The 144179-nt window shown below is 34.7% G+C and overlaps 7 protein-coding genes across 9 annotated transcripts; 2 read left to right on the forward strand and 5 right to left on the reverse strand.

The window, feature by feature from the left end:
• Window positions 1–979: 979 nt before the first annotated feature.
• scara3 (scavenger receptor class A, member 3) lies at window positions 980–21827 on the forward strand. Its single transcript, XM_051139136.1, has 7 exons — window positions 980–1321; window positions 8827–8862; window positions 9160–9204; window positions 9716–9835; window positions 14534–14614; window positions 15528–16571; window positions 16815–21827. Exons 1-7 carry the CDS (start codon window positions 1315–1317, stop codon window positions 17249–17251), a joined length of 1770 nt encoding a protein of 589 aa, XP_050995093.1. The 5' UTR covers window positions 980–1314; the 3' UTR covers window positions 17252–21827.
• A 23983-nt stretch (window positions 21828–45810) lies between these two features.
• On the reverse strand, window positions 45811–49057 carry ccdc25 (coiled-coil domain containing 25). Its single transcript, XM_051137784.1, is given in 10 exon segments — window positions 45811–46341; window positions 46437–46482; window positions 47523–47545; window positions 47547–47726; window positions 47959–48062; window positions 48149–48224; window positions 48309–48360; window positions 48447–48486; window positions 48576–48623; window positions 48885–49057. Coding segments are annotated over 10 exon segments (624 nt in total). The 5' UTR covers window positions 48910–49057; the 3' UTR covers window positions 45811–46311.
• A 751-nt stretch (window positions 49058–49808) lies between these two features.
• Window positions 49809–58069, forward strand: esco2 (establishment of sister chromatid cohesion N-acetyltransferase 2). 2 transcript variants are annotated; one of them, XM_051139511.1, is made up of 11 exons: window positions 49809–49962; window positions 50456–50510; window positions 51509–52406; window positions 52493–52571; window positions 53656–53692; window positions 53954–54095; window positions 54182–54313; window positions 54401–54490; window positions 54580–54723; window positions 57187–57371; window positions 57465–58065. In XM_051139511.1, exons 2-11 carry the CDS (start codon window positions 50467–50469, stop codon window positions 57595–57597), a joined length of 1884 nt encoding a protein of 627 aa, XP_050995468.1. In that variant the 5' UTR covers window positions 49809–49962; window positions 50456–50466; the 3' UTR covers window positions 57598–58065. The 2 variants fall into 2 exon arrangements, with proteins under 2 accessions (XP_050995468.1, XP_050995469.1); XM_051139512.1 differs by lacking the exon at window positions 49809–49962 and adding an exon at window positions 49987–50095 and having other exon boundaries at window positions 57465–58069.
• A 589-nt stretch (window positions 58070–58658) lies between these two features.
• Window positions 58659–65025, reverse strand: pbk (PDZ binding kinase). 2 transcript variants are annotated; one of them, XM_051139513.1, is made up of 8 exons: window positions 64945–65025; window positions 64668–64741; window positions 63885–63978; window positions 63667–63806; window positions 63398–63567; window positions 63177–63306; window positions 59280–59459; window positions 58659–59182 (listed from the first exon to the last, which is right to left on the reverse strand). In XM_051139513.1, exons 2-8 carry the CDS (start codon window positions 64735–64737, stop codon window positions 58947–58949), a joined length of 1020 nt encoding a protein of 339 aa, XP_050995470.1. In that variant the 5' UTR covers window positions 64738–64741; window positions 64945–65025; the 3' UTR covers window positions 58659–58946. The 2 variants fall into 2 exon arrangements, with proteins under 2 accessions (XP_050995470.1, XP_050995472.1); XM_051139515.1 differs by having other exon boundaries at window positions 64941–65025.
• Window positions 65026–66650: 1625 nt separating this feature from the next.
• Window positions 66651–71637, reverse strand: LOC127182584 (solute carrier family 35 member D3). Its single transcript, XM_051137908.1, is given in 3 exon segments — window positions 66651–69967; window positions 70806–71066; window positions 71069–71637. Coding segments are annotated over 3 exon segments (1254 nt in total). The 5' UTR covers window positions 71241–71637; the 3' UTR covers window positions 66651–69146.
• A 1098-nt stretch (window positions 71638–72735) lies between these two features.
• pex7 (peroxisomal biogenesis factor 7) lies at window positions 72736–97061 on the reverse strand. The gene is made up of 10 exons (XM_051139564.1): window positions 96715–97061; window positions 96578–96635; window positions 94956–95106; window positions 94796–94873; window positions 94495–94603; window positions 88834–88940; window positions 86949–87062; window positions 85536–85591; window positions 79995–80094; window positions 72736–73137 (listed from the first exon to the last, which is right to left on the reverse strand). Exons 1-10 carry the CDS (start codon window positions 96818–96820, stop codon window positions 73072–73074), a joined length of 945 nt encoding a protein of 314 aa, XP_050995521.1. The 5' UTR covers window positions 96821–97061; the 3' UTR covers window positions 72736–73071.
• A 1911-nt stretch (window positions 97062–98972) lies between these two features.
• On the reverse strand, window positions 98973–104484 carry hey2 (hes-related family bHLH transcription factor with YRPW motif 2). Its single transcript, XM_051092154.1, has 5 exons — window positions 103093–104484; window positions 102120–102198; window positions 101935–102018; window positions 101705–101786; window positions 98973–100420 (listed from the first exon to the last, which is right to left on the reverse strand). The coding sequence occupies exons 1-5, from the start codon at window positions 103335–103337 to the stop codon at window positions 99753–99755; spliced, it is 1158 nt and encodes a 385-aa protein (XP_050948111.1). The 5' UTR covers window positions 103338–104484; the 3' UTR covers window positions 98973–99752.
• Window positions 104485–144179: the final 39695 nt, after the last annotated feature.

Genomic DNA, 144179 nt, shown 5'->3' on the forward strand with positions numbered 1-144179 from the left:
CAAGAACAGTACATTTTTTAAAATAACTGTTTTCTATTTTAATATATTTTAAAATGTAATTTATTCCTGTGATTTCGAAGCTGAATTTTTACCATCATTACTCCAGTCACATTATCCTTTAGAAATCATCTAATTATCTGATTTGCTGTAAAAAACATTTATTATTATTATGTTGAAAACAGCTGAGTAGAATTTTTTTCAGATTTCTTTGAATAGAAAGTTCAGAAAAACAGCATTTATCTGAAATAGAAATCTTTTGTAACATCATAAATGTCTTTATCATCATTTTTGATCAATTTAAAGCATCCTCTGATCGTTGGATGTTTCTTTTCATCAAAGAATCCTGAAAAAAATGTACTCAACTGTTTTAAATAGTGTTAAATAATAATAAAAAATATTTCTACATTAGAATGATTTTTGAAGGATCATGTGACACGGAAGACTGGAGAAATGCTGCTAAAAATTAGCTTTGATAACAGGAATAAATTACATTTTAACATATATTCAAATAGAAAGCAGTTATTTTAAATAGTCAAAATATTTTTGAATTTTACTGTTTTGCTGTGCTTTGGATCAAATAAATGGTGAGCAAAAGAGGCTTAAAAAAGTATCAAAAACTTTTGACTAGTAGTGTAAATGATGATTCATTTATTTAATATATCATATGAATGTTATATTCACATTGTATATTAAATAAATTAACGTGACTAGTCTTTTTAGGAAATTGCATTTAACACAATAATATTTACCTCTTGTCTCAACAACAGGCAGACTATTGGGGAACAGCATGTCCCCTTCTCTTCCATATGGCAAACATAACGTGTAAATCTCCAACAACAGAGGCCACGGAAGATAAAGGTGCCTGTTGCTCCGATACCGAACATTTGTTAACAATTAGGCCGGTGCTCAAGACTGACTCACTGAAGCACACGCACCGTGTCCCACCTCCTCCCTTTCTCCTCCTTCTCCCTTCATCCATTTCCTCCCTTTCCCACACAGAAACAATCTCTCCCTCTCTCCAGCATGTTTCCCAAAGCTGCACATGGTTACTGTCCAAGGTATTACTTTCCTCTGGTTCTATAGCAGTGAAGCAGCATGTTATAGAGGGGTCTTCCTGATACACCAGCTGTTCCCACAGGGGTCCTCAACAGTGGATTAGTCTGCAGATTTGGTGACTTATTTTGTGTAAACAAACCAGTATGCTCTGGATTCTGTTGAGACAGTGAAATACATCCTGAACAGGTGAAATACATTGTCACAAGTCTCCTCAATCATCTTTACCAAACTGACCTGGGGTGACTTTACAGAATCAACATGAAAGGTAAGCAATACTTTTTTCCTACTTTGACTAATGCGTTATGGTTTTTTAATGTGTGAAGCACTTGCAAATCCTTGTGAACATGAGTGTGCTGACAGCACACATGCAGGACTCAACTCTAAAGGTTTAAAGTAAGCAACGACCTGTTGATGTTGGATGCAAGGTTGTTGTTCTGTTACTTTGAGAGCTGAATACATCACTCTCAGTTTGCTTTTGAATTTTAAGTTAAATTCTTAAAGAAACCACACTGATGGGGCAGCACTTCAGATGCTGTTTCTAGAATCATTTTCATAAACACCAAGTGCATCCTTTGGTGGGATCTTTAATTTATAGGAAACAAATCCAAGATGAAAGTAAATTTTTCAGTCTTTTAATGCATAATCCAGAAAGAGCTTGGCTCCTAATGCATTCCTCATGCGGTGAGAGATGTGCGGGGAGTTCTTCGTTGTTGGTGTGGGAAGCAGGTGTGGAGCCGGTGCTAACCACACGTACACGCATAACATTCCCTTCAGCTGTTTTCCCAGGATCTGACCAATGCATCTATTTGTAACAGACTCTTTATCTTGATTGTATCTAACTGAAGTGTATCAGATATAATGAAACACACTTGCTCTTTGTTTATAATTGAACACAGAACAGCCTGTTTAATGTTTAAAGAAAAAAATGTTTTGTTACAGTCTAATGGGGTTGTCTTAAAAAGTTTGGCTTCAGAAAACAGGCTGTAAAACATCCAAGAACGTGTACTTTTATGTAATTAAGACAACCCATGTGTGACTGTAAACATGTCGATATCTAAAGATGGGAGGGGTGAGATTCACCTCCTGTTTTCAACTGCGATATACAGTATGAATGTTTTCAGTTATTCTCTATTGAACTCTAGGGTTGAACTGCACATATTTTTTAAAATGCGTGTAAAGCGGTTGTGCATCAACCAGAACTGTAGAGACACTTGTCTTTATTAGTTGTGGTTGGGTTTCTGTGGTTTGGAAAGACCCTGCCCTCTGCCTCTGCTCCTCATCTCTAGTTTCAGGCGTTTCTGTCTGATGTTTTATACCCACTGCATTCATCTGGTCACATAATACCAGTATTACTGGATGTTTCCTGTTTTGGTGCTTTTCAGCAAAGTGTATCCATTTAAAGGCACTGGGCAACCTCCTGAACCCACAGTTTAGAGATCATGCACACCGCGCCAGTTCGTTCTTTAGCTCATCAAAGCCACAGAAGTTACCCCTGAAAACCCCTCGCTCACTGCAAGATCTGAAGGATTAGGAGAATCCTCAGAAATCTTTGGCCAGTGTGGAAGGTGCTGAAGAGATCAACCACAAACTTTTGACATTGTGAAGTTCTGAAAGGAGATATCATCTTAAACCTTGTTATCCAAAGACTTCTCAACTCTTGTGTTGTATTAAACATTTGTCGTCCTTGCTGTATTTCTGGAAAAGAGGATGAACTGAAGGATGCCTCATAACAAATAACATATTGTGTGTGGAAAAAAAATTAAAAATAAAGTGATAGTTCACCCAAAATGAAAATTCTGTCATTAATTAGTCTTCGTTCATCTACGGACCACAAATTAAGATATTTTTGATGAAATTCAAAACGTATTCTCACAGCTTCATAAAATTACAGTTGAACCACTGATGTCACATGGACTATTTTATCGATGTCCTTACTTTCTGCATGCATTGTCAGAAAACTCTCGGATTTCATAAAAAATATCTTAATTTGTGTTCCGAAGATAAACGAAGGTCTTACAGGTTTGGAACGACATTAGGGTGAGTAAATACTGACAAAATTCTCATTTTTGGGTGAACTATCCCTTTCAGTATGTCGACAGCTGCATCTTGGTAGAGCTTGGTGACCAAGTTTTGTACTGGCCTCTGACAATATATCATTGTCTCTGATTGGTATTTACATGCCACCACTGTGAGTCATATGGTTTTAGTTATTCTCACAGTGACCTAGAATGAATTTTTGGACTTCAATATCTGGGCAAGGCACAGATGTTGTTTTCATAACTGGTTGCTAACATACTGTACAGCATCTGCTCAAATGGACTGATTTACTGATGTATGTACACTTAGATAACTGATATTTTAACTTATGATATTCTACCTAAATTGTGTCGATGGTCAAGAACTGTTGTTGATTTAGAGAGCAAAAAGCAGACGTGGCCAGACCTTTAATTACTGTACCATTTACTGTGACCCTGGACCACAAAACCATTCGTACGGGTCAATTTTTTGAAATTGAGTTTTATACATCATCTGAAAGCTGAATAAATAAGCTTTCCATTGATGTATGGTTTGTTAGGATAGGATGATATTTGGCCAAAACAACTATTTGAAAATCTGGAATCTGAGGGTGCAAAAAAATCAAAATATTGAGAAAACTGCCTTTAAATTAGTCTAAATGAAGTTCTTAGCAATGCATATTACTAATCAAAAATTGTACAAAATATCTTCATGGAGCTAATCTTTACTTAAAGGAGAAATTCCCTTCCAGAGCAAATAATGTACTCACCCCCTTTTCATCCCAGATGTTTATGTCTTTCTGTCTTCAGTCATAAAGAAATTATTTTTTTTGAGGAAAACACTTAATGATTTCTCTCCAAATAGTGGACTTCAATGGTGCCCCTCGAGTTTGAACTTCCAAAACGTAGTTTAAATGCAGCTTCAAAGGGCTCTAATGAAACGATCGGTTATTTTCAAAAAAATAAATTACAATTTATTGTAATTTATTATTCTGGGGGGCTTTTGTAAAGGCCATTTGATCTTCTTTGCACATTCACTTTGTAAACACTGGGTCGGTACTTCTGCAACGATGTAGGACAATTTTAAAGTTGGAGGAGAAAATGAGATGGCAGTTTTTGAACCGGAATGCACAGAGCTAGACAAGACGAGCATTTAAGGTTAAAAATTATATCAATTGTCAATTTTCTTTAGAAAATTAGAAAATAACCGATCGCTTCGCTAGATAAGACCTTTCTTCCTTGGCTGGGATCATTTAGAGCCCTTTGAAGCTGCATTTAAACAACATTTTGGAAGTTTGAACTCGCAGCCACCATAGAAGTCCATTATATGGAGAGAAATCCTGAAATGTTTTCCTCAAAAAAAACAAAAACAATTTCTTTACGACTGAAGAAAGACAGACATGATCTTGGATGACAAGGGGGTGAGTAAATTATCTGTAAATTTTTGTTCTGGAAGTGAACTTCTTTAATATCCTAATGAGTTTTGGCCCATATTAATGTATTGTTGCTACAAATATACCCATGCTACTTATGACTGGTTTTTATGTTCCAGGGTCACTTATATTGTTGCATAACATGTAAACCTAAGCCTCCCTGCTTGTTTAAACCTTACGTCATGCAGCTCAGTTTTGAAAACACAGATTGTGACTGCCCACCCTTTATAAACACTGGCATGTTTATCTTATGCTCTTAAACTTCTAGAAGCTTTCCATTTCCTCCAGATCCTTGAATGACCCACCAAGCTAATTAAATATCCTGCCTCTTTCATTAACTATCATAATTTTTAAGTTCACGTCTGTTGACCCAGCCATAGTGCTCTTTGAAGGTTCTTGGCTTCCCGTAAGCAGTGTTTTCAAAGGGAATGCAGACATCCAGACCAGACTGACGGGTCCCCTCCTTTTCCTCTGTACTGTTGGCAACACTCACACTACCACAAGACCCAAGGTTGCGCCTGCTCGGAGCCACCTGTGTAGCCAGGCCTGGTGGGGAAAAGTAAAGTCTCTCCACTTTCTCCCTCATCAAGCTTTTGCCCCTTTTAGCACTCTGGCTCCAGCAGACCTGACCTCAGCGGCTCGAGTGGAAGGTATAAACAATTTCACCTCAGAACATGAGCTTAGCAAGTCTGGCAAAGCAAGACGTGCCCGGGGTTTGAAAATACAGACCCAAGATTTAAAACAAACAGAAAACGAAGCAGGTGCAAACTCCATGAGACTGTGGTGTTGAGGGATGTTATTGTAAAAGTGCTTGCTGAACAGTAGTGTCCGATAAAGAAAAAAACAGGTTCATGTTTAACAGCATTGGCAGTGATAATTGGCGTATCTCCAGTAACAACTCTTTACCTTCGGTACCAAGGCATTGCCTTGCAGCTGCAGGGTGTAGAGATGTTGAGTCACCATTCCTTGTTAAAGGGACAGTTCACCCAAAAATGAAAATTTTGTCATTAATTACTCACCCTCATGTCGTTCCAAAACTGTAAGACCTTTGTTCATCTTTAGAACACAAATTAAGATATTTTTGAGGAAATCCAAAAGCTTTCTGACCCTGCTTAGACAGCAACGCAACTACCATGTTCAAGGCCCAAGAAGGTAGCAAGGACATCATTAAAATAGCCCATGTGACATCTGCAGTTCAACCGTAATGTTATGAAGCTATGAGAATACTTTTTAGTAAAACTATGAACGTGCTGGTTGTGTTGCTATCTATAGAAGGTCAGAAAGCTCTCAGATTTCATCAAAAATATCTTAATTTGTGTTCTGTGGTTGAATAAGCACCTTACAGGTTTGGAATGACATGAGAGTGAGCAATTAATGCCAGAATGTGAAGTAAACTATCCATTTAACTCTTGTCCTTTCTCCGAACGAAGTGCCCCATTTCCTTCTTTGTGCATAGAGTTGATGCCCAAGTTTCAAAGCAGACCCTGACTTGTCTCCGGTGAAACCATGGCTCTCCAGAACATGGTAGATGCAGTCTTTCATAAAGATGCTTTCATAACTTAATGCTTTTTTTGTGTATTTTTTCTTTCCGTGGAACAGTAAGCTCCATGGTATAAGGATGGTCTTGGAGACCACATAAAATGACATTGATACTCATAGAAAATCGCAACAAGATCATTCCTCATGATATGGTTCTCTTTTCTACCCTCATTTTTTGTTGATAAAGCTTCTTAGATGTTCTAATGGTGTACACTACTAGTACAAAAGTTTTTGAACAGTAAGATTTTTAATGTTTTTTAAAGTCTCTTCTGCTCACTAAGCCTGCATTTATTTGATCCAAAATACAGCAAATAGTAAAATATTGAAATATTTTTACTATTTGAAATAACGGTTTTCTGTTTGAATATATTTAAAAATGTAATTTATTCCTGTAATTTCAAAGCTGAACTTTTAGCATCATTACTACGTGATCCTTCAGAAATCATTCTAATATGCTGATTTGCTGCTCAAAAAAAAAAAAAAAGACTATTATTATATTGAAAACAGCTGGTTGATTTTTTCAGGTTTCTTTGATGAATAGAAAGTTCAGAAGAACAGCATTTATCTCAAATAGAAATCTTTTCTTTATCATCACTTTTGATCAATTACAAGCATCCTTGCTAAATAAAAGTAGTGTATGATGTTACAAAAGCTTTTTATTTCAAACAAATGCTGATCTTTGGATCTTTCTATTGATCAAAGAATCCTGAAAAAAAGTACTTAACTGTTTTAAATATTGATGAAAATAATAATAATAAATGTTTCTTGAACAGCAAATCAGCATATTACATTTTAAAATATTTTCAAATGGAAAATGGTTATTTTAAATTTTACAGTTTTTGCTGTATTTTGGATCAGATAAATGCAGACTTGGTGAGCAGAAGAAGCTTCTTTAAAAACATTAAAAATCTTACTGTTCAAAAACTTTTAACTGGTAGTGTAACTACAGTAGTCCCATTTTTCCTCATTTGAAGCACTTCATACTATATGTAGTTGTACTTCAGCAGGTAGTAATCAGCTGTTTAGATTACTGACTGTCATGGGTGGCTGCAATAAGTGAAAAAAGCTTATCCCAGCTAACCCTCTGCTGACAATGCTTTTCCAGATGTTATAACAGTCATTCTCTATTCTATTTATAGCTACATCCTGCACCGCAGTGTTTTTTTTTATTGTGGCAGTTAGCCAGAACAGCTGTGGTTTTTCCCACCCAAAGCATGTTGTGTACCTGGCCAACCATCTCTTGGTGTTGCAGCCAAAAATAGTTGCAAAAACTTTTAAATGTGTAATTTGTAAATATGTATGCATTAAAATAAAATAAAAATAATATGACGTAAAATAAAATTTAAAAAAAGCAAAAAAAAAAACAAAAACAAACAAAAACTAAATATTTAAAGAAATAAAGAAAATTTAGTATGCCATTAAAAACATGGGCTTCTAAACTCAAAAGGACCATAATAAAGATCCTTTCTGGCATATGTTAAGAGCATCTCTGACATACAAAATATTCCCAGGCAATTTTATTCTTCCCGGGCAGAATAAATCATCCAAAAGATCCAATCAAATTGAGTAAAAACACTTCTCTCACCAATTTTGTTTAATTGTGCTAATATAAGGTTCTTTCCAGCATGCAGTGATCTCATCTAGTAAAAATCGGTCCAAGTTGACTGTTTTCTGTCTTAAGGTTAAGTGCTAGCAAGCAAGCCTTATGGTATTTCAACTCTCTCTTTTATGATTTATGTTCCTGGTGATGAAGCAAGAGAGTGTGTGTCATTCCCTAGGATAAGTTTATGTTTCAATCTACTGACTTTATAGGAGAAGTCCATTTCCAGAACAACAATTTACAAATAATTTACTCACCCCCTTGTCATCCATGATGTTCATGTCTTTCTTTCTTCAGTCGTAAAGAAATTATGTTTTTTGAGGAAAACATTTCAGCATTTTTCCCCATATAATGGACTGCTATGGTGCCCCGATTTTGAACGTCCAAAATGGCAGTTTAAATGTGGCTTGAAAAGATCCCAAATGCGGTTGTAAACGATCCCAGCCGAGGAAGAAGGGTCTTATCTAGCGAAATAATCAGTTATTTACATTTAAAAAATACAATTTAAATACTTTTTATTCTCCAACGCTCGTCTTGCCTTGCAGTCCTTGAACTCTGTGTACTCTGGTTCAAGACAGTTAGGGTATGTTGAAAAACTCTGACCATATTTTCTCCCTCAACTTCAAAAATCATTTCAAAATCATCCTACATCATTGCAGAAGTTCCGACCCAGTCTTTGCAAAGTAAACATGCAAAAAACACCCTTAAAAAGGGTAAAACAGTGATATAGGACAATTTTGAAGTTGAGGGAGAACATGAGATGGGAGTTTTTCGACATACCCTAACTGTCACGAACCGGAACAAAAACAGTCTAGGCAGAGTAAGACAAGACGAGAGTTTGGCATTAATAAGTATATAAATTATATTATTTTTATTAAAACAGCTGATCGTTGCGCTAGATAAGACCATTCTTTCTCGGCTGGGATCGTTTACAACCACATTTAAACTGCATTTTGGAAGTTCAAAATCGGGGGACCATATCAGTCCATTATATGGGGGAAAATGCTGAAATGTTTTCCTCAAAAAACATGATTTCCTTACTACTGAAGAAAGAAAGACATGAACATCATGGATGACAAGGGGGTAAGTAAATTATTTGTAAATTGTTGTTCTGGAAGTGGACTTCACCTTTCATTTGCAAACACATACATCAACCCTGTTGCCTTCTTTTCTTCTTTTGCAGATAGCTATAGTGGCTACGAGAACCAGCTTTTTAATGGTATGTGGAGTCTTTTTCTTTGTTGAGCCTTCTTGATATAGACTTATAAGACCAAATATGTGTTTAATCCTTGCAGTGGATCTTGTTGTCCTCTTGCAATTAAAGTTAAACTGGAAAATATGATGGTACAGTGTTTTTGTTCTGTGCAGGAGGTAGATGATGAGTCTCTAGGGGAACTGTGTTTGATTAGCCAATAGGATGAACGATGATTTAATAGAATAATGATTACTTTCATGTACGATGTTATAAATCGTAAAGTCGTGACTTATTCGTATTTTGTGCAATCTCTCTTTGTAGAGGAGGACTTGACTGGAGAAGAAGAGGAAATTCCTCCCTTGAGAGGTTAGAAAAATTCATCTTTCTTAAAGATTATTGCTGTCCTTATAAATGAGGCGTCACAGAGTACAAAAGATGGCGTTCGTGAAAGAGAGCTAGACAGTAAGATAACTTGATAAACATATGTCTAAATTTGAAAATTGTGCCTGAATGTTTTTATTTATTTATTTTTTATTTTTTTTGTAATGGACTGACTGTTTGTTAGTGTGTTTATATGTACATGAGTCAACATTTACCCACCACTGTTTTGTGAGTGGTTATTGTACATCTGTTTTAAATGTTCAGTTCCTGACAAATGCTCAGTGTTTAGAAAAGCTTTATTTACAGAATTAGAGTCAGTTCTTTTTTCCAAACACAGTTGTATATTTAAATATTAATAGTCTTTTAATGTTGATTTTGGAATCAAGTTTTAATTTTTTACATAAGAGTTAGGATATAATGGCTAATTCATGATAAAGTTCATGTCTGGAGGGAATACCAGAGAACTGAGTGTTTGTGTGTGTCTGTGTATCCACAGGAAGAGCAAGAGGGGGATGTATGAAATGTCAGCAGACACATTCTCTTCAGCTAGCTGTCAAAATGCTCTATGGCTTTTTAGCTTTGCTCATCATTGCAGTGGCCGTCTTGGCATCCCTTAGTAAGTTTTTATTGCAAAACCACATCCATGTTTGCAACACTTTTTTCATCAAAAATTTTCCCCCTCATTCTTTAAAGGGCACCTATTATGCTCCGTTTTACAAGTTTGTGAAGTTTCAGCTCAAAATACCCCATATCATTTATGATATAATTTTGAAAATGCCTATTTTGAATGGAAGCAGAAACATGCTGTTTTCATGCATGTCTCTTTAAATGCAAATGAGCTTCTGCTCACCGCCCCTTTACCAGAATAGGGCTATGCCTTTACAGCTTAGATACTCTCAAAAAACATCTGTTTGGTTTTGATTATCATGTCTATCACGATTAAATCATGCATTTTAAAGCCATAGGTACATAGAAAGTGGCTTTCGCACACCTTGTGAGTACTAAACTGAGTTCTCTTTCATGTGTTATTGTGCTTAAACTGTCAATTTCACAGATGATCATGTTAAAAACACACAGAGGGGACAAAAACACAGTCGGTTATGTCTGTGAGGGTAAACAGCTGGGACAGAAATCGCAAAAACAAAATAGTGGCGCCGTGGGTGGAAACGTGCAGATTAAAGGAGAAGTGCACTTCCAGAACAACAATTTACAAATAATTTAATCACCCCCTTCTCATCCAAGATGTTCATGTCTTTCTGTCTTTAGTCATAAAGAAATTATGTTTGAACTTCCAAAATGTAGTTTAAATGCAGCTTCAAAGGGCTCTAAATGATGCCAGCTGAGGAAGAAGGGTCTTATCTAGTGAAACGATCTGTAATTTTTTTTGAAAAATAAAAATTTGTATACTTTTTAAGCATGAAAGCTCGTGTAGCATAGGCTTTGGAATGCGTGTCCAAGATGCTACGAATTAATAATGGGTCATTCTTGAATGATTCTTTCATTTTAAACGAATCTTTAATGTGACTCGGGAAGAACGAGTCGTCTCGGGGAGTGATTCGTTCAGTCGCGCATGCGCAACATCCTATTAGGTTCTGTACTGGAATTAGTTCACCTGTTTCGAGTCTTCGGGTTTTTTGAGTCGTTCGTTCATCTTATGGGGCTGTCACGTGATCAACGAACGACTCAAACCTGAAAACTTGTTAGATAAGAGGTGAGGTGAGCTAATCATAGACTTAAGACCCAGGTAAACAATGAAATATGATAGTTTTGTCTTGTTTGTAGTGTGATCAACGTTTGTATAAGCAGTAGATGTGTTAGGGAAGTAACACATAACATTTTAATTATACTAATTATATTAGAGTCAGTAAAATGATCCGAACTTCCCATCACCACTACGAATCACGTGTAAGTTCATCGTCTGTGTACTGAGTGTGGCGAAAAACTCCATCTTATTTTCTCCTACAACTTTAGAGGAGGATATTCAATTCAATTCAATTCAAATTTATTTGTATAGCGCTTTTCACGATACATATCGTTGCAAAGCAGCTTTACACCAAATTGACATTTTTACAATATATGTAGTAGTAGCTTGATGCACATATGGCAGAGATGTGTGGTAAAGATCAATTAATGACGTAATCAAACAGACAAAGAACACTATAAATTAGTAGCAGAATTCGGTAGTGCTGTATGTTTTCAGGGTTGGCATCATCTGAAGTCCTCTGTGGGGTTGGCATCATCTCTTCTTAAGTGTTCTGGATCCACACTGGAGCTTGTGAATTCCTAGTTACCATGGGATGTCAATCCCATGGCAAAAACAGAGAACAAATAGGAACATAATTAGCGTAGCTGCTGTTCAAACTAAGAAAAGGAAGGTTTGTTAAACCAGAGCTAAAAGATTAATAATGAACATTTGATCAGATATAGCTGCAGGAAAAGTTTGAGATGCATTATTTGAATGCTTGGCTAAAAAGATGCGTCTTTAATCTAGATTTAAACAGAGACAGTGTGTCTGAACCCCGAACGTTATCAGGAAGGCTGTTCCAGAGTTTGGGTGCCAAATGTGAAAAAGCTCTACCTCCTTTAGTGGACTTTGCTATCCTAGGTACTACCAACAGTCCAGAGTTTTGCGACCTTAGGGAGCGTGATGGATTGTAGCGTGGTAGAATACTAGTTAGGTACGCAGGAGCTAAACCGTTAAGTGCCTTATAGGTAAGTAGTGCTATTTTGTAGCTGATGCGGAACCTAATAGGTAGCCAGTGCAGAGACTTTAAGATTGGGGTAATATGATCATACTTTCTTGACCTGGTAAGGACTCTAGCAGCTGCATTTTGGACTATCTGTAGCTTGTTTATTGAAGATGCAGGACAACCACCTAGTAGTGCATTACAATAGTCCAGTCTAGAGGTCATGAATGCGTGAACTAGCTTTTCTGCATCAGAAACAGGTAACATGTTTCGCAGCTTGGCAATGTTTCTAAGATGGAAGAATGCTGTTTTTGTAACATGAGAAATATGATTTTCAAAAGACAAGTTGCTGTCTAATATAACACCCAGGCTTTTGACTGTAGTGGAAGTAACAGTACATCCGTCTAGTTGTAAATTGTAAGTCAAAAGATTCTGTGTATTGTTTTTAGGTCCAATAAGTAATATCTCTGTCTTATCTGAATTTAATAGCAGAAAATTGTTGGTCATCCAATCTTTTACATTTTTAACACACTCTGTTAACTTCGATAATTCAGAAGTTTCATCTGGTCTTGTTGAGATATATAGTTGAGTATCATCAGCATAACAATGGAAACTAATCCCGTGTTTTCTAATAATATTACCAAGGGGCAGCATGTATATTGAAAATAGTAGAGGACCTAGAACAGATCCTTGTGGCACTCCATACTTTACTGGTGATAACTGAGATGACTCCCCATTTAAATAAACAAAGTGGTAGCGATCAGACAGGTAGGATCTAAACCATCTTAAAGCCTGCCCTTGGATACCTGCATAATTTTGTAGTCGATCTATTAGTATGTCATGATCTATAGTGTCGAACGCACTATAGCGTTGTACCTTTTTGTTTCTAAACAGCGTTTACAAACTTACTTGCACTTTCTTAGTCTTTGTGCGTTCGCTTTGTAAACACTGGGCCTGTAGTTCAGTAGTATGTAGCGTCGTGAACGTGCATCCCAGAGCCTGTGGTACACAAGCTTTTGTGCTTTTCTGAAAAAAATGACAGATCGTTTCACTTGACAAGACCCTTCTTCCTCGGGTGCGATCATTTAGAGCCCTTTGAAGCTGCATTTAAACTACATTTCGGTCCTGAATTGCTTTCCTCAAACACCATAATTTCTTCACGACTGAAGACAGAAAGACATGAACATCTTGGATGACAAGGGGATGAGTACATTATTTGTAAATTGTTGATCTGGAAGTGGACTTCTCCTTTAAGGGGCAGTAGTATTATAAAAAGATCCCCTTTCTATGTCATTAGGGGAGTGAAATCTGAGCAGCTAATTTTTTTTTCATATGCTTACAGAGAAAGGCTTACAAAGCAAAGTTACTGGTTTGTCCTTTTTCATGTTTTCTGGGTTGCTAGATGCACCAGGGATCTGATTATAGCACTTAAACACAGAAAAAGTGATTTTCATGGTATGTCGCCTTTAAAGTGATGCCAAAATGAACAAACTTGAAAGGTAGATATGAATGCTTGTTCTTGAATTAGCAATCAGCATTTCCACATGAGAAGACACACTGCTGGGGGGAGTCAGATACGGGCCAGAGAAAGGAATGTAGGACACCCCAATTTTCAAACACATGGTTACAACATGCAGTGTGGGTTTTGATTCAGCATAATGCTCACAGTCAACAATTACCAGATTTAATAGTTAGAAGTGAGCCAAAACCTTGCCCACAAAATAAATCTCACATAATGTGTGATGTTAGATGCCAAATCTGATTCCTTTTCCCTATTTACAAGCATGAAAGCACAACAAAGGTCAAAAGGTCAACAGTGAAAGATACATCTACAATACATTTCACCACAAAAACAAACCCAAGTTTCATATGCAATGGGGCTTCAACAAGAACTTGATGAGCGTTGTCGCGCTGGCAGGATGTAATGCTACCATGTCAGCCCACAACATAGCTAAACTGTGGCAAAACAAATCAAGAAGAATGTTGTTTGGTTTGATGACAAATATATGATGACAAGATGATGGTTTCATTTAACTAAAAAACAGACCTAACTACTAGAATATTCAGAATGATGCCACATACACATCTGTTTCATATTGCTGTAACTCCTCAAAAATGCTGTTGTATAACAAGCTGTTATGTGTGTAATATACATACTATTATGTCAAGGAATTTGATGTAGAAAATAATCTGAAGTTTGCACAAGGCAAATCGATCAAGTAACACAAGTATCCTGTTTAGTGAAAAAAAAACAAAAAATAAGCAATTTCCTTTTAGCACCTTTTAAAAATACAGCAGGTGAAACACGTTCATACAGCTGGGATACAAATTACAACCGCAAGCAAGGTTCCATTACACTTTACCAGTCCCCATAGTCCAAGATTAAATTTTGGTATGTGAAGAAAGGTTCTGAAAAGAATTCCAAACACATTTATTCTCTAAGAAAACAGAGATTGCCTACGCTGAGTTTACTCCCCATAACAATATTATGCTATTTCACATTTTTGCTCAGAAATTTGTATACTTTTTATTTACTTATGTATGTACGTACTTACTTATTTTGCTTGTTTCACATCACCTAAATTTCTAAAATGATGGTTTTAATATCAGTAAATTTGTCATATCAGTTTTCAGGAGAGTTGACAACTTATCTGAAGAAGAAATATTTTACCACAAACGGATTTCCAAGGTCCAGGAGAGCATAAAAGGTAAGAATTCTTATTTTGCAATACATGCATTTTGGGAACTGGTAGGTAACATAAAATTTACCTCAGTGTTAAATCGATATTATTTATATACTGTTATAATTATTATTAACTTTTTATTGATATTTTCAGTTTTCAGTCATTTTCTTATGTGCTTTAGTATTTTTTTTTCAATATTTCTATATAGCTTTAATTATTTTTAATTCAGTTAATTTTAGTACCTAAACTTATTTCAGTTAGTTGACAAGGTAAAAATAGCTAAAAAACAAAACAACAAAAAAAAAAACAACAAAAAAAAAAAACGATAGTTAATCCAAAAATGAAAATTCTGTCATTAATTACTCATCCTAATTGTTGTTCCAAAACTGTAAGACCTTAATTCATCTTCGGAACACAAATTAAGATATTTTTGATGAAATCTGAGAGCCTCCTGACGCATAGATAGCAATGCAACTGCCACGTTCAAGGCCCAGAAAGGTAGTAAGGACATTGTTAAAATAGTCCATGTGACGTGAATTTTCTACCTGGTCTCATGGCAAAAACGTACCTTTATTTATTTCAATTAATGAAAACAATTTTTAATAGTTTTAGTTAATGATAAAAACACTGATCTTCAACAAGAAAGTAAAAATACAAAAAGAAAAAGATGTTCTCACACAGTTGCTCTGTTTAAAACAGGCCTGGTAGATCTGTCTAATTTGTTTATCAAATCTCTCGGTTCACTTCCTGTGGTCAGTGAACCCCTTGGAGAATAAAACCTCATGAGGAATCATTTATTACCAAAATAATGACCTGCAAAACAGCTGTGCACACAGACTGCTTAGTCTGTTAAAACAAAAACTGCATTTTCATGAAATTTACAGTGTATTTTGTGTCAGTGGTGCAAGTGATTCACCGTTCAGTGGTTGTATTGCAGATATCAGCACTGTAAACAACTATTCCAACTGCTTAGATGTTGCACAATACCAAGAGGAGATTGCCAGACTGAAGAAAGAGTACGAGGAGATCCAGAAGATGGTACTCAATCAAAAGCAGCAGTTGGACCAGGCGACTCAATCCCAGCAAAGTCTTAAGCAATCCAGCAACAGATTTTCTAGAGACCTCCAGTCCTTTGGAATTACAATCAAGCAGATAAACCAATCTCTGGTCCAGTACTTGGATCAGGTAACTGGCTGGCAGGTTGTCATCAATGAAACGGATCAGGGGATGAAAACACTTGTTGGGGATCAGTATGATTTGAAGGCCACAATGCAACAAGTCAACACTACTGTCGCCCTTAGTGCATTATGGATAGGTGCTCTTCAGAGAAAGGCAGAAGAAGAGACCTTGGTGCTTCAAAAAATAACAGCGGACTGGCAGAACTACAGCAGAGTTTTAAGTACCCTGAAGTCCAATGCCAGCATAACCACCCAGGCCATGAGGGCTATTCAAAACGGTGTTTCTGCCACTCACCAGCGTATCAGCATGAGTTCAGAAATGGTGCATGACCTCACTCTGCAAGTCATGAACCTTCAGATGCAACTAGACAATGTCTCATCTTACATTGATGAACACGAGGAGAACATGAATGACCACCAGTACCATGCCAGGTACTACGAGAACCGGACTGGAGAACGATTTGTGACACTGGATGCAAGAATGAAGTCCATTGAAATGGAGATCGACACACTCTCTTCCAGCTTCAAAGCAACCGTCAGCCATGTTCGAAGCATGTACCAGTACATCAACCAAGAGAGTTCCTCTTGCCAATCCAGGCTGAACAGTCACACAGAAGATTTGCAGAACCTAAACAACACAGTCTTGCTTCTCCTTCACCTAGCTGACACTCTGAGATTGCAGTACATGATGCTAAATGTACGCCTTGATGCTGATGTGAGGAACCTATCAATGGTGATTGAGGAGCTGAAGCTGGTAGACACCAGTCATGCAAAGCAGATCCAGAACTTCACTATTCTGAAAGGTTGTTGTCTATCTGAAGTGTAGAGTTCCTCCAAATTGGCCCTGTAAGGTCACTGTTCTGAAAAGTATTACTCCAACCCTGATCAAATTCTGAAGACCTTGATTAACTTTTCGTTTGACTAGGGTTGAGAGCTAAACTCTTCTGGACAGTGGTCTTCTAGGGCTAGATTTGAAGTGTCTATAAAATAGATTCACTTGCATGTTCTTGAAGTGTCTAATGTCTTTTATACTGGATTCTTTATAGGTGTGCCTGGTCCACCAGGTCCAAAGGGAAACAGGGGAGAAATAGGAGCCAAAGGATCTGTGGGTGTAACGGGACCGAAAGGAGACAGGGGACTTGCAGGAAATCGTGGATCTCAGGGACTTAAGGGCGCTGTGGGAATTAAGGGTGATCAAGGTGTACAAGGACCTCCTGGGATGAAAGGTGGGCAAGGAATTAAAGGAGAAAAAGGGTCTTTAGGGCCACCAGGGCCTCGTGGTGAAAAAGGACAGAAGGGTGATATGGGGGCTCCTGGGAAGGATGGAATTCCTGGCCCCAAAGGACCGGCAGGTATCCGAGGACAAGCTGGACTCCCAGGGATACATGGACCTCCTGGACCAGTAGGAGTACAAGGCCCTGTGGGACCACCGGGGCCACGTGGAATACCTGGACCACCAGGGGAGCCTGCTCAGAGTTCATGAGCAGATTAAAAATACCCCAAATGGTGATACACTGACTGCCTTTGTGGACAGAGTGATGCTGATGACAGTGGTAAACGTCGACTTGGAGATCTCTCTCTAAACAAGACGATGGTGTGGACTCTTTGGTGTCTTAGAGGCCCACATGTACATTCCCCAAACACAGAGGTTGCAACAACAATACACTTTGTATAGGCTTTCAACACTCTTTGGATAGACCTCAAGCACAATTCTATACAGTATATTGAGCCATTTCACAAAGGTTCTTGTTTTAACAATGGTTACAGAGCCAGACTGCTATGCAACCATTAATTGTACTACGTACCAAACTTTAAGCCCAAAGTATGCTTCGTTTTTGTACGCGTATGTGTACAAAATGGGTAACGTTCAAAGTATACTCCATTTGATAGTATACACGAATACAGGCACTCTACAAAGCTTTGTCCAGCATTTGCTGTATTTTTCTGCATGTTATGATGGATTATGGACTATGGACTATGGAAGGGCGCCATTTTTTCTGCGATGTGAAATGGTTGCACTCGGTGAGCTACCCTTTGTGATTTTTACCACAACACTTGGAACGCTTGGAAAATAAAATGTTGATACAGTGATCACAGCTACTGAAAAAACGTATAAGTGGCAATGGATATAAGCGTAGGCTTAAATCAATGCCGTTCCATTGATTTTTCCCCACAAGGAGTCTAAACTCCCCAGGATACTGAATGAAATCCACACTAAAGACACTTCTTCAGTCAAAGGCATTAGGGCTAAAGTGGAGAGAACAAATACAAATAAGGGTCTTTAGGAAGCTTTATTCATCCACAGGCATCTTCCCATTCTTTTCGGCTCTTCTTATTGCTAGGAAAGCAGTAAAAACTTAAGCTTCCCTTCGACTGAAAATTACAGCCAAAAGCTGCACAATGTGGCATCGTATCAGCATTTTATTTTCCGAGTTGCTGCAGTAAAAATAGCGATAGGTAGCGGCAGTAGCTCACCGAGTGCAACCATTTTACATAATCGAAATAACGGCACCCCACCATAGTCTAAAATATGTATAAAATAATGTGGATTTTTTTTAAATAATGTAAATCTTGCATGGGTTTTCATGCGGCCCTCTGTTGTTGATGTTCCATCGCTTAAGTTTCATTTTCTGCTGTAAAACAATGGGCCAAGCCAGTGTTGTCACCTTGTGGAACAGCTGATTAGTGCAAAATCAATTCAATGCGCATGTTCGACCTGCACTTACAAAGATTACAAAAGTTGGATGTTGTGCAAATTTGCGTCATACACACTGTATGCAGACCCTCGTGTATGCGTAAAAACCGAAGTAAACTTTGGCCTTTAGACTCCATCATTAGTCAGCATTAGCATATGAACACAGATAAACACAGGACAAATGAGTCTCTGCTTTAATGCTTTTTTAAAGTGTATTTAGTAGTACTGCATTTGCATCATAATCACAGAACATTCAGAGCAGGTACTCTGAAATATGATTTTTATTATAAGTTCAAGTAAACCACATATTTCCACTCGTCAGAGGTACCACAAGTACAAGTTTATGAAACACTGTGTGAAAGGTTCAAATGAACAGATTTTACAGTTGCTGGCATTGCATGAAACTGCAAAACCAAGGCAATGATCAGTGTCAGCGGTACAGGCAATTTTATTCATTGATTGGCAATGTGCAACATTAAGTTTTAATGTTCATATTGGTTTGGTTTCCCAATTTGTAAATATAGAATTTTACAGGTGTAATTTTAAGTGTGGTTAATGTGTTTTTGAGGAGGACTTCATGATGTTTTAGTATACAGTTTATTCTCTTTGCACAACAATAAAGGGTTATACGAATGTAAAAAAAAAAAAAAAAAAAAAAAGGGGGACATTTTTGTTTAGCATTTTCAAGTTCACTAAGCAAGTACAGTATTGTACTTGATGATCATTTCATGGTAAAAAAAAAAAAATACTGTCTACCCAGCAAGCATAAAATGGTTTATAACATTTCACAGCACTGCATTTTGGTTGTTGCTGTAACATTTTAAAAAACAAACCAAAACAAAATGTGCAGTTTACAGATTTGATTTATCGAATTACTGAAATATAGTGACAAGTGCTGAACTACAATGTTGTTTTATTCAACCAAAATAAATCATTTTGGAAACATAAAATATCTAACTGATAGATTTATCTCCGAGTAAATGCAAAATGTCAATATAATATGTTTTTATTATGAAAGAAAAATAATTCCAAAGTGCGTCATAATTAAAACAACTCGCTGGCTGGGTAAAGAGACTTTTTTTCATCAAAGTATAATATTGGATGGTAAAAATCCTCTGTGATATCTGACTACTAACAAGCATAAACAGTTTCCACATGTGATAATAAATCATCATCATGGCTACAGTGAAAAGGTCAGCTCTATTTAATGGATCATTATATGGCTCATTTCAGCAAAGAGAACACAATCAAAATCAAGCGCAGAGCTGAAATAAGATCAACGTGATCAAGAGTCAATTTAGTGACAACTAATTCTAGCATGTCACATTAGCATGGTCTTTACAGTATGTTTCGTCTCTTCTCTTGATGTACAGTTACAGTTGTTTTGTCATAGCATTAACTTTTCTTATTGCATCATGGCTGTAAGTTCCCATCAAGACACAAACCATTAGCATTAGAGTAGACAATTGACATTTTAATGTGGTGTGAGATCCTTGTGATGTAATTCCTCAATCTGTTTATTCTTAAATTCAGTTCTTTCTAAAGTTTGTTATTGTGCAAACTGATATTCAGCCTTCATCTCCAGCTTGCTGTTTATGATATAATCCCCTTTTTTGATCTAGAAAATGTGGGCACCAAACAATTTTTCATAGGAAATTGATTCCTTGTGGGAATGACAACTTCATAGTTACTGTGTCGATAAACTGTGTCGGGTTTAATCGATAAACCCCAACAGCCAAGCTTCTAGCATTTTAATGAGTTCCAGTGGAACTGGATTTCGGTTGCCTATTTGTTGTTATGTGACTACCTTGGCAAGTATTAAGGGGAAAGAGCCTATAAGAGAAATAAATATTCTAATAAGATTTGTCTCCACAACAATAGGACCCTGCTATGAAGTCAATATGATGACATACTTTAGGGATTTTGCAAAGACACATTGTCATGCAGTTTGTATATAGCAACACTAGCAGAAATTTGCATTCTTTGTGCTCAGTCAAAAAGTCAATATTTGATGTTTAGATAGTAAAATTTGTATTTGGAATCTAAAGGAGACCTATTATGCCCCTTTTTACATGATGTAATATTAGTCTCAAGTGTCCCAAGAACGTCTGTGAAGTTTCAACTCAAAATCCCCCACATTATATAATTTTGGAGTGGAAGCAGAAAAATGCTTTTTTTTAGTGCATGTTTCTTTAAATGCAAATTAGCTGCTTCTCCCCGCCCCCTTTTCCAGAACAGGGCTGTGCCTTTGCAACTTTTATTTCAGATACTCTGCCATAAAACATCTGTTTGGTTTTCCTTATTATGTCTGTTGCGCTGAAATCGTGTGTTATAAAGCCATATTAGTTTAAACTTCTGATACAGGGTTTTCTGAGCGCACACATCGGACGCACACATACAGAAAGCAGCTGTCCCATGACATGTGAGTAGTAAACTAAACCTTACTGATGCTAAATGTATTGTGCCATTAAGCTTTATTTACATATAATAGTATATCAGATATTTAATATTAGTATGGTGAGAAAAACTAAAAATGTTATTCATTTCATTTAAATTTTATTAATTTAACATATTTAATATTGGGGGAATCCAAGTTATTTCACATATTTGAACATTTTTTTTAAGTAACACAATAGTTACTTTCCCTGGTAATTAGTTACTTTTATAATGATGTAACTCAGTTACTAAGTAAGTTACTATTTGCGACAAGTAACTAGTAACTATAACTAATTACTTTTTAAAAGTAACATGCCCAACACTGATGTGCACGTGCTTGCATTCCCGCTATCCCATATTTGCATGTGTAAGAATGGAAGATAATGAAAAACCAAGTATAGTATGACCACCCAGTACACTAGGAAATAGCATGCAGATTGTGTTGATCACGGCTGTCACATGACATGTGAGTAGTAAACTAAACTTCTCTTTCGTGTCTTATTGCGCTTAAACTGTCAAATACACAAGTTTATGTTCAAAAAACAACATGAGTTACAAAAAGAGTCCGTTATCTCTGTGAAGGTAAACAGCTGGGAAAGAAATTGCATGTTTATATTAGATCTGTGTGGCAGCAATGTAATATACAGTAAGTAAATCAATAAATACACTGCTCTCTTGTCTGCTCTGAGGCTGAAACTCTAAATAGTTTTCTGCGCTCGTCATTGCAGCCAAAGACAAAACAGTTAGCATGCTTTGCTTGAACTTTTGCCATGCCATCAGAACTGGTACACAGTTGTCGCTTGCAAAAACACAATGGTGGCACGATGGGTGGAAATGTGCAGATTAAGGGCCGGTAATATTATAATAAGATCCATTTTCTATGTCACTGGGGGAGAGAAATCTGAGCAGCACATTTTTTTTTTCACAAGTTTCAGAGAAAGGCTTACCAAAAAACATTGAAAAAGTTAGATTTTCATGATATGTCACCTTTAAATTCTCAGGGCCAAGTTCACCTGGCTTGAACTTGCATGCAGTGCAAAATAATATGTGCATCAGTGATGAGAATAACAGCATTATAAATAAACGGCATTATTTTTTTTTCAGTAACGAGTAATCAAATTACTGTTTCCCCCGTTACAACGCCGTTACAGTTACTTGCAATAAAATTTGGTGTTACTATAATTTATTATAATATCATTAATAATTTTATTTTCCAGTTCATCTGAATGTATGCACAGCGTACCTGTATTTGACAAACAGTGTACTCTAGTGTGAAGGCACACGACTAGCCGTTGCTTTGTCTCACACGCAAAGAAAGATACAGAGCGACAGAGACTTATACAGTGCAGAATTGACACCCTGCTTGTAAACAATATTCTTTGTTGTATTTTACTCTTAAAATAATGGAGTTCTTCTGAATTATTTAGCTTTTACGAACTGCCGGTTTCTCCGGTAGTAGGCGAAACTAATGCACAAACAGCAATCTCACTGGCTGGCACTCACCTATTATCGTTTGAGGGAATGCAGACAAGGTCATTAATATTCATGAACCCAGCAGCTAATTAATCTTTAGTGTGTTTTAAATTATTAGCAGTAAATTTCGTAGTAGTTTTGTTATCTTCCCTGGTGAAAAAACCAGCATATGCTGGTAGGTATGTTTTGATGCTGAAATGCTGGTTAGGTAGGTTTTGATGCTGGTTTAAGCTGGTCCTTTGCTGGTTTTTGCTGGTCATGTTGCTGGTCAAGGACCAGCATGGACCAGCAAAGGCCCAGCATAAACCAACTAAGGACCATTAAACCAGCAAAGGACCAGCTTAAACCAGCATCAAAACCTACCTAACCAGCATTTTACCAGCATATGCTGGTTTTTTCACCAGGGTTATCAGTATTATTTTTAGTTTTTTTTACCCTTTTTTATAGAAACACTAAATTACAAACAATATCTTAAGCTCCACCACCAGTCCTAAGTTCAGTCAACATGACAAATATGCATTCATACATTGTGATTCCAATTACTAAAATGTCATTGTCAAATTATAATGCTTGACTGACTGATGCTAAATGTACTGTGCCATTAAGCTTTATTTACATATAATAGTATATCAGATATTTAATATTAGTATGGTGGGAAAAACTAAAAATGTTATTCATTTCATTTAAATTTTATTAATTTAACATATTTAATATTGGGGGAATCCAAGTTATTTCACATATTTGAACATTTTTCCCTGGTAATTAGTTACTTTTATAATGATGTAACTCAGTTACTAAGTAAGTTACTATTTGCGACAAGTAACTAGTAACTATAACTAATTACTTTTTTAAAGTAACATGCCCAACACTGATGTGCACGTGCTTGCATTCCCGCTATCCCATATTTGCATGTGTAAGAATGGAAGATAATGAAAAACCAAGTATAGGATGACCACCCAGTACACTAGGAAATAGCATGCAGATTGTGTTGATCATTCATAAGCTCTAATGCCTGGTTGTTCTCTCATGTCCTTAGGCCCAGAGTGTCTGCAGCTGGTCTTTACGCCCCATCCTCTATAATGGTCCATGACACTTTAAGGAAGCTTCCTGATGCCAAAGAAAACATAATGACCTTAAGAACAGGTCAGAGATTCTCATTAAACCAAAGCATTACGTAACTCTTCAGTGGCTAACAGCTCAATATGCTAACTTTCCAAAGACGTGTACTTACACCATCCATCAAAGCTGCCAAATGTAATAAGCCTCACAAAGTAATAATGTTCAGAGTTTATCTCAGTCATCAAAATGCTATTTGACACTTCTCTGTTGTCAGAAACAGACTAAGCCAAAAGAATTTTACCCTAATGTATTATTAATAACTCACATTAATGTGTTTGCAGATGTCCCGGTGTCAAACCCTGACCTCCTTGTGTGAGGGCTGGTCTACAGAAAAGAGAACTGGATCGACAGAACGACAGAATTCACTCGGGAAGTCACGGGCCGTGAGAAAAATCTGTCGCTCACCTCTTCTGTCCAAAAGAGCACTGCTCTCCTGCGACGTATGAAAACAATGTACAGTAGATACTTATTTCTTATGCTTTAAGTTTGGAGTTTAAAAAAATGAAAAGCTAGAGGGTGTCATGTTTTCCCTCTCCTGAATAACATATGACTTGCCAGAGTAAACTGCGCCAGATGTTAAGCCACGGGTTGAGGCCAATTTCTTTTTCTTCCATGCGGAATTCATTTCACACAAGCGTTTTCGCACTTAGATATTTAATAAAATGTCTGCCACAGCAAAGGTAATGTTGAAGGGAGAAGTATACTGGACTAGTAAAGATTTTGTGCTGTAAAAGCTATAAAACACATGGTTGTGGGGTTGAATAAGTGACCCTATGAAAACCCCCCTGAATGTTATGACTTGTGACAACATTATTGCATGGAATTTGATTTGAGGACTGAATTTGTCTTTGATATTTCTAGTGGTATGGCGTTTAGACATGGTTAGGTTATGATTTAAATAAGCAACTGCATTACGCAACACAGATTGTCAGAAAAAGTCTAGACAGCTGACGGAGCGTGTTGAAGTCAGAGCTAATTTTAAACCATTTCTTAAGGGTGCAAGTTGTTGTGATGGCAAATGTGAATAGTGAAATCTGAATTCATATGGAATAAATGTAAAAAATAAGACAGCTTCCAATCTTTTACAATCTTTTAGTCTACCATTTAAAAGTTTAAAGTTGGTCTTTTTTTAAAGAAATTAATGTTTTTTTTTGTTTGTTTTTTTTTTGTTTTTTTTTTTTGTTTTGCATTAAATTGATCAACAGTGTCAGTAAAGACATTTACATGTTACACTAGATTTCCATTTAAAAGATTTTTTTAATGTTCTGTTAATCAAAGAATCCAGAATCTGGTTTTCACAAAAAATATTAAGCAGTATAACTGTTTTCAACAGATTAAAAAAAAACTTCCCTGGCCACCAAATCAGCATATTAGAGTAATTTCTGAAGGATCATGTGACACTGAAGACTGGCTACTGAAAATTCAGCTTTGCCATCAAAGGAATAAATTACATTTTAAAATATATTCAAATAAAAATATATTGCAACAGTTATATTAAATGTCAGTAATATAATCTTTTTACTATTTTTTTATCAAAATAATGCAGCCTTGGTGAGCATAAATGCTTCTATCAAAAAAATGAAAAAGTCTTACTGATATACACTACCAGTCAAAAGTTTTTGAACAGCAAGATTATTAATGTTTTTAAAGATGTCTCTTCTGCTCACCAAGCCTGCATTTATTTGATCCAAAGTACAGCAAAAGCAGTAATATTGTGAAATATTTGTATACTATTTAAAATAACTTGTTTCAATTTGAATGCATTTTAAAATGTAATTTATACCTGTGATTTCAAAGCTGAATTTTAACATCATTACTCCACTCTTTAGTGTCACATGACTCTTCAGAAATCATTCTAATATGCTGATTTGCTACTCAAGAATAGAAATTTATACTTTTATTTAGCAAGTCTGCTTTAAATTGATCAAAATGATGATTTCTATTTCAAATAAATTCTGTTCTTCTGAACTTTATATTCATCAAAGAAACCAGAAAAAATTCTACTGAGCTGTTTTCTACATAATAATAGTAATAATAATAGTAATAAACATAAAATGTTTCTTGAGCAGCAAATCAGAATATTAGAATGATTTCTGAAAGATCATATGACTGGAGTAATGATGCTAAAAAAATCAGCTTTGAAATCACAGGAATAAATTACATTTTAACATATATTAAAATAGATATTTCAAATTTGACTTTTTTCTGTATTTAGGATAAAATAAATGCAGGCTTGGTGAGCAGAAGAGACTTTAAAAAACATTAAAAGTCTTCAAAAACTGTTGACTGGTAGTGTATCAGTGAGGCAGAGTATGTGTTTTGCAATAAACAAAAATACTTTGCTATGGAAAAATGTGGTTTATGTAGTATTCCAGAGCTACTGTCTAGAAAAAAAAATCTAAATTTTCTTTTTAGGCCAAACTTAGACACATATTTGACTGGTTTTCATCAAAAACAGCAGAGCCGTGACTTGACATCAGAACAGTTCTGCGGATATTTTGTCCGATACGTGTCTTTGGAAATGATGGACGTTTTTGCTTGACATTTTTACTTTGTAAGTCAGTGGTTTGTAATCCTTCCAAAGATTTCCCCAGCTATAGACAGCATGACTTTGCTATTTCAGGAACGTGACGGCATGCATAAAACCATGAGTTAAGAGGAAGGCAAGTTAGAAAGTAGATAATGAGCTGCAACGTTATACATCGTGGCCTGTTTGACAGGATACTCAGTGCTTTTTTTTTTTTTTTTTTTTTTTCACAGTGTGATTTTGTGATGGAGGATATGGTGAACTTTATCCTTGCACAGCTGTTTAAAGCCAGTGTTCCAGGAAGCGTTCTTAATGTACTACATTATTATTCTTTCATTTTTACTTCGCAAATGGTCTTTAATTGCATCGAAAAAGACACACAGCACACCTCAGAAAGCCACCTGTGAGGTCATTAAAATATGTTCTGACAACATGGGCAGACATTATAGACATCCTGTACAGCATAACTTTAGTTTTTAGTCAGTGCTCAGGGAACTGTAAATTACACATAAACCTTAACAGACTGTAAACCCAGACAGCAAGCTAACAGTCAATAGTCTCAGTGAAAGGTCCTTTTGGAAAAGTGACAACCTGAACAAAACCAGAACCTCTGGACAAAGCTGTTCAGCGTCTACATGGTGGGCATAGAATCTTGGGTAAATGGGTAAAATTTGAGAGGGAGGGAGTTTTTGGTTGCATTCTCCTAGAGCTCCAAAAAGCTTGGAATGAATGTAAGGGAGATAATGACAAAATACAGGTGAAAAATTACTTGATTGCATATTATCTTGTTAGTCAGTCCACAAATTAGCTTCAGCCTCAGTAATTAGACGGTAAACATTTCGCTCCCTCAGACATCACTACAAAATTACACTGCAGATAAAATTCACGAGGGAGGGTTTTTTTTTGTTGTTATGTTTTTAGAGGTCCAAAAAACGTGGTGTGTGAGGGAAATCGCAAAACGATTAAGGTGAAAAGTTACTTGATTGGCGTATTATCTTGTCTATCAGTCTGCAAATTGGCTTCAGCTTTATTAATTAGATTGTAAACAGCTGTCTCACTCAGACATCACCAAATGTGATCATGTCTGATTCAAACAAATGAACTAATTTGCATAATCTTGATGAGCCTTTGGCTTTTTAATAGAGGGGTTGCGCTTACATCATCTGGTCAGTTACCCGGATGCGTGGTCATTTTCACTCTTAAAAATAAAGGTGCTTCACGATGCCATAGAAGAACCTTTTTTGTCTAAATGGTTCCATAAAGAACCTTTAACATCTGAAGAACCTTTCTGTTCCACAAAAGGTACTTTGTGGTGAAAGAAGGTTCTTCAGATTATAAAAAGGTAAGAAAGTGATGGTTCTTTAAAGAACCTTTGACTGAATGGTTCTTTGTGGAAACCAAAATGGTTCTTCTATGGCATCACTGTGAAGAACCTTTTAAAGCACCTTTATTTTCAAGTGTGTTGGCGAAACTCAGATGTAAACAACAGCATGGATTGCACAGTTAATGTACTCATGAAAACGTTGTTCTGCTAATTTATGCTGTCTAAAAAAATTTTAAAATTTGTGGAAGCTGCTAAATCATATAGAGGAGGACTTAGTAACCAGGAAAGGGCACAATATTTTGTCAAAATAAAGTTAATAGGTAGTAAAGATGCATACGAGCAGTATTAATTAGGCTAAAATTTCACCTACCTGACCGGAAATGAGAATAAAGATGAATGTTGTTAAGATTCTTGCCCTGGAAATCCTGGTTCAGTTTGGCCAACCACAAATGCCTTTTGTTTCTCAGGCAACTTTTTGCACACTTCTCCCTGATTTGTTATAACTTTTGGCAGTATATAATATCCAAATGTTTTTACCGGTCCGACCGATTAGTACATCCCAAAACATGACAATAATTGACCATTTTCAGCAGCAATAATCAGCAAAATATGCAAGTTTCGTATGGTTCAGTGGCATTGTTTACGTCCCGTGCTGACAATATGGCCGAATGATGCGTTGTGTAAACACTACAACATGGCAGATAAAATTTGCGAGGGTGGGAGGTTTTTATAGAGGTCCAAAAAGCGTGGTGTGTCAGGGAAATAGCAAAACAATAAATGTGAAAAGTTGTTATTATCTTGTCAGTCAGTCTGCAAATTGGCTTCAGCTTTAGTAATTAGATTGTAAACAACTCTCTCACTCAGACATCACCACATTTGATTATGTCTGATTCAAGCTAATTAAATAATTAGCATAAACTTAATGAGCCTTTGGTGTTTTAATAAGTAGTGTGTTATTAGTTGCATGGTGACAGTACCAACATGTTCTTCAACACTAGTGTTTTCAAGCATTTTCCAAAAGTTTCTCATCCACACTGAAATGTCAAAGGTCCACTGAAGTGCTTTGAAACATGCAAGTTTTTCTATGTGTTGGCGTAATTTCAGCTGAAACAGGAAGACAGGGTGGGATGTATCAGGCAGTCCCGCCCCCTTTTTAAAATAGCCAATAGCATTTTGTTTATATCACAGCTTCGGCCATTATGTAAAATAAAGTATTCTGTTGAACCCATATGGGTCTGATATGTTTTGTGGTCTGCGCCGATTCGTGCATACAATCCACTTTGTGTTATCGTGTCTCTTAATCTGAGGAGACGTATTTACTCTGTCTTTCGTTCACTGTCCCCAGTATAGTGCACTATGTGAAAATACCATTGATTCACCTTACAGAAAGTACAAACACTGTGATCAGAAGTGACCAATTTCAGCTGCAGCTTGAGCGTCTATTTATAGTGTAGGGGGCGGGACACTTCAGATTCTAGAGAGGATTTGACTGGACAGAAAGTTTGATGACAAGCTGAAGTGCAGGGTGATGTCATCAAAATCGTTGATCCATATTGGTGGAAGTTAGAGACTGTAAGTTTTGAATGTTTATATCTTGTAAATTCAAATTTTGTCACTGTTTTGGAGCACACCTTAGGGGCAACATACTTTGCCATAAAAGGCAAAAAACTTCAATTTTGATTTCATAGGGACTTTAAATTCCCTTTACTACGCATGTGTTAAGCCTAAAAGCTCACTGAGACAATACAGATGGAACAGACATGATATGTTTTCATGCAATTATTTTGGCAGGATCATTTTATTTACGAAAATATCTCACCGTTTACTGAGATCCAGATCACATTTACTCACCATTTTATGTCTAATTTAAAATGCAACTGCCTTCTTGTTTTGCCACAAACATGCAGGACTGTGATATGAAGAGTGTACAAAGTAACATGTGTAGCAACAGTGCCAAAGTGAATAGCGAGTAATAGCAAGGTTGCCAGGTTTTCACAACCAAACCCGTCCAGTTGCTACTCAAAACTAGCTCAAAACAAGCCCAACTGACCCTTCGCAAAAACCTGCCCTCATTAGTTACTAGTGCTATGTCTGACAATACTGCTCTCACACTACCCATCAGTAAAAAAATACATCGCAGAACATAGAGGAAACTGACAACGTGTGGACAGACAAGACAGAGCAGGTTACTTCTGGTATGAAACAAAGTATCAGCTTAAAAATATTGTAATTTTTAAGAATTTCAAGCAATAAATACTGTTTTGTGTCTCATCAATGTTTCGTGACAGATCAGTGTATTGCCTTATTAGATTAATCGGCACATAAACCGATTGTCTTTTCTTCTTCACTTAAAGCAACAGAACAGGAGATCAGAACGTATTTTATTTCAACTGTGGAAAACTGTCAATTCACATAAGTTTTCAAGTTTAAAGGAACCGTATGTAGGATTGTGGCCAAAACTGGTACTGCAATCACTTTCAAAATACTGTAGAATGGCGTATAGCTGTTCGTAGCTGCAGCTGTAACTAGAGCAGAGCTGCCAACCCGGATGACGAAACTCTACTGACTTCGTGATTGGTAGATAGCTGGAGGGTGGCGCCTCAGACCAAAACACAACATGACAACATCAACATCAGTTGAGGGCTGCAACTTTCACTTTTAAATGACAATATCCTGGCCGGACCACTGTTGTCAGTGATATAAGTATTTAAAATGAACATGATTTCTTAATGTCTAGTGACATGTCAGGGCCATTTTATGATTAACTGAAATAAATTTCTTACATACGGTTCCTTTAAGCCCACCTGGTAAAATACATGTTTTTTGGCTGGGTTTTCCTGGTAAAATTTGCATTTCATGGGCTAAATATCATGTCATTGGGGTCGCTTCAACCCCCAGACATGAAAAGCAACTCTTGGCAACAGTGTTAAAATAGCCCAATTCCAAAGGAAAACCACAGATTTGGCAACACTGCATAATAGGAACAAGATTGTTATAAACATAGATATCTGTTGGTACAATATGCGTCACATGACTAAACATGAGTCATTGTTTTCAAAGGCACCCGTTTTCACCATCCACACTACAACGTGAAAACAGCATTTTCTAATTTATCCACTTTGGAGGGCGTTTTCAAAAACCTCCATTTTCCTCGACAAAACGCCCTCTTAGTGTATACGGAAGGCCAAAACGAAGAGAAAAAGATGCATAAATCATAACCAAACAAACAGAAAATAATTGTCGTCTCATTTCTGAACTCCACCACACGCCACTGATTAGCTTGATACATGAGATAGGTTTTCTTCGCTTGTTTGTTACTAAATTAAATGATCCAAATAATTGAATCGAAATTGCTTAAGAAATTGTTTGAAATCATACCAAATAAAACATGAACATTATTTGGATTTCATTATACAGACACATTTGGAGAATCCTTATTAAAACCACATGGAGGAGGAAATGCTTCTCTCCAAACAAACGGCATCAGTTTGGAGCTTTTGGCAAAGGGAACGGTGTGATGCTCTGTGTATAAAAAAAAGAAGCTACTCTGGTATGTCAGTAACAGTAAACAAGGGTGGGTTGGGTTTTATATCGAACATAAAAAAGTGATCTAGAAATGGCAGTCGAAACCCTGAGTTCAGTTGAAGTGCAGGCTTAACATAAAACTCTAATAATATGGAGTTATTATCTACTCACAGAAGAATTATATGTGAATCTATTTAAAGTATTTAGATTTAAATATAAAATATATACATCCATATATGGCTACAGGTACTTGACTTCAGCTTTGCTGTGAAATGTTTTGCTTCTTACAGGTGGTCTTAAAGGGCCTGTAATTTTCTGACCTGGTTTGGGGTCACATGCCGCTCTGTTTGCAATCTGCAAAGTGCCTTTGAAGTCTGCACAGCGACACATTCTCAAACTCCTTTTCCTGCTACGCTTGCATGTAATTAAATTGTGAATACCAACACAAGTCAAAGGGTACATTTGATTAGGACATTGGGAAGAGTTTCATTCTTTTAAGATGAAAGTCTTCCAAAGAAATCACTGATTTATTGGATAAAGACAGGCGGAATATTTAACATTTTTGAATAAAGTCCCTGCGAGCCTACAGCCTCTGCTAAGATATTTTACACTTATCCATGTGTTGTTTTTGTCAATCAGCGGCTTTGGAAAGTCAGAGTTGTTTCATTTGAAATAATTTGTAAAGTGCATGTGAGAAGAAAGCCAAGCCGTTCTGTCCAAAAGAATACTTTGTCTAAAGGCAAGAAAGTATTTTCCAATGTAATACACTTTCTTTTTATTACAGATTATACAGATAGCATAATTTTTTTATTAAAAATTGAACTGCAAATGCATATGAGTGCACATAAAAATCATATGATTTAGTTGGTCCTCCTTATGCTTTAACAACAGCATGAAATCCACAACTTTGTGTAAAACTAGCGTCTGATTAAAAAAAACACCTTGAGTTAGAAAACCTTAGTGATGATTTGTTTATAATTATAATTAAAGGTATTCTTAAGGATGCTTAAAGGGATAGTTCACCCAAAAATGCAAATTCTGTAATTAATTACTCGTCCTCACGTGGTTCCAAACTTGTAAGACTTTCATTTATCTTCTGAACACAAATTGAGATATTTTTGATAAAATCTAAGAGCTTTGACCCTGCACAGACAGCAACACAACTGACACGTTTAACGCCCAGAAAGGTAGTAAGGACATCGTTAAAATAGTCAATGTGACATCAGTGGTTCAACCTTAATTTTATGAAGCTACGAGAATACTTTTTGTGTGCAAAGAAAACAAAATAACAACTATATTCAACAATTCAGATGACACGCTTTCTGACGCAGAACCTTTAGGCTTTCTGCTACAGATTTATCAGCAGTTTTTGACTGTTTTGCTCTGCAGTTTGGTTTCTCAGTAATCTTATACATTGAGTTAAAGTTCTTCTGCCGATCAGATTTTGCTCTGAAATGGCACTGCATAACAAGACAACATCCTCTGTAGGGCAGTATACTTCAGCTGTTTCCCTTTTACATGCTTCGTTAACATGCCATGTGAGTGTCGAACATAAAATGAAATCACTGTCAGCTCTGCCCTCCTTTGGCTGTGGCACCTTGCATGTGTTTAAACACTTTTCCTGTCCCTCCTTTACCTCTCCATATGGTTTTTGGAAGATTTTGGGTGCGTCCAAAATGTTCACCTCATACAATGATTGTAATATGATTTTCCACCGCCCTGCCCTGGTGCAAAGGAACCCACAGCTGTAGTAACAGCCCCTGACCTCCTTCCCAAGCGCGGGGGGCGCCATCTGGACCCCGTTAGCTTTACTTGCCAGTCAAGTCCTGTTCTTCCCAGAGGGCTCCTCATAGGCAACCGCAGATGAACAACTCAGCATAAAAGCCAAGACCTTCCTCTTCGTCCCACGCCATGCTGCCATTTTTCTCTAATTGTGCTTGGAGGACATCTCGAGGAGGCTGCAACTGCTTATATGCTCAGTTATATAAACGCCTCTGCTGTCTCCATGTAGTCTCATGTGTGGCATTGTTTGCATTTATGGTAATTACATGGAATGACTACTCTAGGCATGCCAAATGTGATGCAAGGCTTTTTTTTTGCATGATGTTTGTTGCATGACATGTAAGTTTGTTTGTCTGTATAATTGCTTGCCTCCAGGTTGGTCTGGAATGGAGTGTAGGGTAATCACTGTGATGTCAATTATTATGTTTCTGGTTAATGTATGTTATTAAGCAAATACAGTTGAGGTCAAAAGTTAATGTTAATTATTTTACCATGTTGTTTTTTATTTAGTACTGACTTGAATAAGATATTTCACATAAAAGATATTTACATAATAGACCACAAGAGAAAATAATAGTTGAATTTATAAAAATGACCCATTCAAAAGTTTACATTATGCTAGATTCTTAATACAGTGTTGTTACCTGAATGATCCACAGCTATTTTTTTGTTTGTTTGTTTAGTGATAGTTGTTCATGAGTCCCTTGTTTGTCCTGAACAGTTAAACTGCCCGTTGTTCTTCAGAAAAATCCTTCAGGTCCCACTAATTTTTGTGTATTTGAACCCTTTTCCAACAACGACTATATGATTTTGAGATCCATCTTTTCACACTGAGGACAACTGCGAGACTCATATGCAACTATTACAGAAGGTTCAAACACTCACTGATGCTTCAGATGGAAAAACAATGAATTAAGAGCTGGGGGGGGGGTGAAAACTTTTGAACAGAATGAAGATGTGTACATTTTTCTTATTTTGCCTAAATGTCATATTTTTTCATTTAGTGCTGCCCTTCAGAAGCTACAGAAGATACTTACATGTTTCCCAGAAGACAAAATAAGTTACATTTTTCCTGATCTTCAAATTCAAAAGTTTTCACCCCCAGCTCTTAATGCATTGTGATTCCATCTGAAGCATCAGTGAGCATTTGAACCTTCTGTAATAGTTGCATATGAGTCCCTCAGTTGTCCTCAGTGTGAAAAGATGGATCTCAAAATCATAGTCATTGTTGGAAAGGGTTCAAATACACAAAAATGCTGAAAAACCAAAGAATTTGTGGGACCTGAAGGATTTTTCTGAACAATCGCAGTAAATGAGCCATCTGTCTAATTCCTTCAGCCTTTTGCAAAAACAAAGGTGGTGAGGCTATGTGACTGCATTTCGAAAGCGTTCTGTACAGAGAATGTAAAATGCATGGAGGCAGGCATGATTTCCAAACATCAGACATCCAATTTGACTATTGTTTCCAAAATTACGAGGAACAATTTAATATGTTTTCTATGGTCACCCTGAAATAAGAAACCTTTATAAGCAATGTGGTTAAATGGGCAAAACAATAAAAATACAGACTGTATTGAGTCATTATACAAGACAAAACAGGCCATTGTAGCTTTTTTCCCCATGCTCTTTGTCAAGGTTCATGCAGTGAGACGCTGAACCAGTTACTGAGTAGAAATGGCAACTCAACTGAGCCACAAAAAAGCAGCTTTATTTCACAATAGATAAAAATAAACAAGCTCATTTGGACATAAAGAGAATGACTTCCAGACCACAAAGATTACACTGACGCCTCCCTCTGACAGCCCCTCAACCACAGTCTGATTCTGGGACTGAAACCACCACACCCCCCTCTCAGGCTCCTTAAAGTGTTTTGCTGTGAGTGTCATCGAGAAAGCAGGCGACTGTATGTATAAAGTGCTTGATTTGCATTTGCCAGTGATTTCACTCTCTGGAGGCAGATCTAAACTCATGAACTCTTCTGTGGAACAGCCTTGAGAGAGGGGACTTGTTTGTAGGTGATGTTTTATTTTGGATGCAATGCTGATATCCTTTGCTGTTGTGCTCCATAGTTTCTATTGGGCTTGTATTCAAAGATCCAGAATCATATGGCCGAGCTCCCAAGTGAATTTCAGAGACAGACAGCGCCAAGAGTTTTTCGGACTGATGGCGAACATCACGTGACCTTGATTTAATGGCTCCCTCTGGTGCAATCCACACATATTCTCCAGCTTTCCACACATGCCTGACCTGCAGTGTGCATTTCCTACAAAAATGTCTCTGAAGAAGGAATTTTTGCTTTGTCCTCCTTAGGATTGTTGAACTTCTGACCCGACTCTGCTGTGGAAATACTGTTCTAACACTTGTGTTGATATGAACATTCAATTACAAATAACTTTATGTCTGTCTTACTAGCTACATCTGCTTTCTCTGCTGAAAAAAATCAGCTCAGGTTTATTGCTGTTTTGGAGCAAGCTGGTTTCTAGTGTTGTTATTGTTTCCTAACGGTAAAACTTAAAGGGATAGTTCACCCAAAAATGAAAATTTGATCATTAATTACTCACCCTCATGTTGTTCCAAACCTGTAAGACCTTCGTTCATCTTCAGAACACAAATTAAGATTTTTTGATGAAATCCAAGAGCTCTCTGACCCTCCAGTAAGGGTCCTTCCACATTCATAGGGTCAGAAAGCTCTTGGATTTCATCCAAAAAATGTTAATTTGTTTTCTGAAGACCGACGAAGATCTTATGGGTTTGGAGCAACATGAGATATTTATTGACAGAATTTTCATTTTTGGTTGAACTATCTCTTTAAATTATGTATTGTCTTTAATTGAAAAAAGCTAAAAAAAAAAAAAAAAAAAAAAAAAAAAAAAAAAAATTCTTATAAAAAGAAGTACACTTTAGCACACTAAATAAAAATTTATTGCACAAATAATGTACTTTAAAAGAATACTGATGTTTTCAGAAACATCAGTGCATATTATTTGTAATTAAGTTACAATAAATATATTACAAAAATAACTGTCAGTGTTGTTATTGTACCATTAAATTGTCTTATTTTGGTCTTATTTCATTAGTCTAAAATAAAATAATTATGGTGTAGTGATTAAAATTTTATGAACTTTACAAATTTTATATATATATATATATATATATATATATATTATTATTATTATTATTATTATTTTATTTATTTTTTTAATATTGATTCAAGCAGTATTTAGACCCTTAGATTATGAAATTTTAGTAAGTGATAAAATTACAAATAAAGAAATACAATAAACAAATAATTTCTGTTGTCTTGAAAAATATGGACAAATTGTTTTTCTAAAAATGTACTCACAAGCAGTTATGGTAAACTAAAATTTGAAAAACTTGAAAAACTTATTTAAAAAAGAAAGAAGGAAAGAAAGAAAACTGAAATAAAAATTGGAAATGTTTTCTTGGCAAATAACTAAAATAAAAGGAAGTTAAATCAGTTAAACAGAGCTGAATTACTAAAACTATAACTCAAATAAAATAAACTAAATCTAAACTGAAATATAAAAAAATGACAGAAGCACATGAGAAAATTACCAAAACTTGAACTAAAATAAAAACTTAAATTAAATTAAATTCATAAATACAATAAATATTACTGAAATAACATTGGTGTCTAGCTAATCCAAGCTAGTTTAGGTTGATGATATGTATTCTGCTGTATTATGCTGAAATTAACATTTTACAAGCAATACATCAAATTTATTTTATTAATATAGGGGGAAATATTTGTACTTTATTGTTATTATGCATTTGAATGGCCGCCAATGGAGAAAGATTCTTTTTTTCATCAGATGCTGTAGTTGCAATATCAGCCAGCAGGGGCTAACTAACAGCATGAACATGAACCAGTTTGGACCAGCTCATGAGAAACCAGGAACCAAGTTTTGAAAAATAACTTCCACCTTAAAGGGATAGTTCACCCACAAATGACAATTCTGTCATTAATTACTTACCCTCATGTCTTTCCAAACCCGTAAGACCTTCGTTCTTCTTCGGAACTCAAATTAAGATATTTTTGATGAAATCTGAGAGCTTTTTGACCCTGCATAGACAGCAATGTAACTGACACGTTCAAGGCCCAGAAAGGTAGAAAGGACATCGATCAAATAATCCATGTGACATCAGTGATACTTTTTGTGCCTTGAATATGGTAGTACTGCTGCTGTTTATGCAGGGTCAGAAAGCTCTCGAATTTCATCAAAAATATCTTAATTTGTGTTCCGAAGATAAACAAAGGTCTTACGGGTTTGGAACAACATGAGGGTGAGTAATGAACTGTCCCTTTAAGCTGATTTTAGCTGTATTTTTTAGCAGTGTTTTTAAAATAAAAGCAAGGTGATATAAGGGTTTGACTGGAAATCTGCTGCTGCTGGTGTAAGATTTGTATGTGTGCCAGAGGAATTTGTGTTGTCAGCTGGCTGGGTTGCACAGATCAGTAGGTCACGTCTCTGTTGATCTTGTCCAATCACTGTGTCAGGGGCCTCTGGAGTGAATCAGCAGCATGAAGTACGCTGCCGATAAGTTAAGCACAAAATAAACCTCTAACCGTACCCATGAGGACTGATCATGTGTTGTGAAGAATGAAGCTGGAGAGTTGCTCTCTACTGGCTTCTAACCTCACAAATGAGTGCAGAAATCTCCTCTGGTTAATGTTCATAATGTCTGTAATTATCGTAGCTTATGTGGTTGGAAATGGTTGTAGATATTGTGCATATTGGATAACAAATGTGGCTAGTTCACAAGGTAATCTCGGATTTGTTTTTGTTGAACTGCAGAATGCATATTTAACTTTTTTTTCCCCCTTTAGAATTCATAATAGCTAAATGATGATGTCATCGCAAAAATGTTGAAATCCAAACATGGATTATGTGAGGGTTAGATTTAGGGATAGAGCATAAAAAATATTATATAGGGTTTGCACTCACGTCACGGTTTGGTCAGTTACCTGGACGCACGGCCATATTGGAGATACTTGGATGTAAACAACAGCATGGATTGCATGGTTAATGTACTACTGAATATGTTGTTCTGCTAATTTATGCTGTCTAAACCACAGAAAAACATGTGGAAGCTGCTAAATCTTACAGAGAAGGACTTAGTAGGCAGGAAAGGGTTCAATATTTTGACAAACTAAAGTTAATAGGTGGTAAAGATACATACGAGTAGTATTAATGAAGATATTAGCCTAATATTTTACCTACTTGACCGGAAATGATAAGAAAAAACATAAATGTTACAAAGATTCTTGCCCTGGAAATCCTGGCTCAGTTTGGCCAACCACAAATGCCTTTTGTTCCTCAGACAGTTTTTTGCACTCTTCTTTTGTTATAACTTTTGGCAGTCTATAGTACTCCAAATGTTTTTCCCGGTCCGACCGATTAGTACAGCCCAAAGCATGACAATAATTGACCGATTTCAGCAGCATTAATCAGCAAAATATGCAAGTTTCACTTGCTTCAGTGGCTGTGTTTACGTTTAATGCCACCAATATGGCCGACTGATAATGCGTTATGAAAACAATAAAAAATACAGTAAATAATACTGAAATAACATTGGTTTTTAGCTCCAAGCTAGTTTAGGTTGTTGATATGTTTTTTGCACTCTTCTCTTTTATTTGTTATAACTTTTGGCAGTCTATAGTACTCCAAATGTTTCTTCCCGGTCCGACCGATTAGTACAGCCCAAAACATGACAATAACTGACAAGTTTTGTTTGGTTCAGTGGCTGTTTACGTTTAGTGCCACCAATATGGCCGACTGATGATGCGTTGTGAAAACAATAAAAAAAAATACAATAAATAATTGTATTAATTATATTAAATAATTGAATGTAAACACAACCACTGAACCAAATGAAACTTGCATATTTTGCTGATTATTGCTGCTGAATATGGTGAATTATTATCGTGTTTTTGGGCTGTAAACAGTGGGTGCGACATTCAGTGCCACCAATGTGGCCGACTGATGTACGTTGTGAAAACACTTTATTAGATATAAAAATAATAGAAGGTGGACAATGAAAACATTTTACTTGATGTTGTTGTTAAATGTGCACATTTTGTATATGACATGAGCCATTTTGACGTTTGGATCGTTTTGTTATTATTAGGTCTAATGAAAATACTAAAACTGAAGTCTTTTTGAAAATCAGCCAGCTATTACTACCATGACAACTATTCAATTGGAATTAAACTAACATATAAACTTTAGGGGTTTGGTATTTTTAAAAGAATGTTGTTTTGCTCAACAAAGCTGCATTTATTTGATTAAAAATACAGTAAAAATATTAAAATTGTGAAACATTATTACAATTTTTAATAATCTTACAATGTAATTTATTTCTGTGATGCAAAGCTGAATTTTCAGCATCATTACTCGAGTCTTCAGTGTCATAAGTGTCATAAGAAATCAGAAATCTAACTTGCTAATTCTATCTTGCTGATTTGGTGTTTCTTCTTATTATTAATGTTAAAAACAGTTGTGCTAATAAATATTTTTGTGAAAACTGAAGCTTTTTTTTTTGGAAACTAACTGACATTAACATTTTTGTCATAGTGTAAAAGTCTATTCTGTCTCTTTTGATCATTTTAATGCATCCTTGCTGAATAAATTATTAATTTCTTACCAAAAAAGATAATCCTGAAATACACTACGAGTCAAACTGTTGTTGAACAGTAAGATTTTTAATGTTTTTTTTTTTTTTTTGAAGAAGAAGTCTCTTCTGCTCACCAAGCCTGCAATACAGCAAAGCCAAAACACAGCAAAAGCAGTAATATTGTGAAATCTTTTTACTATTTTAGATAACTGTTTTCTATTTGAATATATATTAAATTGTAATTTATTCCTGTGATCAAAGCTACATTTTCAGCATCATTACTCCAGTCATGTCACATGATCCTTCAGAAATCATTCTAATATGCTGATTTGCTGTTCAAAAACATTTTATTAGTATTATTATACATCAGTATTTAAAACAGTTGAGTACATTTTTTTCAGGATTCTTTGATGAATAGAAAGATCCAAACATCAGCTTTTATCCGAAATTAAAAGCTTTTGTAAAATTATACACTATACCATTCAAAAGCTTGAGTCAGTATAATTTTTTTTTATTTTGGGAAAGAAATTATAGAAATTAATACTTTTATTTAGCAAGGATGCTTTAAATTAATCCAAAGCAATGATAAAGACATTTATAATCTTACAAAAGATTTCTATTTCAGATAAACGCTGCTCTTCTGAACTTTCTATTCATCAAAGAAACCTGAAAAAATATTACTAAGCTGTTTTCAAAATAATAATAGTAATAATAAATGTTTTTGAGCAATAAATCAGAATATTAGAATGATTTCTGGATCATGTGACCGGAGTAATGATGTTCAAATATCAGCTTTGAAATCACATGAATAAATTATATTTTAAAATATATTCAAATAGAAAAGAGTTATTGTAAATAGTAAACATATTTCAAAATTTTACTGTTCTTGCTGTACTTTGGATCATATAAATGCAGGCTTGGTGAGCAGAAGAGACTTCTTTAAAAAAAAACTATAAAAATCTTGACTGGCAGTATTGCTTATACAATACAAAGATGAGAAGGCCTGAACTTACTTAAAATGGTGTCTCTACTTACTTTACAAATTAAGTTAACGCTTCATAATCCTGACCCTTTGACCGTTTGTGTTGTTTTTCCCAGCGGTTCAGAAAACAGCACTTTATCTCATTGTTTGAGATCATCTCACTCCCCGACTGTGCAGGAACTGTTCAATCATCCCCATGTGTCCTCCACATTTCCTCACATCACAGTGGCTCATCTCCAGGCCTGTTCTTCACTGCACCCACTTTATGACCTTGTTTGCTTTTGTTAAGGGCTCCAGCTGGCCTGACCGGTTCGGAAGACCACAGAGGCACATCCCTTTTCATTTTGTGCGGCGGTCCACACTTCTCATTGCTTTTCTGCCTCTTTATCCCAGTGTGAGTGCGTGTGTGGTCCCTGCCAACAGATTTGGCCGCAGTGCATGCTAATGGCCAGTGAAGATGTGAAGTATAGCTGACAGGGTCTAGTTCGTGCCCCACGGCCACATCTAGAGAGACTTTTTGTTCTAAACATGAGGTTAATGGAGCAGACAGGTTATGTGTGGCAGGGCCCCAGCCACCCAGCGGTGGTCTAAGCTAACGGCAGACGATTGGACCGAATGAGTGTTTCTTAAGGTTTCGGGAAGTTTTCTCTGCTTGATTGATGCTAACTTCAGCTACAGGGCAGTTATGTGTATACATGGTCTGATAGTCCAAAAGAAATCCTTCCTTCGCTCTTAAAATAAAGTCTCCAAAAGAGGGTTTTTTAGTGCCATAGAAGAACTGTTTATTGATTGGTTCACTGAAAGAACGTTTATTTCTTTATCATTATCCACTATAGTCTGAATCCATTATCCAGCTTATTTTTCAATGTGGAAGTAAGCCGTTTTCTGGTAATGTGTGAGACTTACGGTTCATAAGACGCCGTGGGAAAATAACGAGAAGAATAACAAAGTGCAGTAAATGGTAAAATTGTTTGCACTACAAACCACTTTGTTCATAATTAAGGTAATACATTAAAAAAATATGGTAAGACACCAGTTTGCATTGCAATATTAAGCAGCAAAATTGCAAATCAATAGCAATAAAGAACCTTTATTTTTCAGGGTGTAGAGACACGGATACCATTGTCAATGTTATTATTGTACCACTAAATTGATTTGGATGGGTTTTATCTGATGGGTCTAAAATAAAATACAATTATATAAAATAAAATACAATTATATAAAATAAAATAATGATTAAATTGATATAATAATTAATAATAATTAAAAAAAATATATATATATATATATATATATAATTACATTAAATTAAATAATTGTGACATAGCGATTTAAATGTTATAAACTTTTAAAAATTAAAAATAACATTTTAACATTGCAAATTTGGATGATTTGGATGGGTCTTAAATAAAATAAAATAAAAATAATGATGGCATAGTGATTTACATTTTATAAACTTTTAAAAATGAAAAATAACATTCTAACATTGCTAAATCATATAGATCAGGGAATCAAGCTGTATTTAGACCTTTACATTATGAAGTTTCAGTAAGCGTTGATGTAATTGCAAATTGATGGCAATAAAGAAACTTATAGAGACATGGATACCACTGTTAAGTTATTATTGTACCACTAAATTAATTTGGGTCTAAAAGAAAAGAAAAGAAAAGAAAAGAAAAAAGAAAAGAAAAGAAAAGAAAAGAAAAGAAAAGAAAAGAAAAGAAAAGAAAAAAAATCCATAGTAATTTAAAATTTAAAAGTAAAATGAACTTTTACAAATAAATGATTTGGATGGGTCTAAAATAAAATACAAATAAAAATAAATAAAATATAAAATAAAATAAAATAATGCCATAGTAATTTAAATTTTAAAAGTAAAATAAACTTTTAAAAATTAAAAATAACATGTTAACATTGTAAAATCATATAAATCAGGGATTCAAGCTATATTTAGAACACATTATGAAATTTCAGTAAGCATTGATAAAATTGCTTATTGATGCCAATAAAGAAACTTTATTTTTAAGGGTGTAGAGACACGGATCCTTACTCCCTGCTTCTGAAAAGGTTTCCTGGAAACATTTTTTCTTTTAATGAAATCACTGGCAAAAGGGAAATGAATCAGGACACATGCAAGCCAGACTCAAACAGCTCTGACACTAAAACAACTTTGAATTGTGCACCATTATTCAATTAATCTGTCATTTTGATTAATTCTCAGTTTATTTACTTGTCTCCACACAAAATTACCCCAGAAGTGTATGTGCCACTATCGTGACAGGCTGATTTAATCTTTCAGACAATGTAACTCCAAGCTTAAATCCAATTTGCTTTAATACAAGACTCCCTTTTGTAAATGTGTCCCTGGAAAGGCTGTGTTATAATAGTGCAATGCCACTGGCTTGAAAAGAATGTGACTGAATCTTTCCTATAAACAAACCAGAAACATCCTGCCAGTGAAGGACATCTGAGGTGGCCGTCCAAGGTCATATTTTCCAATCCAGCCTTGGACAGGAGACGCCGCCTTTGCAGAATAAATTTTCTTTTGTGTCTGTCTGTACCGCAACAAGTGTGTTCGCTCTTTAGGAGGATGTGGTCTGTCAGCTGCTCGATTTCTGATCGCTAAGCCACAACATACCAATGTCAATGTTAGTTTTGAACCACTAAATTAATTTGGATGGGTCTTATTTGATTTAAAAAAATAAAAAATAAAATAATAAAATAAAATAAAAATTATAGCATAGTGCTTTCAATTTTATAAACTTTAAAAAATTAAAAATAGCATTTTAACAGTGCAAAATCATAGTTCAAGCTGTATTTAGACCTTTAGGGTATGAAATTTTAGTAAGCGCTGATAAAATTGCAAATAGATGCCAATAAAGAACCTTTATTTTTAAGGGTGTAGAGACACGGATACTATTGTCACTGTTATTATTGTACCACTAAATTGATTTGGATGGGTGTAAAATAAAATATCATAAAATAAAATAAAATAAAATAAAATAAAATAAAATAAAATAAAATAAAATAAAATAAAATAAAATAAAATAAAAATTATGGCATAGTGCTTTAAATTTTATAAACTTTAAAAAAAAATTAAAATAACATTTTAACAGTGCAAAATCATATAAATCAGGGGTTCAAGCTGTATTTAGACCTTTAGGGTATGACATTTTAGTAAGCACTGATAAAACTGCAAATAGATCCCAATAAAGAACCTTTATTTTTAAGGGTGTCGAGCCACGGATACCATTGTCACTGTTATTATTGTACCACTAAATTGATTTGGATAGGTCTAAAATAAAATGAAAAAAAGCAAAATAAAATAAAATAAAATAAAATAATATATATGGCATAGCGATTTAAATGTTAAATGTCAAATTAAAAATATTTTAAATAGAAATCATATAAAATAAAATAAAATAAAATAAATATTCTGGTATAGTACTTACATTTTATAAACTGTTTTAATTTTTTTTTAAAAAAGGGGGAATAATAATAATTTAATGTTTCTTGGTAAAACATGGCAAAATAACATAAGACAGTGTTTCAGGCTGTATTCAGACTTTTAAATTAGCAATTAAATCTCATAAAAGAAATAAATGTCACGAAACAGTTCAAGTAATCTTTAGTTTGAGGTTCATGATCACTGTTATCCTTTTAAATAAATTCAATGAGCTTAAATGAAGTAATGGCCTTTACTCTGACATTAAAGTAAACGAAAACAATGTATTTCTCTTCAGATTGAATGGAAGTGATTGCCAATTTGACTTGTAAAATAATAAAATAAAATAATAATAATAATAATAATAATAATAATAATGGCATATTTAAATTTGACAAACTTTTAAAAATTAAAAATAACATTTTAACTTTGCAAAATCATATAAATTAGTGATTCAAGTTGTATTTATAAACTTAGATTATCAAAATTTAGTAACCCTTGATAAAATTGCAAATTGATGCCAATAAAGAAACTTTATTTTTAAGGGTGTAGAGACACGGATCCTTGCTCCCTGCTTCTGAAAAGGTTTCCTGGAATTTTTTTTTTCTTTTAATGATTTCGCTGGCAAAAAGGGAAATGAATCAGGACATATGCAAGCCAGACTCAAACAGCTCTGACATTAAAACAACTTTGAATTGCGCACCATTATTCAATTAATCTGTCATTCTGATTAATTCTCAGCATAAGTCAGTGTTTCAGGCTGTATTAAGACTTTTAAATTAGTAATTAAATCTCATAAAAGAAATAAATGTCACGAAACAGCTCGAGTAATCTTTAGTTTAATAGTTTAATCTTTAATAGTTTGAGGTTCATGTTCACTGTTATCTTTTTAAATAGTTTTGGAACCGTGTGGAGCCGTATAGTTTTTGTGTCGTATTGTGGAAAATGTCTTAAACCAACAAATTTAATATTCATAGAGCTTAAATAAAGGAATGAATCTCATCTAAAGTCATGTAAACGACACTGTCAAGTTTTATCTGCTCGATAAATGCTGCCATCTAGTGGGTGTGATGGCCAGTGACATTAAAGGAGAAGTTCACTTCCAGAACTAAAATTTACAGATAATGTACTCACCCCAAGTACATCCAAGATGTTCATGTCTTTCTTCCGCTGTAAAGAAATTGTGTTTTTTGAAGAAAACATTTCATATAATGGACTGCTATGGTGCCCCGATTTTGAACTTCCAAAATGCAGTTTAAATGCGGCTTCAAACGATCCCAAATGCGGTTGTAAACGATCCCAGTTGAGGAAGAAGGGTCTTATCTAGCTAAACGATTTATTTTTATTTAAAAAAAAAAATACAATTTATATACTTTTTATCTCAAACGCACGTCTTGTCTTGCTCTGCCTGAACTCTGTGTATTCTGGTTCAAGACAGTTAGGGTATGTCGAAAAACTCCAATCGTATTTTCTCCCTCAACTTCAAAAATCATTTTAAAATCATCTTATATGGCTGCAGAAGTGCCGACCCAGTCTTTGCAAACATGCAAGGAAGATCAAACACTCTTAACAAAAAAAGTAAAACAGCGATACAGGACGATTTTGAAGTTGAGGGAGAACATGAGATGGGAGTTTTTCGACATACCCTAACTGTCATGAACCAAAAAAAAAAAAAAGTTCAGGCAGAGCGGGACAAGACGAGCGTTTGACATTAAAAAAAAATACAAATTGTATTATTTTTATGAAAATAACCGATCGTCTGCTAGATAAGACCCTTCTTCTTCGGCTGGGATTGTCTACACCCGCATTTGGGATTGTTTGAAGTCGCATTTAAACTGACAACTGACAAACAAAAGCTACGTATTTCTCTTCAGACTGAATGGAAGTGATGGCCAATTTGACTTGTAATAATATTTTACTACTGAACCCTTAAACAAAGCAATAGTCACAATATTATGTAGTTCAAATTATTTACCACATTTTAATGTTTCCACATTCTCATGGAAATGTAAATTTAATATTCAATAAAAAAGTTAATATTTTTGAGCTTTGCTTAGAGGAGTATTTATATGCTTTGAAATATGTATAACAACAGAAGTGAACTGAGAAAGTCAAAGATTTATTTCGGTCAGGACAACAAAAAAGGAAAAAAAGTTTAGGAATTTGTCATTGAATGGTATCACTCCAAAAAGGTATATCATTTACAAGCACAAATACCCTGCAGGTCTTAGTGTACACATCCATTAACATACCTCCACAGTGGGTATTTTTAATTCATCCAAAAGCATCAAAAACAAAACTGTTTAAAATACAGAATCAGCAAAGATCTTCAAATTCTTCTGGATTAATTGAGCAATCTAATCTATCTTGTCATTTTATTTTTACATATTTTACATATTGCGTTTGTATTTCCAAAGGAATGACAAAGCCAGCTGTTGTACAACGGTCCTGGTATTGTGCTTTATCAGCACAAGTACTGTTTCTTATTGATGCCTCATTTCTGATGTCTCTAATGCAGTATGACATCCTTTCCTTTGACAAGCAAGATATTGTGGGGGAAGATGTTGGTTCTTCTTAATCGCAGGTTCATTCCTTTACTTTACATGAAGTCATCTGAATCATAGCCATCCTGCAGAGAAAATAATAATATAAAGTCATAACAGAATGTATGTGTCATGTATGTGTGAATGCTCAAGAGAATATTAAGCTTTAAGGATGTTTTACCTCATTTGTGGTCATTTTGTCACTCTTCATGAGTGAGGTATAATTCCTACAGGAAAGTAGAGGTTACAAGTAAGTACAAGGACTGATTCTGATGTATAAAGGTTATTTTTATTATCATCAGGGTAGATCATTTATGTACACTACCAGATTTTTAATGTTTTTTAAAGAATTATCTTCTGCATTTATTTGGTCCAAAACACAGCAAAAGCAGTAATATTGTGAAATATTTTTAAAATATTTAAAATAACTTTTTCTATTTGAATATATTTTAAAATGTAATTTATTCCTGTGATCAAAGCTACATTTTCAGCATCATTACTCCAGTCTGCAGTGTCACATGATTCTTCAGAAATCATTCTAATAGGCAGATTTGCTGTTCAAGAAACATTCATTATTATTATTAACAGTTGAGTACATTTTTTCAGGATTCTCTGATGAATAGAAAGATCCAAAGATCAGCATTTATCTAAAAATAAAAAGCTTTTGTAACATTATACACCATACCACTCAAAAGCTTGGAGTCAGTATAATTTTTTATTTTTTTTGGGAAAGAAAGTAATACTTTTATTTAGCAATGATGCTTTAAATCGATCAGAAGTGATGATAAAGACATTTATAGTTACAGAAGATTTTTATTTCAGATAAATGCTGTTCTTCTGAACTTTTTATTTATAAAAGAAACCTAAAAAAATGTCTACTCTGCTGTTTTCAGCATAATAATAAAAAATGTTTTCAGAATATTAGAATGATTTCTGAAGGACCATGTGACCGGAGTAATAATGCTAAATAAATTCAGCTTTAAAATCATAGGAATAAATTACATTTTAAAATGTATTTAAATAGAAAACAGTTATTATAAATAGTAAAAATATTTCAATTTTTTTTGCTGTACTTTGGATCAAATAAAATCAGACTTGGTGAGCAGAAGAGACTCTTTTTAACTGTTTTTTCTTTAAAAAACATTAAAAATCTTACTGTTCAAAAACTTTTGACTGGTAGTGTATACTTTTTATATATTTATACTAATTTATATTTATATATAATTGTCTGTGTTGATGTCATAATATATTTAACAATATGCAGCACCTTAATTCTTCCATCTCTTTTTTTCTTCTTCACTTCTTCCTTCTCCTTTTTCTTCTGCTCTTGTAATTGAGCCTTCTTCTCGTTTCTTTCCTCTCTGTCCCGTGCTTCCTTCTCAGCGGCAAGATCAGGATAGCGCTCATCTTTTGTTTTCTCTAGTCTGTTGACGATTTCATTGATTTTCTTTTCTACTGCCACAATTTTCACCTGTTCACATTGTATATAAATTTGGTATTTATACAGAACTTGCAGTCATTTTGAAGATTTTAAAGTGCAATAGTAAAACCTGAACACTTTAGTATCACAGACTTTGTTCAGACAGGCAATAAATGGTATTGTTTGTCATATCTGACACAGATCAGTTTGCTTTTATAGTTTCAGTTGCATAAAAACAACCTCATCCATCCTAATAAAAATATTTGGATCAAAACTGGCATACCTCCTTCTGTCGATGGAAGCCTATCTGCCCGACATCCATGTCTGCTGTTTTTTTCAGATTGCCCCATGGTGTATAGACAACATTAATGTTGTTCATTTTGCAACCTGTAAATAAAAATACAGTTGTGAAAATTCCTTTAAATAACATTATTAATAAACAACTTTTGATGTTTCTCATAAAGAGGCAGTACCTTGAATGCTGTTGTTTTTGACTAGCTGGGCACAGTCCACCAGGACTTCCTTTGGTATGTCATCTATTGTTGTACCCTTCAATTAGTGAACATAATAAACGTCATAAATATTATAATAAAAAAAACTGTAGGTTAAAATACGATTCAATTCTCAAAATACCTTTGGCATTCTTAGATATACATGGGCAGATGAGAGCTTGTCCACATGGAACCTGAAACACAAGAAACATTCAGTGCACTTGAACTAATTTTTTACAGTAAAACTAGAAAATAATAATTCATTTGTGGTTGTTCTCACCAAATATCTTCAGGCCATCCATATTTTATAAGATCTTCATCTGTTGAAAAACTAAAACCGTTAATAATGGTCTGACAAGCACTGGATGAGGGTGCTAAAAATAATATTTATAAGGAATTCAGTACTTACTTTCATATTTATCTTTGCCCATGTAAATAGTATAGGGCGGTGAGACAACTGTAAAAGGGAAGCATGTATTGCAACTTTTAAAAGCACTGTTCACTTTTTATTCTTGCTACAGATCTGAAGACACAACGAAACTCTAACAATGTAATCTTACAATATCACGTGACCGTATATTGCAATATTTTGCATCTTTCTTTTTGTTCCATATTGTGTATTTATAAGCATTATAATTGTTTCGTATTTAAACTGTCTGTGTTGACAACATAAACACTGTTTTGCTTGGGCATAGAAAGCGCACAATTTACTACTCACCGGCGCTTGTAAAGTAAAACACCATCTTTTTAGGCAAAGACGCAACCTTTGAAAGGTCTAACTATATGTATTCAACAAAACAACGAGTACATTGAAGGTAAATAAGTCTGTATCAGAGACGCATGTCATATGGACCATCCATTCCGACCACAACAGGAACACGCAGCGCTGCAATGAAGTGATTCGCGATTGAAGAGTGAATCGTTCATTTGAATCGGATCTCGGTTAAACGAGTCAACGATTCATTCACAGTTCTGTTGATGTGGAAACGACGTCTTGGTTTGATACATTCGAGCGTCTTAAGGTTTCAATTAATTTGTCTCCTCAATTTTCTAAAAAATGATATAATTTTTTATTTAATAATGGAAGATGTACATATTTAATTTTTACTGAATATTGTTTTCATTTTGGGGAATTTTTATTTTTATGAATGTAATTGTTTCTTTTTTTCAAAAGGAATTTTTAATGTAAATCTTTAAGAACGTTAAAACGCAAAACTGGAAGCAGACTGTTTAGTTTATTAAAGAAATTTATTATAAGTGTAATTCTTTTTCTTTCTTTCTTTTCTTTCCTCTTTTTTTATTAATTTATTTTTGCTTTTTTCTTTGTTTATTTTCAATTTAAGTAGTGCTCCTTAGGATCTTCTTACGATCTTATATCGCCTTATTGTATTTGCGTTTTCTTGGAATAATAAAAAAAAGAGTCTTTCACACTTCTGAACTATTCAGTTCGAATAGTGGACGGTACTGTATTCTAATAAATAAAAAAGTGCAAATTCCTAATTAAGTAGGTTCTAAATTACATTTTGGGATGAACTGAATGGCTGCGACAATCTGAAGTGGAGCGCTCAGTTTGAATCGTTTCTTTGAAACAAACTGTTTAAAAGAACCGATTCGCAGAGATGATTCGTGACCGGACGTTGTCATACACAGTCGTTGTTTCCGTTTCCGTGTGCGCCACAATTGACTTTGGCGCGTTGTTCAAAACAGACCGCGGGTGAAGGGACAGATTTGCCGCGATTATTGTGCTCAGCTGTTTTAATACAAAATCAAAAGCATAATTGGACTTATTTGATCTGGTAAGTGAACTATTACATATGTTGTTACAGTGTCAGTATCTAAGCGATGCTTGTGATGACTGCGTGATTCTGTATGTATTTTTAACGGGATGTTGTTTGTTGTCAACTTGTTGGCGCCTAGAAAACAGCTGAGGTAAAAATGAATGATATTTATTGAAAATAAATGTAACGTTACTATATTCTTTGTGATATGAGCAATGCTACATATACCGTTATCTTAGCAATATAAGTTACTTGAGACGAAAACACACATAACGTTATTGTTTGGTTCTTTTGAATCTCTCTCACTGTCTACTGACGTAAATGACGAATTTTGTTGAATGTTGTTAACAAAATTTGATATGTTACTACTTTTTCTTCAGTTCTCATATGTTAATATGGAAGTAAAATCATATTGCAGAAATATCAATATGTTCCAGAAATGCAAGCTGTGGCTTGTTATAAAAGCGTTTAATTTCACGTCATGATCTGATTTCCTGTTTTCTCATTTCAGGTGATTTGAAGATGTTGTCCCGAAAAAGAAAACATGGCTCTCCTGATGCTGACAGGTATTTGATGTAATTTTGTTAGATATTGGATCTTGAAATGTACATTACCAGTCAATTTTTATTGTTTTGAAGAAGTCTCTTCTGCTTATCAAGCTCATTTATGTGATCCAAAATATAGCAAAAGCAGCAATATTGTGAAATATTTTTTACTGTTTAAAATAGCAGCTTTCTAATTGAATATATTTTAAAATGTAATTTATTCCTGTGATCAAAGCTAATTTTTTAGCATCATTACTCCAGTCTTCAGCATCACATGATCCTTCAGAAATCATTCTGATATGCTGATTTGCTGTTCAAGAAACTTTTTTTTTATCAATATTTAAAACTGTTGAGTACTTTTTTTTTTTTTTTTTTTATTCCAGGATTCTTAGATGAATAGAAAGATCCAAAGATCAGCAGCATACATCTGAAATAAAAAGCTTTTGTAACATTATACACTATATTATTTAAAAGCTTGTAGTCAGTGTAATTTTTATTTTTTGGGGGGGAAAGAAGTTATATAAGTTAATACTTTAATTTTAGCAAGGATACTTTAAATTGATCAAAAGTGGTGATGAACAAATGTATAGTATTACAAAAGATTTCTATTTTGGATAAATGTTGTTCTTCTGAACTTCCTATTCATCAAAGAAACCTGAAACAAAATTCTACTCGGCTGTTTTCAACATAATAAATGTTTTGAGCAGCAAATCAGAATATTAGAATGATTTCTGAAAGATCATGTGACTGGAGTAATGATGCTAAAAATTCAGCTTTGAAATCACATGAATAAATGACATTTTAAAATATATTCAAATAGAAAGCAGTTATTTTAAATAGTAAAAGTATTTCAGAATTGTACTGTTTCTGCCATATTTTGGATCAAATAAATGCAGGCTTGGTGAGCAGAACAGACTTCTTTAAAAACAAATCTTACTGTTCAAAAACTTTTGACTCCGTGTACTTTGCTATTATGACAGTTTAACCATTTCTTTCCGATTCATTTAAATCCACCACAGCAACCCATCTAAGAAACAAATAACAAGCCCGAGAAACTCTCCAAGAAGGGCCACTCGACAAAAAGAGAACATTCCCATCTCGCTAGCATCACCCCAAAAGATTCTCAGTACACCTAAGAAGAAGCAGAGGACGACTTCCCTAGAATCTCCTCCGAAGCGGATCTCGCCTCGCAAAACAGTTTTGGGAGCAGGGTCCTTCTACAGCAAGCAGAAACCTCTTTATCTCACACCTCTGGAAAGAAAGCTCTTAAAGGAAACCAAGTCACCACCATCAGTCCCTAGCAAAGAACCATTACGTCTTCCTTTGACTAGTGGGAATCCTGTTAAAAAACCAGTGAAGAAGGTTCAAAAGAAAGGCCCTGCTGCAAATCCACAGTCTAACCTAAAAGGCTACTTCACTGCTAAGCCCAAAGGGAAAAGTCCCTCTGACGCACAAACAGATCAGTCGTTAAAAACCACAATGCCCCCAATTACATTTAGCAGTATGAAATCCAAAGGTAAACCCAAGCTGGTTGTGGGAGCAGCTTTCTTCAGCACTGGAAAAAAGCCAACGTCGATGTTCAAAAAGTCTGCACAGAATATAAAGCCTAAACAGCCCTCAACCTTTGAGAAGCCCAACTCTCAGAAACCCGCAAAGGAGAAGGAAGTGCAGACAGCACCAGGAGAACGTTCCCCAGTCCGCCATGCCGTCTTCGTAAAAAAACACCCAAAAACAGACAACACTACTAAAGTTACCATTGATAAAGATGCTGAGAGCAGCGAGTCAACGCAAGTGATGTCGAGCCCCCAACGTATGTCCCCTCACATCCTGGCAGATCTGCATGGTATTACCAAAGAGTTAAAGGTGGTTTTGAGGAGATCTGTTAGTCCCAGCAGATCCACTGAAGCTGGTAGCCAGGTAAGACTGAACTCTTGAAGCATCTGCTAATAACTTGAAATATAAGGCTCTTATCATATTTTTCTCAAATTGAAAATGTTTCCCAGGACTCGCCCACAAAAACAGATTCAGTGTTTGATTTGAGTGACATACCACCACCAGATCACAACAGCTCTCTTGATGAAGGTACATACACATCAACAAATTTCTTATAAATCCGCTGTTTAAAAAAAAAACAAACAAACATGTATTATATATTAGATTTATTTTATGAATCAGAATAACTTTAAAATTCGATCAGTTATTAAATAGGTTGTTAAATGTGATTTATATAAATTCAGTTTTGAAGCAAAATTATTTTGTGGATAATTATATATAAATTATCTGGTATCAAGGATGTTATTTATTATTTGATTATTGTTTGCTCAATCTCATGTTGTGGCTTTATTATGGTATTGTGTTGTAATATGTTGAATTCATGTAATCATATATACAAACACAAACATATATTGCCATTCTAAAGTTTGGGATCAGTAAGAATTTTAATGTTCTAAAAAAGGCTTTTCCGCTCATCAAGACTGTTTATTTGATTTTAAAAATACAGAAAAAACAGTAATGTGAAATATTATTGCAATTTAAAATAGTGGTTTTCTGTTTTAATTTACTTTGAAATAGAATTTATTCTTGTGATGAAAAGCTAAACTTTTTTATTTTTTAGCTAAAATTTTTATTTTTTGGAAACTGATACTTTTTTCCAGGATTCTTTGAATAAAATGTTAAAAACAACAGCGCTTTTTTTTTTTTTTTTTTTTTTTTTTTTTTAAATAGAAATCTTTTGTAACAGTATACACTACTGTTCAAACTCTGGGGTCAGTCTTTTTTTTTTTTTTTTCTTCTTCTTCTTTCCTTGTTTAAAAGAAATTAATACTTTTATTCAGCAAGGATGTGTTAAATTTCTAAAAAGTGATAGTAAAGACTTGCATTGTTAAAGATTTCTATTTTAAATAAATGCTGTTCTTTTTATTAATCGAAGAATCCTGAAAAAAAGTATTGCAGGTTCCAAAAAATATTAAGCAGCGCAAATGTTTCCAACGATGATAATAAATTAGCATATTAGAATGATTTCTAAAAGTTCATGTGACACCTGAAGACTGGAGTAATGGCTGATGAAAATTCAGCTTTGCATCCCAGAAATAAATTATATTTGAAAGTATATTAAAATAGAAAACCACTTTTTAAAAAAACCAAGATTTTTTTGCTCTCTTTTCAGAAGAGTCGTCTGTCTATCCCATCTTTGGCAGTAAGAGGTAAGACAATCAGATACATGTTTTTCTAATTTTCTAACTGTGGAAAAATACTGAAAGAAGTCATGGTTACAGTTTAAAAAAAAAAAAAAAAAAGGTAATGCTGTTTTAAAAGCATAGCTGCATAAGGCTAGAATGACTTAATGACCCTGTGTATTCCACCCAGGTTATATTCAGCCTTTTAACTTTAATGTCATGACCATGTGAAGCTGGTAAACTTCACTTGTCTAGTTTGATCTTTATCAGTACTCATCTTTGTTTTAGATCTCAGAAAAGGGGGGTTTTGTCACCACCACTGAACACCAGCACTCCTTCTGCGCTGACTGGTGCTCCTGCTCTTAAGGCCAAAGAGAGGTCTGCCTTGAGAAGAGAGATGAAGAAGCAAACGGATAACCAGCTCATCATTGTGAGTGATTAAAAAAAAAAAAAAAACTAAATAAATTGTTGGTTCTTTTCCACATTTTGTTAATGGTTGAAGTGTCTACTTTTTAGGATGCTGGTCAGAAGCAGTTCGGTGCCACCACATGTGGGTCCTGTGGGATGCTGTACAGTACAGACAGTCCTGAGGACAACTTCCAGCACACACAGTTCCATCAACGCTTCTTGGACACTATTAAGTTTGTGGTGAGCTGTCACAAGGTGTTCATCAGTGAAGCTGTGCCGTTCTGCTGGAAAAATGTTGCAATTTCACATTAATTTGTTTGTTTTTAGGGCTGGAAAAAAGAGAGGGTTGTGGCCGAGTTCTGGGATGGAAAGATCATCCTCGTTCTTCCTGATGATCCAAAGTATGCCACAAAAAAGGTATCCTGCCAGTGATTGATTATAGTTTAAACATTTACTCTGTCCAGCTTAATCTCCAGCCTTTTCTAACATATGCTGCTTGGTTTCAGGCAGAGGATGTGAGACGGATCGCAGACACTGAACTGGGCTTTCAGCAGATCACTCTTAGTAGTCCGAGCTCTGCTAAAACCTACCTGTTCATTAACAGCGACAGGATGGTGGTGGGATGTCTGGTGGCCGAAAATGTTAGACAGGTGAGTGTTTAACAAAAAAACATTCAAACATTTGACTTTAGTTCAATATATTGCCATTCTGAGCTATAAAGTACAGTTAACAGGGCTTCTGTGATCTTAAAGTGATAGTTCACCCAAAAATGTCATTAATTCTGTCAGTAATTACCCACCCTCATGTCGTTCCAAACCTGTAAGACCTTCGTTTATCTTCAGAATACAAATAAAGATAATTGTGATGAAATCTGAGAGCTTTCTGACCCTGCATAGACGGCAACGCAACTGACACGTTCAAGGCCCAGAAAGGTAGTAAGGACGTTGTTAAAATGTGATGCGATCTAGGAAAACCCAACACATGGTGAAATTTTCCTTTTAAAGTGAGACGGCTTTCATTTTACGGGTTTAATGAGAGCTGTCTGTCAAGTTAGGAGCACTATACTGCATCATTACACAAACAGACTAACATCTGTTGTCCGTTGTTATCATGTGCATAGTCTCCGAACATTTGATCACCCATTTTATGATATTTTCAGAGATGATAGACAAGATGTTATAGAATAATAATTTAATGAGAACCTAATTTTGACCAAAAAAAAAAAAAAAGACATTCGACCTATTTTTCGAATTTCCTGAAAATGCCCCAGCGTGACATCCGCCTGGTTTTCCCAGATCGCATCACAAATAGTCCATATGACATCAGTGGTTCAACCTTAATGTTATGAAGCTTCCAGAACATTTTTTTTGTGTGCAAAGAAAACAATAAACAAAAAATAACAACTTTAATAATTTCTTGAAGTTTCTTGATTTCTCGATTTTCGACGCACCTTCACAAGAATACCGTGATGATAATGCACAATTAATGACAGAACTGTCCCTTTAAAAAAAAAATTAATTTTCCCCTCCACAAATGAAGGCCTAAAAAGGTCTCAAACTAAGCAGAAAGTTTTAAATACATAATGTCATGGCATTACATGTTGTATGCACTGCAAAAAAAAGTATTTTTTCGTTTTGCGTTCCAATTCAAATATCTAAACATCCTTAAATCAAGGTACATTTACTTGAGATGTAATTTGAATATATGGATGTCTTGTTTATATGATGTTTGAGTTTATGGTTAAAACAAGAACAAATATATTTGTCAAATGGCTTTTCATTTCTTGAATTCAAATTTGAAGTGTTTTTTTTTTTTTTTTTTTTTTGAGCCGGTTGGCAGATATTTGTTCTTTGTTTTAATCGTAAACCCTCTATATTTTAAACAGTTTCTCAGAAAACAAGACAATTAGTCATTATGCATTGCAAGTAAATGAACCTTGATTTAAGAAACTTTAGAAATTTGAACTAGAGAACACAAAATACTAATGAAGAACATCACTTTTTTTTTGCAGTGTGATGTGAAGGTACAGTAGAAGTAGAAGTTTCCATATTTTTGTGGTTGGGAGCAGAGCTATTCAAGTCTTAAGCAATTTTTTTTGTGTGTTTGTGTAAAATTAAAAAAAAAAGGTAACGCTACAATAAGGTGTCATTTGTTAACATTAATGTATTAACTAACATAAGCGAACAGTGAAACGAACAATGCATCAGCTAATGTTAACAAACACAACTTGTGATTTTAATAATGCATTAGTAAATGCTGAAGTTAACATCAAGATTAATAAATGCTGTAGAAGTATTGTTCATTCTCAGTTCATGTTAACTAATATAGGTAACTATTTTAACTAATGAGCCTTATTGTAAAGTGTTACCAAAAAAAAAATAAATGGAGATCAGGGGTGTAACAGTACAAAAATAAGACGGTTTGGTACGTAGCTTGGTACAGCTACAGGGAAAAACTTAACTTTTTATATTTTTACATACATACATACATACATACATACATACATACATACAGAACTATGTGTATGTGTGACCCATGACCACAAAACCAGTCCTAAGTCACTGGGGTATATTTGTAACAATAGCCAAAAATACATTGTATAGGTCAAAAGTATCTCTTTTTTTTTTTTTTTTTTTTTTTTTCTTTTATGATTTAAAAATGATTAGGAAATGAAATAAAGATCATGTTCCATGAAGATATTTTGTAAAATTCCTACTGTAAATGTTTTTTTTTTAATATATAAAATAAACAGTGGTTTACTGACCACTACATTGTTATACATTGTTATAATTAAAATTTTAATTAAAATATAAGTGATAAAATCTTGAATAAAAAAAAATCTACCTCAGCTTATGCTTTAATTATAGGGAGCCCTTTTACATTATAAGGTTACAATTAACAACTTAACCCAAACTTAAATTTACTTACTATTTGTTCTTAAATATAATAATCAACAACTAACTTAAAAAATTGTATGCAAACATCTAAAAACGTAAAAAAAAAAAAAAAAAAAAAAAAAACTTGGTCTTAAAAGTCCTAAATTCACCTGCATAAAACCTGTAGAAACCCTGAACTGATCTTGCTAAAACCTGATCATACTTAATGTCATCTAGGCTTTTCGGGTGCTGGAGCAGCAAGAGAAACCCAAAGACATGAACAAGGAGGATTTCATGGAGCACCACAGAGCCTGGTGCTGCTCTACCGTGCCGGAAAAAGCCATCTGTGGTGTCAGTCGCATTTGGGTTTTCAGTCTAATGAGGAGGAAGAGCATCGCCACTCGCCTTCTGGACACTGCCAGGTACCAAACATTTTCAGTGCATTAATAACATAAAACATAGTATAGCATAGTGGGAGTTTGCATATATAAAACTATTGTTTCTTACTCGTTCAGGACTACTTTTATGTACGGGAGCCACCTGACCAAAGAGGAAATCGCCTTCTCTGACCCCACACCAGAAGGGAAGCTGTTTGCTACAAAGTACTGCGAGACGCCAACGTTTCTAGTGTACAACTTTATCAGTTAAAGGAAAACATTTCCTGTAAGTTTTAGTATGACTGCATTTGTTAATGCTTTTGTAAGTTTTTAATAGATGATAAATTGTTAGATGTTCAAATGACGTTCAGTCTACAATATGAGATTGCTCTGGAGAAATCAGTGTTCTTCTGTTGTGTACATTTGATGGATTGCCTTTGACAAGGTTCATTAATTCATATTTAAGGCACAGTTTACATTGGCACAATTGTGAGTTCTGTTAACTATAAATGAGCATGGCCTAAAGATTCCTGTTTGGACAATTAGACTGTCATAATTGGTTAAAGTTGGTGTAAAATGAACAAAAGCTTTCAATTTAACTGTTCATTGCTTTTGACTTTGTACATAATTTTTAAATAAATGTACTGCATATTCATATTCACAAATATATATCTTATAGATGCTGCAGGAAAGGGGGTTCATGGCATTGAAAAAAAACACATTACCTCAAAGATATTTGACTTTAGTTTCATTTATGATTAAAAAGATTCCATGTTAAAAATATTCTCAGGTTCTCATATTAAAAACTATAAGATGTAAAATTTTGTCAGTAGTAAAAAAAATTTAAAGTGCCCCTATTATGCCATTTTAAATGTTGCTAATATTGTTTTAATAGACTCCCAAAACAGGTTTACCTGTATGCAAGGTCAAAAAACACTTCAGTTTTTTCCAAAAATAAATTTAATTTTTACCCCATTTCAAAATGATTCATAAACGACTCGTGCGAAGCAGTTCGAAGAATCAGTCTCTTTAAACCCCTCCTTTCCGTGAGCCCTTGCTACCGTGATTGGTCATCTTCTGTATAATGTACGTTTAAATTTCCATGTGACGTAAACCACTTGGAAATGTTACTGTTTGTGAGCGGACAAGTTGTTCGTGATGTAGAACGTGGGTGGACATTATGCAAATGTGTTACTTCATGACGTGTGGCAGTAACAAAAAAAAGATTCGAATTCCTGACGACTCGTTCAGGCAAATGTGAACCGACTTTTTTTTTTGATAAACAATAACTTTATTTATCGTGCACTGTCGGCTTCACAACTTCGCAGAATATCATATTTGAAAAGGCATAATAGGAGCACTTTAAAACATTTCATACACAAAGACCATGGCTCAAATATTTTAATTCAAATTGCACTGCAACAACTACAGTATTTAGAATATATATGAAAGTCAATAGAGTACATAAGAACATATGTACAAGACTAAATCCTCAACAGAAAAATATTTACAATGTGACAAAACAGCTCACAAAGTAAAATTATTGACAGAACAGTAACCATATCCAACAGGAAAACAATCTAGTACATTTTACATTGACAGGAATTTAATAGTGAAAATTTAATCAATTACAATGACCTCATTGCTTTTGTCACAAAGCTGGATGTTTGATTCCAGCACCTGAACAATGTGAGCTGCAGAGGGTCTTTTATGAGGGTTTTCCTCTGTACAAAGACAGAAGAGTTCCACCATCCTCTGATAAGCTCCTCCAAGAGTGACGGCGTCCAAAGCCGGCCGAGTTCCCAGTCTCTCGTAATATGCATCCTCATCAAAATCATCCTCATCAAAGGAGTTATCTAAGAAAAATAAAACCGACGTAAGGCACTTAAAAATCATGAAAACCGCAAAAAAACAATTCACTATAAGTTAAGGATAACATTATAGTAACTTTACCATCATCATCATCCCCCTCAGTGTCCAGCATCTCCAGGTGAGGAACAGAAAGCGTCATCATTTCCCACAGCGTGAGTCCATACGCAAAGATATCAGCTTTGTCTGTGATAACTCCATCCTCCAAAGCTTCCTTAGGCTTCCACGGCTCCGTCCCAATGTAGTGGGCCTTTGGATCACTCACTGAAAAAAGATAGATTTGAAATAACACTATAACCCTATAAAGCCTACGGTACCAAATTTGTTACACAAACTTCTAATAGCTCTGAATAATCAACATTAACAAACAGGGCTTGGTTTTGACACAAATTTCATAATTCGATTCTGATTCACAAGCTTACGATTTGATTCAGTATTGATTATTTTAGATAAATATAAAGGTACATGTCAAATTTTCAAGGAAAAAAACACTAATGCTATAAAATATACATGACAGTCCACTGGTACTACATTACTATGATACTGAAGGTTATAATAAACTAATTTGTATACAAATGCTTAAATTACAAGTTTTTATAAACATTTAAATGTTGGCTTCTCATTTAAACAAACACTGAAAAACAGTTAAAAAAAATTCTAAAAAAAAAGTTATATGGTGCATATATTTATGCAAAATGCTCCTCTCTAGAGTTTTTCTAGCTAACTAACAAATTTATAGTCACCAAGTATGTTTTTACTGAGGTAAACGTGGCATTATGTGACATTGTTTACAATATATTATATTGATGTCTTTGCGTCAAACACAGATTGAGCGATTAGATGAGACAGGAAACAGATTTCGATAAGTTGTACTCTTTTAACATACACTAAAGATTTTTGTGTTTGTTTTTTTTAATTTTTTTTATTTAAGTCTCTTCTGTTCACCAAGCCTGCATTTACTTAATCCAAAGTACAGCAAAAACAGTAAAATTTAGAAATATTCTTACTACTTACCACAAAACCAGTCTTAAGTAGCATGGGTATTGTGTAGTAACAGCCAAAAATACATTGTATGGGTCAGAATTAGAGATGCACGATATTGGATTTTTGCCGATATCCGATATGCCGATATTTTTTCATCTCATTTTGGCCGATACCGATACCGATATATATCATTTTATTTGGAAAGTTAGTTTTTAACAATAACTTATTCGTTAGGATTAAATAAATAGTAATGAGTGGTTTACATTCAATCCCTTCTTTTTCATCAGTAGACTAGCATTATTTATGATCTGAATTTTGTAAATTAAGTTCACTTTTGCTATGTTATAAGCCGAACTTCGGATGCTTTCACTTTCGAATTCGCAATCTGAATACAACATTTCAAAACGAAAACAGAAAAGTAGAACTAAACTGGGTGACTGTGAGGGTGCTTTGCGGGACATGAACAGGACATAATTCATTGCTACAATTTCTTAATTCGTTCCTATGATTTATTAATTTATTAATTTGTAAAATGAGGGAACGAATTAATATGTAGTATTAATGAATTGTTAATTTATTCCCACGAAATATTTTATTTCCCACCCGCAATTTATCACAGTAAGAGATACGAAAACATGGATTAAAAGTGAGTGACAAGAAAATAAACCTAAGAAATTAAAGGGTGAGACGGTGAGGATTTGGGAAAATAAAAATATTAAGTTATGTGGCAATTCGTGACCAACTGGCAAAACAGTACACTTTTTTTGCACAAGAATACCAACATGTTTACCTTCTCTGGTTTAACAAGCGGTCTTTTACCCTACTCGAAAACCAAATCCTCCGTCCGCCATCGTTTCCAGAATAGTCGCGTCCTTTTTGCCGTCACCACCTGGCTCGTGCTGACACTACAAATACAAACCAGGCTCTACACCCGAAGCGCTCACAACGAAAACTACTCTTTGCGTGATCAGTGAAATCCTGAATATGCCACGGCTTTGTAACTCTGTAACCCGCGCTGTATGGAGCAGTGCGACCACTTCAAATTTTAACTTGCACATTTAAAAAAAAAAAAAAATTGACAGTTTTGATCATTCTAGAGCCCTGCAATACAAAGGCATTCAACATGGAAAGAAAGTAATAGAAATGTAGTCACTAAGTCATGTTTAATTATAATTTCTAATTATTTTATACGGTGCACTGCGCTCTGACAGGGCTGCGGGACACGAACATAATTATTTCCTACAACTTGTTAATTCGTTCCTACGTTTTATTAATTTATTAATTTGTAAAATAAGGGAACGAATTAAAAAGTCGTATTAACGAATTCTTAATTTATTGCCACGAAATCTTTTATTTCCCACACGTAGTTTACCCGCATAAATGATCCGACAACATGGATTAAAAGTAAATGACAAGAAAACAAACCTGCGAAATTAAAGGGTGAGACGGTGATGATTTGTGAAAAGAAACTATAAATATTATTAAGTTTGTGGCAATTCGTGACCAACCGGGAAAACAGGACACACAGCCGCTTATGGCTTTAAATGTATTGGCTCGAACTGCATGAATCCAAAAGTATGGTCGCTACTAACATTTGCCTGCTAACCAATTATTTAACTTATAAAGAATGCTTTGTACCTCACTTGTGTCATATTCACGAAAAATGTTTCATATGAGCAACAGTGTGTTTTGCCGTTGCGCCGCCGAAGAAAGAGAATTCACTGACCGCGCGCCGTAATTACTTTTTATTTTAAATGCAGATCATGTCATGTGCAAACACAGCCATTGGGTTTCAAAATACAACAAAGAGCACCATAAAACCATTTAAAATGTGCATTTAGCGATCTAGTGACTGGATATGAAACAGGCAACAGTAAATTATCCCAAATGGAACAACGGCGCGCTTTCTCCTATAGCCGCTGCTGCCACTGCACGTGCTATTGCTATGCATCATTCTGTATGTGTATTCTCAGTTTAAATGCAGCGATACAAAACAGTGAATCTACTCCTCATTCAGTCAAAACTTTGCTTCAAGAATGAGCCACACTGCTGACGTGATCTAATCCCTAGCACACCCTTAGCACATGTGAGTTAACATATTCATCTTATCGGCAAAACATATCGGCATAATTTTTCATATCGGGCCGATGCCGATATTTACATTTGAAGTCATTATCGGCCGATTCCGATATCAGTCCGATAATATCGTGCATCCCTAGTCAGAATTACCAATTTTTTCTTTAATGCCAAAAATCATTAGGATATTAAGAAAAGATCATGTTCCATGAAGATATTTTGGAATTTTCTACCGTAAATATATCAAAACTTAATTTTTGATTAGTAGTATGCATTGCTAAGAACTTAATTTGGACAACTTTAAAGGTGATTTTCTCAATATTTTCTTTTTTTTGCACCCTCAGATTCCATATTTTATATAAAATAAAATATGGAATAAAAATTGACCCTTTTAAAATGTAATTTATTCCTGTGATTCAAAAAAAAAAAAAAAAATCCAATGTTACAAAAGCTTTTTACTTCAGATAAATGCTAATCTTTGGATCTTTCTATTCACCAAATAATCTTGGAAAAAATGTACTAAACTGTTTTAAATATTGATAATAATAACAATAAATGTTTTTTGAACAGCAAATCAGCATATTAGACTGATTTCTGAGGGATCATGTGACACTGAAGACTTAATGATGCTGGAAATTTTGCTTTGATCACAGGAATAAATTACATTTTAAATATATTAAATTAGAAAACAGTTATTTTAAATAGTATATAATATTATATAATAATAATAATTCGAAATTGTACTGTTTTGCTGTATTTTGGATCAAATAAATGCAGGCCTGGTGAGCAGAAGAGACTTCTTTAAAAAACATTAAAAATCTTACTGTTCAAAAACATTTGACTGGTAGTGTATATATAAAACAATAAAATAAAATGAAGAAACATGATCAAAGTGAGGTGGGGGGGGGGGTCTTTTCATACCCTGCATGTTTTCATCCAGTGGCAGTGACACACCAACATCACAGATTTTGATGCTTTCGAAATCCCCCTTGATGACAACGTTGCATGACTTCATGTCTCCATGCAAAAGTTTTTTCTCATTGTGCAGGTACTGAAAAACATAGAAGCAGAAGCCTTAGATTATGTAGCAACAACAACATTTAAAGTAGGAAAATTGTAAAAATTTGATATTATAACCACACCTGTAAACCACGTGCAACATGAAGAGCCACTTTTTCAATAGTGGCCACTGGAAATGCCTGTAGACCTTCCTCTCTTCTCCTCTCAATGAGATCATTCAGAGACTGCTCTCCACCGTACTCCATCGCTAAACACTTCGAGCCATCCTTTGCTGTGGTAAAAGCTCTGAAGCCTTAAAAACAGGAAAAAAAAGTCATTTTATAAGACTTTTTTCTTATAATATTTAGATTTACCATTATATTATAATGTAATATTTTAAAGAAATCATTACCAACGATATTGGGGTGGTGCAGGTCTTTTAAGATCTTTGCCTCTTCGCTCAGACGCTTCTGATAAATGGTCATCTGACTTTTTGCACACTTGCTGTTGATCTTCTTAATGGCCCATGGTGAATGAGTTTGCTTGCCCATCCTGATGTAAACAGTGGCAAAAAGTTATTTCAACTTTTCATTACACTATAGACAGTACAAACAAGCATCAAATATATACCTGTTCATGAGATAGACATTAACTCCAGTCCCACAGCCAAGCTTCTTCATGAAAGGAGAGGCAGGAATGGTGACTGGGGTTCCACACCCACTGCCTGATAACAGTACATTGAAGTTACATTTATTTAATACATCTAACACACACACACACACACACACACACGTTTTTGTAAATTGTGGGGACTTTCCATAGACTTCTATAGATTTTATACTGACCAAACGATATTGTCTATCCCCTAACCCAACCCTAACCCTAAACCTAGCCCTCACAGAAAACATGTTTGCATCGTTACACTTTCAGATAAACATCATTTACTATTTTTAATCATTTTTTAAAATTTCAAAAAAATTTCAGGTTTTACTATCCTTGTGGGGACATTTGGTCCCCACAATGTAGCAAAAACAAGTACACACACACACACGTTTGTTTTTGTGAATTGTGGGGACTTTCCATAGACTTCTATAGATTTTATACTGACCAAACCATATTGTCTATCCCCTAACCCAACCCTAACCCTAAACCTAGCCCTCACAGAAAACATGTTTGCATCGTTACACTTTCAGATAAACATCATTTACTATTTTTAATCATTTTTCAAAAATTTCAGGTTTTACTATCCTTGTGGGGACATTTGGTCCCCACAATGTAGCAAAAACAAGTACACACACACGACCACATTTTGATCAAGATGGGATGTTAAAACATCGTGATGATGAGAAAGTCAATGTAACGTGTAGCTAGATACATTGTAATCATAGTATCAGACGTTAAAGATCACTTTACCTGGACTTTTCACTTTTGCAGGCTTGCAAGGCGTTTTAAAGGCACTAGGTGATTCTTTGTTGGCCTCCATTTCTCTAAAGTAAACAATAAAAGACCATCATATTTTTGTTTACATTTTCACAGTGCGTAATACAAAACGACACACGTTACAAACAAGTTTTATCGCGTTATACACAAGCGACTACGCTAAATATCAACTCATAATGCGTACTATGACTTATGTAATATAAACAATATATACATTATATAAAAATCATAAATTAGATAACGTACGTACTGCAGAGCTGCTTAAAGACGCGGTCGTATTTGAAAATCACCGGTTAGTTTGACGTCAAACGTACGTAAAGCTACAGTATCCGTAGAGGGACAAAACTGACTGCGTACGTTTTCGTTTCTTTTCTTTAGTTCCTTCCACTGATCTATAATAGAGACCATTATAATATATAATAGATATATAATATAATACAGTATAACACATCAGTGATTCCTTCTCATTCTCCATTACTCAGCATGTGTTAAGCGCTTTAAAACACTGCTAAAACATTTTTAAATACTAAATAGATACGTTAAAATATAATAACATATTGTATGATTACGAATAATTACAATACACTTATAGTCATGTTTCGCTGGATATTATTTGATATTATTAGGGTTATTATTATTAGGTAAAACTAAAACAGTTGAAATATTTGTTAAAATCAAGGTAAAATAAAATATAAATATTAAATTAAAACTAATAAAATGAAATAAGTTTCAGATGAAGCACTAAACTTGCTACCTGGAAATAAATAAAAACTGAGCTAAATCTAAAAGAGCAATAAATTAAACCGAAATAGTTGTGTTAAAATAAATAAATTAAGCAATTAACCAAAATTAAAACGAAAAATGACTAATAAACAATAATTCAAAACAATCATAAAAACTATTGTAGTATACAGATATTATTAAAATAAAATGCTCTTTTAAACAACGAGACGCCTTTTATTGCAGAAGGGTTTTCCCGTTTCTTCGAGTGTCAAAAGTGGAAAAAATAACACACATTTAATGTAAACTACTGTGATATATATTTTTAGACACATAGGCTGTTTGATGTGCATACATTTATGCTCTATTAGTCATTATATAATATTTGTTAGTTCGTTTTACTCAAAAAAAGAAAATAAAAAATAAAAATAAATAAATAAATAAAACAGCAAGACTTACTGTTCACTAGATGGCGTCGTGTAAGCATGGGAGTTGCTTCAAGAGCCATTTGTTTTTTTGCAAACAATATTTCTTAAATGTTCTGTTATGCCAAAGGCAAGTCTAGATAACCAAGTGGCCCTTGTCCAAGCATACTTTTATTTTCTATTTGTGCTTCACTGCAGGCTGCCATATTTCAAGCTTTTGTGTTGAAGCTCAGCTGGGCAGAGTGAGAGGCAGATAGAGGAAGAAAGAGAGAGAGGAAAACCCACTTATAGGGAAAGAAATCAACTCCAGTCCGATTAAGTAAAGATATGCAAATCCAAGATTTAAATGTGCTGATTAAAAAAAAAAGAAAAAAAAAAAGATCAGAGGAGAAGCATGTTCCATAAAACTGCAGTGACCCAAATGCATTAAATTCCTATTCAAAATGTATACCTAAATATAAAATAATTGTCATGCTGGGATATTGCATGTTTGAGGAAGAAATCATCTGTTAATCTAAAGAACAATCTGCATGGAATTATCTAAGAATAGGAACATAAAACAAAAAAAATGCTTTATGAAAAGTCATGTGATCACAAAACACAACATCTTTTTTGCACATGGCTTCAAGCATGACATTAACTTTTTATACGTTTGGCTCTGAGGGCTTGTGCTATATTGTCTGGCAAATTGTCTTTCATGCTATGCCGTGAGCAAAAAACAAAGAAGATAATACTCCATGCTGTGCCATCTATTATAACTGAGAAATTATAACAAAAGCACCTGGTACTCATGAGAACTTTATTTGCTTTTACTTGATCATTGTCAGGCAAAGATGATTTTAAATGGAAGAAAGCCATGGGGAGTGTACATGAATATATCCTATATGGTAAAAAATGTTGCTCAGTGGTTTAATGTAACAATAGAGCTCTAAAGTTGAGTTCATTCAATTCTGGTTTACATTTATTCATTAAAGAGATACTTTTCTGACTGGGAATAATAAATGCTACAAACAAACCAATAAATTAGGTTGTAAAAGGCACATTTGGATGCATTATTCTGCCATTAAATTAGCAGTTCACCCTGAAATCAAAAATTGCTTAAATTTTATTCTCAGGACATCCAAGATGTAGACATTTTACAAACATGAACTGGAGTGGTGTGTATTACTTGTGGATTATTGTGATGTTTTTATCAGCTGTTTGGACTCTCATTCTGACGGCACCCATTCACTGCAGAGGATCCACTGGTGAACAAGTGATGTAACGAAATAAACTCATTTACATCTTAAATGGCTTGTGTGAAAGCAACTGATGTACTCTAATTTTTGCAGTATTAGAAATACCTTTCTTTATGTTTTGCATTTTCAGTAGTCTAACAATCCCTAAAGAACTGGTGTTAGTGGTGGTCTGCATTTGCTGGTAGGAATGCACTCAAATGCATCAAACATTGCATTTGGTGAAGTCACTAACACAAGCTCAATAGATACTGACTTTAACTCCTTCCTTGCCAGCATTTTTGAAAAAAAAAATTTCCAGCCACCGCATTTTTGTTCATATTCACTAAAATTTAATGGCCTCCAGTATGAATATCTGAACATGCAATACATCGAAATAAGCAGAGCCTCTACTTATAAATAAAACAAAACAAAAAGTTTTATTCTAGCTTCAAGCTTTCTTTATTTTAATTAATGTCCCGGAAAATTCCGTGTTTGGCCGGAAACGTCTCATAAATAACGAAAAATTCTGTGTTCGGCAGGGAAAGAGTTAATTTAATGCAGGGGTTCTGAACCGTGTGAGTACTCAGATTTTTAAAACTGAAGTGTAAGTAAAAGTAAACAAAACCAAACACTACACTATACTTTGATTATTTGTTCTGATGTGATCAGATCCCCAAAAGTCTTTTTCGTGTCTCTCGATTTCATGCTCTCAACAGACAATATTCCACAACACAAAACACATTATGGAGGCTCAAACCACTTATCCTTGTTGCAAGTGAATTTGTTTTTAAAATAGTCAAGGTTCTATTTTCTTCAACCTTGCAAAAGTTGGTTTATGAGAACGAGTGCATGTGGCATAACCTGTCAATTTTTGACATCTGTCTAATTTGGCAAAATACCACCTTTTTTCATGAGTGGGTGCGGCCATTTGTAAATTTTATGGGTTTAGCTTCCTGTCTCATCCGCGTCCAGCTATTTTTAGCTAATTGATATTGCAAATTAACATATTATAATATGAACACACTTTGTAGTGCAAACACTTTGACAATTTACTGCACTTTGTTATTCTTCTCGTTATTTCCCTATAGTGGACAATGAACCGGAAGTCTCGCCCATAAGCTTACTTCCGTGTTGAAGAAAAAGGCGGACAGGAAGCATTTTTTTCTTCTTTTTTAAGACTTGGTTTAAATATTTTCTGCTTTTACCTTTGCATGATTATATGGTTGTTATATGGTTAGTTGCATTTTATTATTTGGATAAAATACTGTTTTCCCCCATTGTCCGAACAGACTTGCAACTTATTTCTTCGTCGTGATGCACCAATTGTGAATCACTGATTGCACACTTTCCTCAAGCTAAAGCAGATAATACACAAAGATCAGAATTTTGACGTAAAATAAATTTAAATTAATTCTGCATACTACATGCAAATGGGAAAATCAATACCTCCTATTCAAGACTTGCATTCGTAGACAAAACACAGAAAATATACAAGCACAGACACTGCGTGCATAGAAACATAAATAATCATTCAAAATAGAAACAATCCACTTAGTTTAAAGGGATGGTCCACCCAAAAATTTAAATTCTGTCATTGTTTACCCTCATGTTGTTCCAAACCTGTATGACTTTCTCTTATTATGTTTGACTTCCATTTGTTGTCTATATAATGGAAGTCAATGGGACCTGAAACTGTTTGGTTCCCAACATTCTTCAAAATATAATCTTTTATGCTCCACAGAACAGAGAAAGTCACACAGGTTTAAAACGATATGAAAATATGAAGTAAATCATGGCTGAATTGTCATTTTTGAAAGCTCTATTAAAATATTTGTTTTTTCCCCTCAAAGTCATTTCAAACTGATCCTAAAATAAAAGGATCTTTTATTTTAAGTCAATAAATTGGCACATCTGTTATTGGGTGTTCCTTAACATCATATACTCCCTCTAATGTACAAACAGACTATACCTTTTTATAAAAAATAAATGTTTTTCATAAAATCATGTTCGGGAGAGAAAAGGCAAACATTGTTCACACCATCAGTTCAACAATACTTAACATGCACTTCTGTCTATCGGTAACCCAATCGTCAAGGACTTTGAACCTCCATGTTGTCAAGTAAAGTGTCTTTCTTAAAGAAATTTAAGGTGCGAATGGATCTCCAGACCCCTACGTAACTATCGCTCAGAGATTGTCTCGTAGGATCATCTGTTGGGATCCCTGGTCTTTCTAATTCTATGGACTCTGCCACTTTATTCTCGCGAATGGGACCTTCGTCAACTGACGCAGTCAGGCTGCCATTGGGAACGTTTTCCAGATCATTCGGAAGAGTTTCCGTATCTCCATCAGGCTTGGCTGGTTCCACATAAGGCTCTCCTGGAAGTTCTTCATCCTTAGCGGACCCGTCCATATCCTGGTAGGTTAACTTCTTTTTGGTTTCGTAATACTTCACCACACAGTAGGTGATGGAGCCGACGGTGTTAACCACCACGCCTGCCACGAACAGTTTGGTTGGCATCACGTCACTAAAGGCCAGCATGCCTACAGTAATAGTAGCTATACTCTTGACCACCCCCACAAAGCTGGTGGTGACGGCCGAGTTGATATAGGTACAGTGCAGTGTGGTGAAGTTCATCGCACAGCCGATGAGGATGCAGGTACAGAAGATGCCCGTGATATACGGGTTCTTCCAACCTTCATATGTCCACATGTCAATGGCGTCCATACTTACAATGGAACAGATGAAGAGAATAGGAGACGCCACCACTGCAATGGTGTACTGGGCCGTGAGCGGCCCATAATCGCTGTCTGCACTTGCTTTTTGGATGAGCACCAAGTAGGAGGCGTGGACGATCACAGCTAAAATGCCAGTCACGTAGCCGAAAGGGTCACCTGTTAGATCTCCAGCACCTGCACGAAAACAGAGACGCAGTGCAAAGTTAAAGAGACTGCGTCATACCTGATTTATGATCATTAATAAATAAAACTCTGTATGAGAAGCATATTACAAAATATCAGAAACAGCACAAGATTAAATATCATACAATGGACAAAAGAAGTTATTTGCATTTGCTTTCATTTTCAGAAGCAGTTCAAAACACGTTATTAAAATACTGTTGCTATAATAATTTTAGGAACATTAGTATAATATAATCACATGGACACTACTTGAAAAACTAAACGACAAGTAGTAGGATATAGAAAAAGAAGGAGTTCTACAGCGTTATCAAACCGGGGCAAGTTGTCACAATAGCTGTATTTTTGGTTTTGTCTAGTCCAAAACCTCCTTAAATTAGAATAATCTTAACGAATTTTGTAATCAAAACTAAGTTAAAAAAAAAAATCTAAAATATGTTGTAGTTGTTTAAAAAGACGAGTCAACAATATAATGAAGTTTTATCTCAAATGCTAAACGGCTTTTATAAACGTCAAAATGATGCTGTCGTGGTATTTACATGTTTTATTTTACATGATTGTTTTACTGTTTAAATTTAGCTGAAAACCTTTTAGGCTGTTCAATGACAGGTTCCGCTGTGACAACATGCCCCACTAGAAAATTGATTTTTTTTCTGGGAATAGAGATGGAAATGTTCAAAGTTTTTTTCTTGTAGCCAAGATTTTAACACAGAAGAACTTAAAGAAGATAAACTGATAAATATGAACCTAAACTGATAAATATACTGGAGTGAAAAGTATGATAACTCACTACAAAGAAATATTATTAACAAATTAACCAAAATATTCTTACCAGCCAGTGCTGCTCCTCCAGTGGTGATGAGAACTGCTGTAATTACCCCAGCTGATGGGATCCCATTCTTCAGCACACACACTCCAATCCCCAACGTTACCAAGGGCAAGCATCGCTTGAACACAACATACATGGGCAAACTCAGTCCCCTGAGAGACCAGAGGGTTAATGTGGACTGCAAAGTTGCCAAAATACATACACTCGCAAAAACTTTGACTAACTGGAGGCTGAAGGGAGGTATATCTATTTTGCCCAGTCTCTCAGCACCTCTAATGTGAGAGCCGCAGTGCCGCTGGTCAGACACTGAATTAAAGTCAGATACGTGAAGCTATAGGTCGTGATGAGGAATTTTAACAAAATATTCAGCGATCCCGAAAAAAATCCATGCGCAACGGCCACCGAAATGCCCAGCAGACGTCCTTTGCAAACTTCCATGTCTTTCCTCGTAGACTGTGGGGGTTCCCGGCGTCTCCGTATTACGCACTGAGCTCTGGGTCCACTGCTGAATATTCACGTCCACTCTCCTCTTGTGCGTAATTCACGCAACACAAGCGCTGGCGCTGAACGCTGCTGAATGAATGCGACACGCGCCGCAGCTCGGACGGTCTCTTCTCTTTCTTTGTACAGTGATTGAATTGGAGTCAACCGCAGCCAATCCATTTACTTTGATCTACTTTACACTTTTGTTTCTCCTCCGAGGTGGTTCACAGTTAGCTATAAACAATACAAGATGTGCGCAATTTATAGTCTGTAATCCAACAGTGCAAGTTTTTAAATCTCCAAAATAAAACTGTATCTATACAGTTCGCGTTGCAAAAGTTTGTGTTTACAATTTCAAAGGCTTCATATCAGTTCTGGTGATTCAAGGTCGTTTGGTTCACAAAAACACAAGCTACTGGAAAATCATTGACAGCCACTAACATTATCATTTAGGCTTATGAATGCATAATATATTGTGTATATATATATCAGAAATCTATGCTATAATATGCTAAAAGTTATTATAAAATGATATATTTCACAATATTTACTGTTTTACTGTATTTTGATCAAATTAATGCAGCCTTGGTGAGCATAAAAGACTTCTTTCAAAAACTTAATTATTCAAAACATTTGACTATATTAATATCTAATATACCATGCATTTTTCTGTTTGTGCTTTTGCCATGTATGTTTTTTATTTTTATTTTAATACACTACCAGTCGTTTTTTAACAGTAAGATTTTAAATGTTCTTAAAGAAGTCTCGTCGGTTCACCAAGCCTGTATTTATTTGATTCAACGTACAGGAAACACAGTACAATTTTGAAATATTTTTACTATATAAAATAACTGTTTTCTATTTGAATATATTTTAAAATGTAATTTATTCCTGTGATTTCAAAACTGAATTTTTAGCATCATTACTCCAGACACATCTTTCAGAAATCATTCTAATATTCTGATTTTCTGCTCAAAAACATTATTATTATTATGTTAAAAACAGCTGAGTAGACTTTTATCAGGTTTCTTTGATGAGTAGGTTAAGAAGAACAGCATTTATCTGAAATAGAAATCTTTTGTAACATTATAAATGTGTTTATCATCACTTTTGATCAAATTTAAAGCATCGTTGCTAAGTAAAAGTATTCATTTCTATCATTTCTCCCCCCCCCCCCCCCCCAAAAAAAATTATACGGACTACAAGCTTTTAGTGTACAATGTTACAAAAGATCACTTTTTCGTAACAGTATACTACTATTAAACCTTTAAATGCTTGTATATTTTGCATATGTATACAAACAATATTCACTATGTGTTTCAAACTTTTTTTACATTTTTTAAATATTCATCTATTTGTATTCTAAAATAAACTCTGTGTGGGAGGGCATATTAAATAGATTAAAAGAAAGGCTCAGGATTTGACTTTGAAGATAAGATTTAACACCAACTGAGAATGACAGATTGCACTGATTTATTAATATCAGTTTAACAAACCATTAAGCAACAACAAATTATACATACTACATAATCCACCAGTGAACTGCAGACAACAAGGCACTCACTGCTTAAGGTAAACTCGCTTTTAGTTTGATTTTACACTATAATAACATCACACTCAGTTTTACACTCAGTGACAGCATGAGATTCCCCGTCTTCTGTACCGTGCTCCCGATGCAATGTTCCTGATGCGTCCCATGGGTTCTCCTTTAATGGTGTCATTAGGAAAACCGCAGTGAAATCTTGGCAAACTCTGCACCGGCGTCTTCTTGTGGTACACCAACCTCTTATAGAGCGGTCAGGCATGAAGGGGTAAAGACTTTTACAGTCTCATCCCAAGAGCAGTCCACAACCTGTGAAAAAGGCCACAGTCACACGATTAAAACTGCATCCATGTAATTGAGGCAGAAAAATGTGATAAGTAGCTTAGGACATTAACAGCTTTGTGTCTTTAATTGGATGCTAATAATGATACCAAGCGCATCAATTTAAAAGAGTCATATTCACCACAACACAATTGTCACCACAAGGGTAACAGAAAAAAAGAATCCAAAAAGGAAAAAAAGAATTCCCACTGGTTTCACTCCAGCCAGGGTTGCCAGGTTTTTCACAACAAAGCCCGCCCAATTGCTACTCAAAAGTGGCCCAAAAGTAGCCCAATCACGTTTCAAAAGGGGGGGCCCCCGGTAAAAAACGTGTTCCAGGGGGTAAAATACACGTTATTGACAAGGTATGTTATTATATTGTATATAACAACCCTTGGCAACAGTATGAAAGTAGCCCAATTCCGTGGAAAAACTGCAGACTTGGCAACACTGACTCCAGCAGTGCTGAGAGAGCACCCTCGATATTGGAAAACAAAGAGATTTTTATGCATGTGCTGCTTTACTGAAATGCACAAAATTGATGTTCAGCCAATGAACTGTTTGTTTCTTTTGATGCTGCTTCAAAGACTTTTTTATCCATCTCCTTTTGCCTACAAGAGCATATTAAATTGCTACTGTACCATGTACACTTAACAATGAACTTCTGTTTTGTTTTCCTTCAAGACACACTGAATATGGTGACATAACATTAATATATAATGATTAATATTTATGCATATATTTCTAAGTGCAATTACAGTCAAACCAAAATGTATTCAGACACCTTCTACATTTTTCACATTATCACAGTTTATTTGCTATCGTTTAGAAAATGCTAATAAAATATGAGAACTAAACTGTTAGAGTTAAACTGTGTCAGAACCAATTCATCTTGATAATGTCAGATAACTTTGATTGAAAGGTATCTAATAGTTTACAATCAATGAAAAATTCAGACCACTGTTAGCACAGCTGAGGTCAAAAATTTACACCCCCATTTCAGAATCATTAAATATGTTAATTATTTTATCAACAATTTTTTTCTCTTGTGGACAAACTTCTAACCTCAATTGTGTGACAATATTTAAACAACTATCAATACTTTGTTGACCACTTACCAAGCAATGCTTAATTTTTTGCAGTCTGTGCTGTAAAAAGCTCACATTAGCAATTAAAGAAAACTGATGCATAAGATATTAAATCACAACTAGGGCTGTCACGATATCACATTTTTCACTACACGATTATCGTGGCCTCAAAACATTGCGTCACTGTTGAAAAATGTGTATTTATAAAAATGAATGATTTATACACTTTTTAATGTTACATTTTGTAATATCGGCATTGTTTTATTGTTGCACTACGTTTTTTTTCTTGTCCAGTTATTTGAGGAGACATTGCCTCCCTTGCCTCCTCGGAGGAAAAGCCCCCTGGAACTGGTATATTGCGGTGTCGAAAAAATTTTCACTCAGAAATTTCTAGTGAATTTCACATTTAATTACATAGAAATGGCAAATAACATTAAAACGTGACATTTTAGTATTTTTTTTTAAACTCCCTCACATAAAAAGCCTCCACCTTTGCTTGACTTAAACAATACAATTACTTCAGAATAAAATATTTATATGGACTATACACACGTCCTTTATGTCCATACTCCTATTAACAGAATTTCAAAGGCACAGTTTGTCCTAACAGACAAAACTCAATGTGAAAGTGATATAGTGTTGTTCCACTCCTCTTTATTGCAGTCCTTTTCTCTGTACCTCATTACTCCAGAGCGCTCCAGCAGAAAGCCTCTGACTCACCCATTGAGGGAGAAAAAGTCCTTCATTAATTACTTGACTGCAAAATCTACAACAGAGACTGAGTGCCAGAGAGTGGGCGACAGTGCAGAAGAAACAGATGCAGAGAGCAAAAGCACGGAGTGAATGGGTGGTCAGCTGATAACACAAAATGTTCAATATAACTGGAGGCAAGAGAGCAAGAATGTGATTCGGAGCTCCGCTCTGCTCATCCAAAAAAACCCAATGTCTGTTAAGAACACAGAATACACGTCCTCTTTTAAAGCGTCTTGTCAAAAAGTGTAAAGGTATGATGTATCACCTGCTGTGGGTGTAGCTGGGCTTTTTCCTCAACAACCGGTTACAGTATAATTACCGCATTTGAAGGCTTCACTTTGTTCAAAGGCATAATGACTGTACAGATGTTCAGTATGTGCGCAAATCTGAGCGGAGGTGATCTATCAAACCGAAGAGTGAAGAAGAGCGATTTTTCATTGGGAATGTGTTTTGAAACTGTTATATCGGCTGTTAGGAACAGTCAAAATCGACCAATAGTCAAACCCACTTAGACAATAAATGACACTGGTTGTGTTTGATCCCCCTTGACTCTAAAATGTGTATTTAACAATGGCTAGGGATGAGTTGTGGGCTTGAATACTGGCCTTGACAGCAAGCACGAGCAGCACAAGGTGTGTATGTGTGTGCGTTTGGCAGCAAACAGAGAGACTGCGGTAGAAAAAGCTCTTCACAGTTCTTGCCCTTGCCTTGCAGGAACAACCCACACCACCTGCAGCCTGCCAACAGCTGCACTTACGCCTCATGCGGAACTAACAATAAGAGCGAATCCATACATGCATTATTTTTCCAATCCTGCAATTTGGCTCTGACACACTGCAGTCCATTTTTTTAGATTTTTTCTGGTTGCGCACTGTTCGTGTAAGAGACGCATCACGTCTTGTAAGAGACAAGATACTCTGAAAAGGGCTATAGGCATCTAAGTGAACTTAAAAGCTTTCTAAATTTGCATTCAGATTGACAGGAGACTTTACATGATCAAAATGAGATGAGAAGGTAATGGCAAAGCCTTGAAAAAGTTGAATGGAGTCATTATACCCTGCAAACAATATAAATAACTTGAGGCAAAAAAACAGGATGCTTTGACAATGGAAGAAGGAATCTAATGTGTTTGAAGCTTAAACCACTGAATAGTGATGAAACACTATTTAATTATATTATATTTAACAATATCAAATGAATAATATCAAATTAAGTAATTAAATATACTTAAGTATACTTATTAATTTTAAATAAAAAACAGTGGATTTTATTATATATAATTCAAAACTCAGACTTAATCAAAAGTCAAACAAATATTTTTAATGTATTAAATATTTTGTTTATTTTTTAAAAATTATATTTTAATTTTTTTTAAATACTTTTGAAATGCTCATCAAGGGTGCATTTTATTTGATTGAAAATACAGAAAAAATATGAAATATTATTGCAATTTAAAATAAGTCTTCTATTTTAATATACATTAAAATATAATTTATTCCTGTGATGCAAGGCTGATTTTTCATCAGCCATTGAGTAATCTTCAGTGTCACATGATTTTTTAGAAATCATTCTAATATGCTAATTTATTATCAATGTTGGAAGCAGTTGTGTTGCTTAACATTTTTTGGAATACTGTACTAGAATACAATACTGTTCAATAATTTGGTGTCAGTAATTTTTTTCTTTCTTTTTCTGATAGAAATTAATACTTTTATTCAGCAAGGATGTGTTAAATTGATAAAAAGTGATAGTAAAAACTATTTTTAACATTTTATTCATCAAAGAATCCTAAAAAACGTATTACAGGTTCTGAACAAAATGTTAAGCAGCACAGCTGTTTCCAACATTGACAATACATCAGCATATTATAATGATTTTTGAAGAATCATGTGACACTGGATAAATGACTGCTGAAAATTCAGTTTTGCCTTAATAAATTAAATTTTAAAGTATATTTTTTAAAATTGTACTAATATTTCACAATATTACAGTTTTTCCTGTATTTTTGATCAAATAATTGCAGCCTTTGTGAGCCTTTTTTAAAAACCATCAAAAATCTTACTGATCCCGAACTTTTAAACGGCCGTGTATGCAACAGCTTACTTTCCAGTACGTACTTCATTATATTAAATCATAACTTATGTCCCTTGACTGCATTAAATGAATTCATTGAAATAAAATCAAATTAATCATGCTCCATGTAAACAGTCATAAAAGAAGAGATTTATATTCCCAGGCCTTCAAGGCCTAAGGTGACCTATAGGTTGCAGGGTATTCAGAGTTACATCTCAGAAAAATGGCACGGTGGCACAATGGAGCGGAGGAGGGTTTGCTGCAGACGTTTCCTGTCAGCTCAGTGATGGTTCATTGACTGCTCTGACTTTTCTTCATCACTGTGAGTGCTGGCGTCAGACAGGACCGGCTCCCCTGAGGACCGCGGCCCACATCTCAATGAGCTGAGTGCTCTGGTACTGTACGTGACTGATTCCTTGTACACACTCTACGAACAAGGCACACCACCTTTCTGCAGATGACTGTTTTGAGCAACAGATAGACATCAGAGGTGAAGTGAGGTCAACAGACCAGGCCGTACAGTGAGGGTTAACAGAAATTAATAGCTGCAGATGGTGTCATGGTTATACTGATTGACGTTTCTTAATTAAGAGTCACTGGTCCATCCAGAACATTACATTAAAATGTAGCTACTATCAAAAAAAAAAAAAAAAAAAAAAAAAAAAAAATCACAGATGTAAGACTGGATGATATAGCATAGCACAATTTCTTCAGCATTTTGGCAATATTTGATATGTAACTTATATTTATGTATTTGCTTTGAAATTGCTTTAAAAAATGGTGATTTCAAACTAAAAAGGTTGTTTTTAACCTTCATTTCATATACACAATTAAGGATTGAGATTGAACTACTACAACTAAAAAAAGGTTAATAAATAAATAAATAAATAAATAAAATTAAAAAGCTTAACTAAACTATAAATAAAATAAAACATGTTAATTATCAGCAATTTTATTATTTTACCATTTTTTTTAAATAAATCACTGCAGGGTTATTACTGTTAAATAACACAAAAACTATAAAAAAATATTAGTTCAAACAGATTAACAGAAAAAAAAAAAAAAACATTAACTAATTTAATTAATTAATGAAATAAAAATTAATCAATAATTATAGGCATAGTACATTGATGATACTGACTCAAATGGCCAGTTTAACTTAATATAGTCTACTGAAATAATTAAAAACTAAAAAATAAAAAAAAAAAAAAAAAAAAAAAAATTATAATGAAAACTATATAGACATATTAAACTAATTAAAATAAGAATGACAAAGACACTCAACAAAATTACTAAAACTTTAATTAAAATTAAAATGAAATATATATATATATATATATATATAAAACTAATTAAAAATAGTAAGTAATTTTAACTAATTTAATTAATTAATTAAATTAAAATGAATAAAAACTACATGTATGGTATCTTGATTATACTGACTGAAATGGACAGTTTTGAACTGATTTATTACTCCAACTGAATTCATTTCTGTGAATCAGTTCAATCTTTCAGTTTCAATGAATCACTTTAAAACTAAAGGAAAACTTTTAATTTGGGTTATCAACTTTAAAATGCACATAGCATATTTTTTATTTATTAAAATGTGCTATTTTGACTACTAAAGTCAACAGTCGCTAGCTATTAAAACATTCTGCCTAAATACTCCCGAATAACACCAGCTGTACTTAAATAAAAGGGCGGCTTGGAGTTATTTTCTGCTGTGCTATTGAAAGCTACTACATTGTTTTCTCCTGATAATAATTTCCTTTTTGCCTCTCATTGAAAGTACTGCATGGGAGAACGTGGAAGGATTTGGCAGAACATTCTTTACATTCAGCTATTGATTAAATTATTTGTGTTTGGGACGCCGTGAGCACGGAGACTGTAGTGTACACCGTAAATTTAAAAAACGTTTAGCTTAAATGTTCAATATGAATAAACAGTGCTCATAAACAGCTGCTTGAGTATTCTCAAGTGAAACAGTTGGGGTTTGGACCCAGAAACAGTGTTCGTTGGTGAGTTTGTTGGACGCATTACGTCATCACTTAAAGGAGAAGTCCGACTCGGACCTTTGAGTCTCACTCAGTAAAATGAATCAATCTTTTGTCGAGTCATTTTGTTCATTTTAGCAAAATATAATTAAAATGTGTTACTTCCCTAACACATCTACTGCTTACACAAACGTTGATCACACTACAAACAAGAAAAAACTATAATGCTATAAGAAACAGAAAAGACTAATTCATTGTTTACCTGGGTCTTTAGTCTATGATTAGCTCACCTGACTTCTTATCTGACAAGTTTTCTGGTTTGAGTCGTTCGTTCATCATGTGACAGCCCCATAAGATGAACAAACGACTCGAAAAACCAAAAGACCCGAAACAGGTGAACTAGTTCCAGTACAGAACCTAATAGGATGTTGCACATGTCCGACTAAACGAATCACTCCCCGAGATGACTTGTTCTTCCCGAGTCACATTGAAGATTCGTTCAAAATGAAAGAATCGTTCAAGAACGACCCATTACTAATTCGTAGCATCGTGGATGCGCATCCCAGAGCCTGCGCTACACAAGCTTTTGTGCTTAAAAAGTATACTAATTTTATTTTTCGAAAAAAATGACCGATTGTTTCGCTAGATAAGACCCTTCTTCCTCGGCTGGGATCATTTAGAGCCCTTTGAAGCTGCATTTAAACTACATTTTGGAAGTTCAAAATCGGGGCACCAATGCAGTCCATTATATGGAGAAAAATCCTGAAATGCTTTCCTCAAAAAACATAATTTCTTTACGACTGAAAGACATGAACATCTTAGATGACAAGTGGGTGAGTGAACCATTTGTAAATTGTTGTTCTGGAAATGGACTTCTCCTTTAACAAGCCCATAGTCAATAGGTGTGACCTACAGCAGTGTGTTTTTCTGAGATTACCTGGTTAGGGATGTGCAGGTTGAAATCCAGGCCACACACGAACTCTGAGTGGTGCTCCAGCATCTCCAGCAGCGTCTGGTTCTTGGAGTAATCCCAGAATCTGTGGACGCAGAGCAGCAGAAGGCAATCATGCTAATTGAACGGCCATTTGTCTTTTCTGACGGGGCAGAGGCTCAAAGCCCTGATGCAGCCCTGGCTCACCAGGCCCCGACTGATCCATTCAGCAAATGTAATTAAATCACCTCTCCGAAAAAAAACCTCCCTGTCTATAGGAAAAAAAAACATTAGGCAGGCATTAATACTAACATTGCCATAGAGCAGAAGTGAAGGATATTATTTATAAGCTCAGTAGGACGACAGCTGCTCAGGGTGTGGATGTCTTTAGAAAGAGATGCTGAAATAAATCACCAACATGGCGTTGATATGGTGGGTATGTGTTAAAGGTTTAGAGGGCAGTAAAACAGGGCACCAAACATCACTCATTCAGTAAAAATGGTGCAGAACCAATGTATTAAGACAAGCTTGTGCCAAATTACTAGACTTGCACGACTTTTGCCAACAACCAGTGCAGAAAAAGAGAAAAAAGCGCTCCAAATGCGCTCTCTGCACTCGCTAACAAAGCATTTTAGTTATTCAGTCATTGTTAGTTGTTTAACTGTGTGATGGATTGGACAAGCCTCGACTGGCCTCATTTATTTAAAAACAGACTGTCAACTTTGATAAAAATTGCCGGTGTTATGACGCCATTTTTGATTCTGTCCCTCAAGTGTCCTGAATGCAGTTGTGAATGAGCCCGGTCTGAAAATGCGTATAAATAGTACGCCAAATAAAGACAAAAACTGCCTAATCCAACCCATCGCGTAGCATATACACGCCAAAGTCAATTTTTGCGTATAAGTACCACGAGTTTTGTTTTTATTTGTCATACTATTTATACGCACTTTCATGATATTGGCTTGGTTCATTCATACAGATATGAATTCAAACAGATATCTTTTTTTAATCTGCTGAATAAATAAAACATTTCAATCATTGTATCACTGACCTGTAATTTTTTTCTTTCTTTCTTTCTTGTTATTATTTCTTTCTTGCTTACTTGCATTTCTTTTTCTTTCCTTTTTTCTTTTTTATTAATTATTTATTTTTATTATTTTTCTTTTTCTTTCTTTTCTTCTTCTAATTTTTTATTTGGTTATTTTCTTTTTCTTTCATTTTTATTTTTTTTATTAATTATTTATTGTTATTTCTTTCTTTTTGCTTGTTATTTTTTCTTTATTTATTGTTATTATTTTCTTTCTTTCTTTGTGTTGTTGTTATTACTATTATTTATTTTTTGTAAAGTATTAATTATGAGAAACCATTTGAATAAAATATTAAAAGATTAATAGCAGAAGTTACTGTTATTATTTATTGATAGTTTAACTAAAGAATTCATCAACTGAAAAGAAAATAATAAATAGATTAGTTGAGAAATAATCAATAGATTAGTCGACTAATCAAAAAAATTGATGTATGCAGTCCACAATTCGTGTATGTACACTGCCAGTCAAAAGTTTTTGAACAGTAAGATTTTTAATATTTTAAAAAAGTACAGCAAAAGCAGTAATATGTGAAATATTTTTACTATTTTAAATAACTAAATATGTTTTAAAATGTAATTTATTCCTGTGATCAAAGCTACATTTTCAGCATCATTACTCCAGTCTTCAGTGTCATATGATCCTACAGAAAACATTCTAATGAAATTCTACTCAGCTGTTTTCAACATAATAATAATAATAAGAAAGGTTTTTGAGCAGCAAATCAGAATATTAGAATGATTTCTGAAGGATCATGTGACTGGAGTAATGATGCTAAAAAAAAAATCAACTAAAAATTACAGGAATAAAATATATTTAAGTAGAAAACAGTTATATTAAATAGCAAAAATATTTCACATTTTTTACTATTTTTGCTGTGCTTTGGATCAAATAAATACAGGCTTGGTGAGCTTCTTTAAAAACATTAAAAATCTTTTAATGTCTTTTGACTGGTAGTGTATTTTATGAGATTACAATCACAACTAATAGCACCACTCATATCTGTCATACTTCATTTAAAGCAATGCATCAACCTAAACAACCTGTCATTGTTGAAATAAAGAATGAAAAGAATAAGCTCTCCTTACACAAAGAACAATACAGAAAAATCAATTTCCCTGTCTAATTAGTTGTTAAATAACACATAAAGACGTAATTTTCTTTCTTTACCGCACTCAGTGCTACTATGTACGTGCCGTCATAGCAACTCAGAAAAGCCAGCTGTTATGTATGAAAGAGGAAACCTTATCTGCTGTAAACGAGACCTGACAGATCTGAAAGAACGACTGCATAGAGTGGGTTAAGTAAACAGTTACTTACACATGTGTGTGTGTGTGTGTGGTAGCAGGTGGCTCACATGTTCTTTTGAACGTAAATCCTTTGTATTTAAATAAACACCATTTTCCCTTTACCGCAGAGGGAACAAAAAAGGTTCACATTGATCCGTTCTTCCTGTGGAGATAATTTCTGGTAATTACCTCACGGTTTGCATTATCGCAGTTTACTCTGAAGGTAAAACTAATTAGATAGCACCTTAATCTGTCTTGTCCTGTTCAAACAGCAAATTTCCTGTAATCAATAGAACTGATTTCTATGAAAGCAAAACCACAAATACGAGTTCTAAAGCTAACTGGCTATAATTTATGCGAAATGAACTGAGAGAAAGACAGCAAACTGAAAGTTGAACAAATATAAAAAATAACTTCTCATAGGATTACTAAGGTGCAGGAATATTATGCACTCCATAGGCACTTCTGACATATAAAAAAAATCTGATTATGAATGAGATGCATTGCGGTTTAAAAATGAGATATCATTCTTTGTGTATAAAATGCATTACATTATATTATATATAAACTGCATTATTTTGATTGGAAATTGCACATTGCCTTCACTCTCCTTCATTGTTGTCACAATGTGTCTCTACTCATTTGCATAAAGTAGGACACGCCCACAGCTTTTAGTCACAGGGCTCCACAGAGCGACCATTTCAGGCGCATTTGCGACTTAAAAATACTGTGTGTGACTATGAGAAAATATTTAGAAGCATCAGTGCGACTGACCTGATCAGCATAGTTTTGTTTGTGCTAAGAGGACCGTCAAAGGTTTCTGCGTGTTGAGTAATGTATCACAGACATAAATCCTTTCATAGACAAAGTGTAAATAAGAGATTCACTGATTATAATGAAACTTTGTGAGATTGCAATGAACTAAGATGAGTGACAGCTTTTAATGATTTTTAAGGGAGTTTGTAAATTAGATATTCATTTAATACAAATGTTAAACAAGAAGTTTAAGTGACTTACATTGTCTGACCATAACACTATTGCCTGATTTTGCTCTATTTAAGTCATCAAAAATGGTTTGAATGAACGTGCGTTTTTAAACGAATCTAGTGAGTCAATGATTCAGTTTCCCATTAATAAAGACAGTCACTTGCTTTATTCTTAAATGAACCAGCTGTTTGAACGAATCAAATGAATGAATGATTCAGTAATTAAATCGGTGACTTGCCGCCACCTACAGACAGTTTTAGTTTAATTTTAAAGTATCTTTTCAGTTATTTAAATCATTTAATATTTCTATATTCAAAATTTTATATTTTAAACATTAATCTCAACGTAAATTTATGAATTAGATTGCACCCATGCCACCTCTGAGCCTCATTAAACATGAAAATACACCCACAAGCCACTTTTGTGTTTTCTGTCTCAACTCTGTATTACAAATTATTTTTTTTCATGTGGTTGGTAACTTATTCTTATTCTGTTGTTTTAATTAGAAATTTGAAAAAGTTTATAAAATATAATTTTTAAAAAAATCCGACATAAAAGATGACATACTTTTAAAGAAGTTAGAAAAATGCCATTACAAAAGTAAAAACAAAATTCCCCTGTAAATCACTTTAAGCAGTCAAATATCACCTTGTGATGGGAAGGCAAATTTTTGTTCAGATTTTCTGATTATTGATTAGAAGGCGCTCCTAAAATTTTGACTGCAAATAAAAATATTTGTAAAAAATTATAATATAAAAATACACACATACACTCTTATTATTATCACAACATTAGCTTTCTAAAAGTATAATACATGTTTCTTTTGTTTTTATAGGGTTTATCGTATTACACAAATTCACATTGTTTATCCAAGTACTGATTGGCTGGCGCATTTAGTGACAAACGCCTCCAGGCTTAGATAAACAGATAACGTCTAAACAATGAGGTGACAAGCAGCGTGGGAAGGAAAATCAAACTCACCTCTAATAAGACCACTTGTGGCAACCACTGCTCAATATGGGAGTCAATTCCCATTTTAAAAGCTTGTCAACCCTGATAAAGAACTAATCTTTCTCCAACTGCCAAGGCATTGACCTGTTGTCACTCTTTAAGCAAAACAACTATCCATCCCTATATCAATTATAACAGGGCTCCCATTTGACCTGTTTGCAACTACCACATTCAAGGCATGTGTCGTGGCACTCTTGTGAATGTGCGTCAAAGACTAACATGAAGAAGTAGTTGAATAAAATTGTTATTTTTGTTTTTCTTTGCGCACAAAAAGCATTCTTGCACCTTCATAAAATTAAGGTTGAACCACTGATGTCACATGGACTATTTTAACGAATGTGTCAGTTGCATTGCTGTCTATGCAGGGTCAGAAAGCTCTTGGATTTCATCCAAAATATCTTAATTTGTGTTCTTATGAATTTAAAATGACATGAGGGTGAGTAATTAATCACAATTAAAGGTTTGTTAAGACTTCAAGAGTTAATTTGCATAAAATCTATAAAAAAAAAATATGGCTTCTTTCACAAATGACAGCAGCTAGGCAGGAAACTTGGAAAAAAATAAAGCCAAAAAATTGTCCTTTGCTTTACTACTGTGATTTTTGCTGATATGTCCTTGTCGGCCCTATTAAAGATTATTTCCCCAACGCAAAAATGAGCTCCACGCTCAATAAAAACACAACCATGCTCTAACAGAACGCATTCGCCGCACAAGGAAATAAACCAGTCTACCCTGAAATTAGATCAATGGGTTTTACAACCCCACTTGATGGCAAAAGCATCAGTTCTTCTGGTAACGCTCCAGCAATGCAGACTTCACCAATCAACCAAAGGTCACTAAGAAAGATCATCATGCCCTCAACATGGATGAGTACATTTGGACAATGCAGAGGAAAAATGTGCAAAAGGTCTTAAGAAATGTGAAATTTCTTTGATGGAAGACCATTCCCACACAACTTATGATACGACAGTTAGTTCCACTCCCCCAACTTAATTTGATTAACTTCTTATTTATAGAACAGTATAAAAGAAACAACACATCCTGTAATCGTGCTGTTGTTTTGATATTCAAGAAGGTCAGCACTGCTCATGTGATATTGTTTAATTTGATTTTAGCTTATAATTTAATCTTCGATGATTAAATGTGACACAAATGTGGTCAAAAACGTGGCTTACCTGACTGTGAAATCGTATGAGCAGGATGCTAGAACGGTCTTGTAAAATGGGCAGAACTAGAAATGACAAACACATAAAAGAGGAATTAATATATAGTGGCTGCTGGAGAAATAAAAATCAATTGATGCACATGCTGACATCTTTATCAGTGAACACTGCTTTAAAACAGGACCTTGCATATAGGCTATATTTACACTTCAGCTGAATGTGGTCCAAATCCTTTTCATTATTTTAGAAGATAGTATAAACAGCAAAAAAACAATTTAAAAGTGTCCAAATTTTACTTTATTTCCTGACTCTACAGGAAGAGTTTTTATAAAACAGTAAATGAGAAAGACAACATACTGATACAGTATAAGATGACATAATAATCATATAATACAAATAAACAGTGTTCATTTCAAAGCTATTTGACATTACATTAAGGAACACACAATCTCATGCTTCACAGCCCTCCTGTACTCCCAGTGCAATAAACTGTTCATAGCTCCTTATTTCACACATTCTGTTTTTTCAACATTATCTAAAAGCTGAGAGCAAAACCATTAACTTAAAACATCTTGTGATTTCACCCTGACCCTGCCAGAGCGGGTTTGATTCCCATAGCTCCGTTTGGAGATCCAAGCTTCCTTGTGTAGCATAAAATCAGAGTATTAGTGGATGTTTTGGACACAGGTTTGACAGTGGACTGGTCAAGTGCACTGATTTCTGTAATCTACATAATTGCTAAGTGTTTGGACACTCAAGTGCTCACATTTTCTCCAACTCAATTTAACAGATCACTAAAGAATATCTGTTTATATACGAAAATCCATAGCTGTCACATACAGTACGGAAACACGCTGTGAGTTTCACACAGACAGACGGTTCTGCATGCCTCATTAATGTTCAACAGACTTGTTAAGTTAATTGAAGTCAAAGCAATGAACAAACTAATGTGACACTAAATGGCAGCTGTAGTCTTTACCCTTCATCCAACTCAGTATTTCAAACTGTTATATGTGAGCCTGGACCACAAAACTAATCATAAGGGTCGATTTTTTTTTATATAATATTTGGCCGAGATAGAATTTCAAAATCTATTTCAAAATCTGGAAACTGAGGGTGCAACAAAATCGAAATATTGAAAAAAAGTTGTCCAAATGAAGTTCTTAGCAATGAATATAACTAATAAAAAAATTACGTTTTGATACATTTACAGTAGGAAATTTACAAAACATCTTCATGGAACATGATCTTTACTAAATATCCTAATGAATGCATAAAAGAAATATTTATAATTTTGACCTATACAATGTATTTTTGGCTACTGCTAAAAATATACCCGTGCTACTTAAGACTGGTTTTGTTGTCCAGGGTCACATATGATGACCCTCTTTGCACATTGTTTGCATGGTCATTAGACTACAATACCTTTACTCTGCGGATAGCGTAGGAATGGCCCATCATTTGAGCTAGAGGATGTCGGACATTACGTAGGTCCCAAACTCGCAGACTGCAGTCCACGGATCCAGTGACCAGAACATTCTGAGAACATGAAAGGAAACAGTTTTGTCCACCATCTATTCTGTCATTTCAGATCCTGTTACATAATTAAAAAATTTTTTATACCACATACTAGTTTAATAATATGTGGAGCAGACAGTATGCTAGATTGTGGGTCACTTGACTCTCAAGACACATGGAACTATGTTACATGCTTACTTTAGTGAGAGGTATACCCTTATCTCAGAAATAAATAACATTTCACATTTTTTATCAGTTTATCAGTACACTATCAGTTCAGAGGTAGTAAGGTCACAAGTTTACATACACCTTGTAGAATCTGCAAAATTATTTTACCAAGAGAGATCATACAAAATGCATGATATTTTTTTTATTTAGTACTGACCTGAATAAGATAGTTCACATAAAAGATGTTTACATATAGTCCACAAGAAAAAATAATAGCTGAATTTATAAAAATGACCCTGTTCAAAAGTTCACAAACACTTGATTCTTACTACTGTGTTGTTACCTGAGTGATCCACAGCTGTGTTTTTTTTTTGTTGTTGTTGTTTAGTGATAGTTGTTCATGAGTCCACTGCTTGTCCTGAACAGTTAAACTGCCTGCTGATCTTCAGAAATATCCTTCAGGTGGTCCCACAAAATCTTTGGTTTTTCAGCATTTTTGTGTATTGAACCCTTTCCAACAATGACTGTATGATTTTGAGATCCATCTTTTCACACTGAGGACAACTGAGGGACTCATATTCAACTATTACAGAAGGTTCAAACACTCACTGATGCTCCAGAAGGAAAAACAATTAATTAAGAGCCAGGGGTGTAAGCTACTGAACAGAATGAAGATGTGTATATTTTTCTTATTTTGCCTAAATATAATATTTTTTCTTCATTTAGTACTGCCCTTGAGAAGCTACAGAAGAAAGTTTCTCAGAAGACCCTGATCTTCAAATTCAAAATGTTTTTTGACCCAATGCATTGTGTTCGGATGAGTCCCTCAGTTGTTCTTAATGTGAAAAGATGGATCTCAAAATCAAAGTCATTGTTTGAAAAGAGTTCAAATACACAAAAATGCTGAAAAACCAAAGATTTTGTGATACCTGAAGGATTTTTCTTAAGAACAGCAGGCAGTTTAACTGTTCAGGACAAAGAAGAGACTCAGGAACAACTATCACTAAACAAAAAAAATGCAGCCGTGGATCATTCAGGTAAGAACACAGTATTAAGAATCAAGTGTATGTAAACTTTTGAAAAGGGTCATTTTTATGAATTGAACTATTTTCTCTTGTGAAAATATGTAATGTAAAATATGTATATGTAAACGTCTTTTATATGAAATATATTCAGATCAATACTAAATAAAAAATAACATGCAATTTGCATGCTCCCTTTAACTTTGGTAAAATATATAACATTTTGCAGATTCTGCAAGGTGTATGTAAACTTTTGACCTCAACTGTATATTTTTAATAAATGAATACTTTTTTTAATTAAGGACACACCATATTAATGAAAATGACAGTAAAGACATTTGTAACGTTACAAATTTTTTTTAACATTTGATGTTCTTTCCATTTATCTAAAAAATCCTAAAAAAAAATGTTTCAACAAAAATATAAGATGGACAGTTAACCCAAGTGAGTAATTAATGACAGAATTTTCATTTTTGGGTGAACCATCCCTTTATGTGCTCTGAGAAATTTCAGTACAGTAACACTTAAAAATCTACTGTATCAGAAAGTATGTTATGAAATTCAAATTCAGTATTCATGAACTGAATAGAGGAAATACTCACCTGGTCATATTTGCACCAATCACAGCTGAGGATTTCAGCCCTGTGTGCTGGGACGGCCAGCCTGCATGATCCCGCCTTAACGTCCCACACTCGCAGTGTCCCATCCCCTACAGCAACAGAGATAAGCTTCAAATCTCAAATGTCAGACTTTCAAATCTTCTAAAAAGCCACGAAATTTTTCATATAAATTCCCGGTCTGCCCTCTCTGCACAATCCTCTCATCCATAACAGTCATTTCAAGGGCCACTTGCACTCTGCATGAATGGAGCCAGGGCAAGGCGCTGAGGGAACCGTCGCTGGCCAGTCCTCTACGCTGCACAGGCCACCGATTTCTACAGGGAATTTCTCAAGTCGTATCTCTTTTACGCCTTCTATCTGACCTTCTTCTTGAAGCACAGCATTTCTACTCTGGAGTAAGCAGTAAATGGTCCAGACATTCACTTTTTAGTCAGAAGGTGCTATGTTAGCAGTATCCACAAACAGCAAAAGACTCAGTCATCGGGGGTTTCTCTATATGGTGCAATTTTGTATTAACAGCCTAATGGAAGACTTTTATATGTTCCCTATAAACTGCACATTCTAATTTGAATGATCTAAAAAAAAAGATAATGAAAATCTATATATCATTCAGAAACTTAACGCATTAAGTGAGCACCACATAAACACACCATAGGCATATTAATGTATATCTGGAAAGCAGACTGACCCAAATTAAAGGGATAATTCATACAAAAATGAAAATTCAATCATTATTTACTCACCCTCATGTTGTTCCAAACCTGCATGCATTTCTTTCTTCTGCTGAGCACAAAACAAAATATTTTGTAGAATGTTGAGAACCAAACAGTTTTGGTTCCCATTGATTTCCATTGTATTTTTTGTCCATGCAACGGAAGTCAATGGGAACTGAAAATGTTTAATTATCAACATTGTTCAAAATGTCTTCTTTTGCATTGCACAGAAGAAACATTTGGAATGACATGAGGATGAATAATTCATTTTCATCCCTACAAAAGGCCACTTAAAAGTGTGCTAAGTCAAGCATCATTATTACTATTGTGAACAAACCCCCCTAAGATGTTATGCATCTCATCTTGCACCATTTGTGGCATGGACATGAATGATACCTCAAATAACAACAGACTAGCTATTCCTTGTGCATATAAACCAGATCTGGAGTAAATATGCTAGTAGGATTTAAAATATATATATATATATATATATATATATATATATATATATATGTATAAGTCCAAATAAGATTAATTCAGAAATGAATCTTAGTTTCTCAATCCTAAAAATGGCATCAAAGTATGTGCCATTTATTGACGATCCAATAGATCGTTGTTTAAATGAATAGCCCTACTTTACTTAATTACATCTCAGGAGACTTGTGCCAATGACTATTGTAACCCTTATTGATTTGGTGATCTGCAACTGATGGAATAAATAAAAGCCACTCTGAAATGCGACCCGCAGGGAGTGACAATAAATTAAGCCTATCACATAAACACTTTCAAGTACTCTAGGAAGATTTAAACAGAGTGTTTTTGTATCACAATATACTGCAGCATGGTCACATTTTCTGCAAACACTGCAGCAGCAGAAAAAAGGGAGTGTGTATCAAATTTAACAGATTTAAGCTTCTTATTGTAATATGAAGCTATGCCTTCATATTTTTTTCAAAATACTTTTCAAATGCTTTTTAAGTATAGATTTGACTATTTTACTCGTCACAGATACAGAGTAATATATAAAAATTAATACCATAAAAACAAAATTTTAAATTATGACAATCCTAACAAAGAGAAAACCATGTCACCATTTACTGTGTGAAAATGATTTATACAAATCCAAATGCACACCACTCCAGCTGACAAGAATATATAAAAAAAACAAGGGACTTAACGAGTAGGCATCAGCTTATGGATTTAAGAAAAAATCGTATGAAGGTTTTGAGGGAGATGAATTATGTCAGTATTTCAATGAGCTGAAGTTTAATAGTAACTTTGATATGCGGCCCGCTCTAGGCACTTCTATTTTAATTATTGCAGAACAGATCTCTTACAGAGATTGTTGGCATGTAAGCGTCTTGCATTAAAGCCAGGGCTCCTGCTATCACTGCATAGAGCGAGGAGGAGGTGAAATCTCTGATAAGGGAGGTGCTGAAATTGTCTCTTCAAAGCACAGAGGACCCGTTGACTACATTATCAGATAAAAAAAAAAAAAAAAAAGAAAATCTAAGTGATATTTATATCTAGTGATATTTATATAACTACTTAATTTAGACCCAGAATACGGGATATTATGAGTTGATTTTTTCAATGTTTCTTACCAGAATTATTATATTAACAATTAAATATACCAATATTATATAATATAGCATTAACTTAAAATTCAGTGTATTTTATATCTCACCAAAGACCTGCAAGCTATGGGGATTAAATTATTTTAAAGGGGACATCATATGCCCATTTTCCACAAGCTGATATGATTCTTTAGGGTCTTCATGAAATGTCTGCATAATAATTTGGTAAAAATTCCTCAGTGGTCATGTAAAACAGCACCCTTTTTACCTTGTCAAAAACAGCTTTGTTCACAGCGACCCATTTTGGTGCATGTCTCTTTAAATGATAATGAGCTACTGCTCACACCGCCCCTCTCTTTCGTTTTTTTGTGTATTCAGTGCCCTGTTACCAGCACAGAGTTTCTACAGATATGAACAAATGAAATTTAAGACTTTTTAAGACCTTTTTAATACCACCTTACATGAAATTTAAGACCTAAACCTATAATAAGAAAACTACATTTCATCACTGTCATAAATTATATTTATTACTACAATATACAGAGAACTTTTCATATCAGCACATAATATTCCACACAAAATATTCCAGTAAAAGTACCACATAACCGAGATTTTTGGTGGTGTAAATAATTTATTCTAAAGCAATATTTTCAGTGTTCTGTCAGCTTTTACATACTTAAATCTGCATATTTTTATTTACCTTTATAAAAGCCTATTTTTTTTTTTTTACTTTTTTAACTGGTCAGGCCAGGAAAAGAAAAATCAAAAACATTTTAAACTAGCTCAAAGGCTGGTGGTCAGCTAGCTATAGCTTGACCTATATTTATTATCATTATTATTGAGCACATTATATACAGAAAAAAGGTAGTTCAACCTGTATTCTGCTACTGCGATTCTGTCTGGGTTAAAGCCTTTTATTAGCAAAATGTTATTCAAGACTGAGCAGCATGAAGTCATAAAATCTAAACAGAATGATAACTGAGACTGTTTAGGTTTTTTGGGGATTGAAGGAGTGAATGGATTTTTATCATTGTAGATTGGTTGTGTCCACACACTCCTAAAACAAATTTATATGTAAACACAATGTAAAAGTGAATGTTGCATCCGATTTCCCCTTTAAATCATGTCACCTGATGTAAGTGTCCATGCAAAGACTGGTCAGACTTGTGAAATATTTTTCCACAAAACTGGAATTTGACATTTGTATGTTGAAGAGACATGAAAGAGGTCATTTATAAACATCAAGCTTGCAGAAAGTCACAACCAATCCTCTTAAAACTAATTTAAAGCTCTGAAAAGTTGGCACAAATATGGACAGCAAAAACCTGATGCTGGCTTCATGCTGTATGCTTCTGTAAGGGGTTTCTGTGATGAGACAAGCCAGCATATCTATAACTTAAACATCTTTGCTGAGGTAGCATTTCATGGAAACCACTTTTCCCATGATCACATTTAGCGTTTGCCACGGTGCTGGGGTTTAGTATTGATTTTCAGACACATTTCATTACACACGTGGTGTCAACATTAATAGCAAAAGAAAAGGGTCTTCCATCAGCATAGGAGCGTGTTATTCTTACCACAGCTCCTGAGGAGTGTCCTGTACGTGATCTCTCAAGGAACCATAGATGGGCTGTATGTGTGCATAATATGCATTCAGGGTTTTGTCTGATGCACTATGAAGAACGCTTGACTCCTTGTCACCGTTCATGCATAAAATGCATTATAAAGAGATGCAATTCTCATTCAGTGCTACACTGAAGAAAGAAAGTCATTAGGGTTTCAATGATATGAGAGCGAATAAATGATGGCACAATTTTCAGTTCTGGATGAATTATTTGTTTAAGCACTGAGAGTTAACATCAGCAGTAAGTGGTTGCTGCAGGTCCAATGTGCTGCTGATAAGATCACAGCAGAGCCGTCTGGAGCTGGTGAACTCGGCTCTGATGGCAAAGCCTGGTGTTTACAGCTATAATGCGGTCACCAAACCCTGCTGCATCTGAGAGAGATGTGTGCTCGTGAGACCCTTGTGAGTCCTTCTTACACAAGTACAAACACACAGATCACTGTGTAAATTCTGAGTACAACCTAAAAAACACCCAATGTTATGCAATCATGATTATGCAGAAATTTGTACTATAAATGTAGTTTTGAAAAGTTTTCCAGCACAAAACTAAGGCTACTCAGTCAATTAAAAAATGATATGTAATTACAACAGAAACCAGAATATGTATTCAAATTCATCACAAATAATCACACATATTTATGTATATATATATATATATATATATATATATATACATATATAATTTATTTTTGTGGCTGTTGTTGAGAAAAAGGGATTTTATGTACATGTCACAAGGCATGATTAACTTTTAACTTTAACTTTTGTGCTATTTTCTTTATATTTAATTGTACTTAATTAACACATTAAACACATACAATGCAAAAGAATAAAGAATTAATTAAAGAAAAGCGTTTAATAAAAGGGCATCTGTAAGCTCCAAAGGATAGTAATAGCTCACTGCTGACCTCATGGGGTGAATGAGTGTATTAATGTGTTGAATATTTTGGCTGCTAGTCCAAATTAAAATATAGTGCAATCTCAATTTCCACCAAAAAATATATATTTTTTCTTCTTGGCCAGTTATATTGAGTGGAATGAGACTGTAAAATGGTGCTACCTGTCTCAACACAAACTGTATTTCTGTATTTACTATAATTTGTAAGTTGCTATTTTAATAAAAGTGTTTAATAAGCCAAACATAAGAGCAAAATCAAAATATGGTACATATACAAACAAACAATTTACAGTTTGTGTTAAAGCATGTAGCTTATTTCACAACAACATTATTATAATTAACTAAAACAAAATAATTTTTGTTATCTAAAATAGAATAAATGTTAACTGCAACAAATTAAAAAAACCTCAAAAGTGAATTTATTTGGGATTTTCATTTTCATTTAGTTTAACTTAATGTACTAAAATAGCTAAAACTAAAATAAAAATGTATAAAAACCATATAGACATTCACAAAAACAAACTAATAAAAATGACAAAAACATAATAGTACCCCACAATCCCATTTTCCCCTCTTCTCCTCACAACTTCCTGTTCAATATATTTAAATTCTACTTAAATATTTAAATATTTTATCAGTACATGCGTTTCTTAGGAATCAAACCCATGTCCTTGTTTTGGTCTACCACGTGCTCCGCATATGCATGTTTAATCACGGTTGGATTATATATTATCTGTGATTTACTCTAATATCTGCATCACAACAGTAAGTATCAGAACTAAAGCATACATACTCTCAAACTTCATGGGGGACAGATACAGCTCATTCTCCTACCTGAGGCTGAAGCAAAGCATGCTGGGATATGAGGAGACCAGATGGTGCTATAGATGACACCCTCGTGACCCTGCAGGGAGTTCACTAGCTGACATCGCTCCGGATCCCACTGTGTGGAAAACAGAACAACCATGAAACTCATTTCACTCCAACAGTTAACAACATTAACATTAACAGTAACAGTATGTATCCAAACAGCACTTGAAAGATTGGTTGAAATATATTATTTACTAAACTAAGCCTCATTATTAAAAGAAAAAAAATCTCAGCATATATTCACCTGCATTTAAACAGCACTTACCACTTTGGCCGTGTGGTCCCATGATCCTGATACCACCAGGGTCTCCCCCCGTGTCTGACTCCAGTCTACTGAATACACCTATAAGGCCAGAAGTTAAGTGCTAAATGCAGGGTGCTTGAACATGTACTGTTTTGTAAGTTGTAAGAGAGTGTGAACTCACCTCTTGCGTGTGCCCTTTCAGCACCTGCAGAAGACCTTGCGGGTTGGCCGTGTCCCAGATCTGCAAAGATCCATCACCTCCTCCCGTCACCAGCACATGTTCATTGTTCTCGCTCCACGTCACATCAAAGAGCCCATCATTCCAGTCAAAACTGCTCATGAGACAAAAAGAATGTCAACCTCTGCTTAATGATCAGTCACATCTCCCTTTCTCATTGACTCCCCATACCTGCATCTACAGTGGCCTTAAAAATGTATAATTTTCCTATATTTTAATTGCTTCTTGAAAAATAAATAAATAAATAAATAAAATAAATACAGTTGAAGTCAAAAGTTTAAATACACCTTGCAGAATCTGCAATGTTAATTATTAGACCAAAATAAGAGTGATCATACAAAATGTTGCATGTTATTTTTAATTTTGTACTGACCTAAATAAGATATTTCTTAAAAGACGTTTACATAGAGTCCACAAGAAAAAATAATAGCTACATTTATAAAAATTACTCTGTTCAAAAGTTTACATACGCTTGATTCTTAATACTGTGTTGTCACCTGAATGATCCACAGCTGTTTTGTGTGTTTCAGAAAATTCCCTTAGATACCACAGATTCTTTCGTTTTTCAGCATTTTGTGTATTTGAACCCTTTCCAACAATGACTGAATGATTTTGACATCCATCTTTTCACACTGAGGACAACTGAGGGACTCATATGCAACTATTACAGAAGGTTCAAACACTCACTGATGCTTCAGAAGGAAAAACAATGCATTAAGAACCAGGGTGTAAACTTTTGAATGGAATGAGGATCTGTACATTTTTCTTATTTTGCCTACATATCATATTTGTTTAATTTAGTACTGCCCTTCAGGAGCTACAAAAGACTCGCATGTACCCTGATCTTCAAATTCCCCCCAGCTCTTAATGCATTGTGCATACAGAGTCCCTCAGTTGTCCTCAGTGTGAAAAGAAGGATTTCAATATCATACAGTCATTGTTGTTGGAAAGGGTTTAAATACACAAAAATGCTGAAAAACAAAAAAAGATTTGTGGGACCTGAAAGATTTTTCTGAAGAACAGTGGGCAATTCAACTGTTCAGGACAGACAAGGGACTCATGAACAACTATCACCAAAAAAAAAAAAAAAAAAGAAAAGAAAACGAAAAAAACAAAACTGCTGTGGATCATTCAGGTAACAACACAGTATTAAGAGTCAAGCGTATGTAAACTTTTGAACAGGGTCATTTTTATAAATTCAACTATTATTTCCTCTTTTGGACTATATGCAAGCGTCTTTTATGTGAATTAATTATTCAGTTTATGAATTAACAGTACTAAAAAAAATAACATGCAATTTGTATGATCCCTCTTATTTTGGTCAAATAATTAACATTTTGCAGATTGTGTAAGGTGAACGTAAACTATTGGCTTCAACTGTAAATAACATGGTAGTGTTTGCAGAATGATTTTCATTAATGTATAAAAACATTATCTCAGAATGGAACAAAATATTGGTCTTAAAACATACCTCATGCAAAACATAATTTCTTGTTTTGGTGGGAAATTGATTCTGACATATACTGTAGCTACTCTATTTAATGAACTCAAAGAAAACAAATTACTTTCTCACAAGTGACACATCTGCCTCTCTCTGCTCCAACACAAGAAGTGTCCCACATCCTAAAAGACAGGAAAGGGTTTTCATTGGCATTTATGCACATTTTATTTATGCATGTTTGTGCAATATTCCAAATATTACCTGCTATTCCATAATACTGCGAAGACGCACAAGCGATGGTAGAAGGCAGAAAAGGTGAAATCTCCACCGCATATCCATGACGGCCTGGAGATTTAAACGACTTCATACTCTAAAAATTACTTGGTGCAGAAATAACGCCTAGGTCATTGCACTGTCAATTAAAAATTTATTCACGATAGATAACCGCCAAACATTTGTCGACAGCGGCGAAAACTTGACAAATTCCCAACAATCAATACAACGTAACATTAAGAAATCAACGCGTTTGACAAGTAAACACACATTTAGCGCAAAACATGTGTATAACAGTTGTTTACTTCCGTGTTTTGACAGTGTGCAAAAACGCAAAGCAATGATTGGTCAAATGAGGATGACGTCCATCTTGCAGATTGGCTACATTGTTTTGATATAATATCAAAAATACATCGTTATATTTTGTTTTTTTTCCTCTCTATGTGGTTTTCTAATACGAAAACTAGAGCAGAAAATATTTTGAAAATGCCAGTTGCACGGAGTCCGGAAAAAACGAGTGACTAAATGAAAAACATAATGCAGCTTAAAATGATCTCGCACCAGATGGCAGCATTTCTCTTTTAAAGACATTTGTTGTCTTTTCAGACGTGACACATCGCAATTTAAACTGTTTTGACGTTGTAGTGCCATCAAGATAAAACATGAAGGGGAAAATCTACTCATAAATTATATTTTATGTTAATAATGCTGGGTAATTTCCATACAAAACGTGGTACTATGGTGGTAAAATTATGGAATTAGCATTGCACTTTGATATACCATGGTATTAAATGATGTACCATTTTTATGTACCATATTATTTACATGGTATTCAAATACTTTTTTAAAATATCTATCTATCTATCTATCTATCTATCTATCTATCTATCTATCTATCTACCTATCTATCTATCTATCTATCTATCTATCTATCTATCTAATGCTATCACACTTTAAACCTCACATTTTGTGGGAGGACAGTTCATAATCATTTTCTTTATGGTTTGCAATTAGAGACAATGCATAAGCAAATATCTTAAATTTCCCTTTCATGTGCTCAAACCTCTTCAGAGTACTAAATATTACAGATACCAAACACTTAAAAAGTCAAAATGACTGTGCCCTAGAGGCTATAATATGATCTATGTGAGCTATGATCATATCTATATGCAGCTTTTATCTTGCGGTTTGGAGTATAAAGCACATCTCGTAGTAGCCGAACCATTTTCATGTGTGGAAACTAATGAAGCTGACAGGCTTACTGACCACGTTCACACCACTGACTCTTTGCCTGTGTGATGTTTTGGGGAAATCATGTGCGCCCTTGATATATGACGGCCACTTCAAAGGCAGGGGCCCGGCGTGAGAACCAGCCGCTCTAAAGCAGATAACCGGCGGATTTATGGCCCCGCACTTTTCCCATGATTGCCGGTGGGTAGCAGGCGCTGTTTGCCTTAATCCCCATTCACTTGGAAATGCTGATACTTTTTCTCTTAAGGAATTTAATGGTGTGACAGTGATTTACTAATGTAAATCTGTCTAACAGACCCTGGCATAAAGGGAGTGGATTAGGCCGGCATAAAGACCCATCTTGGGGAGGAGTGACTGGTGTTGTTGTGCTTTCATGTGGCGCACACTACTGCAGTCCGACCGCCGGTTTGTTCACGCCCGCCAGAATAGCTACATAAGTTTTGACTTGAGCTGTCCCTGAGGGACCAAGGGGGACCTTGAGGGACCTTGTCTTTTTGAATAACAGTAAACATCAAATGAGAACTGCTTAAATGTTATTAAGAAATTGATGCAATCTAAACAAACTTGGCATTGAGAAACTTTATAAACAAAAGTGAGCATATTTAAAATTGCTGGTGACTTTGTTTGTAGTTGTTGCCCAAAATGACAGTGATAATTGAAATCATTGCATGGTCAGATTTGGCATTGAGATATTTTATAGCTGGAGACTGTGTAACGATGTTGAATGGTGGTGTGTGTTTTTATTCAATAAATGTGTTTGTAGCTTACTTTAAAGTTTGTCGACAGATTTATAAGTCTTGAAGTGGCATTTATAATTGCAGTTGTTTGTTTCACTTCATTGGCTTCTTTTGCGTTATTAGAAAAACACATAAAAGAACACAAATATTCTTTTCCACCATACAATTTCAAGAACTCAAATTATGCTATGGGAAAACAATTACTTTCTCTCATAACATTCCACGATCTGTTGTGGTGAAAGCAAATGGAATGATGGTTTTATGGCACAAGTCTCAGAATAAAAAACAAACACCCAGTTTCTTTAGGGACATCTGTTTTTTTCTTTTTTGCATAGAAAAAGGTTACATCTTACAGAGCATGGAAGGGTTATTAAAAAGGTAACAAAATTACAGTAGTAGAAAATCTCACATATGAGTATTAGTGAATGTTATTTTTAAAAAATTCAGTAGGCCTATTGTGTAAAGTGGAGAAGATCCCGTCTCCTCCCAAAAAACAGTAGTGATTGAAGTGCATCATACCAACTCGTCTAATTTCAATATAAACTCTAGTTACAATCTTACACATATACAAATTTACAAACTGGATTGTTAAATCATAGATTACAAAACTGATTCACACCTCACTTTAGTGATTATCTGCAAAACCTTTGGTTTGTTTTTGAACAAGCTGTTCTGTTTCATTCTAAAGCTACTGTTTGTGTGTGTTTGTGAAATCACGTATGCTTTTTCTATGCAGAAATATCAAAATGCAGCATTTTAGCAGTGTTTATGCAGGCACTGTCACACAGTACAGCCCTTTACATGAAATTAAAACAGTAACTGATTTTTCTTCATCCTTATGGGTTTCCACACAGCTTGAAGTGTAAAGTCTGTCTTCCTTTCCCTCCCAGAAAGTTGGCTTATGTTTGCTGTTGCATATGTGCACAAGTGTAGGAAAAAACCCCAAGGTGCTAACCAAAGCAGGCACAATAGCTGTTTTCTTTCCTTTATGTACAAAGTATGGAAGACGTCCAGATGCAACAAGAGCAAATCCAACACTCAAAACGCTCCCACTTCAGTTCCCCACGGTCGATATGGTTTGCTGCTGCTTCCGCTGCTTCCGCTGCTCTGTTGGGATGTGGTGGATGTGGAAACGGAAGAGCTCACGGAGGAAGAAGCCACCGAAGATGCTGTTACACTGGGGCTGAAGAGCGGGAATCCTCCGGGAAATGTTAGAGGGAAGGTTTGCGCTGCCGCAGCAGCGGCCGCCGCGTGAACGGTTGCCGATATCGAAAGCAGCGAGGTGGACAGCGGCGGTACGCAAGGAGCGACGCTGCCTGTAGAGGGCGCTCTGAGCGCAGAGTCACTATGGGTGAAGGAGGAGGTCAGCAGGGCTGCGCCCCTCTGAGGGACCTCAGAAAGCCTGCCAGAGGAACTCTCTGAGGACGGAAGTCCGCTTTGTTGCAGGAACGCCGCCGGGATGGGATGCAAAGCAGCGGCCCAGTGATGCGGATGGAGGGCCTGCTGGTGATGGGCCATTGATGTGGTCATGGCGGCCGCTTCCCTCTGCGAGGCGCAGCTGCTGAGGTGAGAAACCAAGCGGACGCGAAGGGGGTCGCTGGAGTCCAAACCTTCAACGGAGCTCAAATACCTCGCCACTTCAGTTAGACACTCCCGAAAGCCGATGCTCATGAAGTCCATGGCCAGAGAATGAGCATCAAAATATCCTGAGAGAGCAAGAGAGAGAGAACAATTGAGCCCGGTTTCTTCCATTTTTTCTCCACTTCTATCACCTAATGTGGTTTGGGTTTCAATGACACTTAAAGGGATAGTTCACCCCAAAATGAAAATTCTGCCATTAATTACTCACCCTCATTTTGTTCCAAACCCGTAATACCTTTGCTCATCTTTGGAACACAAATTAAGATATTTTTGATGAAATCCGAGAGCTTTCTGACTCTGCATATACAGCAACGCAACTGAAATGGCATGCACACACATACGTCGTGGTACTGAACACAGGTTGAAGAAGAAATCCTTGTAGCTTCATAAAATTACAGTTGAACCACTGATGTCACGTGGACTATTTTAACAATGTCCTTACTACCTTTCTGGGCCTGAAACGTGTCAGTTGCGTTGCCGTGTATCCAGGGTCAGAAAACTTTCAGATTTCATCAAAAATAACTTAATTTGTGTTCTGAAGATGAACGAAGGTCTTACAAGTCTTACGAGGTCTTACGACATGAGAGTGAGTAATTAATGACAGAATTTTCATTTTTGACTGAACTATCTCTTTAAGATTCAGTAAATACTGCATTATTGATTTGACTGATTTGAATCAACATTAAACTGACTTGAGCTGAATCATGACACTATTGCCTTCTGTTGAGCTGCTTTATAGCCGAATCAAATTTATTCATAATTGACTATTTTTCCAGCATCGATACTGTTATTAAACTGAATTGAATCAACACTGAACTGACTCGATAATGACACTACTGTCTCTGTAGAGCTTGTTGAATGTAACATATATTTGATCAAGTCTGCAGCATTCTGTCACTCATTCTGTTATTTTCCTACTTATTACAATGAAGCTGCTTTGAAACAATTCAAGCGCTAAACAAAGGTGACTTGTCTTGAAGCTTTAATCATGACGAGTCAAATGCAACCCCACTGTGCTCGAGAGGCTAAACCTAAGCAGACTGGGACTGTGACCTGACCTGTTTGTATGTTTGTTTTGTCTCCCCAGTACTTCGGTTTTAACACTCATTGGAAAGCCCTAACAAACCCCCAACAGTGCAGCCTGTGAATGTGGCCCCACTCCCCTCCCATGGATTTATGAAAGCAAACACAATCCCAGGGTCAAGTGCTTCTTTTGTCCTGCCGGCACTTTCCCACGAGTTCAATCCTACCATTAACATTGATTTCCACTTTAATCTGGTCGAAAGGAAACTCCGTACTCAAATTTCACTACTGGTGTGCAAAACAGGAGCCAATAACAAGCAGACTACCTTTTCCTCCTGTGGCCTGGAGCATCTTCAAGTGATCCACTGTCATCTGTAATATTTCCGCCTTCTCTAACTTGGCAGATCCCTTGGGAGAAGCAATAGGATATGTAAGGGGTTTTTAATATGATAGCCTTGACAACATCCTGTTCCACTCACTTTAATTTATTATTATTATTAGAACTAATACTTTCATAATGCGTATATAAAGGGCTGAAGCAAAAATATGAACTCACCTGTTTCTCAAACGCGGTTGGCACCAGACGACGCAACTCTGATAAACTATTATTTATTCGGTCCCTTCGTCTTTTCTCAATGATCTGCAATATATAAAATAATTAATAGAGTGTAATGCATCAGTGTTTTAAATAAACAATTAAAAAGATTTTAACAATTATTTAAAAAAAAAGTAAGGAATTACCCCTCTCCGCTTCTTTCTGGCCATGACTTGAGATGTTGTGGTAGGTGAGCCACATCTTATAAATGAACCGTTGCTTTGCCTTTGGAGAGAAAAGTTGATGAAAACTTATTAGAGAGTTTATGTTACCAAAAACTTCTTTAAAAAAATCTGTCATATTAAATATATACTTTTGATTTCTGACTATCAAAACCAGTTAATTTAGATGCTACCACATAAAACAAGTTTTACGTTATATAAAATGCTTGACAGTGATTATTATTAACACTTGATTATAATTTTCACTGTTAATTTATTATAAACAAAGTTATTTAATATAATGCTTAAAAGATCATTAATCTTAAGCTTAGATTCAAATATTTACAAATGTCTAACATTTTACAATAATGTTTAGCAACATCTAAGCATTACTGTAAAAAAAAGATAACATACAATTACAAATTGTAAATTAAATTTCAACTCGATCTGACTTATAAAACTGATTGTACAATCTAATGTAGTTTGATTTAGTCATATTAAATAATAATATGGCTTGAATTAAATGCTACCACATTAAGCACAGGGTTCCATGTAAGTATATAAATTACTAACATCATTTAGTTTAAATATATTAGTTTATGTGCATTCATTATATATATATAAATATTCAGTTTAAATTTCTATGATACATGAATCAGTGACATTTCTAACTATCGACCTGTTCATGTACATTACATATTAATGTAAGTATTAAAAGCTTTTATAATTTCAAAGAGTAACCATTAAAAACATCAACGGCTTTGTTACATATTATACTTTATAAATTAAAAGACTTAAGAATATTTAGAAAATGTGTAAATGATACACGTAATTATGAAGTGCATTTTATATGTTTAATATAATGTCCAAAAGGGAGCGTACGATCTTAAGATAGCATCTAAAAGTGAAGCCTGAGATACAGAAGAACAACCAAGCTGTGGTTCCCAGGCATGCTTACCCAGAGTAGTTATTCTCGCTGCCCACATCAATAGTTTCATCCATGTCGCTGTCGGACGTGCTGTCCTCACAAGGCCGCTTCATGATGCAGTGCGCACAGGTACAGTCACCAAACTCTCTGAGCGTCTTTCCCACGAACCGCTGGAGCCTCAGTCTCACATTCACGCCCACGTCCTGCTTTTGGGAACACCCACCGAAAAAAAGAAAACACGCCCCGAGCCACCGAATGGAGGTCTCAAACTTCATTCCCCTGATAATTGACTCTGCCCAGCTTCAGCACTCGCGTTCTGCACCCGAGGGCCCCAGAAGCGTGAGAAACACTTTACACAAGAAAGGCGACGGTGTTTCAGAGCCTGACAGAGCTTGGACAGTCTGCAGGATAGGCAGGAAATCTAGGTAAAGGGTTCCTGGCTGAGATGAGGATGCAGAATGGCTTGCCAAAATGTAGTCAGGTTTATTAAGTGTACGAATTACTTAATAACTTTAAGGAAGGAATCCTGTCAGCAGTGATTTGAAGTTCATATCACGTATGCCAAAACGGGTTAGCGCTTATTGGCTAGCCCTTCCGAGTATCTAACGATTTATGTTATATTTTTGTTTTGTGTAAAACTATATACCAAATATACCCATGCTACTTAAGACTGGTTTTGTGGTCCAGGGTCACATATGTTTTATAAGGCAGTACTTTAAAGATAAAATATTGTTTGGAAAGTTTTTATTACTTTAAAATTGATAGGAAAACAAGCATTTACATAATACATATAGTGGACATACAGAAAATCCTTTCAAATATTTCAATAAACATTGATTATATTAAGATTATAGGACTATTCAAAGTTGTTAGGGAATATCTGCGTACACGCAGACCGACACACTTTCACACATGGGCTTCTCATCTATTTGGAGGCTCTAGCTGTAGTGAATTTCCTGGGTTAAACAGTGAAGACGGCACATTGTTTGGGCTCACAAAACCCCCCCTTGTCATGTGCCTTCCCCCTGGTGGAGCGTAGCACAGTCTCCCAGGCAGGCCGCCAGTGTGATGACTCGTTCCCACAGCTCTGAGCCCTGCGCTGAAACCCAATCACCATGTGAGAGACGGCCAGGAACACAGGGAGGGCCGGCAGGGCCGCTGCCACTGGGAGGTTACCGCGAGCCGAGCGTCACCCCCACCGCTGCTGCCGCGACTCGTAACCCTATTCTTCACGATGTTTGTTTGTTGTATGCCCAGTTTAACTACCATGATATTAAAACTTTAGGAATATCAAGCTGGCATTGTGGAAGAGGGCAGCTTATGACCTTTCACATGTTTTAATTTTTGCAGCTTATGTTAAACTGAACTTTTTTTATTGTTAATTTTATCTATGACTTGATAGAAATTTGCATATAAACTGTCTATAATATAACATTACAGCAAAAATGTATTCATTCATTTACTCCAAGAATTATTATATTTACCCAAAAATAAATAAATGTGCAAATAAATTTGCATTTAACAATAAAAAGATGCTTTCATGCCATAATCAAGAATTTTTGGAGAGCAACCATGAAGACAAAAAACAAATAAATAAATAGTTTTGTATAATACAATTATAAACTAAAATAACTTGCAATCAAACACTTATAAATAGTATAAATAGTAGATGTTAATAATTATAATAAATTAGTATTAGTATAGTATCATTATGTAAGTATTATACTTCAATATACATAAATTATGCATTTCATAATAAAATTATGATTTTCATACCTACCAAAAATAAAAACATCACAAAAAATAAATAAAAAATATGTATTTATTTATCTATCGATACAGCTCTAAAAACAGTTTATATCTACATATGTATATTTATCTATCTGTGTGTATATATATATATATATATACATACACATATATATATATATATATATATATATGTATGTATATATATATATGAAGTGTATATATATATATAACTATCAACTGCTTAAAAGTTTTTTTTTAAAAGTACTTTAATTATAAAAAAAATATATATTTTAATTAATGCTGCACTTCACAATAAAATAAGAAGCCAAGAGGCATTTAAAGAAAGACAGTAGAACTTTTTCAAGTTTTAAGTGACAAAAAAGATACTGAACACAGTACTGAAAAAAGAACAAAGGTTTTCAAACCTGATCATGCCCTTAGTTGTGATGAACTACACCTCTGGTTATTCTAGTATGAACCTGAGGGGAACTGACTGACTACATCCACTTAAAATGAACTTGAGAACAGTTAGCAAATGTACTGCTTTGATATTCTATTTGATGTATCTAAAAAACAAACAAAATCTAATGCAATAGAAATTTTTTAAGTGTGATTTAACGGTCCAAAAAATTTATGATTGACTAATATAGTGACTAATATGAAGTCGCAAACCTCTGTACTGCTGACGGGTTTCTGCATCACCCATTGCCTTTAACACCCTGTACCAGATCCAGTCCTTGCCACAGATAGCTCCAATCAAGCTGTCAACAGCCTCTCATAGCCCAGGGCAGGCTGCAGCTCTCCCAGGTGTGACCTAAAGTATATAAGGGCTAATTAAAGCAGTCTGTCCGGCTTCACAGACCCGGACTTTCCCTCGTTTTCCCTTGTTGATGGATTTGCCCACTCAAGAATTTTCAAAGTTCTTTTTAGGATAAATAAAGACAGTATAGTGAAAATATTGACAGGAGATCAGACGAACACTAAGCTCTGTTCGCTCTATTTATTGCATATGAAAAATACACTAAAACTTCAAAATAAATGCTGGTTGTTTTTCTACACATCTACAAAAGGTTTATGATATGTTTTTTAAGTTTTCATCTGTAGACCCTAGACATGTTACAGAATAACCCTTAAAAAACAAAACAAAACAAAAAAATAGTAAAAATTACTAAATCAAAAGTCAAATTACAAATACACTACGAGTCAAAAGTTTTTGAACAGTAAGATTTTTAATGTTTTTTTAAACAAGTCTCTTCTGCTCACCATGCCTGTATTTGTATTTTAACCAAAGCACAGCAAAAACAGTACAAATGAAAAATATTTTTACCATTTAAAATAACGTTTTTCTATTTGAATATATTTTAAAATGTAATTTATTCCTGTGATTTCAAAGCTGCATTTTTAGCATCATTACTCCACTCACATGATCCTTCAGAAATCATTCTAAAAATATATATATATATAAAATATATATTATTATAATGTTGAAAACAGCTTTTTTCAGGTTTCTTTGATGAATAGAAAGTTCAGAAGAACAGTATTTATCTGAAACAGAAATCTTTTGTAACATTATAAATGTCTTTATCATCACTTTTGATCAATTTAAAGCATCCTGCTAAATAATGCTAAATAAAAGTATTAATTTCTATCATTTTTCTTCCAAAAAAAAAAAAATAAAATAAAAATACTGATACTGACTCCAAGCTTTTAAATGGTATAGTGTATAATGTTACAAAAACTTTTCATTTCAGAAAAAATGCTGATCTTTGGATCTTTCTATTCAAAGAATCCATGTACTCAACTGTTTTAAATATTGATAATGATAATGATAAAAATGTTTCATTACAAATCAAATCAGCATAGTAGAATGCTTTCTAAAGGATCATGTGAGACTGAAGACTGCAGTAATGATGCTGAAAATTTAGCTTTGATCACAGGAATAAATTACATTTACAAAAAAAGTTATTTAAAAAAAATAGCTATTTAAAACAAACTTTTTTTATATAGTAAAAATATTTCAAAATTGTACTATTTTTGCCGTATTTTGGATCAAATAAATGCAGGCTTGGTGAGCAGAAGTAACTTCTTAAAAAAAAAAAACTTCTTATAGTTCAAAAACTTTTGACTGGTAGTGTATTATTAAAATACAACATACAACGCAAAAGCACAAACAGAAAAATGCACGGTATATTAGATACTAATACGGTCAAATGTTTGGAATAATTCAAATTTTTTATTGATTGTTTTTGAAAGAAGTCTTATATGCTCACACCAATGCTGCATTCATTTGATCAAAATAGAGTAACAACCATAAATATTGTAAAATATTGCATTTTATAATAACTTTTAGCATACTGAAATGATTTCTGAAGTGACACTGAATACTGAAGTAATGGCTAATCAAAATTCAGCTTTACATCACAGGAATAAATTACTAATAAATAAAAAAAAGTTTTAGTACTGTATTTTTTATCAATTTCTTTCAAAAATATACATTATATTTGTAATATAATATATATTCCAAACTTTTGACCAGTATTGTATATTATTGTGAAAGGCAGCTTTCACTCCTATGCTGTTTGTTTTTGCGTTTCATCCTTGGCTGATACAAAACAAGTGCCAGCGATATCAGTCCAGGGCAGGACTACAAAACAAAAACAGGAATACGGCCTCCGCCAAGTCTGCCGACGGACAGCGCGGAGCTACGAGCTCGTCAGTGTCACCTCTGAGACTTCTCATAGCATGCGGCGAAAGTGGGTCCAACCCTTAGTGCGAGCGTTTGTGGATGTTTGTGTGTGTTTCTTCTATTCCCAGGCAGGAGGAAGGATTCCTTTCATCCCAAACATGCTTGCTTGGAGAAGGCGGGCGGCCCTGCCCCTGGGCCCGGCGAGAGGGGCCCAGCCCTGATGTGCCATGCTATCAGTGGTTCCCAAGGCTGGCCAGCCTGGGAAAAGCTGGGTGGACCCGTTCCAAAATCAGCATTACATGCATTATTGTTCTTACCCTCCCCGAGTCCCAAGCACACAATGAAAACAACAGCAACAGCCACAATCTCAAGCCCTTCTCTGAACACAAGGCTGCCCTTAGTCACTCGCAAACTGCCTTTTTAAAACCAAGTTAACTGCTTCATGGCAACAGACACTGTTGCCTGGGCACCAGGTTCCTCAGCCCGATGAGAGTACGCTGGCCTGTTTTAGATTTGGGGCAAACAAACATTCGCCCTATTAAATTCAAGTACAGCGTGAGTAAAATGGTTAAGGAAACATTGGCATTTATTGCTCTTCAAAAAAGTTACCCAAGGACCACGATTCACTGCTTACACCAATCTGAAGTTGATTTCTAGCCTTCAAGTCTGGTCTGAACATCAAACAAGTGCTCAAAACTAGCAAAACAGACCAGCTTACACAAGATCTACAACAAAAGACGTATAAGAAACTAGGAAGTTCCTGAGATCATAATCAAGCTCCATCATCATTTCATGCCATTTCAGTTACTCAAGGGATGTTCTTGTAATTAGTGAATGAAGTCGGTATGAATGAAAAGTGCTAATCAAAAATAAACTAGTTATCTACTGATAACTTTTATTTTCTTGCTGATCAAACGCCAGCCGAGATTTTAAGATTACGTCTAACCTGATAAATTTCCTTTGATGACTTTCTGGATTTGAGCACAAGGAGGTTTCATTTCAGCGCCAACCTGAAACAATTAACTCCTGAGTAAATAATCTACTTCTTTCTCATTGTTATCCAATCTGTCCGGGACAAATGGGCATCTGTTTATTTTTCCTGTCAGTGGAAGAGCGAACAGCCACAAACGGACGATATCCTAGGATTGTGGACTTTTGACTCCGAAGTCATATTATAGGCGCTTTATTAGTGTTTAAGGTCACAGAGAGACAAGCAAGTGCATCCTATATCAGGAAGCCTTGTGCGTCTCTGGAGTGAAATATTTGGCTTTTAGTCGGAGCGCCGGCCGTGAGTCGGAAATCCTGGGAAGCGAGTTCATGGCAGACAGGCTCCAGGCGTCGTACGGGCCAACGTTGAAGAGAATGGGTCAGAATAATAGGGCCCTTCCTGCCATTCTCAGATTCTGGGCAGTATTTCTGTCACGGCTTTCCATCGAACTGTGTCCGGCATTTGGCTTCGGCACCCATCAACCCGCATGCTATGCTCACAAATACGCTAATCTGCTCTGCAAGTGGCGTTTGGCTCAACACAAAGCGTCTGTCAGAATTGTGTCAGCGTGAGAACAACATTAATGTGGTCATTATGCATGGCTATCAAGGGAGCGTACATTCATGTAAACATGTTTATCAATTGTTTAAAACTCTGTGTATGGCGAGGGTTCGAAATACAAAAATGGCATATATGGGGCGAGAACACACACAGACAGGTGCCCCTTCTCTACTTCCTGTCTTATGACCTGAGCTTCCTGTCAGGATACATGAGTTTGAGGAAGCCGTGGGTTTCCCTCCTGCATTCGGCTCTCATTGTTCAAACATCGTTACCCAATTGTTAAGCATACCTTTTATTCACTGTGGCACCTACGCTGTTTACACAATAGCTTTGTTTCCACTATCGGAACTCATGGATTTTCATGCATTGTCAGCTCTTCAGACAAAGTTCTAAAGCTAAATATTAGAACAAATTAACATTTTGAGTGTTTTTAGTTTCCATACCTTGTAAGCATTAGTCCAAATGCTCAATCATGCCACAGAAGTGATTGTAGATCATTGTAATGTCAGCACTAGGATGGTTTTGTTTGCATCCAACCTACAGAAATACAACAATTTTCAGTTTAGTTCACTTCAGCAAACTCATTCCTTATGCATAAATAAATGTTTATTTGTAAATATGTACTTTTTCTATGTATCTCTGAATTTTAGTTCATTTTAATAATACTTTGTTGCATTCGAATTTGAATTTGAATTCCTTATCTTGTTTGCTACAGCAAATCAAATTCCAAATTTATGCATTTAAATTTAAATGGCATTCTAATTTAAACTAGATGAGTAAAGTTTGTAGACGAACTTCGAAGTTGGCTTGAGAAAGCCTTGTTTGAAAGTTTGAAATAACTTTGAAAAATGTAAAGTTTGAATTTAATTGAAGTTTGGGACAAAGTGGGAACACACATTTCTAGCATGAATCAGCATGTTGCTACCATGATTTAAGATGGTTTAACCATGCTGCTAGCATGATTTAGCATAGTTTAACCATGCTGTTAGCATGATTTAACATAAATTAACATGTTGCTACCACAATTAGCAAGTTACTAACATGTTTCTACCATGATTAGCATGTTGCTAGTATGATTCTAGCATGATTAACGTGATACTAGCATGGTGCTACCATGATTAACAAGTTACTAACATGTTTCTAGAATGATTAGCATGTTACTAGCATGATTCTAGCATGATTAGCATGTTACTAGCATGTTGCTAGCATGATTGTCATGTTGCTAGCATGATTAACATGTTACTAGCATGATGCTACCATGATTAGCAAGTTACTAACATGTTTCTACCATGATTAGAATGTTACTACCATGGTGCAACCATGATTAACACGTTACTAACATGTTTCTAGAACGATTAGCATGTTACCAGCATGATTCTAGCATGATTAGCATGTTACTACCATGGTGCAACCATGATTAACACGTTACAAACATGTTTCTAGAATGATTAGCATGTTACCACCATGATTCTAACATGATTAACATGTTACTAGCATGATGCTACCATGATTAGCAAGTTACTAACATGTTTCTACCATGATTAGCATGTTACTACCATGGTGCAACCATGATTAACACGTTACTAACATGTTTCTAGAACGATTAGCATGTTACCAGCATGATTCTAGCATGATTAACATGTTACTACCATGTTGCTAGCATGATTGTCATGTTGCTAGCATGATTCTAGCATGATTAGCATGTTACTAGCATGGTGCTACCATGATTAGCAAGTTACTAACGTGTTTCTAGAATGATTAGCATGTTACTAGCATGATTCTAGCATGATTATCATGTTGCTAGCATTATTAACATTTTACTAGCATGTTGTTACCATGACTAGCAAATTACTAACATGTTTTTAGCATGATTAGCATGTTGTTAACATGTTTATAACATGATTCTACCATGATTAACATGTTAATAGCATATTGCTAACATGTTTATAACATGATTAGCAAGTTACTAGTATGTTTCTAGCATTATTAGCATGTTGCTAACATGATTCTAGCATGATTAACATGTTACTAGTATGTTACTAGCATTTTACAAATGAATAGAGACTGTTTCATTAATTCAAATCTGGATTTCTATCTATCTCTGAATTTCAAATTTCGTTCAAATTTAAATTTTAGTTGCTTATCGTGTTTGCTACGTCAAATCAAAATAAATTCCAAATTTCTGCATTTGAATTTAAATGGCATACTGATTTAAATTCTGAACATTGCATAACCGAGATTAAATATTCATACAGAATAAAACACAATAATTTCTCTTATTGTAATAATTATCTAAAAAAGTCATAATTTTCCTGTCATTAAAGTAATTTTAAAGAAGTCGTTTAATTAATGCATTGATGTTGCTGTTTGACACTGAAATCCTTAATTCTTTAATCCCATTGCATAAGCAGTCTGGCTCTGCTCCCATATCAGTGGCTTCTGGCTCGTTCTGCTTGCAGGGAAGCAGCTGCCCTGGACGCCCCCAGTCTGAGCAGACTCTGAAGGCAAATGTGTTAAAGTAATTAACAGACAAGAAAGAGGAAGTCATCAGATACACATTAAGTGACTCGACCACTGTGAAATCACTACTCTAGACGGCAGGATACAACCAGAGTCCGAGAAAGAGATATGCTTTCACACGTGGCACCAGTCAGTAAAGGCCAACAAGATAATCTTCTCTTCAACACCAAAAACAAACAGAAGAAAGGAAGGGTGTCCTCTTGGGACACCTGTGCTAATCATTACTGGTTTGTCAGTTATATGTATGAATTTATTCTGAAAAAATATATACGCTACCAGTCAAAGGTTTTTTAATGTTTTTTGAAAGTCTCTTCTGCTCACCAAGCCTGCATTTATTTGATCCAAAGTACAGCAAAAACGGTACAATTTTGAAATATTTGTACTATTTTAAAAAAACTGTTTTCTATTTGTACATATTTCAAAATATATATATTCCTGTGATTTCAAAGCTGAATTTTTAGCATCATTATGTCTTTAAAAAACTTTTGACTGGTAGCGTATATAATATATATTTTACCAAAATAGATATATGATCCTCCTGAATGACACTTTAACGTTGTCAAAATTTTTCTGTGAAGGTGAAATGTGTTTTTCAAAACAACTGTGGAAAACACCTAAAAAAAATTAATAACACTGTGAACTCAATCTTGCCTCCAGGCAGTAGCCACAGCCATCAACCGATTGTCCCCTGAGTTTTAAGACGGGGCTTTCTCCTCATGCTTGGCTTGGGTATCACCGGCCCTGAGGAAGCACAAGGTTAGAATAAGATCCAGGAAAGCGTTTTCTGCTAATCTCTACCAGGGTAAGACCCCACAGAGCCACAACATTGATATGGTGTGTCACTGCCTGTGATAAACAATGCTGCATATTGTTGTTTTGGGCTGCACCCTCTGGTTCTTTATCAGCAAGCATCCTTCCACTCCCCATGATTGTGAAATGGCAATGGGTGTGCTACAGAATGATGGACTTATATAAGAAGTTAATCATGGTTAAGAGGAATTTAGTGCACTTTGAGCATGTCTTAGTTTTTCACAAACAGGAAAATAAAGGAACCATAATCTCAGGTATGGTTTGACTCTGAATACTCCATACTATACAGTGTAATCACTCATTTAGATAGCCTGACAGACATAAAAGTGACCAGTCACAGTTTGTTTTGATGTGGCGTTTAGGGTGAGTTAATTTATTCTGACTTTTTGTCTCAGAATTGTGATATTAACTCACAATTGTGAGTTATAAAGTCAGAATTGCGAGATATAAACATGCGATTCTGAGAAATAAAGTCAGAATTGCGAGATATAAAGTCACAATTCTGATTTTTTTTTCTCAGAATTGCTTGATATAAACTCAAAATTGCGAGTTATTAAGTCAGAATTGCGAGATATAAAGTCACAATTCTGACTTTTTTTCCCCTCAGAATTGTGCAATATAAACTCACAATTGTGAGATATAAAGTCAGAACTGCATGATATAAACTCACAATTGCGGTTACAAAGTTAGAATTGCAAAATATAAACTCACAATTGCGGTTACAAAGTTAGAATTGCAAAATATAAACTCACAATTCTGACTTTTTTCCTAAGAATTGAATGATGAAGATTGAATGAAACTCACAATTGCAAGAAATAAAGTCAGAATTGTGAGTTTGTATCTCGCATTTTTTGACTTGTTCTAGCAAATCAATTGTTTTCTCAGAATTGCATAATATAAACTCGCAATTCTGACTTTTTTTTCTCATAATTACGATATAACCTCACAACTGTGAGTTATAAAGTCAGAATTGTGAAATATAAAGTCAGAATTGTTTGTATCTCACTGTTTTCTCATAAATGTGAGATATAAACTCACAGTTGCGAGTTATAAAGTCCAATTTTGAGGGGAAAAATTATTTTGTATGTTAACACAGTTTTGTAACAATTTTATATGACTTAACTCGCAATTGCGTGTTATAAAGTCAGAATTGTGAGATATAAACTCAAAATTGCGGTTACAAAGTTAGAATTTCAAAATATAAATGTCACAATTCTGACTTTTTTCCTCAGAATTGCATGATATAAATTCACAATTGCGAGAAATAAAGTCAGAATTGTGAGTTTGTGTCTCAGATTTTTTTACTTTTTCTCGAAATTCAAACTTTTTTCTTTTTTTGTGCTTGATTTTTAAAAAAAATAAATTATATGAGCGGAATCAAAACTTAACTTTTTTTATGGCTAGTAATGCAGAACTATGAATGAAAAAACCTCAGAGAGGAAAGACAAGGAGACTAAAGACTAGTCTATGGTGGGAACGAGTTTCAAGTGCAAGATTCCAGAATTTCAGACTAATTTTGAACAAGCCTAAATCTGTGTGTGGTTTATTTTAGGTCTGACTGGCTGGCCCTCCGTCGTTGTTTTGAAGTCCAGACACTTTGACTTATCAGTGCGAGCAGTTGAAAAGCACTAGCGCACATGCTTGACCCCAGGCCCTCTGGTCTTACTGCTATCACTCGAGACAGCACTGTTGAATCTGGAGGAGAATGTGACAACAGCAGGCTCAGCTCATCTTATCAGGCTGAGTGAGGGCCACCAGCTGACCATACGCAGAGCCCAGATCAGCAACACGTCTGCTAATTCTTCATACACCCTGCAGGGGAAAACCTGGACTGAAGGTCCGGGCCTGGAAAATACCTGTCATCAGAAGAGCCGCGATCAGCTGCAGGAATCTTGCTACATTCACACCAGGAGAAACAGAGAGAGGTGTCCACGACAGCTCCCAGACACTGTCTTTCCCACCGGCAGAAAACACACAAGGACTTGTCACTGTGTATCAAAGCAGAAAAGAACTCTTGGGTAGAATAGACAAAAAATGTGTTATCCAAAGAAATAACAGACATACAATACTTTTTAAATAACTATAAGCCACGACTTGAATTATGAAAGGGAAAAGTTCAACTGAAAATGTCAACTGACAATTTTTTTTTCTGTAGAACAAAAAAAGATTTTAAATAAGAAGAAAGCATCTTATTTAAGGGCCTAAGCTGGTTCTGGTATAAATATTGTGTGGGTTTGTTGATTGCTTCCATGTGCACTATATTTTGTAAATACTCACAGCATAGTCTGTACATAAAATAAGGCTAAGAATATAAGGATAAGAATATAAGGCTAAAATAATGGATAATATAGTGGTCATCCATATAGAAACCTATAAGAATATTAAGCAGCTGTTTTTAACACAGATAATCATAAAGGTTTCTTGAACACCAAATCAGCATTGATTTCTGAAGAATCATCTGACACTGAAGACTGGAGTAATGGCTGCTGAAAATTCAGCATTAATTCAGGAATAAATACAGGTGCTGGTCAACGAATTAGAATAATTTGAAATAGTGCAATCATTAAATTCTTTGAATGCATTGTTTGTGCAGAAAGAAAATCAGGTGTTCACCGCACCTGTCCTACTCGTTAGAGTAATCACAGAACTCGTTACCTGTAAACAATTTGCTCAGCTGACCTTTCCAAAAGGCCCATTTAGGCCATTTAACTGTGAGATTGTTGTTTCATTGAATTAGAATAAAGGAGAAACCGTTTCATTGAATTAGAATAATTTTTATTATAATTAGAATCATCACTTTCTCAGTATTTTGTGGCTGCCCCCTTGGCTTGTATGACTGCCTTAAGTCTCCGCGGCATCGATTTGACCAGCTTGTCGCAAGTTTCCGCACTCACAGCTTCCCAGGCAGTGGCGATGTTCTGCTTCAGTTGGTCCAGCGTAGTCGGCTTTCTGTCGCGAATTTTCCGCTTGACGATGGCCCAAAGGTTTTCAATGACATTGAGGTCAGGCGAGTTGGCCGGCCATGGCAAAACTTCAAGCTGTTTTCTAGTGAACCAATCTTTGGTCGACTTTGCTGCATGAGCCGGTGCAAGATCCTGTTGAAATATGAAGTCTTCTTCGCTGAACTGTTCCTCAACAGTCGGAATCAGGAACGTTTCCAGAACATCTTGATATACGGCAGCATTGACAGTCTTCTTGAGGAAGCAGAGTTTCCCTACACCCCGAGCGGACATGCATCCCCAGACCATAATGCTCTGGGGAAACTTGACGGATCTTTTCACGCACTCGTGGTTGTAGGTTTCGCCACCACGACGCCAGACACGAGGACCTTGGTCACCGAAGGAGATGCAGAAGCGTGATTCGTCACTGAAGACCACTTTCTGCCAGTCTTCAGCAGTCCACTCGCCGTGTTGTTTGGCCCACTTCAGCCGTTTCTGCATTTGTTTCTTGTTCAGCATCGGTTTTACTGCTGGAACGCGAGATTTGAAGCCGAGTTCGCGCAGACGACGGTAAGTGGTTGATCTGGAGATGTCAGCGCCGGTCTGCTTGTTCCACAAGTAGGTGAGCTCAGAAGTGGACTTGAACCGGTTGCTGACTGCGATCTTTCTCAGCTGCTTGTTGTCGCGAGCAGAAGTTTTTCGGACGCCGGAACAGTTGGTGCGCTTGCTGCAGTTTTTCTTGAGAGCTTTGCAGACGGAAGACTGGCTGATGCCGAGCTGCTAGCAATTTTAGTTTGCCTCAAGCCTTGTTGGCGAAGGGCTTGAATTTGAGCCACTATTCCGGTTGAGAGGTCGTGCTGCTTACCCATGATTGATTTTACTACTTAGAAACTCTACTCAACCCTGACTTTATACTGCACAGTGAACACTCTTCACAGAAAACAAAAATTCTAGCATTTATTCTAATTCAATGAAACGGTTTCTCCTTTATTCTAATTCAATGAAACAACAATCTCACAGTTAAATGGCCTAAATGGGCCTTTTGGAAAGGTCAGCTGAGCAAATTGTTTACAGGTAACGAGTTCTGTGATTACTCTAACGAGTAGGACAGGTGCGGTGAACACCTGATTTTCTTTCTGCACAAACAATGCATTCAAAGAATTTAATGATTGCACTATTTCAAATTATTCTAATTCGTTGACCAGCACCTGTAATATTTAAAAAAATATTAAACTAGAAAAGTTTATATTAATATTTCACAATATTATTATATTAATATTTCACAATATTACAGTTTTTACTGTATTTTAAATCAAATAAATGCTGCCTTGGTGAGCATAAGACTAGTATGCGTGAATTCGGAGAACTAAACTATCCATAAATCAAGAGACTTGACATTTCATATCAGTAGTCTGCCACACGCCACTAGGTTGTGATGTAAATACTGTGTGGGTTGCGAGGGTTGATTGTTTGCTTATATGTGCACTGTATACTGTTTAGTGAATACACACAGTACTTTATGAGTACTTTATTATTATTATCTATTTATGCACTTTAGTTGCTGGTGAATGGAAGTGCATATTTGTGTAAACGCAGTACACACTGCAGATGAGGTCAAGTGTTACAAGTATAAAAGGAATATGAAGAGCCGATTATTAGTGACTAAACTGAGCAGATTATAACTGTAAAGTTTAAACTGTAAATGGACTGGACTAGGCAACATGATCATTTTAGCAATCTCTAGGTACTAATATTTGTCAAAAACAAATATTATTTATAACAAAAATTATATTTGCTTCAGCAAATAGACTGAACTGTATTCTGTAATGTGAATGAAGACACTTAACTCTCATTTATCCGAGCCGTCTTGGATGGAAGTGTGGTATGTTACTGTACGGAATGGTAACAGCTGTGGCTTTCATTGTTTGTAGCCACGCTCTCTTTCTTCCTGTAATATAGTGGTCAGGCTACATTACAGGTCAAGCTACTCTGGCCAGTCTGGATTTACTGCAGCAGAGGTTGACATTCGGTCAGAGATCAGAGAGCTGGCTTTCAGAGAGGGTCAGTAAGAGTAACTGGTCGGCGCTGACAAGCAGCTGGCAAAGACCGTGCTGAGGAATGATCAATGGCTAGTAAAAACAGAACATAACAGCTTCATTTACATGACTACACTGACGTTACTGTATATACTACTGTTCAAACGTTTTGGATAAGATTGCATTTGAAAGAATTTATTATTTTTTGTTCAACAGGGATGCATTATATTGATTTAAAGTGAGAGTAAAGACATTTTTAAATAAATGCTATTCTTATGAATGTTCTACACAAAAATAAGCAGCATAATTGTATTTAACATTGATAATAATAGATGTTTCTTGAGCATCAAATCAACACATTAGAATTATTTCTGAAGAATCATGTGACACTGAAGACTGGAGTAATGATGCTGAAAATTCAGCTCTGACATCACAGGAATAAATTACATTTTAAAATATATTCACATAAAAACGGTTGTTGTAAATTGTAATATATTTCAATATATGAATATTAATTTTTTTTTTAATATATAAAATATTTTGAATTATATTTTTTTTAACAAAAATCTCTGAATAGATCTTTCAGCTAACAGTGTCTATGAAAGAACACACACACAAACACACAAAAACACTATAAAACCATAAAAGTAATCAGTCATGCAATACACTTTAAACGACCAGTTCACTTCCAGAATAAAAATTTCCTGATAATTGACTCAATCCCATGTCATCCAAGATGTTCATGTCTTTCTTTCCTCATTCGAAAAGGAATTAAGGTTTTTGAGGAAAACATTTAATGATTTTTCTCCATATAGTGGACTTCAGTGGTGTCCAATGGGTTGAAGGTCCAAATTGCAGTCTCAATGCAGCTTCAAAGGGCTCTACACAATCCCAGCCTAGGAATATGGGTCTCATCTAGAGTAACGATCAGTCATTTTCTAAAAAAATGACAATTTATATACTTTTAAAACCACAAATGCTCATCTTGCACTAGCTCTGTGATGCACATGTACATCTTCACACATTACGTAATTATTCTGGAAAAGTTATGCATGGTTAGTTCTTTGTCTGTGTACTTCAGTTCACAAATTTTCTCCTACAACTTCAAAATTGTCCAACATCTGATTCTTTTACCTTTTTTTGTAAAAGCCGTTTGGCCTCTGTGCACATTCACTTTGTAAACACTGAATCGGTACTTCCGCCTATGTCACACCGCATCTTTCTAGCGTGATTATATAATGTGTGAGGTCGAGCTAGTGTGAGATGAGCATCTGTGGTTAAAAAGTATATAAATTGTATTTATTCTGCAGAAAATGATCAATTGTTTGCTAGATAAGACCCTTGAAAAAAAAAATCCTCAAAAACCTTAATTTCCTTTCGACTAAAGAAAGAAAAGCATGAACATCTTGGATAACACAGGGGTGAGTAAATGATCAGGAATTTTGCTATTCCGGAAGTGAACTAAGTCTCCTGAAGCCATACAATATCTTATGCGTTAAACAGACCAAAATTTCAATAATTATTCTTTGACTTTCTTTACCTAATAAACAGTAAAATCACAATTTTCATGCCTGTGTGAACTATTCCTCGAAATGTTTAAAGGAAGTTTAGGGAATCCCCGCAACCCTTAACACTTCTTTGTGAATCTGATAAGATAAATGACAGAGACAACAAGGGGAAGCAACCTCTTGACATGCTCTCACTGTCTGAGCTGCTTATTTAGTAAGGGTCTCTCTCTCTTTCAGCCTGAGTGTTTACTTTGGATTATAGTAGATGCTTCCAGACCTTTGAGAACTCACATCCTGACGGACAAGCTGATACGTCCTGTTACACTCGAACATTCATTCAGTTCTCTCTTAAACTCATAAAAACTCTCAGAAGCTAAACTAGCTGGATATCAAGGTTGTAAAACACGTAACAGACGGCTAATCTTTAAGGAAATTACCGTGATAATTAAAGCTTGTGGTGTTTTGCATGACAGGTGCTGGTCAGGTCTTTCATGTGTGAATTATAGACTATAAAGCAAGACATGAGAGAGTTTGCGTGATGTCACACCAATGGTACGAAGCACATCTGATTTTAAGCATTTAAATGAGCATTTATGATAATTTTGTATCAGAAAAATAATATAAGATATAACAGAACAATAGAAATACATCTGACCTAGAAATCCAGAGTAAACATTAATATTTAATTTAATATTTCACATATATAACATATACAATTTCATGATTATAAAGATGCTGAAACTTTAAGCCAAGCAAAAATCCATTACATACCAAAGTTGTCCATAATAAATATCTTCCTGTTCCATTAGTCGATCTCACTGGTGCCCAAGAAATACATTATCTTGATTGTTTTGCAATCTTGTCTGCCAAGTTAGAAGATAAACTGCATGGGAACGAAAAAATGACAGTGAATGAAATAACAATCAAGACCATGGAGCCTTTACTACATTTTGAATACATTTATATATAAACATCTGTTTTTCTCATAGTAAACATCAATAAAATGGATATTCTTAGAATCAGTCTGACATTTTTGTGCGTTTAGCATAAAAGTCTTAATGCATTTACACAGGAATCACATACACCGGAAACAATGTATTACATACTCAAATATTTGTAATTTCTTAAAAGTACTATTAATTTATGTTCAGGACGTTTTAATCATCCAAAAATTACTTAATGCCCCTTTAATGGAACTCTGAAATATTGTTTGGCATGAAAAGTCCCTAGGACAGCGCACAGTGCACTCTGACCCTGTGTGGTGGTCTTGGAGACAGAGGAGGTCAAAAGAAAAGTCTAGATGTGGCTCTGAAGTTGAAAGTCTATGGGGTGTCTGACCAGGCCTGTTTGATGTAGCTCACCATGGCTGCTGCTGCACGCCTGTGAAGATGTTTTTTGTGTGATGGCAGCTGGAGACTCAATCGGCCTCTCTCTCCCAGAGAAATCTGCATGACCCAGTCTGAATGAGGAAATAGCGTTATGAGGGTCTTGACCCAGAGCTGGAGAACGCTGTGGCTTTGAGATGGTGACAGATAATGAGCACAGATTTTCTAAGAACAATCTTCACTAAACAGCTTTTTCCTTCTTATATTGAAAATAAAAGCCTATATACATTTTTTTTTTTGCATCTGGCATCTTGCATCTTTCATCTAAAATAACATACATTTACTTGTATTCACAATATACATATATTTTCAGTTCATGCATTTCCTGGGAATCAAAGTGTTTCAGCATTACTAATATGCCTAACAGTTAACAAAATTTGACAGATAGATTGGGGTTAAGCCTGTCTTTGACGAAACAACCCAGCTGCTGAGGTACAGTCAGAGCACAGGCTTTCTGAGTCCTCTACGGGGGAGGGCGGTTCTCAGCACCGCTGGTGCACGTCTTCAGCAAAATAAAGGTTTGTATACATTTTATTTCATTTATAAAGTCTTTACTGTGCTGTAAATTGTATTATTTTATGGAGCGCATCATTAGGATGAGATGTCAGTCAGCTGTGTCAGCAGCGGTCAGTTCGCATGATGGAAATGCCTTTTGCCTTGCATAAAGTAAACGGATTTTATTTGTTATAGTACTGAGTTTAATTTAATTTTATGGTAAAATAAGTTCTTTAATGTCAGTACTGTTTGTTTATGGGCAGGTTTTGGAGTCAGTCACAGCATCTTTCAGTTGTAATGCCTTGGTCTGAATTTTGCAGTTACCCCGGTGAAACAGCAGCAACACACCGGCACCAAAATTAGCACTATTACGGTAAAAAGCGATTACAGAAAAAGGTTGAATACACTAAAATTAAAATGCTTTTTGCAATGCAACTTTTAAATGTTACATTTTTTAAATAATATTGTGTACAATATTGTAATATTGTAAACTATGATGTATTCACCCAAATAAATTCAATTTGTCTTGTATTTTGTCAATGTGTTCTTGCTTAATAATAAATGTTCATCTTTTGATTATTGCTGTTGCCTCTAGTAATTCTGTTCTTTTATAAGTTACAGTCCATTTTAAGCCAGCAATATAATCATTTTTAGACAATAGTTGACTTAAATAAAATAACCCAGCATGTGTTCTGTCCAATATTGTTTTAACCCAGCAATTTTTAGAGTATACAGCAGTCAACATTTGAAGTGGATCAAAAAAGTTTATCAAAGTTGTCATAAGACAAGAATGGGTATTTGTTTTCGTTTTAGGACGACTTTAATGAAAGCTTTTGATCCACTTCAAATGTTGACTACTGTGTGTGTATATATATATATATAGATATATATATATTAAATCAAATTAAAAAGTAACCTTAGAAAAAATGGTTTTCATATTGCAATATTATACTACTATTATTATTAATATTAACTGCAGTAATTGTGATGGTATTTTAACTAACAGAAGTGTTGTTGTTTTGTGCAGTTGTTGTTGGTTGCTGCAGCTCTGAGGCCAAGACAAATTTTCTGCAAAAGAACAATAAAGTATAACTCTCTAACCTGTAACTGTATTATAGTGTTTTCTTTCTGTATTCATAATATGTTTATTCATGTTATTACATTATTATCTAAGTAATTTCTGTAAAAAAAAAAACAAAAAAAAAAAACATCTACCTTACAATATTACAAATTTGAAAGCAGTCTGTGTGAATGCACCTTTTCTCAGTATATGCAGCTCCTGTGCCACAAAATATATACGGCATTATTAGACCAGCCAAAATCCCGCTCTTTTATGGAAACAGGGACACGCTCCGAGAGGTTTGAAAGACCGGGCGGCTGCTGCTGCGGTGACCGCGGCTGCAGCGGTCGGCAATGGTGTTGAAGCCGGTGGAGGGAGTGAGGCAGAGGGGGCTTATCGTCGCTCTGTTGGGAAAATAACAGCCCCAAGGTAGACCGCGGCAAACAGGAAGGGTGTGGACAGGATCCGAGCGCAGCTGCTGCCGCTGAGCAGCGTCTGTTCCCTCAGACTTTGATGTGTGGGCACACCGCGCTCTGTGCCACGAGATAAACACTCTGGGAGCGAGGAATTGTTTGTGTTACGCATAGCTCCGTAATGACATGAAGCCTGTGAGAAAGTCAGCTGCCGCCGACAGCCCCGCGGGAAGCACGTGTGTAGACCGTAGACCCTGAGCTAATTGATGAGTGATGTCACTGATGAGTCATCGCTGGCTCCTTTATGACCTAAATAACGTGAACGTATTATATTGATCCTTGTTTCTTGCATTGATTTGTACAGTGATCAAAGATAATGGGGAAAGATCGAATCAAAATTTATTTTTACTTGCTCTTCCTCTGAAGCTACGTTATTTCCCTCTAATGACACTTTGGTATGGAAGCTTCAGGGCTCTCAAGTTTTGGAAAAAGTTTGGAGTGAGATTACTATTAGGGGAGGAGCCTCTCAAATATTTGCAGCATGGGCCCCTCTGCGCCATGCAATTCTCTCAAGTTTTTGATAGAAATTCAATTTTATCTATTGTTCAAGATTGACCAGCACAAAATAAAAATGATCACAACTGGTAAATCTGATAAAAGTCAAATTTATACAAAATTAAAAAAAAAAAAATGTTTTATATATTTAAAAAATATAAATGTATCAAAAATAAAAAGAAAGTTGGCCCCAAACAAGCCAAATTAACAGCAGTGCTCAATGTACATACTGTACACATACAGTAGAATTGCAGAACCTGCCCTGAACATGTAGCCTATGTGTGTGTGTGTGTGTGTGTGTGTGTGTGTGTGAGAGAGAGAGAGAGAGGAGAGAAGGCCTACACATTTCTTCTTATGAATGGCATTTTGTATTGCAAGTGTTTTTTGCACATTTTCATGCCTTGATGACAGTGGTAGGGGCTCAAACTTAACTAGTAGTCGAATGATGTAATTTAATAACAAAATAAAATCTGTTACAGTTACTGAGAAACAATATACAGTTAAATTACAGTTGCTTAAGAAAATGTTAACAATCCACACACAGATTTGATTTCCAAAATTGCATTGACTGGTTTAAAATATGAGACACCAATGTTTCAGGAGTTTAGGACGCAGAACAGGACACATGCTTATTTGATAACTGAATTTTAGAAAAGTAATCAAAAAGTAATCAAATGTAATCAGTTACATTACTTTTAAAGCACTTAAAATGGTTATGCTACTTATTATATTTTAAATAGGGTAACTTGTTATTTGTAACCCATTACATTTCCAAAATAACCTTCCCAACAATGTTGGTACATTTGTATTTTTGAAATATATAAAACAATTTATTTTATCAATTTGTCTGTCTTTTATCAGATTTACCCAGGGTGTAACTTGTGAAAAAAGCAGAGGTGTAATTGCTTTTGAAAACTTTTTTCTCTCTCCATAGGCGGAGGTTGAACCAACTCCAGTAAAGCTATAGCCTAACTAAGTAACCTAATGTTAGTGTAATCTGTTAACAATGCACATTATATACCGTTTTTTTAGGCAAGTACCAGATAATGAGTGCCATGTCGTGAAATGTTTTAATACGACGAAAACTGTCTAACGTGATCACAATTTAATAAAACATTGTAAGTTAGGCCTATCAACTGTAATGATTTCATATCAAACGACGAATAAATTATATAGAGAAAGGAGCAAAGAACACAGTATTAACAAAGCTTTTTGAAACTCCGAATCAGTAAACCACTGCGTCGCAAAATGATTTCAAAGCGCTCCAGTCGGATCGCGAATCATTCGATTCAGAACGGGACTTAAGAGCGCCTATCACGAATCATTTGATTTAGATCGGAACTTAGGAGCGGGGTTCGCGGAATGTTCTTATCACCACCGGGGATAAAAAAGATCGACCAGAGTGGGAGAAATAGAACGGGACAAGTTGTCCATTTCTCAGCGTGAGAAATACAAGGTGTGGCGTGAGAGCGTGTGAACTGGTTGAAATGCGTGTGTCTCACGGTGAATGCGTGAGACTTGAGAGCCCTGAAGCTTTGATTTAAAAATTTAAAAAGATAATTGCGAGTTTTTATCTTACAAATTAGAACGTTTTTTCTAAGAAGAAAATTCGAAATTGCAACATTCTCAGAATTTTGAGATATAAACAGAACTGCAATATATGAGCTGGCAATTCTTTGAAGAAAAGTCTGAATTGTGAGATATAAACTATTGTGAGAGAAAAACCTAATAACAATAAAAAAAGACAAACTTTTACTTTCTCTTTCTCTGAAGCTACAGTTTTTTCTGCTAATGTCACTTAAGTATGGAAGCTTTGATTTAAAAAAAAAAATGGAAAAGGTAATTGTGTTACGCATTGTTTGCATTATGAGGAATTGTTTGTGTTACGCATAGCTCCATAATGACATGCCTGTGAGAAAGTCATCTGCCGCCAAGCGCCAACAGCCTCGCAGGAAGTCAGTCAGAACTCTGAGTTTATCTCACAGTTCTGAGAAAAAAAGGCTGAATTGCGAGATATAAACCAAAACTGCGAGAAAAAGTTACTCAAGGGTTCCATACTTAGGGCCATGTGTGGCTATTGGCTAAAATGAACCAAATATCTAGAGTACCCAGCCTCATTCTTGCTTTTCAATCGATAAAAGAATGTCCTGGCCTACATTTATTCTTCTTAAGCATGCTGTTTTACTTGAAAATACATAATATTGCTGGGTTAAATAAGGGGTTGCAAGCACCAGTTCATGTTAACTTTAAGTATTTGGTTAATTGTATTATTTATGTATTTTTGTTTTAGTATGAATGTAGTATTTCTAGCCCTGCTTAAACACTTTAACTGTGTGTAAATCCATTCCGCATGGTTTCCAAAATCACCACAGAAAACGCCAGCAGATTCCCATCTGGGCTTGCTTGTAAATGTTAAAAAAAGCTGATACACAATATAAACATTTGCATTTGTATGAGATGGGGTAATGTCATATAACTTCATATTTTCAAGACTTTTCTGTAAGGCGCTGAGGTTGGAAAGCATCCCTCTTGTCCTCTCCAACACTCCATAAAACATTATGTTCACCTTGGGAATACTGGATGTGGAGAAAGACTTGTGGCATTGACTGGGAGGGAGGCGGACATTCTTCAAGGGTCTAAATAAAGTCTGTGAGACACTCTTTCTCATGGGCCCTGTTGACTCATGAAGCATCAACAGAGGGCAGAGTGTGTGTGGCCTTAAATCAACGCTTAGCATTTGAAACACACAGTCTGTCTGACAGAAAACAAGCGACTGGTCAAAGCACTGCATGATCACATGGAAATAAGCATATGAGTCGGCCTGCAGTTCTGCATGCTGCATGTTAAGTGCTCTCTTCCAGATGGAGGGTTGCCGTTTGTTTGGCTTCATCCCTCATTGGTCATCACTGGTCAGTTGGACCACTGGCTTTCTGAATAGGCCCTTGGGACACTAAATAGCAATTAGGAACAAGTCAGTTTGCTCAGTCAGCTACTTTCAAGTTTATTTTAATGGCACTTTGCACGAATAGGGCACAAAATAGAACCTTAAATTACACTGTAAAAATGATATGACCAATAAGTTATGACAACATGTTTTTACATTACTTTAACTCATCAGAATAAGTTAAGCAAATTTCAACTTTAATTTATAAGTTGTACAAGGTTCAACTAATTGTATTAATAATACACACACACGCACACACACACATTAATAATATACATTATATACATAATAATATACATTTAAAATATTACATATAATTATACACATAAATTAAAATCAGTTAATACATTTAAAATAATTTAGTAATCATTTTTATTAGCAACTTAATTATATAAAAAATTATATATAAATTATTTACACATGTAAATTAAAATAAATTAATTTAAAATAATTTAGTAATCATTTTAATTAGCAACTCAACTATTAATATTATATATATAATATAAACAAAAATAAAAAATATTTAAAATAATTTTGTAATAATTTAAATTATCAATTTAATTATCTATCTATGTAATTTATACATGTAAATTAAAATCAGTTAATAAATGTAAAATAATTTGGTAATAATTAGCAACTCAATTATTAATATTAATAATATACATTTAAAAATATTCAAAATATTATATATACATAATTTATACATGTAAATTAAAATCAATTAATAAATAAAAAATAATTATGCACTAATTTTAATTATAAACTTAATGATCAACAATAATAATAATATACATATTTACAAAATATTATATATAATATAATAATTTAAACAATAAAATATCTCTGTACCAGAATGGGTAATATGTATATTACTTTTGTGGTCATTAAAATAATTTAATAATTAATAAACTATATATAAATTAAATTACAGAAAAAAAAAAAAAAAAAATATATATATATATATATATACACCGAGCATATTTGCGGAAAGACCTTGATTTACATTTCACTTCATTTTAAATCACAAACTTTATCAGCCACATAAATGTCTTGGTGAGACTTTCAGTGTTTGTCTGGTCAACATTTACTGACGGGAAAAAGGAGCCGAGACGTAATTGTGTTTTAACAAGAACCATACTTCGCTCATTAATCGTGGTCAGCTTTCCAAAGAGATCAGTGTATCAATGTCAGTATCAATGTCCTTCAACACAATGTCTGTTTTATGCTGAATACAAGCTTTTCAGAGCCAGACCTCTCTTCCTCTGGCACTCTCCATTGTCATTTTCGCTCTCTGGCTTGTGACACTTCTGCGGTCTACTGAGTAGACAATGGTTTTTTTGACCCATTGTTTGGATCTATTTATAAAGCGAGAGACTGGTGAGAGACAAACAAGCCCTCAGGTCCCATAGGTATAGCTGTAACCAGTGTTTCCAAAGCCGTTAGTGTGCCATAAACCTCTAATTAGGCTTCAGTAATTGGGAATAATGGAATACTGTATTTGTTTTGACTAGTCATCATGAGTTCCCCTTTATTTTGTGGTCTTGCGTGGAATCGGGAACACGCAGCAGTGGGAAACTGTTGAAGAGTATAACTTTTTTATAATCAGCAGACGGATCGTACCGCACACAGTTTAAACTGTGTAGCCTGCGTAGTTGAAAACGTTAAACATGATCTGTCAGACTCGGTTATACAGTACGGGATAAAAGCGACGCGGACGGCGATCCCGGCGCAGGAACGGTTTCACGAGCCAGTGATTTGTTATTATAATGAAATCAGAATTATTCATTACAAATTACCATCGCAATAGGGCTTTCGGCTAGCTGCTTGCCATTTCCATATTTAAATCGGCCGTATAAACCTAAATCTTATTGACAGCGCATGACAGAAGTGTGTAATTCGGTCACGTTTGATGAAGAAAAGCTCGATTATTTGAGTTCATGGACTACATCGCTGTCTTTCAAGCACGTACAAAACCCAGGCCCACTTGTAGAATGAGAGAGGGTGGTTCATTTTCGGGCACAATGGGCCAAACCCGTCAGCGCAGCGCACAATTATGCAAAATCAAGCAGCTACTTACACGACTCGGCTCTTTATTTGCGTGACCCCGGCGTGTCAGAGCATGCATTGTGGCTTTGCAACCCCACACGTTCCAGAGATGCAAGCAGTGGGGTGCAGGATGCAGAGTCTTAGCTCTGGCGCATTCCTGCGAGGAACGCAGGGGGTGTGGGAAAGACCTTGAGGTTGGATCAGCTGATTCATCCTCATGTTTAATTCTCGGTACAGTTTCCATTTGTGCCGGAGGTCCGGCTCTACGGCGCAGGGTTCAGCTCCATCAGAGTATAGACAGTGGCTGTTGTGACTTCTAAATTGCTTTGATTGTGCTGCTGCAAATGCACGTAGCATCCTAAACTAAATGGCCTTTGTATGTGTTCAGTTTCAAAGACTCGCCGAAACATATAGCGGGACCACCGACACACTAATCAAAGCCAATCGCTGGGGCCTTAGAGGAAAGCCCTGATCTCTATTTCAAAAAAAGCATTGAAAAATAGCCTTTTAGTTTCTGCGCTTCGCCGAATGGAGAAGACAAAAGTGCAATGCTATAAATCAAATGTATTTTGTATGTTTATTGGGTTTTTAGTGTTGACTGTAGAATCTTTTCAAATTAGCGATCTTTAATTATACTTTAATTAGTGAGTGAGAGTGTGACAGTGGAAATTAGAGCGTCTCAATGACGCACGAGAATAAGCTTGGGGAGTTCACCGCTCAAATGACTGTGAGAATCGCGTGGAGGCTGAGAATGTCATTATGCGGCCGTGAAAGAGAATGCTTGCGGTGGGTCACAGATGACTTACTAGTCATTTAACAATAACCGTTTCACGGCAAGAGCTGAAAGATTTGACAGACAGCACTCTAAATAACAAACAAAAAATCTTGCTAAATTTAGATGTAAAAAAGGGCAACTGCAGTTGCCAGAAATTGCACTAATTGAAAAAATGATAATAATATAAAAATAATGCTAGAAACACCCACTAAACAACATAAAATGTAACGAAGCATCTTAATTTACAATAATTAAATTATTCATATCACTGAGATACTATTATAGTTTTTATTAATTTGTTGAATCAGTTTTTATTTTTATATTTTTATTTCAGTTAATGTTTATTTTATTTCACTAAAGTTTTTTTAGCTATAATAACCCTGATACTAAGAACATACTTTTACTGTTTTCACTGTAAATTATTGTAATAAAATGTTGTTTTTTGTTTACTTTCTAAAACAATACAATACACTGTATTTTAGTGTATAATTATTGTTTTGGTAAAATGGTAAAATTATAATATATTTAGTATTTATTTGTTGAATCGGTTTTTATTTTTATATTTTTTATATTTTATTTCAGTTAACGTTTATTTTATTTCACTACATTTATTTATTTTTTTAAAAATATGGGTTTAATTTAAGTTTTAGTTTTAGTTAATTATAATAACCCTGTTTCTAGGAGCATATCTTTACCATTTTCACTGTAAATGATATAAAAATATAAATGCTATTTTTAGAAAATTATTTCTTCTTCTTCTTATTATTATCATTATTTATTTATTTATTTATTACTTTTTTACTGTCCAAAACAATACAATTTACTGTGTTTTACAGTATAATTATTTTTCTGGTAAACTGAGATACTTTTATAGTTTATATTAATTTGTTGAATTAGTTTTTATTTTTGTATTTTATTTTATTTCAGTTAATGTTTATTTTATTTCACCCTTTTTTTTTTTTTTTTTTTAAAAAAAAAGGGTTTATTTTAATTTCAGTTTTAGTTTTAGTTTACTATAATAATCCCGCTTCTATGAACACACCTTTACCATTTTCACTGTAAATTAATGTAATAAAATGCAATTTTTAAAAATGTATTATTTATTTATTTATTTTTATTTTTATTTTTACTTTCTAAGACAATACAGTTTGCCGTTTTTTATTATTGTTCTGGTAAAATGAATACAATTTTCACAGTTTAAGGTAAATTAAATAAAATGATAATATATATTTAGTACCACTGAGATATTATTATAGTTTTATTAATTTGTTAAATCAGTTTTTAATTTTATATTTTATTTTTTTTTAAATATTTTATTTTCAGTTTTAGTTTTAGTTTTTTTTTTTTTAATAAGGGTTTAATTTAAATTTCAGTTTTAGTTTTAGTTTATTATAATAACCCTGCTACTAGGAACATACTTTTACTGTTTTCACTGTAAATTAAAGTAATAAAATACAGTTTTGTTTAATCCTCTAAAACAATACAGTTTACTGTATTTTACATTATATTTATTGTTCTGGAAAACAATCATTTTGCCATACTTTTGCCGTTTTCACTATAAATTAATGTAATAAAATGACACTTTTTAAATTTTCTAAAACTATATATTTTACCATTATTGTTCTGGTAAACTGAATACAATTTTCACAGATTAAGGTAAAGTAAATTATAATTTTTTTGTTGTTGTTTCCAGTGATTGAAGAATTCAGTGATTGGATAGTGACAGTCAGTGAAGGTTCATTAAAAAAAAACATTTTCTTATTTTATTTACTGAAATGACCAAACCTGGAACCACAAAACAAGTGCAAAAAATAAATAAATAAATAAAAATCTAACCAAAAACAATTTGTGCATTCTATTATTTGGATGTTTAAACCACCTACACATTAACTCACTGTGCATAAATGATTTTTAACCACAAGCCTTGCTAAATGTAAACTGCAGTAACCACAAAGCCCCCAGTCGCTCTGGTGGTTTGCTCATAACTAATGATCACATGACCTGGGAGCAGGTGAGCATATGCTCCCGCCACCTGTTTAATATTTAACAGTGGGAACGAGGACTTTGAGGAAGCCCCATGGCATCTGCAGGCTCTGTGTTTCTGTGGTAACATGATTGTTGGTGCTTGTTCGAAGGCACAAGGCGGCACGTCCAACACAACACAATTAGGCTGGCTGGCAGCAGAGGAGCGAGCTAATGCTGATTATAATTACGTGTTGATCTCATCGCCTCCTCCTCCATCAACAGGCTCGTTTAAAAACAGATATCCGTTAGGATTGTTTTCACACAGAGTTCCCGAACGAGACTCCAGCGATGATGTTGCGCTGGACATTTTGTTTGAACACAAAGACAGTCATATGCTAATTATTCAGTTTATGCAACAATGTTTAATGAAACGCTGACATGTAAAAATGCGCAAAACAAACTGAGAAAACTATTTCAGTATTTATAAAAGTAATTGAATTATTTAATTCATTTATAAGGTTTTTGCATAACAACACTACCTGGAACACAATCATTCTGTACTGACAGTGATAAATTTGTAGGAAAATCTAATTAAATTATTTTATGCAAGACATGCATATTATAAGTCATTTTTAATGAGATTTGTTTTATATATAAATGTATTTTTTTAATAAAAATAAAAAATAATTTATGAAATAACGTTAAATATAAAATTTGTAAAAAAAAAAAAAAACATTATATATTATTTAGTATTATATTGTGTGTCTGTTCAAATTAAACATATAAATACATAATATTTTGATTTCATAAATGTATTTTTTATATTTGATATTTGTATTAAATGTAATATTAAAAACCTACATTAAATATATATAAAATAGTAAATTAGAGTAAATCTCTCTCTCTCTCTATATATATATATAACCTACAGTAAATATAAAATTTGAAATATAAATATGAAATAATAAATTAAAATAAATCTAAACATACATATATACATTTAATACATATTTTACACACACACACACACACACACACACACACATATATATATATATATATATATAATTTTATATATAAATGTTTTTTATATAATTTTGTATTTTATTTATTTTTAAATAGGACACATTATAAATACATGATATTTATTCATGAATGTATTTTTTATGGAATGTAATATTAAAAAACTTACATTATATATATATATATATATATATATATATATATATATATATATATATATATATAAAATAAATTAAAGTATATATTTTTAACACACCATTTACACATTTTATATATAAAATTGTATATATAATTTTTTATTTTATTTATTCATAAATCAGACATTATAAATACATCATATTTTTTATTTCTTCTGTAACATATTTTTATGAATATTAATAATATTCAATTCATAAAATTTTGTAATTTTGTAATATTAGAAACATTAGAAATACATGATTTTTTTCATGAATGTATTTTCATATATATATTTCTTAGATATTTTTATGAAATGTAATAAAAACCTACATTTTACATATATATATATATATATATATATTAAACTAATATATAATAATATATATATAAACTAAACTAAATTAAACTAAAACTAAAAATGACATACATTATTAATATTTGACAAATGTTATATATAATTTCTTATTTTATTTATATATAAATTAGACACGTTTTAAATACGTAACTTTTATTTCATATATGCATTTTTTTATTACATTTTTACAATTTTATACATATTTTATATATATAATTTTGTAAAACTGTACATTTTAACATTTAACATTTATATATAAATGTTATATTTGAATTTCAAAGCAGCTAGTTTTGCATTCTAAAGCAACAAATCATTAGTCCCACAGAAGCAAAAACATACTCGGACAGTTCAGTGCCTTACATCTGCAATTATCAACAACTTTCCAGCTTCCCGGATTCTCTGTACTGTGCTCAAGCAAAACAAGCATCTTATATAGCTGTCTGAAATTGTTTATTTTTCCAGACCACGGATGAAGTGAGCTTGCAGTTTTTAACACAAGCTCTGGTTCTTCTGCCTACACTTTACCTTAAAAGCCTTCAGGAGTGGTGAGCGTGACATGCTTTCATGACGCGCCTTCCCTGTAATTGTGCGCCAAGTGCCCAACCAGAGACAAAACATCAGTTCTTGGCAGGTTACAAGGCTCTCTGCAGATGGTTGGGAGTAAGTACCTGTAGATGCAAGCTATAGAGCTGGAGAAAGCCAGTGTGAGGCCTTCAGGGTACCTCTGCTTTGAACCGGGATCCTGCCCACGGCAGAGCTTCCTTCGCGGAGAGCTCGGGCTCTGCCAATTTGGCATCCTCCAGTACTCACACTGCTCCGCACTGACAGTGAAATTGATTCTGGCACCGCGTAGTGCCACCTGCAGCTAGCCCTCTCCTCACCCATGCGCGCTGCTGTCAAACCAGTCTACTGTCAGAGGCAGTGCTGCGCGCTTTTCAAAGAGTTGGCTCCAGATGATAACTCAAGTGGGGAAATGTTTTTATTTTGTCAACATTATGATGAGGTTTTTGTTGCCTTGACAGATTCAGATCACAAGATGTTTAAAAAGAGTGTAATTTGAGCTTAACTTAATGGAAATTTCCAAGAATTTAGTCTCATATTGCATGTATTACAATTTAAAGGAACAGTTCAACCAAAAATGTACATTCGCTGAAAATGTACTCACCATCAGGCCGTCTAAGATGTAGATGAGTTTGTTTCTTCATCAGAACAGATTTAGAGAGATTTAGCCTTAATCACTTGCTCACCAATGGATCCTCTGCAGTGAATGGGTGCCATCAGTTGTCTCATCTGAATCTGCAGAAAATATATATATATATATATATATATACAGATCAAGCATCGTTTACATGTGAAAACAGTCAGAAAAACTAAGTTTGATATGATAGGACAAGAGGACATACATTTTTATTTCATAAATGTATTTTTTAATATTTTTATATTAGATAATTTAATGAAATGTAATATAAAAAATGGCATGTATATATATAAAATTAAAGTAAATCTAAATACAAAATTACATCTATACATCTAATACATTTATACATTAAATATAAATATATATATATATATATATATATATATATATGTATATATATATTAATTAGAACCATTATAAATACATATTTTTAAATGTATATAAATAAATGTATTTTTTTATATTTTCATGTTAGATATTTTTATGAAATGTAATATTAAAAAAAATAAATTCAAGTAAATCTAAATCTAAAAATTACATGTATACATTTAATACATTTTTACATAAAAAATATATAATTTGTAGTTTTATCTATATATAAAGTAGACCCATTAAAAATACATATTTTTCATAAATGCATAAATTATATTTTTTATATTAGCTATTTATATGAAATGTAATATTAAAAACCTGCATATATATATATATATATATATATATATAAAATAGTAAATTAAAGTAAATCTACATCTAATTGTAGATATAAATTATATATAATTTTATTTATATATAAATTAGACATTATAAATACATAATATTTTTATTTCATTGTTTTTATTTAATATATTTCATAAAAAATTATATTAGATATTTATATGGAATGTTATATATATATAAATAAATTATATATATATATATATATGTATATATATATATACACACACACTAGTAAATACAAGTAAATCTAAATCTAAAAAATGATGTATAATTTTATTTATATATATAAATTAGACACATACATACTATTTTTATTTCATTAATGCTTTTATTTAATATATTTCATACAATAATTTCATAAATTTATGTCATAAACTTTTTAATAATATTTATTTCTTTATTTTTATTACATTTTTTAATGTAATATTGTAAGCCATCAGGCCATCCAAGATGTAGATGAGTTTGTTTCTTCATCAGATTTAGAGTGATTTAGCCTTACATCACTTGCTCACCAATGGATCCTCTTCAGTGAATGGGTGCCGTCAGTTGTCTCATCTGAATTAGGAGAGAAATATGCAAGTCAAGCACCATTTACATGTGAAAACAGTCAAAAAAGAATGTATGTGATATTGCAACATGGGATACACTTTATTACTGTAGGAAGCAATATTCTTGATTATGGACCTATTCAGAAGCGACGGTTTAAAGTTAAACACCTTAATGATGGATTTGTTTCTTTACTTCACAAGATGTTAATTGACGGACTGGAGTGGTGCGGATTACTTGTTGATTATTGTGATGTTTTTATCAGCTGTTTGGACTCTCATTTTGATGGCACCCATTTACTGCAGAGGATCCATTGGTGAGCAAGTGAGGTTCTGATTAAGGAACAAACTCATCTACATCTTGGATGCCCCAAGGGTGAGTACATTTTCAGCAAATCTTCATTTTTGAGTGAACTGTTCCTTCAACTTTTCTCAAAGAACAACCGCAATATCAAATGAAATAAGTATTGTGGAGTTTTGAATTGAAGGACGATAAGGTTAATGGATAGACATGCAGAATATCTGCCAGTCACAGTTCCTGGGTCTGGGAAAGTATCCCATATGAAAGGAGACCTTCATAAATGTCACATCTCTCTGATTCCCATCACGTCTAAAATAAGAAGCATGAGAAGTGGCGGATATTGGCGACTTTCATCTTTTTGAACAATACTGAATCTCTGTATGGGAGACAGCCTTCATGCCTTAATTGAATTACCATCCTGCCATTGGTCTGTGGGATACTGAATGTGCCATACTATGATGATCCAGACAGTGGCCAACTTCTCGAACCATTTTCCCATGTCTCAGCGCAAGTGAATTGGCACAGGTCCTCACTGTTTTCCCCCTTAGTAATCAAAATTCTTTTTGGTCAAGTTGAATGTGTTGAATGATGGAGTATTTTCCTGTAGTTACTTAACATGTTGTATTTTCTGACTAGACATCCCACTGGGAGTCGCCCCTTGTCCTCAAACATACGAGCGGCTACTAATAAGACTAAATGTTCGTGCTGGGATAATAGGCCCTTGACAAGTAGAAAGCATAACAACCACAGCAGTCATTTCCTGATCCGTCTTAAGAGCTCGGGTCTTTGCAGGCCAGCGTGTCTGGTTGCTGGGCATTCAGTGCGTTTCAAAAAATACCCAGATTAATCTAGCGTCGACACATTTCGGCTTGTCACTTATCTCTTATCAGAGAAGGGCTGGGTCTTTTCCCCTTGCAGGTTCACCAGATGAAATAATACTGGAGTGCTGCAGATTTTGGGTGGGGTGGGAGACAACGAACAAATGACTCTGATTCTATACACAGTCACACTTAACAGCTGGAATCTCATGCACATCTGATGCAGATATGATATATCTTAGTTATTTGATGCACTTGGAGTGTTTGGATGCTTGAACTTTATGAAATACATTCTTACAACAATGTGGCAATTGTTTAGAGACACTTAAAAATAAAAGCATGTCTGATTGTGAGCTGTCAAACAACTATGACAGCCCACTCACCCCAATGACTTTGAACATAATATTATAAATATTACATCACTTTTTTCCTTATGCACAGCCAAAAATGCATTAAAATAAAATATACACTAGCAGTCAAAAGTTTCTGAACAGTAAGATTTTTAATGCTTTTAAACAAGTCTCTTCTGCTCAGCAAGCCTGCATTTATTTGATCCAAAGTACAGCAAAAACAGTGACATTTCTGAAATATTTTTACTATTTAAAATAACTGCTTTCTATTTGAATATATTTTAAAATGTCATTTATTCCTGTGATTTCAAAGCTGAATTTTTAGCATCATTACTCCAGCCACATGATCCTGAAATGCTGAAATGTTTCCCTCAAAAAAAACACTATTTCTTTATGACTGAAGAAAGAAAGACATGAACATCCTGGATGACAAGGGGGTTAGTACATTATCTGTAAATTGTTGTTCTGGAAGTGGACTTCTCCTTTAATGCAAAGAACAGCAAACCCTGTTCTGATTATTTTTTCCTCCAGCTGTACTCACATATTCAACGCATGTCTCATTGTCACAAGGCATTCAACACAAAGATGATGCTCAACTGAAAACCATTTACTCATCTCCAAATTATTTCAAAGACTGACTTAATTGCACACAATGTAAACATTGAGAAATACTTGTGGCCTAGTATGTCAACTCCTCTGGATAATTGTATGCGGTCTCATGAAAGAGAGCTATTCATTTTACACACCAAGAGGAAAAGTGGTGGGAGGTTAGTAAAACTCTATTTTTTTCTTTTTCGCCTAATGAAAATCATCACAGCAGAGGTAGATTCTGAGATCCATCTTTTCACACTGAGGACAACTGAGGGACTCGTATGCAACTATTACAAAAGGTAAAACAATGCATTAAGAGCTAGAGGTGAAAACTTTTGAACGGAATAAAGATTTTTTTCTTATTTTGCCTAAATATCATGTTTTTTTTCATGTAGTACTGCCCTTCAGAAGCTATAGAAGATACTTACATGTTTCCCAGAATACAAAATAAGTTACATTTACCCTGACCTCCACATTCTACAAGTTTTCACCCCCCGGGTCTTAATGCATCGTTTTTGCTTCTGAAGCATCAGTGAGCATTTGAACCTTCTGTAATAGTTGCATATGAGTCCCTCAGTTGTCCTCAGTGTGAAAAGATGGATCTCAAAATCATACAGTCATTCTTGGAAAGGGTTCAAATACACAAAAATGCTGAAAAATAAAAAAAATTAGTGGGACATGAAGGATTTTTCTGAAGAACAGCAGTCAGTTTAACTGTTCAGGACAAACAAGTAACTCATGAACAACTATCACTAAACAAACAAACAAACAAAAAAAAAACACAACAGTATTAACAGGTCATTTTTATAAATTCAACTATTATTTTCTCTTGTAGACTATATGTAAATGTCTTTTATGTGAAATATCTTATTCAGGTCAGTACTAAGTAAAAACAACAACATGCATTTTGTATGATCCCTCTAATTTTGGTGAAATAATGAACATTTGATATATTCTGCAAGGTGTATGTAAACATTTGACTTCAACTGTGTATGTACATGCACAGTGTGAAACAGGCCTATGTCTGCAGTAGACATCAAGGCAGCTGACTAATCTCTGTCTGTGAAGGAGGGACATAAAATGTTTTTTTTTTCACTCATTTTTGCTTTGATACTTCCCTCAAGACTTTAACACTTACAATGTTTCCACACACACACACACAAGTGGTCAAACACTCTAATGTCCCATCTCTGTGATGTTCACACACTCGCTATCTCTGTGAAGTCCTCCTCTCACATACACAAACGCTCCTGTTTCACACACAGCGCTCTGTGTGCTTTCCCGCCGCATGGACAAAACCTCTCTCTTTCTGTGTCTCGCACACAAGCTCTCCCTTTCTTTAATCTCTGCAACCACCTCCCCCAAACACACTCCTCAGCACGTACACACTCTGCAGACCTCCCTCAGAGCTTGTACTCATCTCATCTCTGAACTGCATGAAAATAAGATTGAAAGTAAGTAAGTGGGAGAGATGGGAAAGGTGAATAGAGGATGGAGAGAGATGAGATGAGTGGAACTTGAGTTGTGAGTGGCTGGAGAGGAATAACAAGAGATGGAGAGAAGGAGAGAAAAGAGGCAGGGCACCTGCAGGGTTAAGTGTGTCTGGTGACAGGAAGGGAAAGAACGCTGTAGTAATATTTGATTCGTGAATGAATTGTTTGTTGGAGTCAAATCTTTTCAATGAAACAGTTGAACCAGTTTGCATAAAGAGTCTAAATGATTCATTTAATGAATCGGTAAGAGTGGTTTTGTTTGTTAACATTAGTTAATGCACTAACATGAACAAATAATAAGCGACCATATTTATCTAACATTAACTAAGATTAATAATTAGTGTAATAAATATATTGTTCATTGTTTGCTCATACATTAACTAATGTTAACAAATTACAACCTATTGTAAAGTTTTACTAATTAAGGTAACTGATCAAACAATATTTTCATGAATTAAGTGAAGCTGCAATAAAAAAAAAGAAAAAAAAGAGAAAAATGTAACAATAAACAAAAATCAGACATGTTGCCTTGTCAGCTTATTGAAATAAAATACATTGAATTAATTAATTAAAAATATTTTTAAAAATATTTTTAAAAATAATGAAATAATTAAACAATTATTAAAATAATTATTTAAAAAATAATTAAAAATAAATTAAAGCTAAATGTAAATAGTAAAAAAGCAAAATATATATTATAAAAGCACAAAATTACAAGAACTACAATTAAAATGATAAAAAAGTATATATAAAAACATATACATAAAATATAAAACATTTTAACCAAAAAAATAAAATAAAAATTAACAAAAAACTAACAAATTCTGTAACTGTACATAAATAATACTTGTGAAACGAGAACAATTTCTTTCGACATGTTCATTTTTTAATTATCTAGGTTTACACTCTAAATAATTATATATTCTAAATTACATACAATTTAAATTTCAGATATATTTAATATTTTAAACATACTAAAATAAATTTAGATTTTTTTTTTCATACCAGTACAGTATTTGTACATTCCCTTATGCCTGTTTTCATGTTTTTTCATTGTCCATTCTAATTAATCTCAATCAAACTGCAGTTGGGTTATTTTGACTAAGTGAAAATAACTAAAAATACAGCTAACTAACAAAATAAAACAATAAAAACCTGATAACATAATAAAAAACTGTGATTTTTTGAAAATGTAAAAAAAAGCGGAGTAATCTGTTTGTGCAAATAAACTCTCAAATAAACTAAATCATGGCTACAACACGTTAAACTGGAACATACTGAATTACAAAAGAAAAAAAGTGATATTTTAATATGGCTTTATTTGAATGTATTAAAGAACCACTGAATTGATTCTTTGAGCTGATTCATTAAAACCAACTGCTCAACAGATTCGATTCACTGAAACAAATCAGATGTCCTCTCGCTACAGTGTAGACGAGGGGAAGTAATGGCTTTCCTCCAGAACTCTCTCCTCCATCCTCTCTCAGAGTTGTTCTCATGGCTCTTTGGCCAGGGAGGGAGAGGAGCATCGCTGACTTCCTCGGCCCCTGCGCTACAACCACAGAGAGCTTTTTGTGATGGGAGCCCACGCCTGTCACTTGCATTCGATACTCCCGGACACGCTGCAGTGGCGGCCTACCGGGGTCGCCCCCAGGGCGCCGATCAGGTGACCTTCCCACTGCGTTCACAACTCCTTCAGCAGCAGGAACAACAGCGTGTCTCTAGACGCACACACACACACATCTTCCCTTTGTGGATTTCAACCACATTCGCAGTTACATTAAGCACATGCTTACACACACACTCCTCTTTCCCACGGATACACATTGTTCACTTCCCAAGCCTCATTAATTCAGTAAATACAGAAAGTATCAAATATAAAGTACATTCCATTCTAAACTCATGCTTGAATAGTTCCTTTAACTCACGTTTAAAAGCTCCTTCAGTGCTGATTTATGAATTCAACTACTCTCCATTTTTGAAATTATGTGTAAAAATAGCAGCAAAGGCAATTCCCAGCTGTGCACACCTTCTATCTCCAGTCATCTTATGAGGAGCCATTATGTGCATCGGAATTACCTTCAATTTGGCTGATTTGACCATCTGGGATTCTCACTATCTGGATTGACTTCCTCCCATTCAACTTTGTTCTTGACTTCTATTCTTTGAAACGCTCCCATGTCCAGTGTGAATGAGTTACATGGAGGCACTATGTCTTGGCCGACGTAATGGGGACTAAGGAGGGTCTGCCCCAGCCATTGAGCTTTCATGACAGACCCTGTCTGGCTCCCAGAGAATGTCTCTCAGGATTGAGTTTCAGGAGATTATAGACTGTGGATATTGTCTTATTTGATGAGGTCAGATGCTGTATAATGAATATCTTACTGGAGAATGTCCACATTTCTGTTGGTTCTTGATAAAAGCACCTGATGAGCATATTTGAATATAAATATAACAGAAATGATGTCTTTTATGGAAATATGTAGTAGAAAACCCATGAAAAATCTACGTTATTTAAAAAAATCCACATTGTTTTATGTTTTGCAATATGGGGGCCCATTTTTTGCACTCAGTGAGCTACTGGCGCTACCTGTTGCTATTTTTACTGCAACACAACTCAGAGGATAAAATACTGATACGATGCCGCATTGTGCAACTTTTGGTTGTAATTTTCAGTAGAAGGGCAACAAGTGAAGCAATTCTTCACTGTTTTCCTAGCAACAAGAAGAGGAAAAAAGAATGGGAAGATGCCTGTGGACAAATAAACTTCCTAAAGACTTGCGTCTTTGTTCTTTCCACTTTAGCCCTGATGCCTTTGAGGCATTTAGTAGACCATAGCTACTGAAAGAGCTTACAAATGGCAGAGACAAGAAACGCTAGATGCCATCTTGACAGGATGTAAATATGTTGACGCTTGTCATGACGCAGCGGTCCCTGCGGGAGTTTCTCAGTGCGGATTTCACTTGATATCTGGATGCGTTTAGACTCCATGTGGGTAAAAATATTGATGGAAAAACCGGAAAAAACAGAGGTCGGGAAGAGCAAGACAAGACGAGTGTTCAACATTAAAAAGTATATAAATTGTATTATTTTTATGAAAATAACCGATAGTTTCGCTAGATAAGACCCTTCCTCCTCGGCTGGGATCGTTTACAACCGCATTTGGGATTGTTTGAAGCCACATTTAAGCCACATTTTTGCCGGATTTTGGAAGTTCAAACTCACGGGCACCATAGAAGTCCACTATATGGAGAGAAATGCTGAAATGTTTTCCTTTAAAAAACATAATTTTTTAACGACTGAAGAAAGAAAGACATGAACATCTTGGATGACAAGGGGGTGAGTACATTGTCTGTAAAATTTGTGTTCTGGAAGTGAACTACTCCTTTAAGGTTATCTATAAGGTAGTGTGTTCCAAAACAATGACAAAAATGGCATTTAGAAGATATTAGCATTCAAAACTTATAATCTCTAACTTCCGCCAATATGGAGCAACAATTTTGATGACATCACCCTGGACTTCAGCTTATCATCAAACTTTCTGTCCAATCAAATGCTCTCTAGAATCTGAAGCATCCTGTCCCCTACACTATAAATAGACGCTGAAGCTGAAGCTGAGATCGGTCACTTTTTCACAGAATTTGTATTTGTTTCTGTACGGTGAATGGCACGTAGTGCACTATATAGGGGATAGGGAACGATTCAGACTTTGTAAATTTGTTTTCCGTTGTGGCGAATGAAGTCTGGTTTTGCACTGTGTCACACAAACCGCTGCGGTCCAGAGACATGATAGCACAGAGCGGATCATATATGCGAGTCGGCGCAAACCACAAAATGTATAATTGAACCCATTTGAATTCTACACAGAATGCTATATTTTATTTCAATATGGATGACATTGTGGCTGTCATACGCGGCTTTACCAAGCTCAACGGCTCTGGCCCAAGCGGTGATATATAAATGAAACACTATTGACTATTTAAAAAAAGAGGGCAGGGCTGCTTGTTATGTCCCACCCTGTTTACTTGTTTAAGTTGAAATGATATTAACACAGAATAACACTGTGTGTTTCAAAGCACTTTAGTGGACCATTAAACAAGTGTGAATTTTGAGTTGTTATTGTTTAACACGTTTCTCTCATTTCTAAATTAAAGTGCACGATCCAAATGGAGCACCCTCAATAATCAGTAAAAAGTAAAGATCTTAAGTAAAGTCACTGGGTTCATAAGGGAGTCATAAGCATGAATTTTTGCACTAAGCAGGCTGGTGTTGTAGGGCCAGCACAATGAGTCTGCGCTGCAGTGTGCTCAAAGCACTTCCCAGTGTTGTGCTGGGCGATCCCCTCACCGATACACAGTGCCCTCTCCACCCTTACACGTCTCTATCAAGATCTGGAACCGCTGCCACTTTAGTACCGTTCCCACATTGGCCCGATGCATACGCATGCAACAGACTCACACACTCCTCTTCCACGTCCTCGGGTTCAACAAGCCGTTGGGAAATCCAAGGGAAGTTAAACTGACAGGCGTGTCTGCTTAAAGCAATGTACCAATATAAAAATACCACTTTGTGTTACATCTTTTGGGTGTGTGTGCTTAGTTTATAAGATTGATGGTTTGGACTGCGATTTTAAATTGTTTTCATGTTGTTTGCTCATAATACCCTCCACTAATTAACATTTGATTAACAGTAACTCACTGCAGGTCGTTAAAGTGGAAAATTAAGCCCCTCGGGATGCACTGTGAATGGATGACATAGTTGAAGTCCAGAAATACTGGGGAGGTGGTTAGAGTGAAGAACAAGAGACTATTTCTTCTGCTATGACTGGAATAGAGTATATTTTGAAAGATTTTTTAATGTTTTCTCTTCTTCTGCGCACCAAACCTGCATTTATTTGATCCAAAATACAGCAAAAGCAGTAATATTGTGAAATATTTTTACCATTTAAAATAACTACTTCCTATTTGAATATATTTTAAAATATAATTTATTCCTGTGATTTCAAAGCTAAATTTTCAGCATCATTACTCCAGTCTTCAGTGTCACATGATCCTTCAGAAATCATTCTAATATGCTGATTTGCTGTTATTATTATTATTTTCAATATTTAAAACAGTTGAGTACATTTTTTCAGGGTTCTTTGATGAACAGAAAGATCCACAGATCAGCATTTATATGAAATAAAAAGCTTTTGTAACATTATACTCTATTCCATTCAAAAGCATATAATAATAATAATAATAATAACAACAATAATAATAATAAATAAATAAATATATTTTTTAATTTAATTGAATTTTTTGTTTTGGGAAAGAAATTATTATTTTTATTTAACAAATTTTGTTTTAAAAAAAATCTACTCAGCTGTTTCAACAATAATAATAATAATAATAATAAAAATAATAATAATACATGTTTTTTGTGCAGCAAATCAGAATACTAGAATGATTTTTGAAGGATAATGTGACTGGAATAATGATGCTAAAAATTCTGATTTGAAATCACAGGAATAAATTACATTTTAAAATGCATTCAAATAGAAAACAGTTATTTTAAAAAGTAAAAAACATTTCAAAATTGTAACTGTTTTTGCTGTACCAGGAAATGCAAGCTTGGCGAGCAGAAGAGACTTCTTTAAAAACATTAAAAATCTTACTGTTCAAAAACTTTTGACTAGTAGTGTGTGTGTGTGTGTATATATTATATATATATATATGTGTGTGTGTGTATATATATATATTAATTTATAAATTTCTATATAATTTCTTTTTTCAAACCACGTTTTTAAAAGATTTTATGATTTTATTTTATTTTATGAATAGAAACTCAAAAGAACAGCATTTGTTTGAAATATAAATCTTGCGTAACATTATTTACTGTCACTTTTGGTTAGCGTAATGCACCCTTGCTGAATAAAAGCACTTTAAAAATTACTGACCTCAAACTTTTGAATGGTAGTGTAAATTTAAAATCTGGCCCAGCTCAAGACATTTTGTATTAATAAAGGGTTTGAAGTTTGAGAGATTAGATGAACTCCCTGTCAGATAAATGAACTGTGATCAAATCCGCAAACATTACAGCATAGAAAAAAACTTTCAAGAAGACCAAAAA

Source organism: Labeo rohita, chromosome 20 (assembly GCF_022985175.1).
Source record: "Labeo rohita strain BAU-BD-2019 chromosome 20, IGBB_LRoh.1.0, whole genome shotgun sequence".
Taxonomy (NCBI): domain Eukaryota; kingdom Metazoa; phylum Chordata; class Actinopteri; order Cypriniformes; family Cyprinidae; genus Labeo; species Labeo rohita.

Excerpts from the sequence above, each read along its gene's own strand:
- scara3 (XM_051139136.1), top strand. Across the intron at positions 14,615-15,527 it reads GGTCCAGGAGAGCATAAAAG|ATATCAGCACTGTAAACAAC; the intron begins GTAAGAATTCTT and ends GTTGTATTGCAG. Across the intron at positions 16,572-16,814 it reads GAACTTCACTATTCTGAAAG|GTGTGCCTGGTCCACCAGGT; the intron begins GTTGTTGTCTAT and ends GATTCTTTATAG.
- pex7 (XM_051139564.1), bottom strand. The coding sequence starts at position 96,820 with ATGAAGTCGTTTAAATCTCCAGGCCGTCATGGATATGCGGTGGAGATT. Across the intron at positions 96,636-96,714 it reads GCAGTATTATGGAATAGCAG|GATGTGGGACACTTCTTGTG; the intron begins GTAATATTTGGA and ends CCTGTCTTTTAG. Across the intron at positions 94,874-94,955 it reads TGAAAGGGCACACGCAAGAG|GTGTATTCAGTAGACTGGAG; the intron begins GTGAGTTCACAC and ends CTGGCCTTATAG.
- hey2 (XM_051092154.1), bottom strand. The coding sequence starts at position 103,337 with ATGAAGTTTGAGACCTCCATTCGGTGGCTCGGGGCGTGTTTTCTTTTT. Across the intron at positions 101,787-101,934 it reads CAACCGCGTTTGAGAAACAG|GGATCTGCCAAGTTAGAGAA; the intron begins GTGAGTTCATAT and ends GCTTCTCCCAAG. Across the intron at positions 100,421-101,704 it reads CCAGGCCACAGGAGGAAAAG|GATATTTTGATGCTCATTCT; the intron begins GTAGTCTGCTTG and ends TTGCTCTCTCAG.
- esco2 (XM_051139511.1), top strand. The coding sequence starts at position 50,467 with ATGTTGTCCCGAAAAAGAAAACATGGCTCTCCTGATGCTGACAG. Across the intron at positions 50,511-51,508 it reads GGCTCTCCTGATGCTGACAG|CAACCCATCTAAGAAACAAA; the intron begins GTATTTGATGTA and ends AATCCACCACAG. Across the intron at positions 54,314-54,400 it reads TGGACACTATTAAGTTTGTG|GGCTGGAAAAAAGAGAGGGT; the intron begins GTGAGCTGTCAC and ends GTTTGTTTTTAG.
- pbk (XM_051139513.1), bottom strand. The coding sequence starts at position 64,737 with ATGGAGGCCAACAAAGAATCACCTAGTGCCTTTAAAACGCCTTGCAAG. Across the intron at positions 63,807-63,884 it reads AATGTCTATCTCATGAACAG|GATGGGCAAGCAAACTCATT; the intron begins GTATATATTTGA and ends TGTTTACATCAG. Across the intron at positions 59,460-63,176 it reads ACTGGATGAAAACATGCAGG|TGAGTGATCCAAAGGCCCAC; the intron begins GTATGAAAAGAC and ends ATCTTTTTTCAG.